This window comes from Gopherus flavomarginatus, chromosome 7 (assembly GCF_025201925.1).
Source record: "Gopherus flavomarginatus isolate rGopFla2 chromosome 7, rGopFla2.mat.asm, whole genome shotgun sequence".
In the NCBI taxonomy this organism is placed as follows: domain Eukaryota; kingdom Metazoa; phylum Chordata; order Testudines; family Testudinidae; genus Gopherus; species Gopherus flavomarginatus.
The window spans coordinates 7,479,458-7,594,730 of record NC_066623.1 but is presented as its reverse complement, the minus strand read 5'-3'; the positions used below and the strand labels follow the sequence as shown (position 1 = coordinate 7,594,730).

General features: G+C 48.6%; 1 protein-coding gene across 2 annotated transcripts; it reads right to left on the bottom strand.

Annotated features, from left to right (window-relative positions):
- Positions 1–6,536: 6,536 nt before the first annotated feature.
- FLT4 (fms related receptor tyrosine kinase 4) lies at positions 6,537–108,424 on the bottom strand. Of its 2 annotated transcripts, none has more exons than XM_050961498.1 (30): positions 108,258–108,424; positions 67,305–67,401; positions 57,969–58,243; positions 49,290–49,402; positions 48,228–48,390; positions 47,115–47,254; positions 46,058–46,229; positions 45,009–45,126; positions 43,898–44,052; positions 42,452–42,614; positions 34,110–34,251; positions 30,692–30,800; positions 28,874–29,233; positions 28,420–28,566; positions 27,191–27,322; positions 26,657–26,763; positions 26,043–26,178; positions 24,116–24,220; positions 20,128–20,241; positions 19,761–19,849; positions 19,264–19,411; positions 18,013–18,107; positions 17,206–17,328; positions 16,516–16,627; positions 16,043–16,142; positions 15,500–15,605; positions 13,834–13,973; positions 12,761–12,881; positions 12,039–12,124; positions 6,537–10,751 (listed from the first exon to the last, which is right to left on the bottom strand). In XM_050961498.1, the coding sequence occupies exons 1-30, from the start codon at positions 108,313–108,315 to the stop codon at positions 10,523–10,525; spliced, it is 4,155 nt and encodes a 1,384-aa protein (XP_050817455.1). In that variant the 5' UTR covers positions 108,316–108,424; the 3' UTR covers positions 6,537–10,522. The 2 variants fall into 2 exon arrangements, with proteins under 2 accessions (XP_050817455.1, XP_050817456.1); XM_050961499.1 differs by having other exon boundaries at positions 6,537–10,748.
- Between the last annotated feature and the right edge of the window lie 6,849 nt (positions 108,425–115,273).

Genomic DNA, 115,273 nt, shown 5'->3' with positions numbered 1-115,273 from the left:
GGGCCTGGGAAAAAGTAGACCTGGAGAGAGAACTGCCCTTCACCCCTAGAGAGATAGGTCTCTTCTGGTTGGGACCACATGGGGATGGTCTCTGTACAACAGGATCAGATTCTGCTCTCAGTTACTTCAGTGACTCACCAGAGTCAGGGTATGGCTACACTTGAAATTTCAAAGCGCTGCCGCGGCAGCGCCTTGACGTGTGAGTGTGGTTGGAACGCCAGTGCAGAGCTCTCCCAGCACTGGACATAAACCACATCCTCTACGGGTGTAGCTCGCTCCCAGCGCTGCAGCACTGATTACAATGACGCTTTACAGCGCTGTATCTTGCAGCGCTCGGGGGTGTTTTTTTCACACCCCTGAGCGTGAAAGTTGCAGCGCTGTAAAGCGCCAGTGTAGCCAAGCCCTTAGTCAGGATTCATGGTGTGATGTGTATGAGCAGGATATGGCCCATCTGTCTCCAAGACTGCCATCTCTGCCTTAAATGTACTGAAAGGAAAATCAGAAGGCCATAACAATGCCCTCAGGTTGGACTCTCAAGACTTTGATCTGAAACAGCATCTGATCTTTGAGAGGCTCAATTTTCTTAACAAATGAATTTGCAAAACACAACTGCTGCCATTCTTCCTCCGAAGCTCTGTCAGTGCCTCTAGGACATAAACTAGAATTCACAATAGACTATTAAGAGCCCTAAATACAATGGTTGTGCCATTTTAGATACTTTACAGTTATTATATTGAAGAAATACTTGGCTCACTAACTCAGTTTTCTGATTCAGGGATTTAGACAAGGACAAATACTGTGCCTAGAGGGTCTCCATTATTCCTTTAGCTTTTTTACATCTAAGATCCAGAATTCTGTTGAGTACCAAGCAGATCAGTGAGCATGATTAAAAGCACATGTCTATAATGGAATAATGTGTGTTGTGTGCATGGGAGGAAGAAGGGGTTATGTGGGAAAGTAATTGAAACTAGAGAGAGAATTTAAGTAGGTATGGGCTACGGTGTGGAATTTGGCCAGGACATTTGGCCATTGCTGCATGAGTTGGCCTTTGTTTTCTGTAGTAAAATGAAAAAATGTTAATCCTATGAATTCTGTAATATCATGATTTGAATAATTAGATTTCTTCAGGTAAATAACATCATAGAAGTTCCAAGAATCTGGGTCTGTGCATGGCCACAGGAATAATCAAAATAAAACACCAAAAGAACCCTTCCAGGCCTTACATAGGCAAAGTATCAGAAACTTCCTTATGGGAAGGAAAACTAGTAATCCAGTATTTCAGCCTTCACAGGGCCTTTGTTGAGAATACTTTCTGAATTCCTGAGCAAATAATTGTGCTGATGTTCTTTTGAGATATGCACTCCCTGATGACTTTACCAACAGCTGTGGAAGGCCTCAAGATAAGGGTAGTGATTAACCTTAAATATTGTGGTTAAACTGCTCCACTCTATAACAGTTGCAGCTTATCCTGTTGTGATGCACCTGGTCACAGATGCATGTGAGCTAGCAAGGAGAAAGAACGTTCTGTATTTTCTTTTACTTGTAACTAGGTGGTTAAATTCGGTCCTTGGAAACGTCCGTGTAATTTCCAACAAAGGTAGTGGGAATCAGATGTGTGCCTCTGAGAGCATAAACTGGCCCACGAGGCCCACTAAAGGACCTGTAAAATCCTCTGAGATGCTGCTTATGAAAAGCTCTATAGAAACGTCAATACAATGCAGGAAATGTCTTTGAAGCAGCAGTGGAATGTTCTGCTTTCGCATCATATATTTTCCCCCTCTCCTGCTTGGGAAATGCTGGGTGAAGAACCACAATGATTTCACTAATGGCCTCTAAGCATTTTACAAACCTTTCATCCTGTATACGACGGGGAGGGACCACAAGGCAACGGTAATGACAAATGCTTATATTTCAATAATGCCTTCATAGGTAATGTTCCAGAACCCTGTCTCATCATGCTTGGAATACAGATGGCAGTTTAATTTTATGGGCCAGCAGCTCTGTGGTGTTTAAAGCAAACTCAGAGCTAGCACTTTTACTGTTGAAATACCGCTTTTCCCAGAGCAGCCCTTGTAAACAGCTGGATTCATCTTGGCACTGGTGCAAGCACCAGCCCCAACACGGAGGAGAGGCAGTTTACTCCTTCCCTGTTCAGTGGCAGCAGGGGCTGGGGTGGCCCACAGTGCAAGTTAGGGCAGCTTGCCAGGCTGTGCTAATTTGTTTCCCTGCTTCAATGGCCCCTATACGCCTTTGTAGGGGCACAGAATTCTTGGGGTGTAAAAATGCCCCACCACACACTCCTGCCCCCAGTCTGCTTCCTCCAGTCCATCCTTGCCCCAGAATGCCCCTTAGCCCAAGGGCTGTTGTGAAGACAGCATGGTGCTGGTAGAATTGGCATTTCTAGGTGGTCCCTGACACCTGCTCTGTAGCACCTTTGTGCCAACCAGAAGGAGCTGCCAGGCAAGGATGAATAGGGGTAAAGCATGTAATAGCAGATTTTTGCATTTCTATAGAGAGCATGGTCTGGAGGTGTGCGCGCAGTGATGGACCTCAGGGAATGCTGATTTCTCACCCTGGGTCTTGATGTGTGATGCTGGGACATTCTCTTCCCTTCTGTATGACAGTTTCCTCAGCTGTAAAGGGGGGATAATAATAGCAACCTCACAGGGATGTTGTGAGGATTATTTGGTTAATGTCTGATCCAGCCCTTTGAGGGTAGAAGTATTAATTGTTATTACTATGCTTCCATTCTTCCAAAGATCTCAAAGTACTTCATAAGCATCAATTATTCCTCAGAACTCTCCTGGGGATGAAATAAGAATGATCTCTATTTTACAGCTAGGTAAACCAGGTCACTGGGACATAAGCTGACCAGCGTCACACAGCAAGTGTTAGAGCTGGGAATAGAACATGGGCATCCTAGCTCCCTGTCCCCTGCTCTAACCACACTTGATTAGACTGCCACTAAATTTCACTTGAGAATTTCTGCCTTTTCCCTCTGCCCCTTTTCTATGTGTTACCTTTTTTCTCATTTAGTACTTCCCAATTCATGAATCTCCTTGTGGGTGCTACATTCCATCATCTTTTCCATATCTGCTGCATATTGTGGGCCTCATTCTTGAGCACCTTCACCTTGCATCTTATAGCATCAGTAGCACCCGTGCAAAGTAGGTGTACAGCACCACCAAATCAGAATGGTAGCTCACTTTGCAAAGGTGTAAATGACTGCACAAGGGACCACCTTTTCTCTTGTGTTTCAACCCTTTTACATCACTCCAGCGGACCTGGCCACTGGAGAATTTCCCTAGGTAGGGCAAATCTCTAGGTAGCATACAGCTGGCATAATGCCTCTCTGTCACACCCCCTTGCAGCCACAAGCCCACAAGCGTTGAGGGCCTGCTTAGGAAAAATGGGGCATGACCTTATGGCTCTAGGTAGTCAAATGTAAAGTAGAGCAGTCTGAAGGCTCTAATTACAAAGGGAACTAAGCAGACCCCTGGCCAACCTGAGAAATGGGGAAAGGTAGTTTAAAGCCATATTTATTCTCTTACACCCTCTTTTTGTGCCAAGGATAGTACAGCTGCAACAAAGCATTAAACCCAGAAGCCATGGCAGTTGTGAATTGTACCCCTTCTATGCTTGGAGAGTCAGCACTGGTGAGTGTACTTTCCCTCTCACTCCCCAAGAGATGCAGCTACTTGAAGGGCTGCAGAGAGTTTTGCTGGACTGGGGCTGTCACAACATCATCTTTATCTGCTATCCAGCATCTGAGGGTTTGTCTACGCTGCAGTAAAAGACCTGCAGCATGGCCATGGCTGGTTTGGGTCAGCTGACTCAGGCTCACAGGGCTTGGTTTGTGGGACTAAAAACTGCAGTGTAGACATTCTGGCTCAGACTGAAAGGGGTGGGGTCTCCGAGCCTGGGCTCCAGCCTGATTTCGAATGTTTATATTGTTGTTTTTAACCCCACAGGTGCAAGGCAGAGTCAGACTGTCAGACTTCATGCCACACGTTTATTTTTTGTTTGTTTGTTTTATTTTTTTTTGCAGTGTAGATATACCCCGAGGGCCTGTTTTTTTCCAGAGATTCAGAGATTTTGCAAGCTCACCCTCTTGTGGTTAAACAGAGGAGGCTGCCAGGGTTTAGCTGGCATTAAAGTTTGTGTATTTTCAGGAAACGTTCATATTTTTTCTTAACTGCACAAATTTCCCCAGTGAAAGAGCTGCTGAAAATGTCTGTAAAAGCACATGCTTCCTCTACCCAAGCACAAGAGGCCTAAATTCCATCCTAGTCTTTACTTTTTATGGTACAAATGTTCTTTGTCAAAAGTTTCCTCCACCTCCTCCCCTTTCTTTCTCTGTCTCCTGTGCATCCCTCCACAAAACTGGCTTCCCACCTGCAGGGCTGTGCCTCACCTGCCCCTGAGCAATTTCCCATCCTGTAGAAGGTACGGTTAGAGCTATAGCACCACCTAGGGGAGTATTGGAGAAGAAAAAAATTCTCACCTACTTCTGAGGGCAGCTAAGTGGAGCTCAGACAACAGGCAGCGGCGCACAGCGGAAAGGGGTATGACAGTGGATGGGATTCACAGGGAGCAAAAATGGATCTGGAGGGGTCTTGAGACTCTTGATCATGAGGTCAGGAGAGGTCATCTACAGTAGGGCGTTTATGACAGGGTGCTTTGGGGCTCGCTTTGACTTTTGCCAGCCAGTCTCAGAGCATCACCATATTTGGAGGAGGCCATTCACACATCCTTCTAGCTCAGTGCAAGGGTGCCGGAGCCTTCCCAAAAGTGGTGCCCCTGCCTGCCCTGAGGCCCCAACCCCAGCCAAGCCGTAAGCCAGAGCAGGGCTGGGGAGAGCACACCCCTTTCCTGCCCGTGGTGTGGCCAAAAGCAGCTCCCTGCCTGCCTCTCCTGGATCCCCTGCTCAAGGCAGGCGGAGGGATCCAGGCTCCCTACAGCTGCCTCCATGGCTCTCCCCAACCTGCCTCCAGCCCAGGGGTGTGTGTGTGTGTGTGTGTGTGTGTGGATCCAGGCTCCCCGCAGCTGCCTCCATGGCTCTCCCCAACCTGCCTCCAACCCAGGGGTGTGTGTGTGTGTGTGTGTGTGGATCCAGGCTCCCCGCAGCTGCCTCCATGGCTCTCCCCAACCTGCCTCCAACCCAGGGGTGTGTGTGTGTGTGTGTGTGTGCGCGCGCGCGCGCCTCAGAGCCACAGCCTGGCTATGATAAGAGCTGGGCGGGCAGCTGTGGGTAGCTACAGTGCAGACCCTCCACCTGCCCTGGGCAGAGGGCCTGGGGAGTAGGGACACTGGCTGGGGGCTGCTCAGACCCCCTGACCAGGGCAGGTGGAGGGTCTGCGCCACGGCTCCTTGCAGCTGCTCAGGCTCCCCGGCTGGTCTCCACACTGGCCTGGTTTGGGGGTGGGGCAAGGAGGTGGGGAAGGGGCAGGGTCCACCCCAATGAAAAGTGGACAGGCTGGGCCAACCCACTTTCAAAAAGTGGGAGGGCCCTGGCATCCCTGGTTCCAGTGCCACTGGCTCAGTGGTTCTCAAACTTCATTGCACCACCATCACCTTCTGACAACAAAAATTACTACATAACCGCAGGAAGGGGGACTGAAGTTTGAGCCCACCCAAGCCTTACAGCCCCAGGGTAGGGGGCCAAAGCTGAAGCCTGATGGGAGGTCTGTAAATGGAGCCCTGCTGCCCAAGGCTGAATCCATAGTCTGAGCCCTGCTTCGGCCCCTGGTGCTGGGGCTCAGGCTTTGGCTTCGGTCTGATCCCCAGCAAGTCTAATGCCAGCTCTGATGACCCTATTAAAATGGGGTTGCAACTCACTTTGGGGTCCCGACCCACAGTTTGAGAAATGCTATAAAATTAGCTGGATATCATGTGCAAGAGACAGCCATCGGAGGTGCGACAACATTAAAGAGGGTAAATTAGAAAGTGTCAAGTATCAAAGGGGTAGCTGTGTTAGTCTGGATCTGTAAAAAGTGACAGAGAATCCCGTGGCACCTTATAGACTAACAGAAGTGGGTATTCACCCATGAAAGCTCATGCTCCAATACTTCTGTTAGTCTATAAGATGCCACAGGATTCTTTGTCACTAAATTAGAAAGTGTGTCCCATTTGGGTAGACTTTGGCTAGACAATAAAACATTAATGAAACCCCAAGGTATCTGGTCAGTATTTTAAGGGTCTTGCTGAGTGAAGCTCTTAGTTTTCAGGTCATTGGTTCAGATAAACATACTTATCCAAAGTGTATCCGGCTTTGTCCAAGGATCTCATGAGAAAAGACTAACTTTCATCCTGGAAATGCCACAAGAACAGCTGTTTCCTGCCTGAAAGGAGGAAATGCAAAGAGACACAACGTGAAATAATAAAACCAAAACATGTTAATTGATCTGAGTTAGATTTCAAACAAGGTTTGGATTCAAGCTGGAGTTTTGTGTGAAGATCAGTCATTGCGACTTAGCAAGGACCAGCATCTCTGTAGCTGCCAAAGCTATGTCACTTCAGAAATGACAGAAAGCAGGTGAAAGTTATGATTTTATTTAATTTCACATTTAGATGTTACAGCAAAACTCTTAATGACAAAGTTTAACAAGTACTATAGGAGGAAAGGGGGAAAAATCAGTGTTCTAACTGTTTTGATATATAACTGTGAACTGTCAGAGACAGGACTCAAATAAAGTGATTTTAAAAAACCCCACACTCCTGTGTAACAGAGAGAGACACACACACAACATCCACTTACATTCACACACAAACACACTTAGCCAGTCACATGCAACCCTTACTATCCTCCTTGCATCAAAGGCCACTTCACCAAAACGTTCAATACTGCTGTGGCAACAACTGGTACCAGCTTAAAATACTGGCATGTAAAGGAAGCATGACTTGATTCACATGTATGACAATGGTTTTGACTGGGGATGTGCATACATATGAGCAAGTAGAGAATACATGCCAGTGCTCTGTGTCAAACACTTTATTTTCATGAGAGAGCAATGATCTGTAATAACTAACGAGTGGTAAAGAAAATGAAATCAACAGTAAGTATATTGGTCATTTTTTATGGCATAATAACAAATCTCTTAGCCTCAAAAATTAGGTTCAATTAAAAATAAAAAGAGTGAGGGTGCTGCTAAACCTAATAGGTACAGAAATTAAACCAGGGGTTTTAACAATTGAAATTGTCTACTGGAATTGTGGAAGTCCAAACATTGCAGCGTGGGACTAGTGCATTAGAACCAAAAATGAAACAGATCAACCTCATTTCATTGCTCAACCTAAGTTGCAGAATGTAAAAAAATGGCAGAAATGATGAAAACATTGATTTTTAAAACTGTCAATTTTAATAATCATGGATGGTGGCATAACATAGGAAAGAATGTCAACTTTTTCCACTATCATTTTAATCTTGATAGTGTGCTTTTAAATGACTGAAAATACAAGTGTCTATACAACTGTGCATGGTCACACATTACATTGATACTACATCAGAGGGAGTGTCTGCAGAGTAGACAGTTTTACTCATATTATGTGTATGTTATGCATGTATTAATGTCATTACACATATAATAGGATTTGATTCCCTGACCCCTCCTGCCCCTCCACCCTAAAATAGGATACAAAATATAGGAAGCAAAGCAAATCTCTGCTGAAGTACGATTGCAACATTAAAAATAAAATGTCATTCCAGATCCTTGCCCTTGACCTGTAGATGGACTCACCAGGCTGCCTTTAAACAATGGATTTTAGTGCAATAACTTTTCCATAGACTGATGCTTGTGCACACATATATGGAATGGCCATCCACTCTGTATTCTGAATACAGAAGCACAGAGGCTCATTGCTTGTGATTATAACCAGGCTATTTCAAAAAGCCCTGGACACACTGCTCTGGGACCCTGTTAAATGTGGGGATTGCTGGTACATTTTCACCCATTGGGCTGAGAAGGCCTTTTGGTCCTTTGTAGAGTGTTTTTTTTACTTGTTAATTTTTTAGGGCTTTTTTGCAGCTGAAGTGTATTTCCAGGTGAAATCTTTTCTACAGAGAATCATAGATTATTAGGACTAGAAGGGACATCAGGAGATCATCTAGTCCCACCCGCTGCTCAAAGCAGGACCAATCCCCAAATGGCCCCCTTAAGGATTGAACTCACAACCCTGAGTTTAGCAGGCCAATGCTCAAACCACTGAGCTATCCCTCCTCTATTGAAGGCTGGTACGTGTGATGAGTATAGTAAGGACAAAAAAGTCTAGGTCTAAAGAATACATCAAGAGAGTGGGCTAAATTCAGCCTGGGTTTATGCCAGCTTCTGCCACAGTGAGCCTGGCATAGAATCAACCTCCCCAGAGCTCAGGGGCTGCTGCAGCTGAAAAATGGGTGACAGTATAGGGCATGGCCTAGGCACCTAGAGGATGCACTGATTCAGTGTCTCTCCTAGCAGCCTCCATCAGTAGGGTTCCTTACTTGAGTCATGACCACAACTTAAAGCTACTCTAGCACCTGACAACTGTGGGGTGAATTCCCACGGAGTGCAGTGGGATTAGCAGGCACAAGGGGGTCTGAGTTTTGGGGAATCTCCTCCAGCTCTCTGATATGCACATCATACTATAATTCCACTTAAAAACAAAACCACCTACATTCCCATTCAACAAGTAAACTCACAGCCCCACACTTGTGCAGAGAATTGTAATCAAACAGACAAGATATTGAGTGCAGCCACGACATACAACTCAATGTGGGAAAGGTACAGACGATAGTGCTAACTTTGTAAATGCACAAAACCCTCTTATGGGGGAAAAATAGAATCTGGAAAAATATATCTGATACCAAAAAAATAATAATAATAAAGTCAAAACAAAACCCTAGTTCTATACATAGAAGCCTGGCCTGCAAGCAGAATTCCTCTGGTGCTGAGATGTCAAAGGTACAGGGAGCTTCTGCCTCTGGAAGGTGTGTGGGATGAGATGCTAAAAGGAAACTCACAAGCTGCTCAAATGAGCCTCTTCACAAAGATTCCTCTGACGCTTGTGTGAAGATACTCTGTGGCAGTGAGAGGAAAAGCAGGTGGGAAATGGCAGGGAATCAGAACAGAAATGTGTTCAGATGAGCTGCACAGAGAGTCCCCAGAGCTTCTGAGCTCATGTGATTTCACATAAAAAAGCTACTGAAGCTGCTTCTGTAGAAACCAATACTTCTTGATCCCACAGCTAAGAAAGCCCATTGGAATGAAAGACAGGTTCACTATGCTGGAGACTCTGGCAAAGTGCTGTGATAGATGCTGAAGAGGAGTCTGTCTGAGGTGTGGTCTCCCCTTTGGAGATCTTGCTGGGGCAATGGCTCACTGGCTGCTGCAAGTGTATGCAAATGTATGTGAAGCCAATATAGTCTATCCAAGTTAATAGCACTTACCAGACCCACAATGCAGGGTTCTCTCTTCCACTGCACTGACACCAGCAAACAAAGTGACGCAGTTAAAGGGACCTTATCTTTGTGCTTTGTATTCTCCATTGTTTGTAAAACCCTTACAGATCATTGCAAATAAAAATGTTGCATTTAGAATCCAGCTGAAATTAACATGACTTCGTTTTGTTTACTTTTTAATTGGAGCAACAAACTGTAGCAGGGCTCTGAGGAGAGGGATGATTAGTTACCTGCTGCCAGCAAAGAGTGTATAAAACTTGACTTTTTCACAGGGTCTACAAAAACAGTGGCTATTTCTCTATCTCACTGGGCTGACTTTAGCTATTAGCTGACAACTGTTTCAGGGCTTGTTGCTTAAAATGGCAAAAATATTCCATCTGATTAGATATAAAGGCAGGTCTCCATTGCTAGGGATGCTAAATGCCTGAGGATCAATCACAAAGGAATATTGGTGGGACTGGATGAAGTGGTTTTGAGGGGCCGGGAGTGCTTTCGTGGGTTACACACACATTGGTATGTTTACGGGGAATATCTGAATCCACTGGGATCCTCCCATCCACTGCTCAGAAATGTCCTGCTCTTGTTGCTGGTACCACTTCGTAAGTCTTCCCTTTGTTCTGAACCTCTCCTCAGTGGCTGAAGTCATGAAGACTAAGAGAGTAGAAAAAACAATCCAAGGAAAAAAATTTGAGGCTGCATATCAGGAAGAACCTTGACTCAGACAGATCTATTTCTATCTGACCTGAAATGGGGCTTACTGAGTGGAAGCCTATCTGAATAGAGGCGGTTGCAGCACTCAGCACAGACGCACGCTAACCAGTGGAATTAGTCCGTCTCACCCGTACAAATAAAACAAAACATCCCAATCAGTGACGTGCTCTCTCCCGTGCCTGAGTGGATCAGAAGCTGCATCCTGAGTCAGTCTGTAATTCCGAGGTGTTCTCGCTCCCTTTCTCCATCTGTTTTGTGGGGATTTCCTGCTGTGGTTTGTTCTGGGTTGGAGGGGAAGCTCCATATGGCAGTGGCAATGCAGCATGAAGGGTGGAAGGTGGTGTCTTCACATGGTGTCTCCGCAGCCTGTTCCTGTTAATACTGCTCTGAGAAGAAGGATGCATGGACAGCGGAGGGACTGGCCCCCTCTCCAGGTGGGGTGTAGCTGCCATCCTCTGAGTGTTCTGACAGTTCCCCATATTCACTGTTGTAAAAAGTCTGGCCTCCGACCTGGGACTGATACAACGGTCGACACCTGTCTCTCAGGTCGACACCTGCTGACTGTTCCACTGCCAACTCTGCATTTCGACTGGGCCCTTTACTGCTGTTAGCAAAGAGAGATGTAGAGAATCAGTTCAGAGCAGTACTGGAGAAACCCAGCACCTCTCAGAGAGGCTTCCCAGCATCAGAAAGAACCCCATTAAAGAGCTGGTAAAGCATGGAGGCAAGGCAGGCATTCACGGGGACATCCTGCATGCTAACAAACAGCCAATAAGCTAACAGCCAGTGCTCTGATGCCCAGCACTCGAACATCCCACTACACTGATATGCAGCACACTCAGGCCCCGGGCCTGAGACTGGGCAGGTGTGCATGTGTGAGAATCTTCCCACACAGGCTGCTCTATGGAAGCTATTTCAACTCAATGACTGAACTAGTTTTTGTGGGGCCTTTATGTCCAGAGGAGGATCCCTGGATCCCACTCCCTGACCTGCCTCCTCCTCCCCCTTCTCCTCAGTGTGTACTGCCAAGCAAGGAGACGCAAGCCCACCGCACACATTCCTGCATCCAGTTCCCTACTGGCTCTGCTGCAAAGTAGCCTTTTGCAGCTGCATGATTATTATTATATTGTTTTAGGCTTGCAGCTGGGAACCCCAATCAAGTTTCAGGATCCTGTTGTGTCAGGCACTCTAGAGGCAAGTAACAATGAAGACAGATCCTGCCCCAGGCAGGTTCAAGTCTAGGTGTCAGACAGGATGCAACAGGTGGCAGAACAAACCAGGTGGGAGAGTGCAGGAGAACAAGGTAACAACATGAACAGAGTTCAGCAGAAAAGCAGAAATTTCAACTTACCACCTGCCTAACTAACGCCACTGGGCAATGATTTGTAGGCATTACGACAGAGGAAAGATGTAAGGAAGGATTTTAATAGACATGGTGGCTTTATGAAATTTGCCAGGGAGATTTTCCCAGGTGCAGTGGGTGGTGTGGGAAAAAAGCATGGAGGTGCCTGAAGAAGTGAACAAGTCCTTCCGTGTGCCTTGTTATCTCACCATTACTCCTTTGCCTTAGGGAATGTGTTTTGGGCTGTCGACAAGGGGTTTTTATTTAACAACAGCTTTCACAGGTCTATTTGCTGAGGTATTTTACCACTTGTTAAGGTTTATACGTTTCACTCAGATGACTCAGCCCAACTGCACCATGCAAAAGACATAAGACCAATCAAGCCCTTTATTGCAGAGGGCTCTAGGAATGCCGCCTCCAGTAGCAGATTCTATGAGTAGGCAACTGCAGATACTTCAGTGATCTCAGTGCATTTTGCCTCAGGGTGCCTCACAGCAAGCACTGCTGTGGACAACAAGAGTGGTCCACGGGAGTGAGTTAAGGAGGTACCTGAATCCACCTTCTTTTCTGTGTCTGTTTTCTATCCTCTCAAATTCCTCTGATGCCAGGACCATCCCACTGTCCGTTTGATTGTCCTGGAAGGAAACAAGGAAGCAACATGCATTATGAGTACCATCCCTGTTAAGTGATCCATTTGCTCATCAAGCTCAGACTCAATCTTTCATTAAATCAAATACAGGAGGCAGCTGGGAAGGGGGAGAAAGTAGCCCTGAGGGGATCGCGGGACAATTTTATCTGCAAGTGCCATAGTTTCACTGGGGCTCACTTTTCAAATGTAGCCTCCTAAAAATGGCATGTGCAAATGCAGAGTTTGCGTGTGGCTGCCTGGGGAGCATTCCCAGGTGTTATACAATGCAGACCAGGGGTTGTTAAAGTCTGGCACAAGGTTATTAGCATATGATTGGTCCTGTCCTGGATTACAGTGTGCTTGACCTACTGGCCTTGTTCTTACAAACCTGGAAAGGGTGGAGTTGAATCCTCTCTGGACCTCGCTGGCAGATCTAATTTACTTGTTCAGCACTCAGCTCATACAGTGATTGGCGCTATAGAGAATCCTTACATGACAGATAGATGAGTGTGCATGGGACGGGATGAGATAGTATTGGGATGGACAGATAGAGAACCACCCTTCCTCCATCACCAGTAAATGGGCCAGAAAATAAACAATCCCCTCATCCCTCCCTGCCCGTCTCCACCCAGACTCTACTCACCGGGTGTGTTTTATACGTTGTGTGTGTCATGGGAAACTCTTCAAATGTCTTTATTCTGGATGGACACCTTATCTGATTTCCTCCAGTCAAACAACCGGGGAATGACACACAGTTATAATATCTGGCGAGAGACGTATACAGCACACAATAAACTAAATAAGCCGATATCTGGATCGGCGCTCCACAACAGGCCACTTGCCCTATGCTACTCTCTCAATACCAAGCTTACTCTAGGGAGCAGGCAACCACAATGGGCCATTTAAGGGGGCTGGAGGGATTCATACACCTCAAGACTCTGGTGCTGTGAAGTAGCCTCCCGTTCTTACACTCGTGGAGTGGCATATCGTGTTCCCTGTCCCTCCTGCAGCAGAAAGCACACTTCAGTGAGAGCGGCAGCAAGGCAGCCTTTCCAATCTAGCCCCAGTCCACCAAAGGTTCCCACCTACCCAAACAGAGGAGCTGTTCACCTGAGCAGGGGCAGGGTTACAGTGCTTAGCAGCAGGGGTAGCTGCTGATGTATTGCTGGAGGGGACAAGGTGAGAGGGACAGAGCCAGTTACACTGAACGGAGACATGATGAAAGCCTCAACATGCAGATGTCCTCATGTCCCAACATTAGACTGTGGAACGGCCTCCCAAAGAAAGAGGCGCAGGCCTGTCACTTGCATCATTTAGAAAGGGACAAGATAAAGCACAGCTCGGATCAATCTGCGTTGGAAGAGAGAGAGACTGGACAGACTAACAGGTCTCTTCCCTTGCTAATGCACAGGACCCTGAAATCTATAACCATGGTCTTGGAAGTGTGACTGCCCTGTTAGTGTAGCTGGAGATGGGTGGAGGAGGCAGGTCGTATGCTCAGACATCAAGGTCTCTCCCCAGTCACCGAAGAGAACATGAACAAAACCCAGATGCAACATCTTTAAGTGTTGGAGACGGATCTGCCTAGAATGTGACCTCCCAGCCTAGCACTACTGTGATCTTAGCACTTCCAAAGGGCATCCTTAGAAGTCTGGATCCCTGCTTCGCTCTCTCTTTTCCTCTCACAGTGTTTCCCAGAGGAGAGCAGGGACTCACCTCGCTGCTAAGCTGTGGCAGCGTAGCCTCATGTCAAATTCCTCTTCATCAGAGTTCTGCTGGGCAGAGGAAGGTACTTGGGAGAAGCCGTCATCTTCGGAGCTCTGAGAGTCATTCAGTGGGATGTAATCCTTCCCCTCCTGAAGGGAAGGAAAGCGAATGTGCTTACAGAGAGAAGAGGATTCTGCAAACAGGAGAGAACTTTGTACATAGACACCCTCAATAATGGGAGGGAGTGTTCCCATTGTATGCAGTGTTCCCATTGTACGCAGTGTTGGTCCCAGGATATTAGAAAGACAAGGTGGATGATGTAATATCTTATATGGGACCAACTTCTATTGGTGAGAGAGACAAGCTCTGTGTAAACTCAAAAGAACAGAAGTTGGTCCAATAAAAGATATTATCACACCCAATTTGTTTCTCTAACATTCTGGGACCAACACGGCTACAACTACATTGCATACAATGGAAATATTCCTTCCCATGATTACTTCACCCACCCTGTTTCTCTCGTCCCATTTTAGGTCTTCTGCTTTTCTGGAACACAACAACCCCCTGGAGATTTCCATGTTAAGTGTCTTTGTGCATACAGGTGTGTACAGTGTGTGCTGATGCGTATGTATGAGGGGAACAGAGAAAGAAAATAACTCTAAATCCATAGCTTGATAATGTATATAGTTCCTTAGGCTTTCCTCTTCTTGAGGTGTTTATAACAGGTATGCATGGTACTTGTTCTGCTGACCTCCATCCCTAGGCTCTCTGTTAGCCACTTACCTACCTTGGGGCTGTCCTGTACGTACAATACAGAATAAACACTACATCAGGTGCTGCCTTGGTATAGTACTTCTCTTATCAACTACTGAGCAGCACCTGCAGTGTGTTGCACGTCACACACCTGTTATGTGATGTACCCACGAAATGTCAGCGTTCCAAAGGCACACAGCTGCAGACAAGACATGTCTGTATATATAAAATGGTTAATTTTTGTTTATAATTGAGAAGGTTAGTCATATTTAAGCATCCAATTATCTTCTAGTGCGCAAAGAAGAAGTTAAAACCACAGTGGCGTGCCCATGCCAGATAAAAGTGCTGATAAGCTACTATGTAGTAACAGTTAGTAATACGTTAAGGTAAATCTGTATGGCACTGTTTGCATGTGTTTGTGTAAAAGAATAACTATTTCATTCAAATGTCCTTGAAACTCAGATCCGGAGAGTTTCAAGAACTCCTGGTGTTTGTGAATTGTGCCTGCCAGAGGCAGGAGTCTGCCAGGAGTTTGAATCGGTTTAAAAATGAAAAAGTCATAATTTACAGATAAGGATAAAAATACTAAAAAGGCAACCGAGAAATAATGAAAAAGATCTGTCCAATAGCTAGACAATAGTGATATGTTTGATACTGTGAAGTATATATTTTACAAAGTGAAACTTACACTAATTTATACCAGCCAACATACATATTGTATCTCCAATGGTGCTACTCTGATTTGCACATATGTAGGCTCTGACCCCTGTGCCTGCACACACACGCACAAACACATGCAGAGTCAGATGTGGGCATAGCTGGCCAGCGGAATGGCCAGCAATGAAAGGAAGAACGAGCTGTTTGAAGAAAACTGGCCCAGTGCAGTTTGGTGCTGGATTATGACAGTGCATGAGAACCTCACCTGCTGGACATTTTCCTGAAGAAGGTCCCCCAGGATCTCCACCAGGTCTGAGAAAGTTGGTCTCTCCTTGGGGTCCCCATGCCAGCAGCTCAGCATTATACGATAACTGCCAAGAGGAAACAACGTGCACTGTTCATCAAGTTCATCCTTCTTGTTCAAGCTGCAACTCCTGATTGAACACATGGACTACTGGGACACCCCTGTGATGGAGGGGAATGTGATCCCCCATGTCACCACCTGGCCTCCTACAGCAACATCCCAATTTGGTTACCCTGTACAGAAGGAAGTTTAAAGTTGAATTATTTTAAATAGCTCTGAAACATCTCTCTGGTTCTTGTGATTATTTTTACTTGTTTCAGGCTCCTTCCTACAGACTTGGTAGGAGACTAAAGAGTGATTGGGCCTTCCCACCACACTGGCTGAAAGAGAGAGGCTATCCATCCTGCCTAGGAGACTTTCCCCTGGCCTCCTTGGCCCCATGTTTTCTTGTGTTTTCTATAGCATTTCCTTGGCGGGGGTTCAGGTATGAAGCCTCCAACTCACATTTCTGCAGTTGCGTATTCTGGAGCTCTCATCCTGGTACCATCTTTCAGTCTCTGGCAGAACTCCTCATTGATCTGCACTCCAGGGTAGGGTGAGGCACCTAGCAGAAAAATCCAGAGATGGTCCGGGGGTTGGAAAACGAAGTCCATAGGACAACAACCAAACTTTCTCCTCATTCTACCTTTCCTCTCAAACCAAACCGAGAGACAGTCACTATTCTGTTCCACTCCTATTCATGAAGTGGATCTTCCTTCTGAGCCAGAAACCCTCACATTAGGAGGAGGCTGTCTCCGGACCTCTAGTCCTGCCTACCACCTTTATCTTGTACTGAGAGGAAGTGATCACCGGAATGCCCCACATTGGGAGGAGGTGTCATTTTCTTCCCACTTCTCCCTCAGGCATACTGCAGAAGAGAACAGTCCTCCTGCACAGCAAGGCATGGTGACATCATCATCATGACCACTACCATTTACCTAGTGAAAATATCTCCCAGAGGAGGACTCCAAAGGACCAGACATCACTCTGGGTAGTGTAGACCTTGTCAAAGATGCTTTCTGGAGCCATCCACTTCAGAGGAAGGCGAGCCTGTGGGACAGAGGCATGCTGTTGGAATTCAGTCACAATCACAGCCTGGAACAAGGCTATGGATACCAACAGGAAAACAAAGCCAGGCATCCTGTAACTGCTCTTCCCTGGCCAATTTTATAGACAGTTGAAGATGTAAATGTGCAGTCAGGAAGTTCTTCAGTCAAAAGTAGGGAAACACTGAGGTCTGGTAGATATAGAAGGGGATAAAGGATAAACAGGCAGGGAAGAAAAGAGGAATAAGGAAAGTTAAGAAGCTAAGACAGGAGAGATAAGGATGGACTGATGGGCAGGAAGGATAAGGATTGATGTCTGGGAAAGAAAGAGAGATGTACACAGATCTGCCATGCTCTGTTTAGAGCTCATTAGTGATTATAGCAGTATATGCACAGATAAGTAAATATCACATTCCTGGCTAAACCCAGCGAGGGGTTACAGTCTGAATGTTCTCCTGTCACAGATGGTGTTAGACCACTCGCTCATTCCTGTTTCCCTGCATACACCAGCCACAGGATGGTTTTTATACTTCCAGTCCCAGTCCTAATCCAGATGTGAGTTAGTTGATATTCTATACTCACACTGCCCTTCCTGACGTAGTCAGGATCCTTGTAGATGTCTCGGGCCAGCCCAAAGTCACAGATCTTCACCACATTGTTCTCTGACAGCAAGATGTTCCGAGCTGCCAAATCTCTGTGGATACACTATGGAGAAAAACAATGGCAAAATCACAAAGAGTAGGACTAGTGGGGGATCAGAAGGGGTAGAGAAGGAAACTGAAGTGCCTCTCATTCAGTTCCCTCGTAGCAATTAAAATAGGAACCCAGCACTTCGGTGCACTAGCCTTCCACCTCTGGAGACCTGGGGTCAAATCCCATTAGCTCCCAAAGAATAAATAACACCCACACAAAGGACTGCCTCACAGAGTTTTGGGTGGTGGAAACAAACAGAATAAAACAAGTCATATTTTGCTTCCTTATGGGAGCTGATAACTTTTTTTTTCTTTTGAAAGAAGCTGAAGTTAAAAATCAAAAGGAAGGTTGGTGTGGTGGCTAAGGGTCTGAACTGGAACTCAGGAGATCTGAGTTCTATTTGTACCTCTGCCTCAGACTTCTTGAGACCTAGTGGTTCAATCTCTCTGTGTTTCAGTTCTCCACCTGTAACAAGGGAACTAAGAATAGGTTCCTACCTCCAGGGGGGTTCAGTGGATAAACTGATAGCCACCTCATTGCCTTTTTACAGATGGGGAACAGAGACACAGAGATTAAGTCTGTATGTACATATACATAATACACACACCTACATATGAAGCATTCAGTAAGTATGATGTGGGCACCATGTAAGATCATTCATAGATAGACAGATGTAAAATAGTAAGGCAAACTCACCTTTCTGGATGCCAGGAACTCCATTCCACGTGCCACCTGGAAGCTATAGCAGATTAGGTCTTCCATAGTCAATGGACTTTGCCACAAATCATCCACTGTCCAGAGAGAAAGAAAAAATGTTATCTCACCTAGTTAGTGGAATTTACCCTCTCTCGCCCGCAGTCTACTTCCACAACTGCTGGACTAGGTCAGCATCAAGGCAAACTACAGAGATGTTTAATGGAGCCTGTTCCCTAAAAGTACCAGATCCACCGTAGAGTTCCCCTGTGACCATTGCAGGTGATAAAATATTCAATCAAGGCATCTGTGTAAGTTTGAGGAAGACTATTCCTGCAGCTAATGCTCTTTAATTAGGACAGTCACAGAGAAATCCCAGACCTACGGAGTCTGTGCCAATTGCAGAACCAGGCAAGCAGAAGATGCTTCCAGATTAACCATATTCACTACTATTAATATTTATTATTTATATTGTGGTAGAGACTAAAGGCCCTAAGGTATCAGGGCCCATTACCCTAGATAGTACACATGTACAGAGTGAGAAGCTGGTCCTGGACCCAGAGAATTTACAGTCTAAGTTTATTACAAGAGACAAGAGATGGATTGGGGGGCGGGGGGAGAACGACAAGGCAACAGCGAAGTGATTAGATTAATTAATAGTCTGCCTCAGCATCAGAGGGGAAGAAGGCTCCCTCTCTCTCCCTTCAGGGATCTCCCTTTATCTGTCTTCACATAAAGAGGAAGATGCATCTCCTACAGCACATGGGGAGAGAAACTCACTGTGTAGCCCCACTAGTCTTCCATGTGACTTAGTCAACCCATCTGGAAAACTGAATACAATATTTAGTTAGGAGACAAAGGTTCTACCCCCACCTTCACCAAAAACTTGTACTGTGCCCTAAGGCAAGGCATTTAACCAGTCTGTGTCTCGGTTCCCCCATCTGTAAAATGAGGTGATACTTACTTGCCTCTGTGAAGCTTTTTGAGGCTCCAGACGAAAAGCTCTTTGTAAGAGCTAAGGATTATTATCTGTTATAAACTGCTAGTGTTCTCCATAGACAGTATTAATCTTCATCATACTGGCTTATGTAACTAGGATCACGTAATATCACGATTCCAACTAATGCAAGACAATTGAGTCAGAGTTCCTTACTGTACATTGTCAGATGCCCTAATTATTCAATGTTAATTAAGTTTGGCAGTAGTTTAACAGGATGAAGTGAGGAGCAGCTCGTGAAAACTGGGGCTCATTACCTTCCTGTATAGGCTTTGCTGTCTGGCTCTTGTTCATCAGAAGCCTGTTGAAGATTGCGCTGTCGCTGGTACCAAAACGACTCCTTCTGTCTGCTCTCACTGCTTCTACTAAGGACCGGACCTGGATGCGCAGTCTGGGTGATTTCTCCTGAGAAGCAGGCCAGGCCCAAAAGGTAATCATGGGACACATCGTCTAACCACTGCAGCAGTAATTCAGCTGACACATTTATTGTATCCTAGGCTTCTGAACTCTGGTCCATCAGTGCAGCCCAATCCTGGCCTAGAAGCACCAATCTCCCATTGGACAGAAAGAAATTTACTCTCTGCTTTCACACGTCAAACATGCTGTTACATGGAACTGACACATTTCTAGGGACATGATGTCTTTGTATCTTATTGTCAGGGTTAAGCTCATTCCAAGCCAGAGATATTCTTCTTCGTTCACTAATCATGGGAAAGGCCCTTAAAGATGACACAAGATGAAGGAGGCTACATACCCTGTAAGGACTGAATCCTTCCCGTTTGGTTCGCAGGTAGTTGGAGAGGTTTCCATATTTACAGAACTCCACAATAACCATGAGTGGGCCTGGAAGAGAAGAAACAAAGGAGATCCTGGAGCAGAGTTAAGGATACGGGGCTAAAATCTGTCTTGATTTACACAACATGCAATCCCATTGTGCTCAGTACATACACAGTCACGCACACATAAATACAAACAGTTGCATCCTTACACTAAACACACCTACACAGTCATACACACGACAGAGGAAATGGCAGAGTGAGGCAGAGGGAATGATGCCCAGCATGGAGGTGAAAGAGCTTTTCGCTTCACAGCCAGCTGCCTTGGTGGTCTTGCATATTTACCATTGGGCTTGGTGCAGGCACCCAGCAGGTTAACGACATTGAGGTGATTTCCAATGTGAATGAGGATCTTCAGCTCTGACATCAGTGCCTTGTGCTCACTTGCAGTAGCTCCCTCTGGAACCAAATAAACCGAATTATGGTTCCCCCTTAATTACAGCCCTTCCCCCTCCCTTCTTTTTACTGAGGCTTTATCCCCCAGTAGCCTCCAAACCATGGCAGCATGATCCATAACTGAGTTAAAACAGTTCTTGTCAACATGGTTATGGCACTAGTGTAGATATGGCTTTAGGACTTTTGAATATTAGCTTATAAAGTGATAACCCCAGCCCTGCAGAATCACGGTTAGAAGGTGAGGTGGGTTGGACTATTAATATAGAGCACTGAAGTAAAAGCAAACACAGGTTGGGCCTGACACACTTAGGCCAGAGGTAGTTGGAAGTGGTTTATATCCAGGGACAAATGACCACACAAGGGTTAGAGAGACAAAGGCAGACATAGACACACACACACACTTGTAACTTGGCCATTTGACTTCTTGAGCTGATGTGATGAGCCACAAACCCATTTCTGGGAAACAAAAGGAATTTGGGGTTTCCTGATCCTGACTGAAGATAGGAACGTACAGGTTCAGAGTCCCCAGCTTGATTTTAACCCAGAAGTTCATTTTCTAGTCCATTTACTATTCTAAACCCCCAAAGGTACTCTTTGAATAGCTCATTCTAAGTGTCATTTTCCCCAGAGAACATGAACAGCATCAGGCATTGTGTCTTGGTAGTAATTTAGGTAGTAAGATACTTTGTTATTGCTCCATGACTCAATTTCACTCACAATTTGTATCTTCCTTTATCATGAGCATTTTCTCTGCTACGTTCCTCCATCCTAATCTCACCACCTCTGGGATTTTCAATTTTTGGCTGCTTCACTGTGGAGATTTTCCTAACTTTTGTGGAAGGAGCTCCTTCTTAAACCAAATCTGCCAGGTCTCAAAGTCAGAAAACAACAGCTCCTAAAGGGGATCTGCAAAACTTGTGGAAAAATGTAGTCACAAACAGCCACGTTTTCAAACAGGCTTCTGAAATTGTTCCCACAGATTTTACATGTGCATCAATGTGCACAAATGGGCACTCAGATGAACAGTTACTTGTAGGGCTGTCGATTAATCGCAGTCAACTCATGCAATTAACGCAAAAAATTAATCACAATTAATTGCACTGTTAAATAGAATACCAACTGAAATTTATTTAATATTTTTGGATGTTTTTCTACATTTTCAAATGTATTGATTTCTGTTACAACACAGAAAACAAAGCATTCAGTTCCCACTTTATATTATTATTTTGTATTACAAATATTTGCACTATAAAAATGATAAACAAAAGAAATAGTATTTTTCAATTCACCTCATACAAGTACTGCAGTGCAACTTCTTTATTGTGAAAGTGTAACTTACAAATGTAGATTTTTTTTTGTTACATAATTGCACTCAGAAACAGAACAATGTAAAACTTTAGAGCAGACAAGTCCACTCAGTCCTACTTCTTGTTCAGCCAGTTGCTAAGTCAAACAAGTTTGTTTACATTTATGGGAGATACTGCTGCCTGCTTCTTATTCACAATGTCACCTGAAAGTAAGAACAGGCATTCACATGGCACTTTTGTAGCTGGTGTTGCAAGGTATTTACATGCTAAATACGCTAAACATTTGTATGTTCCTTCATGCTTTGGCCACCATTCCAGAGGACATGCTTCCATGCTGATGATACTCATTTAAAAAAAAGCATTAATTAAATTTGTGACTGAACTCCTTGGGGGAGAATTGTATGTCTCCTGTTCTGTTTTACCTGCATTCTGCCATATATTTCCTGTTACAGCAATATCAGATGATGACCCAGCACTTGTTTGTTTTAAGAACACTTTCACAGCAGATTTGACAAAATGCAAAGAAGGTACCAATGTGAGATTTCTAAAAATAGCTACAGCACTTGATCCAAGGTTTAAGAATCTGAAGTGCCTTCCAAAATCTGAGAGGGACGAGGTGTGGAGCATGCTTTCAGAAGTCTTAACAGAACAACACACCGATGTGGAAATTACAAAACCCGAACCACCAAAAAAGAAAATCAACCTTCTGCTGGTGGCATCTGACTCAGATGATGAAAATGAACATGCGTCCGCCCGCACTGTTTTGGATTGTTATCGAGCAGAACCTTTCATCAGCATGGATGCATGTCCCCTGGAATGGTAGTTGAAGCATGAAGGGACATATGAATCTTTAGCGCATCTGGCACATAAATATCGTGCGACGCTGGCTACAACAGTGCTATGCGAATGCCTGTTCTTGCTTTCAGGTGACATTATAAACAAGAAGTGGGCAACATTATCTGCCACAAATTGTAACTAAAATTGTTTGTCTGAGCGATTGGCTGAAGTAGGACTGAGTAGAGTTGTAGGCTTTAAAGCTTTACACTGTTTTATTTTTGAATGCAGTCATTTTTTGGTACATAATTCTACATTTGAACATTCAACTTTAATGACAAAGAGATTGCACTACAGTACTTGTATTAGAAGAATTGAATAATAATATTTCTTTTGTTTTTTACAGTGCAAATATTTGTAATAAAAAATAAATATAAAGTGAGCACTGTACACTTTGTATTCTGTGCTGTAATTGAAATCAATATATCTGAAAATGTAGAAAACATCCAAAATATTTAAATAAATGGTATTCTATTATTGTTTAACAGCACGATTAATCGTGATAAATTTTTTTAATCGTTTGAGAGCTCTAGTTACTTGGTTTCCACATGCAACTAGTCCTCTCTATGTGCTTTCCCCTTTTGCTTACATGTCAGGAAGTTGCATATATGCCTGGTAACCAATACGTGCGAACAAAAGTGATTTTTTTTAATCCAAATGGGCAACATGCAGAACAGGAGGGTGCCATGTTAGAGGCCTGCTTGAAAACGTGGCCACATAAGTTTAAGATCTCAAATCTGTAGCATGCAATCTTACTCCAGCTCTGAAACTAGCCCTAAGGCAGGCTCAACTCTCTTGACTTCAACAGAGTTGTGATCTGAATGTGGCCCTTAAACATAAATTACAACCACATTTGAAAAGCAAATGATTTGAAAAGCAGCTCCTCCTCCACTGACCAGCCGAGAGTGGGGTTCAGGCTTCTGTATCTCTCCTTTAAGAGTCACTGATATCACCCAAGCTCTTGAAATGAAGCAGGAAAGGAGTGTTTTCTGCTCTATGCACAGCCTCTTGGGTGTCTAATATTGGCGTTAGCTCCAGCAGAACCCTGAACTTGAGTCTTGGCAGCTATATGAAAGAACTGATTTTTAAATATTTTGATTCCCACTGTTATTGTACTTTGTGTCAGACGTGTAGTGATCTAGAGACTATGTTACCAGTTTGGGACCTTAAACAGTTCTACACAATTAGGGTCAGGTTTTCAAAAGTATGTAGGTGCCTAAAGATGCAGATGGGTGCCTGGTGGGGTTTTCAAAAGTGCTTAAGCAGGTCAGGTGTGTCAGAACCAGAGCTGATTCCAATGGGAGTGAGGTGCCTGACCTTCCTGGGAACTTCTGAAAATCCTGTTAGGCACCTAAATACCTTTGAAAACCTGGCCCTTTGTCCTTCCTTCCCCTGTCTGCTCTGCCATGCTCCTTCCAATGGACCTGCATGGGGACAGAACATCGCTTATCAGAGGTAAACAGGGTCAAAGGCCATGGAGCTAAACGTTAAAAAGGAAGGTTGTTCCTTTAGGGCATAATCCAACCCCCATTCACCTCACCAAAGGCTGGATTGGGCCCATGGACTCTTTAATGCCATGAGCACAGGTATGCGCTCTAGTGATGACAAGGGATTAGTTTAAATCACTCAAGATGTTTCTGTGAAAGACAGATATTAACCAGATGGACGTTCCTAGGCAGATGACTCATCCCCTGCTGTCCACAAAAGCCATTCATCCTGCCTCCTCATCTTCGTACCTTTCAGCATTTTAACTGCCACAGTTTCACAGCTGTTACTCTTATTAATCCCAAAGGCAGAGGCTTCCATCACCTTCCCGAAAGCGCCATGGCCCAGGACTTTACCTGCCAAGGAGAGAAACATAGGGTAAAAGGGAGCGTCATGGAGGACTGGTGTGGGGCCTAGGGAATGGGACAAAAACAAAACAGGAAACCGCGAGAAGAAAAGGAGTGACAAAGGAAGAGGAAGAAGTGCCGTGTGCGCCCTTCCCAGGTGGCTGCCTGCTCAGATGGTTATGAGAGAAAGGATGGGGGCTGGGGGGGAACTGAGACAGACCCAGCATTGACAAAGCAGAGGAAGGAAACAGCTTGCGGAGGTGAGGTGCCATTTGTTGCCCTGGAGCGGAGTGCATGGGAAAGGTGTGTGTGACACCTTGGAGCAGAACGGCCAGGGCTGATGTCATTATTCCAGTCCTTGGCATTCTCATGCACAGCGCTCCGTGTAACCCTTTGTAGGCTACATAAGGAGTGGAGTGGTGTGTGTGTGTCTCAGGGTGGCGGAGGCATTTCTACGGCTGGTTTTTAGACTGGAGCTCTGATATGCCCTCAGGCTGGCACAGTTCTACCCATGCAGCTGCATGTTCCCTCAGGACAGCTGAAAGGAGGTGCATGTCCCGGGCAAGCCAGAAGCCCCAGGCTTCAAGTGCACTGGCTGCTCTTCTGTTAGCCCTTCTGAGTTGCAAGCCATGTCCAACAGAGGGGTACTCCTGAGTCGGAGATGGACTCTAGCGATGGGGTGGCAGAGTTATGAGCTCTGTGGTTTCCCTGGATTGAAGTGACGAATGGAGTGAAGGAGTGTGATCAATTCCAGACGGGGAAGTCTTTCATAAAGCAAGCACCACATCAGACAGGACACGAATAGTAACACAGCTCTGCGATAGTAAACTCCCTCCCTGGGTCCCAAATAATAATCAGCTCTTAATCACACCCCTGGCTGGTACATTAGTATTATTACACCTATTTTACAGAAGGAGACACAAAGAGATTAAGGGCCAGGTTCTTATACCCGTGCTTCTGCACAGTAGCACCTCACTCCACAAGTAGCCACACTGAAATCAATGGGGCTACTAGTCCAGTAAGATAATACACAGGGTGAGTTGGGGATGAAAATCTGGCCCCCAGTGACTAGCCAAAGGTCACAGAGTTGGGTTAGAACCCAGGCATCCTGACTGTAATGGCACAATTACATTCCTGACCCTATGCAGTGTTGTTGTAGCCACATGGGTCCCACGGTACTAGAGGGACAAGGTGGGTGAGGTAATATCTTTTATTGGACCAACTTCTGACCCTAGCTGAAAGATGGAGCACTGGGAGACTCAGCAGCATTGGTGGTGGCCTTCCAAAGTGTTACCAGAGCCACCACTGGGGAACGATTTCATACAAGTTGTCCAAGCTCCTCCTCCTCCTCCTAACTCATCACCCAGTGTGGACAGGAGCAGGGCCTCACAGGGAGAGCTACATAGCTCTGAAAGCTTTCACACTGAGATACAGGAGCTCTCAGAGAGAGGGCAGCACACACTGTTCACAGAGAGAGAGCAGGGTTCTACAGAGGCCTGGATTTGGGGACCTGGCTGCGACAAAAGAGTGACTGCTGAATGCCAGTAAAACAGGGGCCACAGAAAGCAAGGGAATACAATCCAGAAATCCACAGTAGATCCCAGGATGGTGGCCGAGGAGAGACGAAGAAATCTGCCAAGCATAGCTGAGCCAGGACACATTTGAAAGTAGAAGGTGATGGTCCTGAAGCCAAGGAAGTAGCGGACACAGAGAAGGAGAGAGCGAGAAAGCTGAAGCCCAACCATCAGACGCAGCCAAGAGGCTTGCAGCTGCCTGGTGATAAGCGCATAGCAAGGCTCTGTCTGTCCTGTGGCCAGCAAAGAGCTCTCACCTAGCCGGAGTCGCTCCCGTGGGAATTCCCACTTGCTGGAGTCATAGGGTAGGTATTCGCACTGCTCCTCCAGGGGAACCTCTCCGGGGTCCATGATGATGGACAGGTAACCGGTTTTGATGTCAGCGTGGGCAGGCTGCAGGAATCAGCAAAGAGGGGGTGTGACTAGGCAGTTCGGCACCAGTTCCAGGAGACGCTTACACGGCTCCGGTTCTGTCCTACTCCCTTGCGCTGTGACCTGACTCCCTTGTTTTCTGGCACCACAGAGTAAGTTTAATCATTCTGAATGGGGGATTTGGGGCTCCCCCTCATTTTCCCTCACCCCCTTTGTTCTGGGTCCTCTTCTCCAATGCCAAGCACCATTCTGCCTCCTTCTTTGTGGCTGCTGTGAGCCCTGTACTTGGAAGGGAGCCAGTCCAGAGCACCATTCAGTGATTGTCCCGCCAACAATGCTAGGACTAGGGACACGCTGCAGTGGCTTTGAGGATCACCTTTGCAGCTACACCTCCCACCCGGAGAAGCAAGAGCCCTGGGAACTCACATCTCCATCTCCCCTCTGCTCTCCACCCTCCCTCCCTGGTGCCGCACTGCGGGGGCAAAAGCAGGTGGTGTACCCTTTTGATGTTGCAGAAGATGAGGATGAGGAGGATCCAGAAGAAGACAGCGATGACCCCGGTCCCAATGAGTATCACGATCTCCACGTTGGTCCGGTCATCGGAGCCTGCAGAACAGGAAGGGAAATTGCCGAGTCAGAGAGATGCTCATTCTCCATCTCCTGTTCCAGCCTGCCCCACCCTCATCATGCACTCCAGAGTGTACTGTGAGGCAGGTGTTGGAGACAGTGCGTCTGTGCCTTCCCTCTAGCACAGGGCTGAGCACAGGAGAGTAAGAGACTGTTGTGAGAGCCCTGTTCCCTCTCTGGGAGGAGGGTTACGCTGCTCTGAGAGTATCCAAGCTTGGCCTAGAGCTGCCCTTGGAATCCTTGTCCTGGCACCTTCGCTCCAGCAAGATGGAGGGGCCTTCACTCACATCTCTGCATCGGCTGTCTCAAAGCACACAGAAGCAGAAAGGGGCCTTGCTCCTCCTGCTTTGTCTGCACTCCCAGAGTCTGAGGTGACTGTTCCCCGGGTTTGGGATTCTAGCGGTACCTTCCACAGAGACGCTGGCTGAAGAGTTCACGCAGCCCTTGGCATTGCAGACGCTGCACAGGTAGAGCCCAGCATCTTCTTCTCTCACCCTCTGGATGCTCAGCCTCTGGTTCGAATCCGCCAGATCAATCCCTGAAAGGTACAGAGGCTAATGGTATCAGTGTGAGCAGGTGCAGTCTCTGGAGGGAGGGGATTCTCATGCCAGACAAATTCAGACTTGAAAGAAAATGCAGCCTTTTAACAGCCAGGGTGATTAGCCTAGGCTCCTGCACACGTCCTCAACTAGCTAACAAGGTTTTAAGCATGGCCTGCCCAGTCTGCAGTAGGTGCAGGATCTGGTCTAACAGAAGATGTTATCTAACACATCACAGAACACAGCCTCTTTCCTCATCCACACATGGCCTCCAACATTATAAAAAGCCCCTCAGGGCCTGTCTAAGGAAATGGTTCTAAGCAGCCACAGGAACACGCAGGACTCAGAGCACAAGGAACCGTTGCAGGGAAAGCAGGGAACGCTCCCATTACTGGCTCCAGTTTCATCGAGCCCTCACATGTGCACAGCACCATCTATGAAGCCATCCCATTTGGAGCGTGCCCTCTCCCTTGGGCCTTTCCGCACCCTGGCCGAACACATGCCGGCAAACGTTACTGTTGCTTGCAGGGCTCGTGAGTTTCCCTAGAGTGGTGTGAACAAGGATTTTTTTATTTTATTTTTTTACCATAGAGCTGTGCAGCTAAACCATGCCACAGACTAGCCTCCTCGGTAACCTGCAACATGGCTTCATTACATGACTAAACTGTACTTCTCAAACCAAAACCTCCAGGCTGTTCAGGGAAAATGAGCCAGAGGTGCCTAGCAGCACCAGTATTTACCTGCCCTAGTAGCTAGTTACCCACACAGCCTGCCGTTTCAGATGGAATATGGACAGAGTCTAACTTTGCTCCACCTTGTCATAGTTCAGCAACTCCTGTCTGCACAAGTCTCTGAATACGTGTAAGCATGTGTAAGCATGGCATAAATGCAGCTGCGCCTAAGCCAGGTCCTAATGCGGTCTGGCTGGCCAGTGAGGACACAGTCAAATTGTGGCAGAACCTGGTTAAAAAACATTCCAGCCCAATTATCTAGTAGCCATCTCTAAACCAGGGCCATGATTCAAATCTAGTTTGCCTGGCTGTCCTTTGGAAGAAGATTCCCTGACCTCAACTCCACCCTCTTGAACCAACCGTACCTGACACCTCTTCCACCAGCTTCTCGTCTTTATACCAGCTGATGTCAGGAATGTGAGTGCCATCCACCTTACAACGCATCTCTATCGAGTCGCTGACGTTCACCCATATGTCTGTCAGGTTCTGCTTCAGTCTGGGGACCTCGAGGGCTAAAGGAGCAGCAGCATCCAGACAAAGAGGAGGTTAAAGACAAGCAGGAGATAGTTTGCTTTGAAGACCATCTCGGCTCATACAGTACTGGGGAAAGAATTCTACAGGTCCTAATATACTGTAAATTTTGAGTATCTAGCCCCTTGTGGGTGAGGCTGAGACAGGCAGTGCTGAGAACTCTCTCATAGCCAGCACCTCTTGCTGCTCAGGCCCTGTGCACCCCATGCCAGTGCTTCCTTGTGTGCTCCTTGCCCTGCATCATGCCCACCATCACAGAGTCATTCTGCCTGCTCCCACGCTCCTCACCCTGTACAGAGATGTATTTTTTGTGGCAGTGTTTCTCTCTGGTCTTTCGGTTCTGCACCTCACACACATAGTCTCCCTCCTCCCTCAGGGAGATGTTTGGGATGGTGAGCAGCAGGGCAGCATCATTGGAGTCGGGTTTGAAGTGCAGCTCCCCTTGCATCTTGGTGGCGTAGTGGTGGACATTCTTGCAGTCCAGGACGAGTGGGTTGCCTTCCTCGTGGTGCAGCTTCGAGAGATTCAGACGGTACCACTGCAGATTCTCATAGGTGTAGTTATCTGCATTGCAGCTCAGCCTCAGGTCCTGTCCCTCAATGGGCTCCTCTGAGGGCTGGGACTCAATCTCAAATCCATCTGGAATGGCTGCCAGGAAGGCAAGGGAAGGAAACAGATGCATGACTGAGATTTTAAGGCTCCATGGGGCATCACTGCCTTACTGGGTGGAACTGTCTCCCTGTGCTTAGTGCTCTGAGTCCATCTTGTATATAGGCAGGGATAAAAAAAATCCCTCCCCAAAGCACAGTGATAACCTGCATGATGCTGCTAAGAAAATGCTAAAGCGAAGAGGAGTCATAGGTGGTGCGCTGAAAGCCTAGGCTCAGATTAAGATTGGGTCACAAATGAAATAAGGTTGCAGGGTCTGAATTTAGCTTTTGGTGGTTACTTCCCTGGTCTGATATTAAAACCCAGGGTTCTAAACAGCTTCTGCATGTTTGTACCCCTCCAGTTGCACATGCAATCAGGCATTTGTGCATACAAGCTAGGCAAGTGCACACACAGATTACTTGGGATGCAATTACCCAATTTGCCTATGCAAATGCATATCTGCATACACTGGCTGTGTGCACATGCAGTGTTGTTATTAATTATTCGGATAGAAACCAACAGTTTTCTGGGCTCTTTGCAGGCAGGCTCCACCCCGAAACAGCATATAACCCACACAGCCCTCAGGCACAAAATCACCATGAAATCCTGTCCAGCTCCCAACTTCTACATAGCAGGGACATGGGCCTGTAACAGCAGGTCGTATTGCAGGTCAAGACTGTGTAAAGAAAGTTTACACAGCATTTCACCGCGTGATCCCTGGCTTTAGCCAATACTGTCAGTGTCCAGCTTTCAAAAACTCAACTAGATCAAATCCATCTCTGCCCTGTACCCTCAGGATTCCCCAAGGCTCCTGCCAAGTGTCTCAGGATCCGAATGCAAACCGGGAAGAGTGAAGTTACCCTACAGAGCACTAGAGGGTGCTGTTGCATCAGACACACCCGATTGTTGCAGGCTCTGATTTTTAGGATTAATAAAGAATCAGGTTGTGAACTCTCCACTCCAAGGTAGGCAGGATAGTGTAAGGAGAGAGGATTCACAATCTGTGACTAACATACAGAGTCCCAGAAGATGCTGACATGGGCACTGTTTTTCAGTATTGAATTAAAAAAAACCCCTGCAGCAGTGACCAAGCTGGTTTCTCCCCAGCTATGCCTGCCTAAAAGATAATGACATTTTACTTTAAATGCTAAGTTTGCTACCAGGATCTATGCCTTTGCCAGCTGGATATTAGCCTTCTTTGGGACTCTTTATGTGAGATTACATCTCCAGTTAACGTGGAAGCCGAAGCTAGTGAAGAATGCAACTGGTTTGCTGAGATGAATTTCTGATTCTGAGCACATGCCACCAGTTCTCTGGGCTCTGCACTGGCTGCCTCAGGGTTACCAGGTGGAGTTTGAGGTTTTGACCTATAAAGCCCTAAGTGGCTTTGGGACCTGCCTGTTGGAGGGACCCAAGAGAGACAGGCAGGCCTCCCAGGCATTTGGTGGTACTCACTGGTCACATAGAAGTAGATCAGACGTTCATCTCTACCCACTTTGTTGGAGGCAACGCACTTGTACATGACGGAAACATTGGCTTCCTGGATCACCAGTTTGCTGACGGTCTGATAAAGGAAGTGAATGTCAGAATGAATGATGGTGAGGGGAGAGACAGGATCTTCACGGCTCTCAGGCTGACAATGGGACAGGCAGCAAAACACAAACAGCAAAATCCTCCCTCCTTCCCCCTAAAAAACCTTAAAGTGCTGTTCTACCCTGAACAGTGATTGTGCCCCTTCCTATGCAGCGTACTGCTGTTGACTCTTGTGACAGCAATACCTTTTTGCTGCTTTCTACTCCTGTTAGTACTGCAAAGCCTCTGTGGCTAACAGAGAGTGAGCAGGATTCTCTTGTGCATCAGACACTAAACTCTAATCAATCATACAGAGAGCAAGCCCACAGAGGGCTACGGAGACAATGGGACAAGCAAGTGCCCCTGAGCGCCCAATATGGCCTGCTGATCCTTTATTCTGGGTGATGAAGAGTGAGAAGGAAAGAGCTCTGCTTGATTCCCAGATCCCAGGTTTAGTTTGCAGGACTTGCAGTTGGGAAGAAAAGATCTTTTTATTTGTAAACTGAGCACATCTGAACATGACGCACCTCAGTATCATGTTACGGCTGCGTCTCAGAGCAGAACTGTACTTTGGCCATCATTCAGGAAAGCATCCCTCTAAAGGAAAGCAGGAAAGCATGTGCTTAAAGTCCCGCTGAAGACAATGGGACTTGAGAATATGCTTAAAGTGTTTTCCTGAAGAGGGTTCGTTAGTATCAGGAGAAAATCAGGGGTATGAAAACATTGTGCATCTCACCATTTTAGAGCCTGTTGTAATTTTTTCTCCATTCTGTAAGTTCCAAGCTTTCATTTAAAATTCTTCTTCCTTTCCCCATTGCCAAGGTACAGCCAATGCAAAGTAAGCAGATGTGCTGCTGTTCTGTTAGTTCAAACTTAGAGTCATAGAGTTTAAGGCCAGAAGGGACCAACATATCATCTGCCTGATCTCCCGTACATCACAGGCCACCAACACTGCCCAGCACCTACACACTAAGCCAGCAACTGAAATTAGACTCAAATATTACATCCCACAGGAGATTAGACTATTATGTGCCACAGGCAGAGAATAGGAGGGAGAGAGGTGCACCAATGGCTAGGGCCCCTGTAATGGCAGGGAAATGTCTCCAGAAAGACAACAGCAAGTAACACAAAAGGTTGGAATTCACTCTTCCTCCACCCTATTCACCTTACTCAGGTGTGAACTTCAAAGCTGTGTGTTATGAAGTGCTTCCCATTCAAAAGACATTGCAGCATGAAGCCTGGGCAATTTCCTTCCCCCCATTCTTTATTTGAAAACAACAAGATAATTAAATGCAAAAAACTATGATGCAATGTGTAAAATGAGGATGAAAATGCAAAAATTAAAATTCTGACAACAAAAATAATTTGCCCACACTATGCGTCCTGTACATTTTATAATATTCATTTTGTGATCTAAAAAATAATATACTAAGATAGGTAATTAACCAGAATAAACAGGCATAGAAAATACTATATGTCTGCAACATGGCTGAGTTAACATTATTGGAACCTTATGTGTTGCATTTTCTGACATCTTGTGTTTTTTGCCCTGCGATCATAATTTTGCAAGAATATAGGGATTTTTGCATTTCTTATGTCTTTCTGTACAGACTGGATTATCCTATGCTGAACCCATCATTGCACATATTGGCCTTTTTAGCCAATTTTTACACCACCACTTATGACCTGATAACTAAAATCTGAATGGAGGTTCTCAAACTGTGACCTGTGGACCACCCTGGACTTGAGAGTCCTTCTTGAAGAATGAAGAGTGAATCCATCAGTCAGAGTTAGGAGTTTCAGAAGGGAGGTGGGTCCTTCACAACAGCTCTCTCCTAAGGGTCCGCAGAATGAATTGTAGGAGACACTTTTGGGGACACAACTTCCCACCACAAGCAGCAAAATTCTCTCCTCCCAGAGCTTTGGTAACTCTTGTGGGCCTTCACTGTCTGACTTAGAATTTTGGAATATTTACATTTAAAGATACATCTAACTAGCTGGGGAGTGGGCAGGACAGAGGTGAAGAATGCAAGGGATAGAGGAGGAAAGAAGAAGGAGAAAGAAGGAAAGGAGGAGGAGGAGGAGGAGGAGAAGAGCAGAGGAATGAAGGACCTAGATGGTATAAGAAAAGATGAAAACTGTACTAAGAGGTTCCAGGTTCCATGACCATCTTCCGATACACCTGTTTGTCACCAGTTCACGCTCCTGCTTCTGGTGTGCACACTCAACCACTAACTCTGACTCAGAACTGCTCTGAGCAGATGCATAGGCAGCATCTTCCCGTCCACCGCCCTTTCAGTCGCAGTGACGGATTCCTGGCTGGGGCCTTGGAACAGGAAGTGACTTTGGAGGTGTGTATGAAAACAGGAAGTGACTTTAGGAAGTTGGGAGCCATTTGTTTGTTCTCGAGCCTGCATCCCTGTGTGTGTGTTTGGTGTCAAACACTCTAGCCTTGAACAGGAAGTTAGTCATGAAGGAGTGTACAGATCACTGACACTTATGGCTATTGATGGAAAGAAATGGCTATTGAATGCTGGCCATGCTTTTATAGAGCCACACATCAGAAAGAGGGAGAGATGTCCCTTCTAGAGAGGAAATGCACTGCGAGAGCCAATGGAATTTCTTGGACTCCCAGGGGCACCTCCTGCACAAACACATTTTCATTCACAAAGCGGCAATGGACTCAGGCCAGGATTTCTACACAACCTTTGTTCTTGGCTCTTTCCGCAGCCCACATAAGCAAGTGAAATGCACCACAGAAGGCAGGCATTTTCCTGGGATGTTCGGAAGTTTCCCCATCAGCCCTGGCCCCCATTCCCTCTTTCTGGGGGGGCTTGGTGACTGGTCAGCAGTATTTGGCTGACTCCCCGCAAATTAACTGCTTTGTTCCTGCCTTTATATCGGCATTCTGCTTCTGAGAAGAAAAGTCCGTGTGTGGGGTTGAAGGGAGGGGAGTTCGAGGTTCAGAGTGAGGCGGGAGAGAGGCCTGTCTCTGGGGCGCAGAACAAGTCCAAGGGAAACCATTCTCTCTCCAGCTTGGTTTGGCAGAGACAAGCTGGAACTGCATGTCAGGCAGCCAGGAACTACCCCAGCCATTTGACGATACTGCCCGCACCTCTCTGTTTCTCAGTCCCTCTCTCTTGGTCATTGACAGGGCTGGTACTTTTATCTCACAGCTGAGTTCTTGGCAGACACATGGGCACGGCTTCTCATTATTCTGTGATCACTAGACAACCTGATGCTGTTAGAGTGCGCCCACATGATGAGCTCAGACCGTGGGGATACAGAGAAACAACCTCACCTTATTTCTTCCTTCCACAGACTCTGTCCAGGTGTCGATGCTCTCGATGGGGTTCTCGGCATCCTGCGGGGACACGTCCTTCCAGTCTTTGCACTCGGGCATCCGGTCCCGCTGATGGCGCCTTGCTGCCCGATGCTTGCTACTGCTCACCCGGCAGCCATGCGAAAGAAGAGGGGAGGGGAGAGAGGGTGCCCGCTGAGAATAAGGCCAAATGGTGGCACTCCTCTCTGCAGGGCAGAGACTGAGAGCTCACACACTCCTTTCATCGGAACCAATAGTATTTCCCGTGATGAGGAAAGCTCTCCCGGCAGCAATACTTCACACGTCCATGCTGCTTTGCACCTGAAGGCCCATGACACTCCTGTGAGTTAGTAAGTGGAAAGTTCCTCCTTAGATGGAGAAACTGAGGCAGAGAGAGAGGATGCAATTCTTAGGCTCCCGGCTCCCAGGCCACTGCATTTGCCACAAAATCATCCTTCCCCCCTAATGATGGAGGAGAGGGTGTAACATGGTGGCTTGCTCTTGAGCTGGGGCACCTGGGGCTCAGCCAGCCCTGATTACAGGAAAAGTCTCAGCTGAGTCAGCAAATTCCCTATGAAGAGCAGCAGGTAGGTGCAGTAAGGGCAGGGATGGCTCAGGAAAATGAGACCTGAGAACACATAGCAGCTGAGAACTAGAAGCAGCAGCTGCAAGGAACAAGACTGGCTCCTGCAGAGACTTTGAACTGTGCCTGGCTCTGGGAGAGAGGGCTGGGGACCCCCAACAAAGGAAAAGAGACACTGAACTGGGGTTGGGGCATGGAGGGACAGTGTATACTGGAAGTGACTAAGTGGGACCCCAGGATATGTTTTAATTTCTTGGTTAAGGGACCCCATGAAGGAGACAATGGGTCGGAGTGCTACAGAGTGACCACCAGCCACAAGGGACACTCAGGTGGCAGCCAACTCTGCTGCGGTGGGAACAAAGGCCAGTCATTTGTGCAATGCTCAGTTTCTGGCTCTGTTCCGGTTTGGTTTGATCTGTAGCGAGGCCTAGATCCAAAGTGTTCCTTCTAAGCCTGATTCACAGCACTGGGAGTGTAAACGTCACCACATGGCTTGGGTAATGTTAGCAGATCTCCCAGCCCTGCAGCCTGGAGTGCACCTGGTTAACCCAGGGGAAATGTCTCAAACACAGTTGCTGTAGGCAGCTAAAAGAAACAGGACTGAGATATTCACCTCCAGGTTATTACCACTGATGCCAGGGGTGCAGGGGAAGGAATGGAGAGTTCGGTCTTTGATCCTCCAGGAGTGCAGAACCCAGTCCTCATAGGGAACCTGAATGAAAACTGCAGCCAGGCCTAACTAGCTGTGTGTGTTTCAGAAATGAATGTGCACTAGGGCATGTGGTGAGGAGAGGATAACCCGGTGGGTCAGGAAGTGGAGTTGAGCATGTGTTGGGAGCCAAGGTCGGGAATGGAGGATCCAGGGCCATCCGTGGGATTAGGCACAGGGATGTCTGCTCGCCGCATGCAGGAGAGGGCTCTGCACTGAGAGTGAGCAATAGGAGTCTGGGGTGCCAGGAATGAGGAGCAGGGAATATCCATTGTCCGTGCTGGGGACAAGGTTCTGCAGAGTGCTCCCTGGCGTGTCTGCTGGTAGCACAGGGCAGAGTGCCCTGCAGTGTGAGTGCCCGGGTGCAACATCAGGAATCTGTGTAAACAACAGGAAGTCAGGAAGAAGCCTCCTGCATCCTCTGGAGCTACACTAAGCAGAAACATTGCGGCCTTGGGAGACAGTGCTCATAATTCATCAGCCCCTCTGCTTCCTGACACGGCCACCGAGTGCTCACATGCTATTGGAAATACTGGTTTCCTCACCAGTGACAGCAGAACCTTTGTGGCCTAGGTGTCTGTGTCGATGCCCCATTTCCTCCATGCTCAGTGACTCTGCCTCGCTCACGATCTGCTCGCTGTTGGCTCCTTTCTCCGTGTGTCTCGCTAGATGCATATCCACTAAGTCGATTCCCCTCAAATGTTCTCCTAGTGCAGTTCCACTGGTGGAAGCAACAGCAGGTGCACTGAGGTCAAAAAGGCAGCTGGGGCCCCTGGCTGTTTAACCACCATGTCATCTGCTCTAAGCAGGGTTAGATACCACAAGGGTAAACATACCTAGGCCCTGTCTACACTAGTGCACCCACCGCTGCTCTCACTAGGACACCTGCCCCAGTGCAAACTCTACCAGGAAACTTTGCAGAAGAAAGTCTAACGCAGAGAGGCCCGCTCACTGATCCTTGATCTTTACAACCCATCCCATGGAGGTCCTGTTTTCTAGAGACCTTCTTTCAGCCAAGCAAGGCTGAGATTCTCCTCAGAGCCTCACATGGCTCCTACTTCGGCCAGTGGGTCAATGCCGCAGTGGAGGCACTCTTACGCCCTGCAGCCTGAGCACATGGCTTCTGCAGGGTTCCCAGCCCCTACTGCTCTGATTGCAGAGTCCATACATGGAAGGCTGCTTCTGGAGGAGCATATTTCCCGGATGTAGTGACCGCCGCTGCTGTATGACTCTGTGCTACAAAGTGCCATCCACATGTGGCCATTCACACCCAACAGCCACAGTTGGTCTGTTCGGTTCAGTATAATTTTCTAACCAACTTTCTGTGGCCTTCTCCTCCTGGCTTTCCAGGCAGTGGCGAGCTTGGGTGGGGAGAGCTGGCAGGTGGAGAAGGGAGACAGAACCTCAGAGACATCTCTTCCTACCTACTCTGTGCCAGCTGAGAAAACTCTCTGCACTTAAACACTGGAAAGCCACAGAGTTTTGGCATTCTCTCCAGAAGTCAGTAGTCCTTTGTTCTTTGTGAGTAAAATGCCACCACCCAGTGCACATCCAGGGAATGGCGTCTGCGCTGCTCATTAGCAGCGTGTGGCTTCAGAAAATAGACAAGTGGGTATATTGTCTGGTTTAGGTGAAAGGCCGAGACTACTTTGAGGGTGAATTTTGTGTGCAGTCTCAATGAAATCTTAGCCTTATAGATAATTGTATAAGGTGGATCAGCCATAAGGTGGATCTTGCCTGCATTGTCACTGCACTTAACAGCTGGAGGAGATTGAGGTCGTCCTGGTATCAGCACCTTCAGAAGCAAACTTCCTTCATGTAAAGAGAGATCACTTACCACCTTGTACAGGAACTGAATTTCTTTGAGAAGCATGGTCCCTATCTATACTTTACTGTGGGGTACATATGAGATGAGGAAGGTTTTTTGTGGGGGGAGGGAGGTGACTCAATGGTGTAGCCAAAATGGATGATGCCGAGAACCATTTGTCTGCTATCATTCACCAAGTCTGAGAAAATTGGGCTAGGTGGCCATCAAATTGGATGTCTGGGTAGGTAGGAGATGGCATCCGAGTTGGTTCGCAGCTCTCAAAGGTCTCATCAAAAGTATCTCTTAGTGGGAGGTTGTGGTTGGAAGGAGGAGTATTGTGTTTGGTTCCCTGCATCCTTTGCTGCTTCTGTAGTGGTTCATATCCGCCTTGGGAGTAGAAGGCTTGTGGCAGTGATTTAGGCTTGTAAGGCTGTCTATCATGCTTGCCCTTCAGTGCTGATCTATGTATATACCTGAGGAAAGAAGGGTTGCCCTGGAGTCTTTCAAGACGCATTAATCTTTCCAGTAAATAAGTTATACCCATAACAGGGTGAATCCTCCACAGTGGATTGAACTTCCCTGGGGAAACCTGAAGAGAGCAGTCAGGATTTGTGACACATAATGATAGCAGTCACCATTGACCTTGAGGCTGTGTCAGCTAAATCAGCAGCAGCCTGTAGAGATGTTCTAGCCACCAATCCACTCTCCTCAATAAGGGCCTGAAATTGTGCCCTGTTCTCCTGAGGAAGCTTATCTTTGAATTCCGAAAGCTTTGAAGAGTTAGCAAAGTCATACTGTCCTGTGACAGCAAGGCCTGGTTCAGAACTGCAGGCTGGTAGATGTAAACTCCTTCCTTCTGAGGTGGTCCAAATGTCTGGCCCCTTTCCCTGAGCGGTACTGTTTCCTACTCTTTTCAGTGACAGCCTGAACCACCAAAAGAGTTTGAGGCAGGATGTGTGAACTAAAACTCTGCTCCTTTGGCTGTACTTCTTGTCTTCCCTCTTAGCAGGAGGTGCACATATTGCTGGAATATGCCACACAACTTTGGCAGACTCTAGGATGGCTTGATTAACAAGGAGCACTACTTCATTAGGTCCCACGCTCCGCAAATATCTGCAGCCTGTGAGGTAGCCTCTGGACACTGTGGTCATCTGGTGGAGGTGATGGGGCCACAGCAATCACCTCATCAGGAGATGATGATGGTACTCCTATTGGGACCATCAGTCCAGCTCTTCCTCCTCCTCTCCATGGGTTCCTGAGAGAGCTCTGGTTGATCTCTGGAGGGGGAGGAATGGTGTGATTCACGCAGAGACCACTCTGATTCAGAATATTGCATTTATGAGTCTCATGGTCCCCAGTACAGCCAGTGAGAGGGATCCAACATAGGTTGAGGAGGTCCCCAAGGCATAGCGTATCATGGTCAGGGTGTGGGGGCACCCCTTCTTACAAGGTCATTGCAGGCCTAGGTGATTCTGAATCCTCTATCTGGGCTCACTTCTCTCACTGGAGGTGATGTCAGTCTTTCCCCCATGTCAGATTCCCCCAAAGAGGAAAATGTGGCCTCCTCCAATGGTGGTGCTATCTGTACTATTGATATGGAAATACCTCGACTGTTAGAAGGAATCGGGGATTGACCTGTCCTGTAGAGTTCATGGAGAGAGGGTGTCAGAATCTCCCTTGCAAGGACTGATAGGAGGGAAGATTCTGGATCTGGAAGGGTTATGATATCGTGTGGAGTAGTGCACCTATCACCAGTCATTGGGGTGTGAAGAGTCTTCTCTCTGTGCACCTTTAGAGCTGGCATAGAACGGCCCTTGGAAGCCAGCATTTCCTTATGTGAGCGTGTCAGTACCGACGGTGCATGGGCTTTGTGACGCTGGCAGACCATATGCCAGCTCATGCCAAGGCCCAGGGCCTCACTGTACACTGATAAATGCACAGCAGGAAACCACTCTGGTTTATCTCTGTGTTAGTAAAGTTAAAATGGATATTAGCTTAATAAGAATGTGTTTAATGTTTAGACTTTATGGAATGCTCATAGGATACTGCTTATAATCTCCGTATCCCATGGTAAAAAGGTATATTGAGGGTTTGCATTGTAATCCTTTGTAATTGTGTAACTCACCAAACAGGAAAAAGCAGCATTAATTAAGGTAAAGTGCTTGTTTTGCATACAAGATGGCCCATTGACAGCAAAGGAGGCATTGTGGAACAAAGGACAGAGATCTTGTTGATTGCATTCCTAACTCTCTCCAGGAAGGGGAAACATGAACTCATCCCATCAGCTTGCAATCTGGGGAATAAAAAGTCCCTGACAAGGAGAAACTTGGTCTAGACTCTGAGGGCCAAAGATTCCTAAATGTAAGCAAGAGATCCCCATGCTGCTCGACATGGGTCAGCCCTAAAGGATGCATAGACCTGCTTATAATAGACACTTCTCTTACTTTTATAAATTGAAGACTGTAACTCATTTGTGTGTGTGTTTTTCCTGTTTTAACCTTTACATAATTCTCTTATTTCTGCTCTCACTTAATAAATGTTTAGTTAGTTTATTACAGGATTGGCTACAGGCATTGTCTTTGGTTTGAGATCTGAGTACAAATGACCTGGGGTAAGTGACTGGTACTTTGGGACTGGGAGTAACCTGAATATTGGTGTGCTTTCTGGTGGAAAGTGACCACCTATCACATAGTGCAGCTTGCCTGGGAGGCAAAATAGCCTGGAATGGACAAAGGGACTGGCTGTGGCTAGACTGTCACACTGCTTTAGGAGTTCACACATGATACTGGGTTGGTGAAACCTAATTATAGAACATACAACCACTTTGAGAGTTCTGCCCTGCTCTTTGAGAGTCTGCCCCAAGGCTGGCATACATACTTGTGAGCCACTCCACACAGCATGACAAAGTTCTTAGTGTTTGACCTTGGCAGGTACCAGCGATTGTCCCGGCCTTGGCTCTTTTCTCTCCTTGCTTGGCAACAATGGTCCCACTCCTGTTAATGGTGGTGAGGTGGAGGGAACCCTTATTCTTCATATCACGACTCCTGTGCGTCCTTGAGCCTCCTGGAGCCAGGCATGAAGAATCATCCAACTTAGAAGGCATTGGCGATGCAGCCCTCCTCGTAGAGGTGGGGGATTTCTCTTTAGGCTTTTGAGATGGCTCCCTGTCCTGGTGGTGAGCCTGAGAAGAGGAGTCTTTGGCTCTGTCTTTGCCTACCACTCTCTCGGAAGTGGTAGTGCCAGGTGGAGTGTTCTTTAACGCCTCTGCCCACTGTACAGGTGGCTCTGCTCGGCCTGGATCAGACTGGGGTCTCATAGCACACTCCATGAGATGTCAAGTATGACATGCATCCGACGAAGCGGGTATTCACTCACGAAAGCTCATGCTCCAATACATCTGTTAGTCGACAAGGTGCCACAGGACTCTTTCTGCTGCTACTCTATGAGATGTTTCCTAAATCTGAACTCTGTCACTTGCCGGGTTTGGCTGGGAAAGGAGTGACAGATATGGCTTTTTGCTTTTCTGAGGCAGCATACACACCTCTGATGCTGGTTGTCAGTAACCGGGCAGGACTGAGGGTAGGACATACAGTTCTGGAAGCCTGGAATCCCAGGCATAATCTGTGTCCTGCACTGGGAGTGTGTGTGTCTGTGGAGAATCCTGAATTCTAACTAACTAAACTAACTCAAAAACGAATACCTAACTAACAACATTTATATTTTACAACATTTACAGATTCGATGTCAGGTGGTTAGCTTCGTGAACAAGGGAGGGTTATGTCTCAGACCATGTGGCAGAAGAAAGGAACTGGAGAGGCGGTCAGGAGCACAAAGAGAGGAAGAGTGCAGGCGGAAACTAACAGACACTGCTAGCAAAAATCTTCCTGTCTCAGGCACCTGGAGCGCGCGTGTACCTCACAATGGAATACACATTAGGACCAGCACTCCAAGAATAATTATGAAATTCTCCTGCTCCCCCTAGCAACATGAATTGAAATGAACACATCCAGTAATGCAGCATCAGGGTTGCTAGGTGCAGATAGGACACGGGTCACCTAAGCAACAGGTGTTTCCTCACTCAGAGACCCCTCCGTCCAGTACCCAGAGCTCTGCAGTAAGGATCCAGGGACATTTTGGGCTGCCCTTCCTAGCCCTCGCAGAGACAGCAGCTTTCTGATTCCTCTTTAGGATGTTTCTTTTCCCACTTCAGAGGTTAACCACTTAGATGCCAAACTGAAACACCACAGACTTCTAACTTTGACCTTTCTAATAGGAGACATGCGGGAAGCCAGATCTGATTCTAGATTCTACATAAGTCATTGGTCACTGATGCTTATCACCTGTAAGATGCTGGGTTAGTGTTTGCCCCTCAGAGTAGGAATGAAGCAAGAGAAAACCCTTTGGCTTCCTAGTACTTTGTATTTCACTGGCCTACTGCAAAAGCAGCATGGTCTAGAGGATTTCACCAGACATTGGGTCTGCCACCGGTTTATGGTGTGGCCTTGAATGAGTCACTTGCACTCTCTGTCTCAGTTTCCCATCTGTAAAATGGGGATAATAATACTCAGCTGCCTGACAGGGATAATGTAAGGATCAGTTAATGTTGTAAAGTGTTAGGTCTTATTATGGCAAATGTCAGAGTGTTGAGAGGTCCATGACCTCACTGGAAGCATTGGAAGTAGGTGGATGAGGAGTCAGGAGAAAGTTGCCGAGGCTCTGTGTTAGAGGCTGTCAGGGGTTACACGTGACACATCAGGAATGCTCCAAAAGTCTGTTTCAGGTAGGCTCAGCATCTCTTCCTCCATATCCAATGCGAATGAACAGGCTGAGGCAGATCCGTATCAATTGGATACTGCAGATTTCACCTCAGTGTGTCACAGGCAAATGCTGGGCTGGAGCTTTGTGCCCAGGCAGATGGTGAAACTGAGCCACAGGGAGGTGAAGTGATGTAACCAAAATCACTGAGTGACTTAGCTGGGACTAGAACCCTGACTCCCTGTGTTAACCGACAGACAACACTGCCTCCCCCCAACCAACAAATCACACCCAACACACGCCACGCATCACTCAGATCTGCAGCCAAATGGCATAGCTTAGTTCTGAGTGGCTACTGGCTCTGTGTATACTGAATAGGCCCAAGGCCTTCTCCTGAGTGATATGACTGAGATCTTGGCACCTAGTGCTAGGAAGCCAGGGCCAAGATGGTGAGGAAGAGCACTTACAGGCTACGTCGTGAGAACATCCGGCAAGGGCTCCATGGCCTCCACTGCCACTGGATCACTTCTGGTGCTGGGATGCCATAGACTGTGCAGGTGAGGGCCTGGTGGCTCCTACGGGAATAGATGCTCGGGGAAGAGGCTTCCTTCTCGTGAATGTGCGGAGGAACTGAAATCAGCAGAATGACAATATTTGTAATCTGGCATCAGCACTGCAGTCCCTTTTGCTGAGTCGCCACGCCCGACAGAACATCCTTCCTGTTCTGGGCTATAAAAAGAGAGGTCACCAGAACACCCTGGCTTTCAGGGCAACTGGGTCTAGACGCAGTGACCTGCTGGGAGGATCCAGGCGGTGCAATGAATTAAAACAACTGCTTTTAATCTGTGGAGCTCTTGGGCCCACTGTAGAGGTGCTGTGCAAGCAGGCTTAAGTTATACTTAGCAACATTTAAAGCGAATTCTTCCTCTACAAGACTTCATTGGTGCCACTGTCCAATTGCTTCATGTATCAAAGCAGCTCCTCGCAGCCCTGCACTCCAGTCCATTCCTGCCTGTACCTCTTAAGCCTCACTTTCTCAGTTACAGGGGATGCCAAAAATACTTTAATTAGGGTTAGACCATCCCCACCCCTCACATCCCAGAATTCCATGCTCTGCCATATTGCAGGGATGCACGAGGGATCACATTCATCCCTGTTGTAACTCCACTGAGGTCCACGGAATTGCACTGGGGTGAATCTGGCACAAGTACCTTGGGGAACATGGATATAAACCCAAGGTATCAAGTTTCTATTCTGCCTTGACACAAAGTCCTAGTCGGAATCAGTGTCACTCACCATCCTCCATCAGCTCTTCCTATAGGAGCTTTTCTAAACCAGATCAGGGAGACAGCTGCAAATTCCAGCTCATCAGTATCAGAATTTAGACGTGCATGAAGACAAGGAGGATTGCTCATGGAAAAGAGGTCACCTTCTTTTTCTATATTTCTCCATGTTCAGTGACAGAGAAATCTCTGATGATAATAATACCTAGCTCTTATCTAGCACTTTTTGTCAGTAGATCTCAAAGCACTTTAGAAAGGGGATCAGCATTTTAGAGATGAAGGAACTGAGTCACAGAGATGGGAAGTGAACTTGCCCAAGGTCACCCAGCAGTGGCAGAGATGGAAATAAAACCCAGGTCTCCTGAGTTCCACTCCAGTGCTCTGTCCACTAGCTCACACTGAAAAGGCCACGGTGTCATTATCTAGCTACAATTGGTGGAATGAGGAAAGAGGAGAGGTATAAACTTGGACTGCTACAGACTAGTGACATCCCCTGGTGAATTAAATACAACTGGCTAATGATTTCAGGGGAGTTACTCCAGGAATGAGTTTGGCCCACTGGGTTTAAGAACAGCAGGAAGGTCTCTTGGCCAGTTGCCTCCCACCATTTTCTGCCTTATCCTTCCTTACCGTTGACTATTAACTGGAGGCTAATGCGCTCCTCCAGCCCAGCCAGCCTGTTCCATAAAACTAAGGTGTAAGTCCCGGAGTTCTGTTCTGACACATCTTTGATCTGCATCGAATAGGGAGATTGCTTGTTGGGAATTAACTTGCCGTCCTTGTACCTGTGGGGAAATAGAGAGCAAATGCATAGACAGAGAGGTATAGTCCTACTGAAATATAGTCAGAGGCCTGCAGGCGTTAATGCTGGGAGCCATCTGGCAGCAAAATGTGCTCAGCGGACTTTGGTCACTAATGCTGGGAGCCCTTTCAGAGAGGACTTACCAGGTTTCCCAAGAAAACAAGTTAGGGGGCAGCTCGCCTTCCTAGAAGTAAGAATGCTCCAGGTCAGGATGGGTGAAAAATACCACTACTGGTGTGAGTGGGGAATTCTGGTTGTTAGCCTATTACACCTGCTTGGCATCGGTGCAATTGGTGACAAGTGGAGAATCAGACCTTCAGCCTTTCTCTTCCAGGCTGCAGCAGCGACCCCAGCTGGCTGGTCAGGAGAGAGGCAGCACCAACGGAGCTCCCACGGGAGTTCAGTTAGGCCCCTCTGCTCAGTGCAGACTGGAATCTTTGCTGTCTACATGCCAGGTTCCAGGACCTAACCTACCGTCCCCTCTCCCACTGCCCCACTCCCAACCCCAGGAAGGCCTCCGCCCTGTTGTGTGTGAGGGCAGGTGCTGCACAGCAGCAGGGAGTGCTGGGCAGCCCTGTGGGTGCAGGTGCGGCGGGAGGAGAAAAGCGAACGACGAGAGAGCAGAATGTGGCCAAAACCAGAAGACTGCATGCGAGGACCAATTAGGAAGGTTTTCTTCCTTGGCTGGCTGCCAGTTGGCTGGGAAAGAGCTAAGGGAGAGCTTTTCCATCAGTAGAAATTGCTGGGATCCTCAGGCCAACCGTATCAGCCAGCTCCTTCTGCTGCAGAGTGGCATAGGGATATCTCCCCTCCTGCAAGGAATTTCTGCAAGACTCTTGTTAACCCCAGTCCCCCCCCCCCAGCACCCCTTCCCTATACCCCCCTCTGTCAAGGATGGGCATGAAGGCTGGGGGACACAGGCTAAGAAAGGTGGGTTACCACTGGAACTCTGGCGGGGGATAGGCGACCACCTTCACTGGCAGTTTCACGACTTCGTCTCCTGCTGTGGCTTCTATCACTGACCCCTTCCTCCACTCCACATTGATGAAGGGCTTCTCTGTAAAAGCAGGGCCACGCAGACAGGTGACAAGACAAAAAGGGGTAGAGGGGAGGGAAGCAGAAAGAGACCTGTCAAGTTGCTGAGCTGTCACAGCGGCAGAGATGCCGCTTGCCCAGCAACCCGAGAAGGAGACTTTCTGAGACATTCATAATACTGTACCCAGCTCTTTTTTCATGCTTTTCATCAGCAGATCTCAAAGACGGTTAGAATCATTATCCTCATTTTACAGATGGGGAAACAAACAGTCACAAAGAGGTGAAGTGACCTGCCCATAGCACCCAGCAGACTAATAGAAAGCCAGGAATAGAACCCAGGTCTTCCGAGTTCTACCCCAATGCGCTATCCACTAAACTACACTACCTTGCCTTGTCAATAAAGTGATGTGACTGTGCGTCTCCAAGTGTGTTTGTACAAGTGTATGCTTGTCTGTGCACGTGTGTGGCTACACATACACATCTCTGCAGCGTGCACTTGTATGGGGGTGAGCCCACCCCCAGGATCACATGGGCACTGTGTGGTGATGCGCAGGCACATAGGTGTATTTGTAATTTATTGCCAAGGATGTCTCAGCTCAAGTAGGTGTTTGCCTTGCAGTGAGGTTCATGCTATTTCACACCCAGCTGTCCAGAGTGATGACATGGGCACAGAGCGGTTGAATGACTTACTTTGTGGGGGTGAAGGGAGGGTCACATACATTGAGTCTGTAGCTTAGCTGTTAGTGGAATTCAAGGGTCCCTGGGTCACGGGGATCCTCTAACCTCTAGATCGCACGCAACAAGCAATGCTTCAAAAATAGCTCTCCGGCATATTAGTGAACAAAACACCTCCTGATAATTCTTAGAATTCTCTTCTCCTTGGCTGTCTGTTTTTGGCCTCTCTGCCCACTGCCCCACTCCTGCTGTCTTGACAAAGCAGAAACCCGTTGTACCGTGCACAATGACATCGATGCTCTCCTTGAATGTTTGCTCCCCATTGCTGGCCATGCACGTGTATTTCCCCAGGTCCTGCTGGCTCACGTTTTGGATGATCAGGATGCTGGAGAGCTCAGTGTGCGTCTGCTGGGAGCGCCTCTCAGGCAGCTCAGTGACAGCCCGGTGCATCTGCCAAGAAGAGGTGGAAGGGGGTTAAAAGATAAATCAAGGGAACAGAGACAGTTTGGATGGGTTACATGTGAGGCTCTTCGCTGCCAGGAGCATTCAGTCTTCCTCAGTTACTTCTTCCTGAGTCATTGTCTAAAAGATGGGCAGCGCCAAGAACTGCTTCAGCCCTTGAGGCATGATTGGGCTGGCAAAGAGCCATTCCTATGGGCCTAGAAATACACGTCATAGTCTTGCAACAGGTCCTTTGTTATCACAGGCTCCACTCCAATCTGTGGGCCAGTCGCCTGGGGCAGAGCGTAATCAGTCTGCAGAGCCCCCTCACTACTGTAATTCCTTGAAGCCTACAAGATGATATCACCCTTGAATAATATTCTGCAGAGAGAAAGCTGGTCTGTGGCTATTCTCCCTGCAAACCTGCTCCTCTGTAGTTAAAGTTACCACAAACTAGCAATTATTTTTTGGGATGGGAGAGAGGGAGCAAAGATTGTTTTGTTAACTAGCTTCTGCTGCAGAGTGGCAAAATGGGAAAGTTGGTGAATAGCAACCTAGTCACACCATCAAAATGGGATGCCCTGCCTCAGCCAATGACGTCACAGCACAATTGGTATTTAACTCTCATTGACAGCTCTGAAAGGAGTTTACTGGCTGGCGAACCCCTTCCCAGCTCACTAACTGAGATGGGAACAGGATGAGCATTAAGCTTGGGGACCACACATCCTGCTTATCGGCCACTGATTTCTTTAAGACAGCACAGAAAGAGTAACTGAATTGCCTAGAGAGGCAGGTCTGAGCAGACATCCTGTAGAAACAGCCAGCACAGATTGTTCCTTAATAAATGAGGTTTGTGGGGGGTGCAGCTGAGGGACAAGGGAAAGTTACATGTACCTGTTTTCCAGGATAATCCCACTGGAAGTTTACTCCAGCATTAAACTCAGCCCACACTGTGCAGTTGAGGACCAGCTTTTCTCCCACTAGTAGCTCCATGGCCTTCTTAGGAAACAACTGGATATCATACAGCTCATTCCCTGATATAAAGAAGGTGAGAAAAATACATCTCTAAGCTAAAGAAATGCCATTAACTCTTTGACACTGGGATCTGGAACTCTCTGTACAATGCACATCGGCTCCCTGGGGCTTGCAATTCAGCCCAACCCATCGTCCCTTCACCTCCCTGTCCCTACTTCATTCTATGGACATTTGCGCCTGAAGGGGACAGTGATGGGTAAAGCAGCAACACCAAAAGGAAGGAGAAAGTGACCTTTCTCCACGTCCAGCGCTGCCTGGTCACTGACTGTTACCGATGCAGACAGTTGTAAGGGAATCATAGAGTGCATGCTACAGAATGGAGTGCTGCATATATACAGCTGGAATACTATAAATCCAACATAATGTCATATAGCACAGACCGCTGGGCGAGGATACTGCCATCATACTCTGCTGAGACTCACCTCTAGAACACAAGATTTGAGAACTGCAGCGCCATTAAAACTGCCCCATTTGCACTTAACCGAATCTCTAAGGGTCAGATTCTGATACCCTTCAATTGAGTAATACCTTACTCCATGACTAGTCCCACTGAATCCAATGGGACAGCTTAAGGGGTAAGGTGCCACTCAGTGTGAGTAAAGGTATCGGGATCTGGCCCCTTAAGTGGTCACTGAAAAGATGCCTTCCTAAATTAGAAAAGGAGCCCTTTAGATTGCATGAGGAATTCCTCACTTTTCTAAGCGCCAGTGATTCCAGGCTGGGTGGTGTGTTTTGGGTCACCAAGAATTAATTTGCAATGAAATGTTCCCAAACAGACTCTGAAACCCACCCACACTAAAATGAATGGGCAAGTTCACCACCCTGCTAAGAACTTATCACCATCTGCCCATTTGCAGCCTCACCAGTACATCCCGTCATTTCTCTCGCCAAGTTTTTGAGGAGAAAACTAGTTTTCTTTTTTCACTGGAAGCTGAAATTCTAGAGCGACCTGCTGCCCTGTTCCAGCCTCACCTGTGACGTGCACAATGAAATAATTGGACCTGAAGAGTTTCTTGTCAATGATGGTTTCGCACTGAACAAACAAGGAGTCCCTGATCAGGTGGGTGGGGACCAGCATCCCCTTCTTGTTGTCCCAGAGAATCCTTCTCCCGTCTGGGTAGATAATGGAGCTTGGCTGCAAAAAGCAACATTTTGCAAACTGTTTGCAGAAGAACATGGTGGCAGCATTCCCTCGCCAATCCCCTGTTCTTCCAAGGCTAACACATTCCATTTTTGTTGGCTGGGCAGAATAAATGCAGCGTCACACCACACTGGACTCCTGCCCTCTCTTCCCCCCACCTCTTTGTCCTATAGGAATCCCAGCATCCTCTGCTGCCTGGGAAGTGACCATAAAAGTATCCATGCAGTTAAGCTCACAGTCTGCAGAATGGGACTGGAACTTCCAGGAATGGAAACAGATAGTGATAACTAAGGAAATTGCTGCTGATTCCCCAACCATAAGCCCAAATGGGATGAAGGCTGACCTCATGTGGGGTCCTTCCCGGGCAAGGGAAAGGCCCCTGGCCCCCAAAGCGTCCCAGGAGGCCTTTGCACAATAGTAATGCTCATCCTGGAAGGATGTATTAGCATTGTAAAAAAGTCACAGAGCAAGCTGATAATAGAGTTGTTTTTAATCAGCAGTCCCCACAAGTACAGGCGCCTGTCCCTTGGGAACACTGACCACCAAAGGTGTTTGAAGACCAAGGAGCTAAAGGTAGCAGAGACAACAATGAACAGGTCTGGATGCTACTGGGAAATGCTACTAAACAAAGATTTTACAACTTCAGGGAAGAGGAGCAGATCTAGCAGGAAACCCACAGGCCACACTGAAGGGAATGCCCAAAGCAGCTGGTCAGCAGAGCTTGGGTCAACACAGAAAATGAGGAAGCTGGCGGCTTGCATTTTCCATGGAAAACCCACCCTGTGCATTTTCCAGCTCCTGCAATGTCTATTCTGCTCCTTTTCAGCCAATTAAAAATGCATAATAAAGGAGATATTGTCTATACAGGAGCCTCATCCAGGCAGGTCTCTTACCAAGAACAGGGTGATGTTAAGATCTGGGATGGATACCAAGCAGGGCACCCAGGTGTTCTCTTTCTTGTTGATGAGGAGTGTTTCGGGTCTGTTGATAAATGGTTGCTCGAAATCTGAGAAAGAGAAGTAAAGAAAAGAAAGAATAAACAGAGGCAGGAGAAGAACAGAAGGGGGAGAAACAGGAAAAAGGTGAATTTCAGGCATTTGTTAACTCAGCAAAAGCTTGCCAGAGGTAGCGCTGCTGAGCCAGACATCCTGACTATTCAGGGGCTGGAAACAGGGGCGGCTCTAGGGATTTTGCCGCCCCAAGCACGGCAGGCAGGTTGCCTCTGGTGGTTTGCCTGTGGAGGGTTCGCTGGTCCTGCGGCTTTGGCGGACCTGCGGGAGGTCCACCGAAGCCGCGGGACCAGCGGACCCTCCGCAGGCAAACTGCGGGATGCAGCCTGCCTGCCACCCTCGCGGCGCCGGCAGAGCGCCTCCCGCGGCTTGCCGCCCCAAGCACGCGCTTGGCGTGCTGGGGCCTGGAGCCGCCCCTGGCTGGAAAGTTTAAAAGACTCCTTGTACCTAAGACTTGGGTGACTTGCCACTGAACAGCCTCTCAGCATCCAGCAGACACCAAGTGAGCAATCAAAGGCAAAGCAAAGCAACTTGCTAGAGGCAATGCAAGGAATCTCTGAAATTCAGGCCTAGCCTGCAATTCATCTTCTGATATCACTATGAGCCTCCTCGTTACGGGAGACCCCACCCTTCATCCAGCCAGTCAGGGTTGTACATGTTGGGTGTCTCCTCTCAGCCCAATTGCCATGGCAGTTGACTGGGTTTTTCTGAATTTTTGTAAATTTAGGAAGTGATCGCCCCTCCCAGCTCTCTACAGGTCTCTCTTTCTGGGCCCTTGGTTCAAATCTACCTCAGGGGGACTTTGTGAAACAGGCTCTTCTTCACCTCAGTTCAGTTCCTGGCTGGCTCTTCCCCTAACACCCAAATGGCTCTGTGTCACTGGACAGAGCTAGCCGGGATGTGCAGGCTCAGAGTAAAGGCAGCCAGCACGACCTTCCGGCCCGAGGAGGAGGTGATCTGCAGCCCAATGGCATGCAGATGTCATCCTGTGGAGATCCCGCCCGGTAGATAAACAAATGAGCTGAGATTTCCAGGGCTTCCACCCAACCTCCTCTCAACTTTCACAAGCACAAATATTGACAGGAAGAGCAAAAACACCAAGTACACAGAATTAATGTTTGAAGCTGTTTAATAAATGCAGTTTCTTAGGCCAGGCCCGTCAGAGCCACACGGGGATCCTAGTGAGGGCCTCCAAAGGAAGATCCAAGAAACAAGCGCCCCATGGAGGGGCTGCTCTCTCTGTTCTGCTCAGCATACTGCCTGGATCAAATGAGAGAAGGTCCAACACGTCAGGGACACATCTAACCACTAGTGCATACAGCACTTCCAATGACATGGGGGGGGGTCCATTTCTGTAGCACGGATAATGTTTTCTGTAAACACTGTTTCATGACTCAGCATTTCTGATGTCACTCCAAACAGCGGGACTGTATAACTGGATGATCCAGCAGACTGGGAATGGGCTACAGAGATTTTCACTTCCTAATCATCCATTCAAATCCAGCCAAGGGCCACAGTGAGAGAGAGCTGAGAGCAGCTGACGCCTGTTTGCTGGCATATAGTGGTTGCCATTATTATTTGGATTGTGATAGCACCCAGGAGCCCCAGTCATGGACCAGGTCCCCTTTATGCTAGGTGCTTACAATCTAAGTAAAAAGATAGAGATTCCCAACCTTGTCTAAGATGCATTATTTGGTCTTTCCTCTGCCCATAGTTAGAATAGGAAATAACAGATGTAACCGTGTGGTGTCCGTTGGCGAATGTTGACTTTTAAATGGCAACCACTGTACTATGTGTGCAATAAGTTCTAGTGGACATGGGTTCACATATAATCCATTACCACAATTAGGCCTCTTTTGGGCAGTCTCAGTCATAACAAAGACAATGTAACTCACACAAACACCATGTGGCCACTGTCACCCTCGAGCAGCTAGTCCACATACACAGATGCTACAACTTTTGTGCTGCACAACCCGTGTTTTATAGTTTGGGCAGTAGAGACTCGTGCTTTTAAGTCCCAGGGTCAATCCTGGGATACCTTAACAAGAACTGCAGAGGCCTAGAGACCAAACTCTCTTCTCATCCCTAATAGGTGTTCCCCTACCGGGCTCACTGGCAGGGGCAAAGCGGGAAGTTTGCACTGCTGTCTCTCATGTTCACCTGCGCTGAAGCACAGGGTTTTTCTGTTGCCCTTGCCAATACGGGGACTTTGCAGTGTTTTTCTCCCATGAATTTCTTTGTTGTTAAATGCTCCTGCCAAAAGGTTCAGTTTTAGGGGTTACTTCATCATTGTGGCTTTACATAATAGTGCCTTCAGGATGCACATGAAGAATAGCCACTGATGTTCATATGAAGGACTGAGGCAAGATTAGAATAGGAGACAACTAATATTTGGGATGGGAATTCCTGCCAAGTCTCTTCTGCTGCTGGCTATTGTTGTTTTGAGTTTGTTATGGAAGGATTTGTTCTGAAATATCAGCACCAGCTGCTCAGTTGGGTATTTGGTGCTCTGCAAACACCAGCCGCATATGCTTAATTGGCCACTCTAACTCTGGACCAGATCCTACATATCCCATGTCTAGAATCTACACTGATGCCAGTGTCACTCCAAAGTGAAGGCAATATCCTTTGAAATGTCTGTGTTGTATCTGATCTTGTCTGGCTTCACTTGTGCAATCTGCCCATTTGGCCTATGGGAATATTTCTTACTTAGGGTTGTGGTAGATCTTCAAAAAGTCCTGGGTTTGGTGCATGAATTGCTGGGTGAACTGAATTGTTGGGTCAGACTAGATTATCACAATGGTCCCTTCTGGCCTTAAAATCTATTACTATATTTACCTGGGTCCCTACAGAGACTATAACCATAACTTCCAAGGGAGATGAAGGTCCCCTTGGCATAGCACCTTATGTAGGGCCATGGGTTAAGATGCCTGTGACCCTTTTTCCTCATTACCCAACCACTAGAGTGGTATTTTTAAAACAGAAGTGCCCAAATATTGCTCAACTGAGAGCCACGCTTGCAACTTGCCAGGAGTTTGAGACCTGCACCAGTGTCTGAGTGGGCCCAGCCAGAATAAGCCCATCCCATTGGCTGCCACTGGTATAATATATGACAACGATTGCCATTAAAAGGTGGGTGTTTGCCAGCCCTCAGTGCACAGTGGTATCAGATATACTGTGGTCTTTCACTCCACTTCAAAAGAGGGAATAGCTATAGCTGCTGCAGACACTGTGGCACGGCAACTCAACATCAAAGACGAAGGTTGCCACGGCGCCCAATTTAGGATCATGAAGCTTAGACTTAGGGGTATTCTGTTTTAAATTCAATTTGCATGGAGCACCTATTGGTTCATTTTCACGGGCTCTTTGCCCTACAAGTCTGCTGTCTTTGTGCTCAGGGGTGCAGATTTGTTTGTGAATTTGAACACAGCCCTGATTCCTGTCACTGGCCCTTCGCAGAGTTTTGGAGAAGGGGAAGGGAATAACTATCGCAGGTGAGACACCATGAGGTCTCCTCTGAGCTCTCAGATGGCAGCAAAGAACCCAGTTACTAGGTGGATCACTGCCAAGGAGACTGTGATTTGTGTTCTCATTTTCTTGTCTGACCACATCACGTGTTGTCTATAAGGCTGTCATAATGGGTGGGCTGGGACTCATTTAGCATCTTCATCAGCCATAGATACTAAGCCCTCTGAGACAGGGGCTGCATCCTGTTCTGTTTGTTATAGGCACTCTGTATGTTTACAGCATTCACTAAAAAAGTGTAATAATAAAATAACAACACACACATACACACACACACACAGGGAGAGAGAAGACCTGTAGAGTGTTAATTTTTAGTGCTGAGTGTAGATGGTCAGATCAAAGCAATAGAAGGTCCCACGGTTCTATCACAGCACAGACATCCTCCCGTTGATTCTACAGAGAGCTCTAATGTGAAAATTTATGTTGAGCGATAAATTAGTGGTTTGATCACCATCTCTCTGGACTTCTCCAACAAATAAATCAGCCCTCCCTAGTTCTTGGGATGGAGCTACAGAACACAGAACAACTCAGATGGACAAGAGCAGAACTTTATCTGGAAATCCTACAACTGGCAACTCGCCAATGGGGATGTTGAGGGGAGTGGGGAAACATTCCCCGGTCACACGTCAAATTCCAAGTATTCTCTAGGGTTTAAAAATTATAGGCCAAAGTTTTAAGAATGGATGTCAAAATCCATATGCAAAAAAGGCTCTTGCAAATGCACATGATTTACTTTACACATGTAAGTCAGGTATAAATTGTGCACATTGTTAGCTAGACACCCAACCAGCCATCTAGCTAGGTACTTATACAGTCCTTGCTATTGTCATCTGAGCCACCAACCCACATTTATGCATCAGCCTCCCAGCACACCTGTGACAAGAGAAAATATCACATTTTACAGACAAGGAACTGAGCCACAGAAAGGTCAAGCAATTCACCTTTAGGAATGTGTGTCAAAGCCAGGAATTGAACCTCCGTTTCTAGACTGCTGTCTAGTGCCTTAACCACAAGACCATCCATCCTCACTATCAGCTGTATAGATTGATCTGATTTGCCACTGCAGTAACTGCACGCTCAGATGCAGCCAGAATTGTGTGTCACTTTTTGGCACTGATCTGGGCCTTTTGAAAATTTTGTCTCTCATTATCATGACTCCTGTCTTATGACAACGGCACTGGCTAAAAGAGGGAGAAATAATGGTATAGTTGAACTAAGCCAACAGTTTCCAGTGGACAGACCTTAATCTTAACAGCATCCATTTTAAGCCTTGCAGCGGGGGAGTGTGGGATGAACTTGGCGGGATGCAGAGAGTTTGTGCATCAGTCTTTCGCCTCTGCAGACCTTCAGATTTGAATTAGGTCTCATGCTTGAGTGGGACAGTCTCAGTTTCATCCTGGGAGGACAGTCTGCCTCTCCATAAAACACCCCAGAATTCTGCAGGACTGGCAGGCTGTCTCTACTCAGAGGAGGTCAAGACTGCTCCTCTGAGCAGAGACAGCCTGCCAGTCCTGAAGAGAAGAGAGGGCTACATATCTAGACCGATAGAACTGGCAGAGGTTTTTGGGGATCCTGAACCAGGATTGACATAGAAAGAGGTATTACATATCAGGGCTGAAATACACTGGCAGAGTAGTGTATTGCTGGGTTGCACACCATCTGGCTGCACTGTGTCCTGCTCTCTTCAGTCTGTCGGTCCAGCACGATATTGAGCATTACAGTTAGTCCGGCTCTGTTTCTTTGACAGCCCGCTAGTAGACCAGAGGCTAACTGTTTTATTTATTTATGTATTTTACAGATAGAGCTTCTCCAAGGCCCAGTGATCTGCTTCTAGGGCACGGCAGAGCTGAAAATTCCTGCATTCCAGTCCGACTGGAACAATCACCCCAGGCACCAATGTAATTGAATCCTGGCCGGAGCGGAGCTTCAGCAATCCCCCAGAAGTGGACGGATATTGATTTGCTCTCAGCATGGGGAAATGGCCCTCGCCCCACTTTCCAAGCCCTCTGGATTCCAAAAGCCTTTTGCAGACAAGAGGATGAGCATGTTTACAGAGGAACCTTTCAAGAGAGGAGGTGTGAACTCAGTTCTGTCCAGCTGCTGCTGGAAGACATGTTGCTGCCTGAAAGCAAGGTTGGACTTTTTTCATATTTCTGTCATCGTTATCAAGCTTTCCTTGAATTTCTGTCTTTATCCCTCACTCAGTCAGACTGACTCTCACTACTGTCTGTGTGTTGTGATTAATCCAGGGCTGTCGACTAATTGCAGTCAACTCATGCGATCAACTCAAAAAAATTAATTGCGATTAAAAAAAATTAATCACAATTAATTGCACTGTTAAACAATAGAATGCCAACTGAAGTTTATTAAATATTTTTGGATGTTTTTCTACATTTTCAAATGTATTGATTTCTATTACAACACAGAATACAAAGTGTACAGTGCTTACTTTATCTTATTATTTTGTATTACAAATATTTGCCCTGTAAAAATGATAAACAAAAGAAATAGTATTTTTCAATTCGCCTGATACAAGTACTGCAGTGCAATCTCTTTATCGGGAAAGTGTAACTTACAAATACAGATTTTTTTTTTGTCACATGACTGTTCTCAAAAGCAAAACTATATAAAACTTTAGAGCTTAGAAGTTCACTCAGTCTTCCCTCTTGTTCAGCCAATCGCTAAGAGAAATAAGTTTGTTTACATTTACGGGAGATACTGCTGTCTGCTTCTTATTTACAATTAAGAAATTAAGAACAGGCGTTCACATGGCACTTTTGTAGCTGATGTTGCAAGGTATTTACATGCCAGATATGCTAAACATTTGTATGCCTTCATGCTTCGGACACCATTCCAGAGGACATGCTTCCATGCTGATGATGCTTGTTAAAAAACCAATGTGTTAATTAAATTTGTGACTGAACTCCTTGGGGGAGAATTGTATGTTTCTTGCTCTGTTTTCCCTCATTCTGCCATATATTTCATGTTATAACAGTCTCGGATGATGACCCAGCACATGTCCATTTTAAGAACATTTTAACAGCAGATTTGACAAAACACAAAGAAGGTACCAATGTGAGATTTGTAAAAATAACTACAGCACTTGACCCAAGGTTTAAGAATCTGAAGTGCCTTCCAAAATCTGAGAGGGATGAGGTGTGGAGCATGCTTTCAGAAGTCTTAACAGAACAACACACCGATGTGGAAATTACAAAACCCGAACCACCAAAAAAGAAAACCAACCTTCTGCTGGTGGCATCTGACTCAGATGAAGAAAATGAACATGCGTCGGTCCAGGGCTGCTGGGGGGGCAAGTGGGGCAATTTGCCCGAGGCCCTGGGCCCTGCAGGGGCCCCCACAAGAATATAGTATTCTCTAGTATTGCAACTTTTTTTATGGAAGAGGCCCCTGAAGTTGCTTCGCCCCAGGCCCCCTGAATCCTCTGAGCAGCCCTACATTGGTCTGCACTGCTTTGGATTGTTATTGAGCAGAACCTGTCATCAGCATGGACACATGTCCTCTAGAATGGTGGTTGAAGCATGAAGGGACATAGGAATCTTTAGTGCATCTGGCATGTAAATATCTTGCGACGCCGGCTACAATAGTGCCATGCGAATGCCTGTTCTCACTTTCAAGTGACATTATAAACAAGAAGCGGGCAGCACTATCTCCTGCAAATTGTAATCAAATTTGTTTGTCTGAGAGATTGGCTGAAGTAGGACCAAGTGGACTTGCAGGCTCTAAAGTTTTACATTGTTTATTTTTGAATGCAGGGTTTTTTTATACATAATTCTACATTTGTAAGTTAAACTTTCATGATACAGTACTTGTATGAGGTGAAGTTAAAAATATATTTCTCTTTTTTTTTGGGTGCAAACGTTTGTAATAAAAAATATAGAATGAGCACTGTACACTTTATATTCTGTGTTGTAATTGAAATCAATACATTTGAAAATGTAGAAAACATCAAAAATATGTAAATAAATGGCATTCTATTATTAACAGCACGATTAATCTCATGATTAATTTTTTAATTGCGTGATTACGCATGATTGGTTTTTTAAATTGCTTGACAGCCCTAGATTAATCATATCCAGGGTTTGAAAGCCCTGATGCAAGTAGGCAAACACAATTGCTCCTCTTCACCCAGATGACCAGGGATGCCACCAGCCAATGGTGATCTTTCATACGGAGAGTAATTTCTTACCACCCACCCCATCCATCCCAGCTTGTACGTATTCCCGTAGCCAGGCAAACTCTAACACCGCAGAACTTTCTCAGGTACAGTGATGCTGCCATGTCCCTGTATTATTCACAGAGCTATGTAATCTTAACCGTGTCTACACAGCAAATGCAGTGTGGACAGGCATATCAGTGCTCGCTTTAGTCAATTAGCATGGGTAACCCTAATAGTGGAGGCACAGTGGCTAGGGCTTTAGTACAGGATAGTCACCTCAGCACAAGCCCGCCGGGGCCCCGGGTATGTACTGGGGCAGTTAGTTCATGCTGAAGTCTGTGCTGCCACGTCTACACTACTACCGTTACCTGTGCTAGCTAGGTTAAAACTAGTGTGGGTATGCCTACGAGTGTTACCTGCACTGGTGGTGCAGCTGTACCCTTAACGTGCCAGCGTGGGGGGCTGCCAGCCTACGCTGAAGAGACGCTTGGGATTGACCTAACAGGGAGCTCTGCCAAACAGAAGCGAGGTGCACTGGCAGAGCTGTGCGAGAGGACTAGCAAGGGTACTTCAGGTCAGGATGGAGGTGAAGTGGTAGAACTGGGGAGTTTATACAGATCCCTATGTTGTCCGGTTCTAAACCTGTGCTTGTTAGTCTCCTTGTAGAAGGCAGGTGACCCTTTCCCATGCACACTGAATCTAACCACTCAGCCGCTTCGCCTTGGGCTAGTCCTCCCCACCTGCTGCGATAGCTACTTCCCATGAAGGGTTTTAAGGCTAGCATGTGGGCCAGCCCATGAGCTCACCCAAGCCGGGTCTGGATTACAGCAGGTGAAGCTGCACAGTCACTGGCTTCTTACCTCTCACAAACACGTAGATGCTGATCGCAGTGGTGCCCTCGATTTTGGCACTGATGTACTTGTAGTAGCACCTGTAGTAGCCTGTGTCATTAGCCTGGGTCCCTGTCAGCACTAAGACCTTGCAGTAGGGCTTTGTGTTGGTGCCCTCGCAATCCTCCTCCCTGATGGTCCGGCCGTCACTGAGGTTCACCAATACCACTGTCTCGTTCTCCTTTTCACCCTGGTCAGGGTCCACCAGGTCCCCAGGCCACGACCACTCCAGCGGGTGCTGCCCTCTTTACAGAAACAAAGGGAAAGGTTAGTCAGTGACCAGGAATGGCAGAACCTGGGGGGCTGTTCATCCTTACTCAGCCTGCCCTTCATTCGCACAGGAGTGTGGCTACTACCCTCACTTGCTAGGGCCATCTTTTTTCCCTATGTCTCCTGTGTGGATTGGGAAAAGGGGGCCCCAGGCACCAGACAGCTGTCCCTGTTCTCCCCCAGGAGAGCCAGATAAGGTGTGCCCAGCCCATGTCTGCACACGCCTGGAAGTGCAGGCCATGAACGCCACTGGAGGAATCATCTTGCTCCTCGTGGGGAGGAAAGGGTGCAGTGCGATGGTGAAACCATATAGCTCCATTAGCACCGCCAGTGACACACAGGAAGGTGGATATATCCCATTGCCATAGGGTCACCTCCACGGGGAATTTCATGCTCTCAAATATCAGTTCACTTTCAATAGGGAGTCTACCCGTCTCTAGTTCCCATGACTTTATCTCACTAATACTGATTCCAGGGTGAGGATTAGCCCAGGAGCTAAAGAGAAAGGATCCATTTCTCCAGTATTTCCCATATAGACAACATTTAAAGGCTTGTCTACACTACCGCGTGGGGTCGAGCTAAGATATACAACTTCAGCTACGTGAATAGCGTAGCTGAAGTCGACGTACTTAGATCTACTTACCACGGTATCTTCACTGTGGTAAGTCGACAGCTGATGCTCTCCCACTGACTCTGTTTGTGCTTCTCATTCTGGTGGTGCACTGGAGTCGACGGGAGAGCGATCAATTTATCACATCTATACTAGACGCGATAAATCGACCCCCACTGGATTGATCACTGCCCGCCGATCTGGCGGGTAGTGTGGACAAGCCCTTAGAAATGACATATTTTGTCCTTACCTCATGTCGGGCAGAAGCTGACTCAGGCTCTGATGTGATAAATGGAGTGGAGAGGAGAAATGAAAGAGGAACATGGTGTATTGGAAAGAAAAAGGAAGAAAGAAAATGAGGAGAGAGGAAAAGCGATCAAACAAAGGGAAAGCTACAAACTCAAGCTGAACTTCCTTAAATCCAGCCGCTGGGTCTTTTTCCCTCCCTTTCATACCAGCTGGGACTCCCTGCAGCCAATCACCCTGGCAGAGGCTCTCAGCGTGTGTTTTTATTCAAGCAGTCCCTCAATGCTAGTTCCTCTAACCTTTTCTATATGGGGCTGCCCAACAAGCTCCTTACAAGCCGGCTCTAATCTGCTTGTGGAGAGCTCTGACTGCAAATGTTCATCAAACCCAAGGAGGACACCAGAGTTTGCTCTCTATCCTTCAAGGAGAAAGTGCCAGGGAACATGAAGAAAACTCCAGGCGTGAAATACAAGTGTGTCATTATACACGGTCTAGGATTTATGGAGCCTGGGATACACACAGACTCTCATCTGTGTGCAAAAATCCACTCACACAACTCGACACAACAGCACTCTCATTAAAAATAACACTATCGTATATTCTACGCTGAAGGTTTCGCTCTGCGAAATCAGACCCTGCCTCAGAGAGAGAGCAATTACCACCAATAGCTGGATTCTTTAAGCAAGGAACTAGGAGGAGGAAATTAGATAAAGATAAGAAAAGAAATTAGATGAAGAGCCCTCAGAGGGCACAATTCGATATCAGCTGACGCTAGCCCATGATAGGGTTCCTGTCCCATGGCATTGGAGATGCCATGCCTTCCTCTTTGTATTTGTCTTTAGCAGAGGATTTCCCTTCCTGAAAGCTCTGTGCTGCAGAGACCTTGTTTGGCAGAGGAAGGCTGGAAGGACTTTATAGTTCCTCTAATTAGCCACAGAGGTCCCTGTTGAATGATGCAAGACCCCTCTCCTACCTCCACAGCGGTCCCGGTGCCTGACAATATAGGGAGCAAGAGAAGTCTCAGGAATTGTACACAGATATTAAAATAGTTCACGCTAACAACTCTTTTGGAAGGGATGTTAAACCTCATGCTTCAGGGTGTAAGCCAATCTCTAACTATCAGAGACCAGGATGAGACCTAATGTGGGGGCAGATTATCCTACACCTGCCTACTGTGAGATTCTTACACCTCCCTCTGAAGTCCCTGGTATTGGTCACTGTCAGAGACAGGCTACTGGGTTAGATGGACCTTGGTTCTGGTCCAGTCTGGCAGTTCCTGTGTTTCTAGGTGTTTCATGGCATTGTGGCATGCTCACCAAAGGACCAAGAAGCTGGTTGTCTTCTCTACCAATCAGGATCCAGAATCAGATGCTTAATTACTTATAAAGACTCTTGATACTTTTTGGCCCAGACTCATTCCCGAGTCTAAACCAAATGACACCTGTGCAGATGCAGGGGGAAAGCCCAAGCAGCAGGAGGTGCATGAGGAAGGGAGGCTGTTGTGGTGCCAGGGATGCCCACATGGGGACAGTGCAGCTTCCAAAGTAGGTGGTGCTGGGAAGAGAGAGTGGCCAAGGGAACCAGGGACTGTGCTGATTTAACACATCCACCGAGCAATCTGTCTTGATGGATATACCGTGAAACCCTGACCAGTACTTATAGCCTTCCTCCTGGGGTTCAGAGGGATCAGGAGGTGGTGGGAGATGAAATTTACATGATGCATTTAGCCCCATCTCTCTAACCAAAGGTGCAGACTGGGGAATTCCAAGTCTCTTTGCTCTAAATGTCCATGGCTTTTGAAAACGGTTTTGTAGGCTTGTCACAGAGTCTTGGGCTCTGTTAAAAGGTGGCTCTGCTGTGAAAGGTGGCTCAGGGAGGCATTGTGGAGTTCCATGTTCATTGTGCCTCATGAATGCACAAGTAGGACAATGTATGTTCTAGCTGCCTGTCCTGCAAACTCGGCTTGGACTCAGAGAGCTGAGCTGGGTCCTTTCCTGGTCACATATCACCAATAACAAGAGCTTCAGGCTACATTGTGCCCTCAGTCATATCTGGGCATCCCTTAAATCTTCAAAATTTGCCCTCAGTGGCATTCGTGCAACCCCCTTGTCTTCAGTGGGCTTGCACCGGAGTAACTGACGGGAACACTTCTGTTTACTTAATTCTGTTGATTCAGGAAATGGAATTGAAACTGCAATTCACTCAGTCTCACAGAGCTAACAGGAATAAAAATGTTCTCTAATGGTATCTTTATCGCTAAAATGAGTGGAACCGGCATACACAAAAGGACAGGTCCATCGAGCAAGAAGGGGCTATTTTTACAATGGCACCCGAGCAGAGTGGCACTTTAAGTCTCCGACGTAGCGTGAATCTAGTTTCACTAGGACAGAACAAGCCAGCGTTGGGGAGACACTAGATTAACTTGACTCTTTTCCATAGGCTCTTATTTATATTTTTAAAATATATTTGGATTTTTAAATTGTTTCCATCCAATGCATATACATAAAATCAATCGATCAATCAGACATCGAAACCAGAAACAAATGATAAACCCTCCTCACCTCCTATCCAGAGTCATACATGTCATTCCCTACTGAGTCCACCTACTCCCTCTGCACTTAATTTGCTTTTCAAAGGCCCGGGAGGCCAGACTCCAGCTGGTCAGCAGTGCTTATTAACTAGACCTCAAGATTTTAAGGCAGACAGTATTATGGAGCCTCAAAACTTCTTGCATTTGTTCAGGAATTCTTGGGGCTGCATACGAAGCTTAATAATCCTACAAGTCTCCAGAGTTTCTGCTTTCTGTTTGTTTACCGATTGGAGTTTTCAGATGTTGTCCAATCCATTGTTTTATTAACCATCAGGGCTAGCAGTAGATGAGTGATGGATATTTATATAAACATATATCTGAGATGGGCCAATACAAACAGACATGTTGACAGGCCCATGGGTTGTTCTTAATTGAAGCACTCTTGCCTCAAACATTTCTGGTCCAAATTCCGTGGTGATGTGTATGGGGGTGTGAGTTACATGTCGGTAAGTGGGCGTGAGTCTAAGTTAGTGTAATTTGTGTGTTAAGTGGGCTAGAAGGAGATGGAAGTTACACCAGCTTAAGCAACAAAGAATCCTGTGGCACCTTATAGACTAAAAGACGTTTTGGAGCATGAACTTTCATGGGTGAATACCCACTTCGTCAGATGCATGTATTCACCCACGAAAGCTCATGCTCCAAAACGTCTGTTAGTCTATAAGGTGCCACAGGATTCTTTGCTGCTTTTACAGATCCAGACTAACATGGCTACCCCTCTGATACTTGACACCAGCTTAGACTCACTTAGATTCACCTCTGAACCTGGCTGGCTGTGTTTGGAAGAGGTCCGAATAATGGTTTCTGGGCATCTCCCTCTCAGCTATACTTCACCTTCACAGTTTTGTTTCAAAACGGTCTTCGTCACACTGACCCAGCATTGGCCCATCTGTCAGGTCCTTCACAGCATTCTGCTATGCTGAGAGTTAGGAGACAGGCAGTGCTGGTGCCAGCTAACAACAGAGGAGGTACAGACTTCTCAACAGCCGTTTTCTTCATTAGCCGAAATACTTTCTGAAAGGATGCTCTTCAAGGGAGATAGAGAGGAACTGACAGCACTCTTCTTACCTGCCCTTTCTGTATCTCCCAAACACAGACTGATAATACATAGCGAAAATTGCGGAAGCTTTGTGGTCTAAACTGTTAGAGGGAGATCATCAGACTTCAGGTAGGACTCCTTGGGTCTGCCACGCTGAGCAGCGAATCAAAATGGGAGCAGTTCTGCTTTTTCCAAATGTTCCCATTAAAGCTTCCATGCAGGACACGGTTATACTCCCAGCACTGCAACAGTGCTCATATACCTGTCACCATGAGCCAGGAGGGGTCCAGGATCAAACTTCCATTCTCCCAGAGCAATATTTGTGCAGCCACAAGCATCCATTAAACAGCTCTATTAAACCACTGTGCAGTTAATGACAATCCTCCACTCCCCTTTCTGAGGCCTGCTCTACACTTAAATGTTTTACTGATATAACTATGGCAGTTTGGGATGTGATTTTATGTTCACTAAAATAGTTATACCAGGGATAGCCCTAGTGTGGATGCACTTACCCTGGTCTAATGGGGATTTATACTGGTACAGCTGTCCCTTTTCCTGGATGTGAACAGCTATACCAGCATAAAGCACATTTATGAGGTTATAACTGCATCCCAGTAGAGGGTTGTACAGTTTTAGTTATACCAGTACAGTTAAGACATTAACACTTTCTAGCCTAGATCAGGCCTGAATTTCAAAGCCACTTACGCCGACCCAGCACACCTGAGTGACTAAACCCTGCAGGAGGATGAAAAGGGCAGGTAGTGAGAGGTGTGATACCAATCTCTTTTTGCATTTCTTTCCTCCTGACGTTCTGCTGGTGCGCAAGCAGCTCCCATGTGCTCTGCTCCAGTATTCAGGAAATGGAAAGGCACGGTCTCTGCTTCCCCTCTGGCAAGTGCTGCCAGGCCATGAACATTGAGATTCATCCCAATATTGTTTTCACCATTCTTGGGACTTGAACTCATAAAAGTGTGGCTCTCACCCCTTTGTCCCTACTCCATCACATGCTCAGATTCAGTTGCTCAGCTCTGCTGCTAGGCACTCCAAGGGCCCAGAGCCGATGCACCTTTCTGGAAGCAAAAGAGGTTTTTTTACATGAGGCCTGGCACTGTCTGTGCAAGGAAACAAAAGCCAGCTTGAGTGCAGTTCTCTGCCTAAACACTGCTTAGCAGCCTTGTACTACAGGGATGGAAGGCAGCTAAAAAGGATGATTCCTAGGAGTTACAACATGGACAAACGAAAGCCAGCTCCACTTTGACTCCCAGCAGGAGGGTCACTGGTTACTAATCTGAAAGGACATCATTTTAGTTCAACGATCTCCCCCTGCCACCATGGGACCCTCCCCCTTTTCTCTTCTCTGCCCCCACACCCCTGTGGTCTGCATGCTGCATATTTTTGCTGCCATAACCCTTCAGCTCCCATTAATATAAGCCATGTCTTTTCAGGGTGGTCCGGATCCAGAGGAGGCTTGGAGACGCAGCTGGGCATAATTAACGCTGTACGAATGAGTGAGGATTTGCTTTTCATTCCAATGAAGGAGTGGTTGGGGGTGAGAATGACAGGGTAACTGCCTTCTTAGCAGAGTCATCCCCTTAAGTGTTACAGAAACTCCAGCCCTAGAGCTCCACCTGAGGAGGGGGAGCGTCTGAACCACACTGAAGATGCAGAGAGGGAACTCCAGCAGCGTCTGTAGAGTGTCCCTGTAAAGTGATCATTCTCTGGGTAACGTAGGGCGCACACCCTACTCTGAGGGGACGCAGGGCTTCAAGTGGGCAGAGTTTTCATGATACTATGGAAGGTGCTGGGATCCCTCCCCCTCAGTGCTGTTCGCAGGCCCCCCCTTGTGATCTTTGGCTGGCCCTGTATTCTCCCGAACATCTGGGAGCTCAAGAAAGAGTTGATCCATTTTTGCCTCTACCATTTCCACCCTGGCCCACAGTTGGGATGTCTCCCGAGTGAGCATGAAAGATGAGCCGAAGTCAGCAGCAGGGAACGGGGGAAGCTGTAAGCTATTTGGGTAACTTCTTCTGTTTCTCAGATGCTAACTGAGAGCCTGGGTCATTTTGCTTTGGCAGAGGAGGCCTTTCTGCGTAGAGTCCAGACTGGAAATCAGACTCTTTTCTGCTCCCCATGGTTTCCTTGCATGTACATAATAAGGGTATAACTAAAGATACAATGTTAACATAACTGCTATTTCCTGGCCTGGAGGGGTGGAATTAAAGAGAAGGGCCTCACACAGCATATTAAACAGGCAAGCATATGCATACAGGACAGCCAGGGACACTGACTGGCAGGGGGTATTTTTTATTTACCCACCCGTTTCTTCCCTGAATACATCCTCTTTGCCTTAGATCAACCAGCAACACAGGCCTCTATGCATTTATCCATCACTTCCCTTCCCAGCTGTACATCTGGCTTGAGACGGTTTCCTTCCATGGCTGAGCAGGACGGGTCAGGGCTGGCAACCAAGGCATCACAGGGAGCGTGTTGCTCCATGTCTCGTGCAGTGCACATCACAGAGGTAATGGATAACTATACACATGCTTACGTGGGGGTTCTGCTCTTGCGTGTGTTGCTGCAATTGGGGGCAAAAGGGTGTGGCTTCCTTAGTCTCATGCAAAAGAACAAGATGGGTGAAATCTGAGTTGGCAGCCAGCATCCCTCCAGAGTGTACAGGACAGCAGAAGGAAGCCTTGCCATCAGCAGCCAGTGCTGACTCACAGAAGGTCAGGCATGCATGCTGCACCCGCTCAGAGGTGGAGCAACACGCACCCTGCAATATGTTAGATGCCAGGCAGGAACCTTCCTGCTCAGCCATGGCAGGAAGCCTTCTCAAGCCAGATATGCAGCTGGGAAGGCACCGCCACTTATGCTGCAGCAGCTTTCCTAGTGTGCTGAATGATGCTGACATGACATCGCTAGGGAATGAAGGAGTATGTATTCAAAGAAAAGGCAGAGCATGGGCACTGGGAGCATAAGCATGTTCCACTCTGCCTCTGCAGAAGCGCTCCAACCGCTGGCATGCCCGTCCACTCCTGGGCCTCTGCTAAGAAGGGTTCCACTGAGGTACGGTAGGTTTTGTGATGTGAAGACAGGTCCCCTAAATTGAGATCAATTACACTGTCTCGCTCCTTTACCTACCAAGGTCCAAATGAAGCCATGGGAGAGTAAAAGCAGCAAAGAATCCTGTGGCACCTTATAGACTAACAGACGTTTTGGAGCATGAGCTCTTGTGGGTGAATACTCACTTCTTCAGATGCATGTGACATGCATCTGACGAAGTGGGTATTCGCCCACGAAAGCTCATGCTCCAAAACGTCTGTTAGTCTATAAGGTGCCACAGGATTCTTTGCTGCTTTTACAAATCCAGACTAACATGGCTACCCCTCTGATACTTGACACCATGGGAGAGCATGGCACCAACGCTGCAAAGAGAACCGGGCACGCAGATCCTGGCACCCATGAGGAACTCCAGTGACTTCATCTGTATTTTCTAGCCTTCCGCTTGCTCCCCAGAAGTAGGATAACAAATGACTTGCCAGGTAACAATGTTGCACATTTACGAGGGGTGTTCAAGAAGAGGCTAGATAAACTTATGTCAAGATGAGTGGACAAGCCTGATGCACTTCCAGAGGGGTTTGGAGTGGATGTGCCACTGCATTCCATATTACTGAGGGCTTTCAGTGGCACAGTGGGCTGCACGCCACCACTGGAGACAGGCTCTCAAATCCTGGCATCGATCACTTTAAGTTGTTGGGGTGAAACTATTGATTCAGTAGCAAAACCCAGTTTGAAGCAGCAAAGTCTCTCTCCCCTCAGTTTTATTTTCCCTTAAGGGCTGCAGGGTGGTGTGTACAGCATAAACGGAAAAACACCCAGTCCAGTCAGTGCAGAGCTCTGTCTTCTCAAAGGCAAACTCTCCTTCCGATTGCCAAGCTCCTCTTATAGCGTTACCCATCCCTCCCTGAGAGCCTGTTGGCGGCCTTCCACCCCCAACAGCCTCATCTTGCCCATCTGTGTAAGGACTAAGCAAGACATTAAGCCCCTGCTCGCTGGAAAACAAGAAGGGACTCTGGACGCAGTCACAGTCATCGATAAGAGTGGCTTTCTCCTCCCAGTCTCAATTTCTCCACAGCATAAAACCACCAAATGGCTGGCACCCTTTGCTCCAGAGAGAAGCCAGAAACTAGCCGGAACAGCAGGGAGAGTAGTGCCAAAGAGGCTATCATACAGAAAAGGAAGAGGAAGATGGTAAAGAAAACACCTTTTTCTAGAGCCAACGATGGAACCTGTAAAATCATGCAAGCAGCTCCCCGTTCTTCTACTAGCTGCTTCTAGCTGGTCCTACATGTAATGGAGCAATGGAGGTTACCACCATCTCAGGGGATTCTTCTTCAATCTGCCATAGACTTCTAACAAGCCATGTTAAACTGCCCATTTCCAGCTGTCCTGAAGCTTGGGGGCTCCACTGATGACCTCCTGTTGGACTTTTCTTTGAGCACTTAAGAGCTGGCTTAGGCAATCTACTCAAAGCAATTTTTATTTGTCTCTTACCTGCAGGTAATAGTCAGGGTATCCTTGGAGTTTATGGTGTATTCCTCCTCGCTAATGCTGAGAGTGGGTGGGGTCATAGAATAGCCTCTCACCAGATCTGGGGAGAGAAAGAAGAGAAGGAGCAATGTGGAAATGCGATAAATCTGGTCACTCCACTGTGTGGCAGTTTGGTTTGGTCTCTTAAGCCAGTCTAAGTAAACACAGGAGGGCGACCAGGCCCACTGAGGGAAAGACTCTGTAACAGAGCAGTGTGATTCTGTTGCCCCCAGTTCATTTACTCCTGACTCGCTGGGGAAAGTGAGGTTCATTAGACTCTAACCATAAGGGAGCAGTTCTCCAGCAAAGGGGATCCTGAGGGGAGATCCTGAGGGAAGGAAACACGGGAGCAGATGAGGCCTGGAGAGAGGATTAAGGCTGGGTTGAAGGAAATCTAGGAACAGCCCATCCTCAAGAGCCAGTTGAGGCTGTGATTACATGAAGTATTGTTTTGGAATTATCCCTTTTAGTAATAAACCAGTCGTTTTGTCTGAAGTTGGGTGTGAATCCCATCTGCTTACAGACCCCCAATTTAAAAATGCAAAACTCTTGCATACATACCAATGACGTGGGGAAAACCTTTCAACACAAGGCTCTCAAAAGGCAACAGCAACTTTTCACACTTACACTGAATGTTTTTCTAACCATGGACTCTCTTGGATAAGACTGAGACTGTCTGGGAGGATGTTGTACCTTTTGAGATTCAGGCAGAACCATTTCCATGGCTGGGGGGAGTAGAATTCCATGAGACGAATTACGCACCCTTATGCGAAGAGAGTCATTGTTTGAATAGGTGAACATAATTAATTTCTTCTTCAACTCTTGTGTGGATCCCTCTTCTAGGGCACAAGCCACGCATCTGATACACGTGTCCAGCATAAGAGGGATCCACACTGAGAAACCATCTTAAAGAACCACAGTTACTGGAAGGTAAATAACCACAGATTTTAATTAACCCAGTGTGGCCAACTCTCCTGATTTTATTGTGAGCCTTGTGATATTTGATGCGTATCTTAAAGTCCTAGCTTTTCTGAAGGGATGTGATTAGGAAAGCCCCGTGCCTTTCATTTAAAAAAAAAAAAGTTTCTAGCTCTCAAGATTGCAAAAGAAAGTTTAGAATGTGACCCAGGTGCATGCTAAAGGCAAAGGCGGCAGAGAAAAAGAATGAAATAATGTATTATTAAAAGCCTCCTGGTTTTTAAACCACAAGTCAGGCCTCAAAAATCATGAGACTGATTTTTGAACTCTTGGGGTTGGCAATCGTGTTAACATCCTGGCTGAGGGAGGGCAACTAGGTTTTGCTCCTGGGCTGGTGAGTTTGGTTTTACGTTAGATAGGAAGGTGACTGAGGATATGGAAAAGGCTAAAGAAAGCAAGCATTTGGTGAAAGTACTGGCTCCCTCTGGGGCTGAGCTCCAATCTGGAAAAGCAAATGAGAAGTGGCCGTACGAAGACTGAGACAGGCTCCCGCAGTCAGCTGTGAGACGTGCAGAGTAACATCCACCTTGTGTGAATGGACCTCCAGTAACGGAGCTCTGCGCAGACAGCTTGGGTTTTTAATTGTTTTCCACTTCCTTCCCGCCTAGAAGTCATTCTGCCTGTGGCCACGTGACTGGCTGTGTCTATGGAAACAGGGCTAGCGCTAGCAATCGCCCAGCTCTAGCTCTGACAGATGGACTGTTCTCCCAATCACTCTTTTCCTGTTCCTGTGACACGCAATGACTACGATGGGGTCAGATTTTCCTGGGTTGGCTCTCTGATGTGATGACTGTACTTGTTCATAGCACAGAGTCAGGTGATCTGAGTTAAATGAATCTGTGCCTTTGTCCACACTGCCCTTTAAGCACACCCACCCACCCACACATACACAAACACACACACACACGTCCACACTGTCCCCCTCCCCGCTCATTCAGATCCTTCCAAGAGACTCACTTCTTCCACAAACCCGCAAGCAACGAGTCAACAACATTCATCACTTACAATGAAATAAGCGGATCCTAGTCAGTTACTCCTCTAGGCTTCCCAGTGGGTCTGGCCTGCCCTAAGTCTGCCTCATTTGGACTGAAAGCTCTTTGAGGAAGGCACTGCCTGCTTTTTGTTCCCTGGGTTGTGCTGAGCACATTGTCAGCTCCCGGCAAATAATTCATTATAAAAAAATACCTTGGAGGGGAACAAGATATAAAGGATTTGAAGAGACAGTGGTAGGGGGTGAAGGACCTGCCAGAGATAGACATGATGAGCAAAAGGCCCCAAGAGAATTGTGGCACAAGTGGGACAGACAGGGTGAGCATCTTTTCAAACAGGTCTCTGACCTTGCCCAGGCAACCCGATTGCAGTGTGCCAACGTGGGGGCCTTGCCTATGCAGTCTGAAACTCTGGCACAGGGTGCGAGTGAAAGAGGATACGGCCATGCATGGGTGAAAGAAGATGGCAGTGTGGGAGTGAGGGAGAGACTGAGAAAGGGAAAGAGTGAGTGAGTGTGGAAGACAAGGAGAGAGAGGCATAGACAGAAGGGGTTAAGTGTCTCTTCCACCCGAGGCCATCACTTAAACAACTGTTTGTTAAAAAAAAAAAAAAAAAAAAAAAGAGACCAATAGAAAGAGACTCTGGATAACATACAAAAAAAGTGCCCCATGGTTGTGAAAATAAATGAAAGCATTTGTGATAAAATCCCCCCCAAATATAACACCACTTATTTAAAAAAATCCAGCTCCTCTGCTACAAGCCTGGTCTGAATGCAAATCTGTCTTTCCTGGTATGCTGGACATGTCTATCCCTGTGCAGACGCTGCTCTCCACATGGCCAGGGAGCACCCGGTCTGTCTGGCAGAGACTCTTCACTGCCTTGCAGTACCTGCCCAGTGAATGGATCCTAGCACACGAATGGAGAAAACAAACCAAGCTCTGCAGGTGCCATTACATCGTGGCCCACCCATGAAAGAAACACAGGAGCCCTAGCAGCACCAATTAGACACGGGGTGCTATTATTTACCCTCCAAGAAGCTTCTCCTGTTTATCTGTTTGGGGGCATTTTCCCATCCTCTCAGAGTGAATGCAGTGGGCTAGCAGCTCTGCAGTGCGCCAGGTATGGCGCGGGTGCGAGGATCTGACCCTACAAACAATACCCTCCCAAGAGGTGTCCCAGTGGAGTCAATAGGCATCTGGAAGTGAGCAGTGTCAGCTGTGTAGATATTACTTTGACCCACCCCACCCTCAGGCCAAGCTCCAGCCTGAGCCGCAATGTCTACACAGCTATTTTCAGAGTGCTAGCATAAGCCCTGCTGAGACAGGTCTGTTGGCCCCACCCCCAGGCTGGGAGGGTTCCTCCCAGATGCGGTGTATGCCTGCCTGATGGGACGACTCACATGCTCGAAGATAAGCACATGGGTAAGTATTTGCATGGTCAGAGCCTAAGCTTCTCCTATGCACCTCCATCAATGTACCCCAGGCTCAACCCAAAGCACCGCCTGAACATCCCTCCCCAGCTCTACCAAGTCCAGACCTTTACCCCTTCTGATACTCCTCCCTTTGGTCCCAGCACTGCTCCAAGAATGCAGATTAATCCAGACTTACAATCCTGTTGTTAGTCCAGTTCTGGGTGCCCACGCAGCTATGCAATGCTCCCTGGTCCTGCATGGACTCCTTGCTGGTCCAGGCAGAGCTCCACTAAGATCTAGGCTGAGATTACCAAACTTATTTCTACATCTGGTTGGAGTTTTTGTATTAACAGAAATGTTCACAGAAATCTTTCATTTGGGACATTTTTTTCCCCAGTTTTTAAGATGAAAAACCAGACACCGGCAACTGAAATGGTCAGAGCTTTGCTAAAAAAATATTCAATTGTAGGTTTTCAAAACTGAAAATTGTTACTGAAAATGGTTTTCAAAAACTAAAAATGCTTTGGTTACAGTTTTTCACTGAAAACACAAAACAGAATAAAACAAATAAGTTTGAAAAAAAATTTTTTTAAATTCCCTGCAAAATATAAAAGGCATTTTTTGACTGGTTCCACCCAATTTGTTTGTGACCAGGGCAAATTATCAACCCAGTTCTTCAGAGCAGAAAGGTGAGTGCATTCATCCACTTGACCTGCTGGAAGCTCCAGACGTCAGCATCAGGAGGTAGCTGTGTTAGTCTGTCGCCACAAAAACAACAAGGAGTCCGGTGGCACCTTAAAAACTAACAGATTTATTTGGACATAAGCTTTCATGGGTAAAAAACCTCATTTCTTCAGATGCATGGAGTGAAAATTACAGATGCAGGCATTATATAATGACACATCTGTATTTTTCACTCCATGCATCTGAAGAAGTGAGATGTCAGCAGTGGCCTGAAAATAAATCAGTTCCCTGATCTGGTGAGTTTAACTGACAGGAAATTAAATAATCCTAATAATTAATTAGCTTGGAAAGATTCCAGAAACTGATTTGCAGCTCCCAGCTCCCTGTTTTTACTGGGGAAATGTTGAGGAAGGCTTCAACTGCAATATAATTCTGTCTCTGCAAGGGCCTGGTTTTCAGAGGCACTGAGCACCGAAGCCCCAGCAGGAGTCAGGGGAAGCTGTGGGGCTCACTGCCATTAACAATCAGCTGTGACTTGCTATGACTTTCACCCCTCTCCACCCCTATGTATTATTATGATGTATATTATGGTAGTGCCTAGAAGCTCAAGCTGCGATAGGGGCACCGTCACAGTAGGTGCTGTACATAAACGTAGTGAGAGAAAGCCCCTGCCCCAAAATGCTCACAAACTAAATGGACAAGACAGACAAAGGGTGGGAGGGAACATCGGAGGCACAGAGGTGAAGTGACTTGCCCAAGGATGCACAGCAGGTGAGCGGCAGAGCCAGGAATAGAACCAAGAGCTCCTGACTCCCCCAAGTCCCACGCCCATGCTGCCTCTCTAAGAAAAGGGAGGCATGTTAGCAGCAGCTGATTGAGATTGGTTGTTTCCCTAGGGGGGAGGTGCAGTCAGCCTGGGTACCTGCAGGCGCTCAAGGGAGAGCACCTCCGACCCAATGGAGCCCCCACAGTCACAAAAACAAAACCCTCACTCCCTTTATGTGCAACTTTATGACCTGTTAGAAAACAGCACCGGGGGGCGGAGGGAAGGCTGGGGAAGAAAGAAAAAGTACAGGCTGTGCAGGTTTGGGCTCTGGGATTCCTGCAGATGCATCCTGTCCACGGCTGTCCGCAAGTACAACAGGAAAAGGAACAAATGCTCCATCAGAGTGCGCCATGGCCTGAGCTCATCGCACTGAGCAGGGGACAGCGGTGTGACTGACCAGCCAGCATGGAGCCGGCCCTCCCATCAATCCATCCCACCTCGCTCAGCCCCCTTCATCTTCCCCATAGCTCCCAACCTTTCGTAACAGCAAGTGGGAGTTTCCCAGGCTCTCTGATCCCTCTAGATACAGCTTCTTGTGTTAAACTAGAAAAGCACCTGTGACCCTTAGGCCCCAAGCTGTGATTCAGCAACTGGGAATCATGGGGGTTGGAGTTAAATAAGTCGCTTGGGTAACTAGGCGGATTCACAGGCAGAAGCATACATGTCACTGGTGGTCTCTGAGGGGGTACTGACCTCCAAGACTTCAGCGCAGGCATCTGACACTCTACAGTTTGAATGAGAGCTCCTCCCCACGCCGTCCCCCGGCCCCATCCTGCTCCTTCACCAAACCCCCCCCGACCCATTCTGCATGGACCTCTTGCCTGCACTGATGTGGTGGAGTTTCCCGAGGTAATGTACCCTGTGCTGGAATTCTTCCCAGTGCTCACACAACACAACCTGAATCTCTTGACAGTTGATCTTGGCACTGGGTTTTGCTATTAAACCTCAGCTGACTGACATACAGATGGTTCATGTCCCTGGCAAATCCCAGACTGTGAGGGAGATGTCTCATGCGAATACAATGCTACCTCATCCCCCAGGAGACTCTACACGTTATCACTCAGCCACTTCATCTCACGGGGGGAGCCCAAGGGAACCCAATTCTTACATGTACCGTGACGTGCAATTTTTGTGCACGTCTGCGTGCAGTGAAAGGGGGCGATATCTAAAATCACACACACATTTCGGTGGAGAAGGAATTAATGTAATTAAAAAGGCATGCGGTAGCCCCAGCCATCTTTGTTTTTTCAAGATGGTTTCCAAGTGAGTTGGCAGCAGGACATTAAAATAAACAGTGCTGGATTGATGGGACATAGAGAGAGGAAGCAGGATTCCACAGCCACTCACACCTTGTCTATTTTGGGAAAAGTGCGTTTCCCATCAGTTTTCCTATCCTTGATCTTTCAGCACACAGCTCTTAAAGGGGCAGGCTGCATCCCACAACCTTATCCTTACTGGATTTATGGCCTGTGATCCCTTCATCTCCTTGAAACCCCCCTCTTCTGCTCTCTGAAATCACTAGCCCAATGTGGAGCTCTCTCGGAAGAAGGGCTAGTCTCTGACATGGAATGGCTGGCCCTCCCTGCCATCCGCCCTCTCTGCAACCTGATCCTTCTGACCCACTGTTGGACTCACAAGGTGGGTGAGGTGGTATCTTTTATTGGGCCGACTTCTATTGGTGAGAGAGAGGAGCTTTCGAGTTTGTCTGACTGTTGGACTGCCAGGGAAGGAAGGCTAATCTTCCTAAAACAGACGCCAACCAATGCTGTATGCTAGAGCCTCCAACCTCTTGCTGCACTTCTCCAGCATTCAGTCTTTTTGTCCAACCAGGTAATAATTCCATGGCATTAGATTAAAGCAAAGACGAGGCGAGTGCTGGAAGCACATTGAAACGGTACAGCCAGGGAGCCTGATCCCCTTCTCCCTTAAATGGTTTTACACCAACCAGGCGTGCGGTTGAAGTGGAGTTACTCCTGATTTACACCAGCATCTGAGAAAGGACGGTTAGGCCCAGTGTGTGTGAATTCATTCTCTGCCCTTTCCTATTGCCGCTGGACCATCAGCTAGGACTCGGGGGTTGGCCTGAAGTGCTGTGGAGGGAGCTCTGCAGCCACGGCCAGACACAGAGTAAGAGCCTTTGCCTGGGCCGGGGAAAGCTAAGCCGTTCCCAGTGCCGGTGTGAGTGTGCTGCGGTCAGTGCCATTCAGATCTGTGAGCTCCCATCCTGCTCAGGCCAGCAGAAAGCCCTGCTGGGATCCTCTCTGAGCCCTCTCAAGCCACTTCAGCACTTCTCCATTTCCCTTTCCCTCCCTCTCAGAGGAGTCCGACCTGTTGATTAACACAGTTCCTCTTTGGAGAGGGATTTTGTTCACACTCTGTCCCTCTTGCAGACTTCCTTTCCTGTCCAATGCTGGACTGAAACACGCCGGCTGCAGTCACCCCTAAGTATCGTGCAGGCCCAGCCGGGCCCCAGGACTGAGCTATCCCCTCACTCCGCAAAGCGGCCTAATAAATGGACTTTTAAAGGGCTGTTTGTTTTATTGCCAGTGGCCCCAGTAAGTATTTCTAGAGTTGGAGCCACAAGCATTTGGCAAAGAGGTCATTAACCCTAGGCCCATTGCTCTCTGTTCCCACCCCCATCCTAGCGCCACAGACTCTCTTCCCTTCTCCTCTCCCCACATCTCCTCTTCCCTTCTCCCTGGCCCTCCCCCTCCGAGTCCCCATATAGTCTTCCTCTCAGCTCCTCTTCACGCTCTTGTTGGCCACATCCTCTCTCCCTTCCTTGACCATCTTCCTGTTTCATGGCTCACCTCCCCACTGCCCATGTTCTAAACCACCCCTGGACTGGAAACTCACTTGGCTCATCACTGAGGATGCAACTAGTCTACACTGGGGGTGCCGCTTTGGGCTAATTGGCCCTTCTTGTCTCCCTGCTGACAGGGTCGTCTGACCTCGGAGGGGACAACGCAGGGCAGCATTGGTAAAGGCGACCAGCAAACGCTGCAAGAATAGGGTGACCACATGTCCTGATTTTATAGGCACAGTCCGATTTTTGGGTCTTTTTCTTATATAGACTCCTATTACCCCCCACCCTCTGTCCTGATTTTTCACACTTGCTGTCTGGTCAGCCTATGCAAGAGAGAGTGTGTTTCAAATCCGAGCAGCTCCTCACTGGGAGAGGAGCAGGGAACCAGGTTGAGCAAGAAGAATGAAATCAATCTATTTTGTTCTAACAAGGGAATTGATATTTCCCTCCCCAATCCCCCGTTTCTGCGTTGTTTGCCTTCAAGTTGAGCTCTGAGCAATTCCAGATATTAGCCGAGAAGCTGGCAGCCAAAGGAATGTCTAGACGGCCTTTTGGGTGAGTTCCTTGTGTCAACAATAGCAGAGGTTACTGCTGATGGGGGATGTCAGCACCAGAAATGTCAGGACAAGGCCATAGATTTCCACTTCCCTTCCCCTTCCCCCCACCTGCCCCATGACTGGGGGCACACTGGACAGCATGGTCCTTCACTTCCCTGATACAGCTCTGAACTTGAGGCTCATCACTAGCCCTGCCGCAGGCCTGGCACACACTTAATTGTTACACAGACAAAGCTCGAAAGAAACATACGTGCCTCCTTCTCCCCCACCCAGCAAAGGGACACATCCTGACACACACATATGATTCAGGCAAAACTGCCCGTCAGTGGGAGTTTGTAACAACCAAGGAAAGGCCTCAGACTTTGGACCACTATATTTATGAAGGGCATCTCCACCAGGCAAACATCTGGCAACCAGTTCCCACATCATGGTTCAGGGCTCCTGCCCCAGTTTTCAGTCCTCTCCCATGGGGTCTTATATAAGATGGTGCAGTTTAGTGGGCTGAGCAGGGCACCATGTGTCAGGAGGATCCCTTGGGTTCTAAGCCTAGCTCTGACCTGGAGTCGTCATGTGCGTGTCACTCAACTCCTCAGCACCTTGGCTTCCCTGTCTGCAAATGCCAACACGGACCTGCCTTGTGGGCGCTGAGAGGAGTCACTACTCAATGTCTGTAAAGAGCTTTGAAGATTTCAAGCACTCTAAGAGTTAACTCCACTCTCAGTTACAGTGTGTAAATTGGGAGAAACTTGACTGTAGATGTTGGTGTACCTGGGTGACCTTAGTATTACATCCTGGAGAGCCTTCTGAAGCCAAGGAGGATTGGACCGGGTGACATACTCTTCGGAATCCACCAAGAACATTCCAAAGCTGATCTTAGGTGCAGAACAAAGTGGAACACTCCCTGCCCTGGGGGAGGAACATATGACATCTACGATGAACCTAGCCTCCTGCAATCAGAGACTGGAGCTGGGAATCCAGATTGTCTCTCTTCAGTGGTACCACAGAGCCACCAGGACAGCACAACATGGTGTCTCCTTTAAAGTGTCTTCAGTTTCCTTTGGCTTTTGTGTCATGAATTTGTGAACCTGAACTCCTGGCTGGTGGGAGCTGTTGCATTTCAGAGGCAGTCTGCGCTCCCTGAACTTCTCCAGACCACCCCCTTATCGATCTCCCTTCGTGTTTGTGAGCAGAGTCTATTGAGCCCTAGCAGGCTCCCAGCCCACTTGTTGGGGAGTGGTAATTCCTGCTCCTCTCCCCCAACGTTTTTATAAGAATCAGCAGTGGCTCCAGGCACCATCGCTCCAAGCATGTGCCTGGGTAGCAAGCCGTGGGGTGCGCCCTGCCGGTCCCTTCGAGGATGACAGTCAGGCAGCCTTTGGCAGCGCACCTGTGGGAGGTCCTCCAGTCCTGTGGATTTGGCGGCGGGTACGCCGAAGCCATGAGACCGGGAACCTCCTGCAGGCAAGCCACCAAAGAAAGCCTGCCTGCTGTGCTTGGGGCGGCAAAAAAGCTAGAGCTGCCCCTGATAAGAATAATATCTGCAGCTGTGAGATACTTTAGTTTTTTAATCTGTTTGCAAGCCCCAGGAGAAAGACCCTTCACTCCATCCCTTCCTGGGTTCCCTGGAGTTGGGAAAAATGACAGAACTGCCTTTTGTATGTTTGCACCTTAGAAATTTATCTTCTTGTTCTGAACTACTCCTGACACCTTGAAAAGCGAAAATGACTCTCCAGACAGCAAGGACCCCAGATGTAAAAGGAGCTCTATCCCAAGAAAATACTAGGAAGGAACCCTTCTCTGTTTCTCAGCTTTGTTTCTCATGGCAGGGAGAAGCAGGTGAGGGGCACTTGCTACCTATCCAAACCACATGAGATATATGTAGCAGAGACAGGATGGGTGGGATCATGAAAGCTTATTTAGTCCAGATGGGAGGAAACAGTACCTATTGTTTGATGGTTATTTGGTAGCTCAGATGAAATGGGTTTTTGGTCAAGTTCTGTTAGACTAGTTCCTAGGAGACAGGGCACAAGAGTCACTATCAATGAAAACAACTGACACTCTTCGTGGTGTAATCAGCAGAAAGGCCAAGGACTGGACAGGGTGTGGAGACAGGGCGTGGAGAGGGCATGTCAGAACTAGCACCTTTCCCCAGCATTAAATCCACTTAATTCTATATTTCTGGAGCCTGATTCCCCATTGTCTTGCACCTTGTGCAGTAATTTACAGCAGTGCAAAGCAGGTGCAAATCATTACCATTCTGAACGTGTAGCATTTCAGACCCACTTTGCACTGGTATCAACAATTGCACAAGGACAACAGGGAATCTGGCCCCGGTGTCTTTATCCACCTTGCATAAGCATAGGAAGTGCATGTGACACAGGCAAAACTGGCCCCATTTCCCACCTACCGGGACTTGAGTTCCCAGAAAAGAATGACTCTTCCTCTCTTCTCCAGGATAACTTTATAGAGTCACACGTGAAAAACAAAGTGTGGTTGTCACATAATGAACCTGGGAGCTGGCAGGTCTACAAGGGGAATTTGAGTGCATAGCTGTCACCTCCTCCTCCCTCTCATGGTCACTCACGTCAGGAGACAGGATGAGGAAGGAATGAGGAAGGCTCATTTGCGGAGGAGTGAGATATCACAGAAGGCTGAAAAATGAATAAATCTGCTCTTGCAGTTCTAGCCACAGCTGGGATAAAACCATCACAAAGAGGCCCCAGGTGATTTCTCTTCAGTCTGTCAGCTGGGATGACCAATCCCAACGGCTGGGTGGAATTCACTCTGGGAGAATGGAACAGTCTCTTACCACCAGCCTGTGCCAGGTTAGGCACAAGAGCAGTGATAAGGTGAGTCACGGCTCAATGCTGGGTTTGAATAGCTCTGATCCGCTTCCTTTTTAAAGAGTCCCTGCAGGCAGGAGAGGGGCTAGGACACTGCCACCTTACAAATAATAAAGAAGAAGAGGAAAATGCCCAAAAGCAGCATGTTCACACGAGGGACAAGGAAGTGGATCCCTTTCTTGTGCTTCTCTTAAGGGGCTAATTAGAGCTGATTCCAACGTGCTCTCCCCTGTTCCACAAGAAGTTACAGTAGAACCTCAAAGTTCTGAACACCAGAGTTACAGTCTGACTGGTCAACCAGACACCATGTGAAACCGGGAGTAACCTATCCGACAGCAGCAGAGACAAGACAAGACAAGACAAACAAACAAAAAAGCAGCAAATACTGTGTTGTGCCTATATTGCATCTTAAAGACACATCTGGGCTGCCTGTTCTCTCCGCCCACCTCCTCCACCATGCTCACTGCCTGCAAACTCATGCAGGGGCTGAGTGGGGTGCTCAGTTGCTGCTGAAACCTATCCTGGATTGACAGCTGGTGGATCTGGAGCCTGAATTGTACTTTGTTCAGAGTTACGAACATTTCAGAGTTAAGGACAATCTCCATTCGAGGGGTCCGTAACTCTGAGGTTCTCTATAATCACTGCAGTGAGTCAGTCAGCGTCCTGTCTTTGCTCCATAGGACATTAATTGCAGCTCTTCACTCAGCATCTTGTTCCTGTCCCACCAGGAGTTAACTACAGGGGCTTAGCGAGTGCTTTCTCACTATCAGATGCAGGGCCAATCACAGCCATAGGTGTCTCGTCCATGACCACCAGTGCCTTCATTATAAGGGGCCAGTGTCTTTGTCCCACACACAATTATCCCCATTACAGAATTAATCATAATCCCATTCCTAAATAAATTAGTAGTTACTTAATGTCCTCTCTCTGTCATGTTACGCGTGGCGTTAATTACAGGGTGACATGCCCTGTCCTACCCAGAGTTCATTCAGCTCATAGGTCAGCATCCTCCTATCCTCGCCCTCTGAGCTTGCTTGTAATTAATGATGCTTTATCACGCCTTTCGTCCAGGAATCTCAAAGCACTGCATATATACACATTAGTGAATTAATTAAACTGCAGAACATCTGTGAGAGGTAGGTGTTAGCTCTACTGACTGGGAAATTATGGCAGAGAGGCCATAAGTCATCTCTGTACCAACGTGGGGACTGAAGAGATGGAGAGATGATTCTTGATGTCTCTGAGGGGCTATCCTAGAAATTCATCATGCAGCATGTGCCTGCAGGGAGGGACCTACCCCGATAATGGCTGTCAGAGGTTGTGGAGAAAGATGTATGGTCTAATGGATACAGTACTCAACTAGGACTCAGGAGGATAAGACACTATTGGCAGCATTGCCACTTGCATGTGAGGTGACTATGGGCAGGTCATGTCACCGCTCTGTGCCTCAGTTTCTCCATTTGCAAAATGGGGATAATGATACTGACCTTCTTTGCAAAGTGCTTTGAGATCTGCTGAAGAAAAGCGCAATGTAAGAGCTGGGCATTGTTATTAAGGCAGTGGTGCAAATGGGGAAGCTGGTTGATGCCGGAAGACGACCCTGAGAAAACACAGGAGCCTGGAGGGAATCTTGATGGGACTGCAAGCATACAGCAGCAAAGCATCTGCCTGAGTGTAGGCCAATGGGAGCAAAAGGAATGGACCAGCAAGAACAGGCCATATGGAATCATGGAGGCAGGAGCAGCCCTTTGCCCAGAAGATCTTTTGGGGCCATTTTAACCTTGCAAAAAGCTCCTGTTAAAATTGGGGCTTGTCCTTTGAAATAAGAGACAGGAAACAATCCCAGCCCAGCTGGAGGAGAAGAGTGGCCTAAAAGACCCTGGTCCTCTAAGCTCCTAGGCTCAGATTTTACAAGGTATTTAAGTGCATAATCCCATTGCTTTCAATGGTAGTTATGTGCCTGAATACCTTTAAATATCTGGTACTAGTGCTGCAACCGGAACCATGCGGGGGGGGGGGTATAGCACTGAGGGGCCACGTATAGGCCTATAGGGGAGGAGCAGGCAATCCAGGTTGTGAAATGACACACAGAAAGAGTCATACTACAATCTTCCACTAATTTGGGTGCCTCCACTTTTGGCTGCCCATCTTAAGACCTCAAAACTAGAGGCACTCGAGAGAGTGGCGCCTTTTGAAAATGTGGCCCTTAGAGAATTGTCCTGGGTTGCATAGGACGTCGGGCTGTGGCAGAGCCAGCAACTGAACCCAACCAAAGAGGCTCCCAGTAGGTTGGTTGGGGATGTCCAGAACTCCTCAGGAAGGCAAAAAATGCAAGAGAGAGGCCGGAAAGGGCATCCTGAGTATGTGATCTGGGCCGTCTTGAGAGGCAAGGTTGCTCTTGGCTGCTTTTTGGGGCTTTTGAGAAGGAACGTAAATGGATCTGTTTTTCTGACCAGCTAGAACACTACATCAGGGGTAGGCAACTTATGGCATGTGTGCCGAAGGCAGTGCACAAGCTGATTTTCAGTGGCACTCACACTGCCCGGGTCCTGGCCACCAGTCCGGGAGGCTCTGCATTTAATTTAATTTTAAATGAAGCTTCTTAAACATTTTTAAAACCTTGTTTACTTTACATACAACAATAGTTTAGTTATATATTATAGACTTCTAGAAAGAGACCTTCTAAAAACGTTAAAATGTATTACCGGCACGCGAAACCTTAAATTAGAGTGAATAAATGAAGACTCGGCACAGCATTGCTGAAAGGGTGCCAACCCCTGCTCTACGTTGTGACTCAGCTGTTTGGAGGAAGGGATGCTGAAGCCTGGACTTGCTCTGAGACCGAAGGCCTCTCTGTGCCTCACACGAAAATGGGAATGGTACTTATCTATCTCACAGAGAGGGGAGGGGTAGGTGCTTCTGGGTCCCCAGAAAGAAACTGCTAGGGGCTAACATTGCATTATTAGCTCCAGCCCTATTAAAGATTCCTGCCTATCTGGGGGCATGTGTGTGTCAGGGAACCACCAGGCATTAGGGCCTACAGGACCTTGCCCTTGATCATGCAGTGCCCTTGGCAGGCTGCCAGGTATTGTAGAGTTTGGACTTGCCTTCACAGCCTTGCCATGTCTGCAGGGCCTTGGTGCCCTGGATTTGTTTCCGGGAGAGAGGAGACGGGGCGCAGGGAGGGGAGCCCTGTATAGTAAACTGCCAAAGTTCAGTCAACTCCAGGACTTCCAGCATCCTTACTTTGCTCAGGGAATAGCATCAGTTCCTCTGGTCACTGACTGTCTGAGTGTTTATCTGTCTGTCTCTCTCCCGCTCCCTCTGCAGGAAGCTCTATCTCACCATCCCCCTGGCTTGCTCCAGCCTGATTTCCTGCACTCTCCTGCCAGGTTTACCCGGCTTTTTCCTCCCCCACCCCCACGCTATGGCTGTCAGGCCATGTTTGCATTTCTGTCTCCCCGAGCCTTTCCTCTCCCCTCCCTCAACCCCCCTCCCTTTCCCCACTCGCTCTCTATTTCATCCTCCCAGAGAGGAGATGTCCTGAGCCAAAGTTAGTCTCTGTCAGGTAGCCACATGTCCGGCCTAGCGCAGTGGGTCAGCCGAGGCCACCCTGCAGACCTCCTCTCAGATCTGTGCTGTCAGCAGCCTCTCCGGCCCCCAGGGGAGCTGGATGTTTGCTGCTCTTGGTCGGGGAGGGATGCTCCCTGCACATCTGAGAGCGCGCGTTTCCCTTCAGGCCAGCCAGCCAATAGCTGCTGGCCCACCCTTCTCTTGTTGGCAAGGGGATGGCCAGACGCCTCTTTGTTTGGTCCCTGATTCTCTGAATTGCTTTGGGATTGTTGGCTTCCCACTCCTAGCCGGCGAATCTTTTTCCTGTCTTTGAGATAGAGGATGCTCCAACCATCTGTGTGCTTTATTTCCTCATAGAAACTAAAATGCCCAGGACTGCTTCCTCAGCCTGAGCAAAGCTCAGGCTTTCAGTGGGACTAGGAGGAAGTGGGGGAGGAACAAACACCTTCAGACATGAGTCAAGTTGGACCTGCTTTGATCACCAGATTCATTCTTAAAGGGCAAGAAAGGAGCTCCTCAAAATCTGACAGGCTTCAAGTTGTCTGCAGTGACTTCCAGAGCTGTGCTGTAGAGACAGGCTCAAGGACTTCTTAGTAGCATGGAGCAGAGGTTTTCTCCCCATGGTCGCATAGTTAGACCCTTGCAAATCAACTAAAAATTACCCGTCCGCATCTTAGAGCCCATCAGTTTTCCTCCCTGTCCCTTGTCATTTCTCTCTCACAACCTGGCAATTATCAGAGGGGTAACCATGTTAGTCTGGATCTGTAAAAGCAGCAAAGAATCCTGTGGCACCTTATAGACTAACAGACGTTTTGGAGCATGAGCTTTCGTAGGTGAATACCCACTTCGTCGGAAGCCTGGCAGTGATACCCTTTTACACGGCAGTAAGTTCTGATTAATTATAAAAAGCATGGGGCCCAGACGGCTCAGTGGATTGGTAATGGCAAATAGCACATTTTGCTTGCAGCTCATTAGCCATAGTGATCCAGCCTATATTGGGCATGACCAATAGATCAGATAGACCAGTAACTAATTCACACAGCTCATCAGTCAGCTAAGCCCAACTCCTAGCAGACAAGCATCTGTGTCACTGAAAGACATCATCACAATTGGAACTACTTGGCCTCCTCAGCAGAGACCAAGATTTGAAGGGCCAGGAAGGCTGAACTCTGCTCTAATCATAATGGTGATCCCTCCGGTCAAGGTTGAAGGCAAACGGTTCTGCGAGCTGGGGGCACCCTGGTGGGCTGGCTTGGGGGAAGCCTGCATGGCCCTCGTCCATGAGGACTCTATTCTGTGACTAAACAGAAGACTGGACAGACCTGTGCCTTTCACTAGCATTCTATTTAAAGAGAAAACCAGACGTGTTTCAGCGTGGTAGGAATAGGATATTTCAGAACTGAGGTGGTCAGGCTGGGCCACATTCTGCCCTTAGCTACAGAGATACAACTCTCAGTGACTTCACTGGGGTGAATGCAGCCAAGGATATGCAGCAGCAGCGGTAAAGAAGTGGGTGGGTATCTGGGAAGGGTGCAAATGTGTTTAGAAGGGATCAGAAAGACTGGGATAACAGAGGGAAGGATGGACCAGTGATTAGGGTGATAGCCTTGGACTTGGAAAACCTTGGTTTGATTCCCTGCTGTGTCTGGGTAACCCTAGACAAGTCATTTAGTCTCCAGGCCTCAGTGCCCCCAGTGGGGATGTCATAAACAGATAGTTAAGGGTTAATGCCTCTTTTACCTGTAAAGGGTTAAGAAGCTCAGTAAACCTGGCTGACACCTGACCAGAGGACCAATAAGGGGAAAAGATACTTTCAAATCTTGGTGGAGGGAAGTCTTTGTTTGTGCTCTTTGTTTTGGGTGTTGTTCGCTCTTGGGACTAAGAGGGACCAGGTGTCAATCCTGGCTCTCCAAATCTTTCTGAATCAGTCTTTCATGTTTCAAAATTGTAAGTAACAGCCAGGCAAGGTGGATTAGTTTTATTTTTGTTTTCTCAACTTGTAAATGTCCTTTTTTTTGCTGAGAGGATTTTACCTCTGTTTGCTGTAACTTTGAACCTAAGGCTAGAGGGGGTTCCTCTGGGCCATATGAATTTGATTACCCTGTAAAGTATTTTCCATCCTGATTTTACAGAGATGACTTTTACCTTTCTTCTTTAATTAAAAACTTTCTTTTTAAGAACCTGATTGATTTCTCCTTGTTTTAAGATCCAAGGGGATTGGATCTGGACTCACCGGGGATTGGTGGGGGAAAGGAGGGGGGATGGTTAATTTCTCCTTGTTTTAAGATCCAAGGGGTTTGGATCTGTGTTCACCAGGGAATTGGTGAAGTCCCTCAAGGCCACCCAGGGAGGGGAGAGTTTTGGGGGGACAGGGAGTGCTCCAGACACTGAAATTTCTGGATGGTGGCAGAGTTACCAGATCTAAGCTAGTAATTAAGTTTAGAAGTGTCCATGCAGGTCTCCATATTTGTACCCTAAAGTTCAGAGTGGGGAAGGAAACTTGACAGGGGATAACAGCTATGTCCTACTTCACAGGAGTTTGGGAGAATAAAAGATTGTGAGATGCTCAGATAGGTTAGCAGTGGTGGTCATATAAGTAGATTAGATAGAACGGGAGAACTTTTTATGGAGAGGACAGTTTGAAAGCAGATGAGAGAGGAGACCCTGGAGGGGAGAAAAGAATCAAACGAGGAAGGAAGAATCCTTGCAGCTCACAAGGAAAGGTAAGAAAGGGCAGAGTAAAGGAGTTTGTTACAGAGACCACCTGATGTGAAGGAGCTAGGGGAGGTGGTGACGATGCCAAGAAGGAGAGTTTTCCAAAGAACAAGCTGACAGCTATAGGAGCCTTTAACCTGCTTGGATCTCAAGGGCAGGTTTTTCAAAACACGAGATCTAATCTGTGTAAATAAAACTATAGGGGATTGTGTGCAGATGCATGTCAAATCAGACATTCTTAGGCAAGGTGCTGATTTACACACACACACCCCTGCACAACTTGTTCTGTCCACTCAAATGTGGGTGGGGAGTGAGCAGAGCCAGGAATATTAGTCACGCAAGAGTAATCTGCAAAAAGCAATAAATACTGTGAGTGGCATCAGGTGGATGAAATCCTGGGGTACAAGAGGCTCGGGTCCATGTACAAATGAAACTGGCAGCAGGAATGCCTCGAATCACTCATTTGAGGTATGGAGACTACTGCGTTTGAATTAGAAGTACTATTAGCAGGACCAAGTGATAGATCCTGGGAGTATGAACATAACAACGGCCACACTGGGTCAGACCAACGGTCCATCTCGTCCAGTATCCTGTCTTCCAATCGTGGTCAATTCCAGATAGTTCAGGGGGAATGACCAGAACAGGGCAATTATCGAGTGATCCATCTCCTGTCGCCCAGTCCCAGCATCTGGGAGCCAGAGGCTTAGCCCTCTGGGCTAATAGCCATTGATGGATCTATCCTCCAAGGATTTATCTAATCTGATATGCAGCACTATAGGAATCAAAAAGGAATTCCAACCTCCATGGAAAACATTGCACAGTTGGCTTCTTGCCATCTTCCAAAGCATCCAGCATTGACCAAATCTAGACCACTGGTCTAATGTGCTAATGCAGGTCTAACTGACTATTGCCCCTTCTGGATCTCACAAAGGAACAAGTTTTAAATGAGTAAATGGCAGGGAACTCTTACCACATACGGTATGGAAAAGAGGCCTGGTTTACTTGTAACGAGGTAAATAATCTTTTCTATTCCCTATTAGTAAGAACCTTTAATACACAGATGCTGTTGTAAGAACCATTAGCCATATTTGGGACCAAACTGGCAGCTTTTAATTTACTCCTGCGAGTAGACCCCTTGACTTCAAGGAGAATAATAAAGGTTGCAGAATCACACACATTATTTATTTTCCTCTTGGTATGCAGCTGTGAGAGCCAGCTAGGCATGATTTTATTAAGCCATGATGTTATCATCAGCTCTGAGAGCGATAGATTGAATGATAGTGTGGCAGTAGCACTGCTATAGGTAAGGATGAGGATCCTGTTTAACAGCTGTACAGGTATCTTTATTGACATCCAAACAATAAATTCCATGCAGATATTAAACTCCTTTAATTCCTTTCAAAAGAAAAGATTTGGCTATCACAGCAGGATTCCTACTCTCAAGCATCCAGCGTGAACTGCATTGTCATACTGAGGAGCTATTTGAAGACAAACAAATTGAAAACATGGTTGTTAACTTGCTTACAAAAGGTTTGTAGAATGTTATAAATATCCAAATGACTTTATTTATTCACACCGGCTGATGGCTATTTTCATATTTAAGGTTAGTTCCCTTGCAAAGAAATTTGATCCAGGCAGCACACAACCAAACAACAGAAAGGAAGTGTTTACATATGCTAATAACTTCCATTTAAGGAGCATAATTAATAGCTGAGAGATCAGCTACAGAAAAAGCATGCTAAGATGCTTTGGAAACCACAGTCAGAACAAGCTGGTTACCTATGTCACCCTGGATAATTGCAGCATAACCGTGTAGGCAAAAATACATGAGGATATGACAAAGCTCGGTTTACCCTGATCGCAGCCTTTGAAGACAAAACAATAAATAGATACAAGCATACAACTGCACACACTGCCTGCTCAAAACGATTTCTCAGAAAGGCTATTAAACTTCCCTGAATCATCAAAAGTCTAACACAGCCAATCGGAGCTGCCAAGCTTTGTGCCCCTCCATATGTGACATTTCACTGATTTCCCCTTTCCTTCCCCGAGCGGAGAAGGCACAAATCCCCCCCAAACACTGGGAACAGCCCTCCTTACGCACAACTGGGACCCTGATCTCCAAGTAGAAGGTGGTAGGCAGGGTGCCTGGGGTTGGCGCTAGGACAGCCAGATGGATAAAATGGTGCCGGGGCAGTTGGGTGGGAGGATGGCACTTGGAAGTGGGGTGTCTGAGGCAGCTGGTTGAGTAGAGGGGTGTCTAGAATTGCTGGGTGAGTAGGTAGAGAGATTCCTGGGATGGGTGCTAAGTGCAACAAAGTGGCTGCCTGAGACAGCTGGGTGAGGAGGTGGATGGGTACCTGGGGTGAGTGCTGGGGCAGTTAGATGAGTGGGTGGAGGGGTGTCTGGAGATGCTGGATAGGTCTGGGGCAATGGGGGGGATGAACTGAGAGATTGGGGCAGTGGGTTGGTAGAAGGGGGGCTGGGATAGCTGCCATGGCAGTGGGTGAGTGGGTGTCTGGAGCCACTGGCTGGGTGTTGGTACAGCTGGTGAGGAGGCTGGGGTGGTGGGTGGGTGCCTGGGGCAGCTGGCTGGGTGCTAGGGCAGTGGATGGGTACCTGTGAAGCAGGTGGGTGAGGGGGTGTCTGGGGTAGTTAGGTGGGTGTTGGGGCAGTGAATGGGAGAATGGGGGGCACTAGGGGCAGTGCGTAGGGAGTATTGGGGTGGTGGTGGGGAGTACTGGAGGCAGTGAGTGGAGGCACAGGGGCAGGGCTGGCTGGGAAGTCCCAGTGGGGGGCAGTGCTTTCTCCCTGCCCACCCCGCTCCCCCCATCGGCCCTGGTCAGGGGAGCAGCGAGAGAAGAGGGAGAGGAACCACCAGCCTCGTGCCTGCTCATCAAGAGCCACGGCAGGCTCGGGCAGGTGGGAGTATCGTCTGCAGGGCTACCCGCATGCAGGTGGGCTGCAAGCCCCAGCGTCAGGTGAGAGGCTGGGCTCTAGCAGCCTTGGCTAATGCGGATTGTCATAAAACATACTTGCTAAGAGCAAGGCCGCTGTGGGTGCACACGCACGGTGCAGAGGAATGCTGAGTCAGCACCATGGATGCCCACAGATTTCTTTTGCAAAGGCATGATTAAGGCTTGGGGACCTCCTGACTCAGAAGAGACATAAAGGGGTCTGGCTCATTACACCTCTACCTCCCTGTTTCTAATCGGAGAGTCATTACCATCTGATGGCTGAGCAGTGGCCTCCATGAAATCACACGTTTGGTTGCAATCCAGTTCCTAGCGGACAAGTATCCACATCACAAACTACTCCTCTAAGAACAGACGCAGATTGCCTTGACAACTGAGAGGGGAGAAAAAAATCTAAGGTGAAATCCTGGCCCCACTGAAGTTAACAGCAAAACCACTGATGTCAATGGGGCTAGGATTTCACCCTTAAACTCCAAATCCAAATAGAATTTCTGGATATCTTACATTTTTCAGCAGAGTACCTGATTTGGGCAAACAATTCTCCACTTGCTTTTGACCACCCCTGTATGCTTGCAAGCCCTTCCTCTCCTGTAGAATTCCCTGCTCCACCCACGTGGCGTTAGAAGGTCAATTTGAAGATAGTCCAGCTGCCTTTGTGTGGGGCTTTGCAAGTGGCAAATTTCACACCTGCCGGATCTATTTATCACAGAGTGCCTCTCAGAGCATCGCAAGCGTGAAAGATGCAGAAGGGGGCGCAGAACAAAGACAATCAGCTCAGAAGGAATTCTTAAATGTAGTGGAGAGAGGTGGGTACAGAGTCTGGGGGGATGTGGGTAGCCATCAGAGCAGAGCGAGGGTTGTCTGGGGTCACAGAAAGGTTATTTCTGATTGCTTATAATAATCTTGTATTAGAATGTACCATTGAGCTCTGTTTTATTTGTCTGTCTTAATTTGTATCTCATCACCATCCCAAAGAGCATCCTTGCAGTCTCAGCAGCGGGGGCAAGGGCTGAGTGCATGTGGGCAGAGAAGCACCCTTTGTGGGGGAGATGATAGAGATCTTCCCTTCAGGTCAGGATTGAGATGCATTTTGCGGCTGGAGATGGTTGAGAACAGGAGACGCTGCAAACCTCCTTCTCTAGGATCTCAGCAAAGCCTTGGTTGCAATACAATGGAAAAGCTCAGTAAGCATCAGGGGCACAGGCCTGGCCTTGCACTCTGAAGGGAGAAGCAAGTTGGTCTGGTGAGAGGTGGCAAGGGGAGTGATTTCACTAACAGAGTATCCAGAGGCTGAAAGCAGGAACTACAACTCTCTCTTTTCAATGAGTTGGCTCTAGAAGAACATTGCCTGCTCCAGCTCCCATCTGGTAGGTCTGATTGCAGAGGTATCTTTTTACACTTGCAGAGGTCTCGAGAGTTCACACAGGGCCATGTTTATTATTGAGTTTTATCTACTATTGTGTTAAAAAGTGTTTTCTTTCGGTGAGGCTCACTGAGAGGTGAGGGCTGCGTGGAATCTTCTGCCTTCCATTCACAGCAATAACCACTAAGCAGCAGCTCCCACCAGCCAGTGGCTCTTATCTACACTATAGGCAGCTTGTACTTTTCCCCGCATATAAAAAAATAGTTTCTGATGCTCCCCCTTTCCCAGTCCTCTCTCACTGATAAATTCTTTGAAATGCCACCCAGCTCTTGTTATTGCTACAGAGGCCAGCGAGCTGAGGATTAAATGCCTTCAGTCAGCATTATACTTTATTTGTCTAAGCAGCTGGGGATGAGGAGGGGCTGTGAATATTGTAAAAAGCCAAATTCTGTGAGCACAGACCTTGTCCTGATGCCATTGAAGTGCAAAGTCAGGAGCAAGCCATTTGCAAGTCACTATCACTTTGCAATGTTCATTGAAAGCCAAGTCCCCTAATGGGCCTGATTCTGAAATGATTGGGGGCGGGGGGGAGAATGGAGCTGACAGCGTTGTCTCTCCCTCTATGGAGATTTGGATGATACCATGAGGAATTGTTCCTGCTTTGTTGAAACCTGCTCTTGCTTGGGCTTGAATATGGAGGGACCAACACGAAACTGTCAGGCCAGTGGATCCTGGGGTGGATCATGTCAGTCCATAGGACTGGGACATAGAATTTCTATTCAGGCTGTGTGAGTGTGTGCACGTGTGTAAGCAAAGGACTGGCATGACAGAACGTTTTCTGAATTGGTAAAGGACTGATTATTTTCCATGAATGAAATGGGTCACATGACCCCTCCACAGCACCGGATGAGAATTCCAGTCAAGGAGCTACCCTTGCAAAGAAATCTTAGGCTCTGAACCCCCGACCTGACCCTGCTCATTCTCTCCAGCCTTCACTTCGGCTGGAAAACTGGCTCTAACGAAAGCAGATACAAAAATCGATTTCTACAGCCTGTTTAGAATAATGCTCACAGTCCTTCCTGTGTGTTCTACACACCAGGAGCCCTCTGACTGACTCCCAAGGCCACAAGAGACTTCTACATGCCTACTTTCTGGGTTCCTTACTAATTATACAGCACCATGCATGTGCATGGTATTTAACAGACAACTAAATCAGACATCTATCCACACATCCATTTTTGCTGGGGCAAGTTTGTGGGTAGGCAGGACCTCTTCTTCCCATACGTCTTTTATATGAATATGATGCCTTTGCATTTCTATAACCACGTTCCATCCAGAGATCGCAGAGCTTTTCACAAACACAAATGGAGCTGCAGCTCCTAGCACTCCTGGGAGGTAGGTGTTACTGTGCACACAAGAGAAACCTCCTGCCCCATGACTGGCTGAGAACTTTCTCAAGACGAATTGTTAAGTTTCTGTTATTTACCTCCTGAGAGATGAATTCTAAGGTGTAAAGGAATGTTGACCAATCAGATCACATATGCAATTTGGATATATGCAATTTACACATACGCACATATGCATAATGCAAATGATGCACTCTGATCGACTCTGCTGAATATAACCTGTGTTCCAGTAAGTGAATAATAGATTTTTCTGTGCATCTGACTTCCTTTCCCATATATAACCTTATTTTTAAATGGGGAAAAAATCCCGATTGTCAGTTTATTCAGTAATGTGGAATTACAGACAGGCTGTTTTGAACAACAGAGAATGTAAATTATAATTCATATATTGACTTCTTGATTTGGTGAATATCGAGATTTATTGTCCTTCAAGAAAACTATTAATTTAAGTTTCACTTTGACCAATATTTACTTTTCAGGTCAATACATCCTGAAGTCAATATGTTACAGACGTCACAGAAAGACTAAGTAACAAAGGTCACAGACTTGGTAGCCAAGCCAGGAACAGAACCCAGGAGTCCTGACTTCCAACCTCTTTGACACTAGTAGAACCACACCCTTGTGGGGGCTTCAAAGTGTAGTATGCACACCTTCCACGTTGGGTGATCATATTGTATCTATGTACATTTCATATGCTGGGAACCTTTTACTGATTCTGGTGCCCAAGCTACAGCTACATACCTCCTACAAGCTGTCTGGGGGCTCAAAGGCCTTTGACAGATCTCATTTGACCCATGTAGAGCCTATGTGTCTTGTACAAACTTTCAAAGGCCAATGAACACTTGACAGACCTTCAAGGGCCTTTGGGGACTTATGAATCTCTTGATATGCCTCTCACAAGCCATCTGATTCAGAGTATGACTCCATGCATCTATCACAGGCCCTGCAGGGTCCACAGGAGAAGAGTATCATGCCTTCCAGATGGACATACAGTAGCAAAGTCATTGATTGATTAGATCACTATTATCAGTGTTAATCCACCCGTGAAATAAATACATATCAACTTTAAAAAAGAAGTGATAGTGACACTGTTTGGAGGCCTAGCATCTGGTATGTATCTGAATGGCACTCTCTGGCTAACTTAGGACATGAGCTTCTTGTGAAAGACACCATATGCTTGTGGATGCATTATGCAATAAATCATTCTAATAACAAGGGCAAGTCCTGAAGTCCTTACTCCAGCATTACTTAGGCAAAACTCTCACTGAAAGCATTAAAGCTTTAGCCTGAGTAAAGATGAAGGACTTCAGGATTTGGTCAGATACTAAAGACTTTCTTCATTTATGTAGTACTCACTCTGCAGGACACTGCTAAGCCCTATTCTCTTCTGTCCATGTCTCTGGAGACCTGGGCCACCAGTTATTTTGGTTATGTTGCTCTTCGTCATTGTACCATCTGCTGGATGAGATGCCCATCCCTTCCTGCAGCTGCTAGCTGCCACAGTGGAAGTGAGGCAAGCTTTTGACCATCAGCAAGGAAAAGGGTGTGGACCAGTGTAAATAGCAACACATCAGATGGGCACTACTACGCTGCTGGAATGTGGAAGGTTGGGTCATGTGGATTGTTCACATGAGGTGTGTAAATTTATATAGGTGGGAATTAAATCATCCCAGTGGAAACACGACTATGCATAGTAATAATGAGCAGCACAGGCTTGCCTCTCTAGAGTAGGTGACAGTATAAGCAGTGCGTGAATAATTTGAAACCAGAAATGTACTCAATGCTTTGTGCTTATTTGTCTGCTCTCAGAATAGCCACAAAATGTGTTGTTTCCCAGGTGTTATTATTTGAATGGATCTGTTGGTTTCAAAATATTGTTCTATGGAATGATCACAGTCTTCCGCAAGGACTCGATTCTTGAGCACCGACATGTCAGATGTTTAGGTGGAATTGGCAAGGGAAGTCACATGGTATTGTTTCTAGATCCCATTGGATGAGTATGTGTGTGACTTTGAAATTCACTTTACATGAACCTGCATGTCAGCGACACCTGAATGCACAAATGTTCATGGAAAGTGAATACAGAAAATATCTGAACCTAGCTGAAGTGAATTCATTTTTCCAAGAATATGTGCACAGAAAATGGTCAGGTAACCCAAGGCCATGGCATTGAGTACAGTATGGTGGTAGCCTAGGCCCTGATCCTTCAGAGACTTTTGTACATGCTTAACAAGATGCACTGGTGATATTTCTACACTGCAACTGGGAGGTGTGACTGCAGTATCAAAGCTAGCTCAGGTATGTCTACACATACTGCAGTCACACACCTCCTGATTGCACCATAGACATAATATGAGAGTAACCCCACTGAAGCCAATGGGACCACCCAGTGCATGAAGTTAAGCATGATTGGAAGTCTGCCCTAGATAGATTTATGCAGTGTTATAGCAGTGTCAATCCCAGGATATTCAAGAGACAAAGTGAGGGAGGCAATATCCTCTATTGGATCAACTTCTGTTGGTGAGAGAGACAAGCTTTCGAGCCACACAGAGTTCTTCCTCCGGTCTGGGAAAGGTACTGAGAGCGCCACAGCTTAATACAAGATTGAACAGATCGTTCGATCTTAGCACTGCTTATGCTAAACTATCTGTTTGCTTTTGTATTTAGCTGTGATGCCCTCTAGGACCTTTCCCAGACCAGAGGAAGAGCTCCGTGTAGCTCGAAAGCTTGTCTCTCTCATCAACAGAAGTAGCTCCAATAAAAGATATTGTCTCACCCACCTTGTCTCTCTAGGTAGCTTTGTAATATTTGCCCAGCTCACACAGAATATATTGTTTGCTCAAATAAACGCATTAGTCTCTAAGGGTACGTCTACACTACGGGATTATTCCGATTTTACATAAACCGGTTTTGTAAAACAGATTGTATAAAGTCGAGTGCATGCGGTCACACTAAGCACATTAATTCGGCGGTGTGCGTCCATGGTCCGAGGCTAGCGTCGATTTCTGGAGCGTTGCACTGTGGGCAGGTATTCCGTAGCTATCCCATAGTTCCCGCAGTCTCCTCCGCCCCTTGGAATTCTGGGTTGAGATCCCAGTGCCTGATGGGGCAAAAATCATTGTCGCGGGTGGTTCTGGGTAAATATCGTTACTCATTCCTTCCTCTGGGAAAGCAACTGCAGACAATCATTTCGCACCCTTTTTCCCTGGATTGCCCTGGCAGACTCCATAGCATGGCAACCATGGAGCCTGTTTTGCCTTTTGTCACTGTCACCGTATGTGTATTGGATGCTGCTGACAGAGGCGGTACTGCAGCGCTACACAGCAGCATTCATTTGCCTTTGCATGATAGCAGAGACGGTTATCAGTCGTTCTGTACCGTCTGCTGTGCCATTGTAAATTGGCAATGAGAAGACGGTTATCAGTTGTTCTGTACTGTCTGCTGCTGTCCTGGGTGCCCCCGGCTGAGATCGGCCAGGAGCACAAAGACAAAAATGGGAATGACTCCCCGGGTCATTCCCTCCTTTATGTTGTATCTAAAAATAGAGTCAGTCCTGCCTAGAATATGGGGCAAATCTTCTAGAGAACCAGAGAGCACAGCTGCTCCGTGTCAGATCCCGCAGAAATGATGAGCTGCATGCCATTCTAGGGGGTGCCCCTGCAACAACCACACCCGTTGCTTCCCTGCTCCCCCAACCCTCCTGGGCTACTGTGGCAGTGTCCCCCCATTTGTGTGATAAAGTAATAAAGAATGCAGGAATAAGAAACACTGACTTGTTAGTGAGATAAAATGAGGGGGAGGCAGCCTCCAGCTGCTATTAGTCCAGGCAGGACATTAAGCGGTGTCGGGGAGACGAGACCAGCATCCTGCTGCTATGATAGTCCAGGCAGTATAGAATCTTTTCTTTATACATGAAAGGGAGGGGGCTGATGGAGCTCAGCCCCAGTTGCTATGATGAAGATGGTTACCAGCTGTTCTGTACCATCTACTGGGAATGACCAGGAATCATTCCTATTTTTACCCAGGCGCCCCCGGCCAGCCTCACCTAAGGCCAGCCAGGAGCACTCACGGGCTGATGATGACAACGGATAGCAGTCATATTGTACCGTCTGCCACCGGGGAGGGAAGGGGAGTGGATACTGCTCTTCACTGCCGCAGCATCGCGTCTACCAGCAGCATTCAGTAGACATAGGGTGACATTGAAAAGTCAAGAAACGATTTTTTTCCCTTTTCTTTCACGGGAGGGAGGGAGGGGGTAAATTGACGAGTTATACCCTGAACCACTCCGGACAATGTGTTTGAACCTACAGGCACTGGGAACTCAGCCAAGAATGCAAATGCTTTCAGAGACTGCTGGGAACTCTGGGATAGCTGGAGTCCTCAGTACCCCCTCCCTCCCTCCATGAGCATCCATTTGATTCTTTGGCTTTCCGTTACGCTTGTCACACAGCACTGTGCTGTGGACTCTGCATCATAGCCTGGAGATTTTTTTCAAATTCTTTGGCATTTCGTCTTCTGTAACGGAGCTCTGATAGAACAGATTTGGCTCCCCATACAGCGATCAGACCCAGTATCTCCCGTACGGTCCATGCTGGAGCTCTTTTTGGATTTGGGACTGCATCGCCACCCGTGCTGATCAGAGCTCCACGCTGGACAAATAGGAAATGAAATTCAAAAGTTCGTGGGGCTTTTCCTGTCTACCTGGCCAGTGCATCCGTGTTCAGATTGCTGTCCAGAGAGGTCACAATGGTGCACTGCGGGATACCGCCCGGAGGCCGATACTGTCGATTTGCGGCCACACTAACCCTAATCCGACATGGTAATACTGATTTTAGCGCTACTCCTCTCGTTGGGGAGGAGTACAGAAACCAGTTTAAAGAGCCCTTTATATCCATATAAAGGGCCTCGTTGTGTGGACGGGTACAGCGTTAAATCGGTTTAACGCTGCTAAAATCGGTTTAAACGTGTAGTATAGACCAGGCCTAAGGTGCTACAAGGACTCCTGTTCTTTTTGCAGATACAGACTAACACGGCTGCTACTCGCAGGGCTGGTGCAAGGAGGTTTTGCACTCTAGGTGAAAATTCCACCTCGTGCCCCCCCCCACGCCCTCCCCGAGGCGCCCCCTTCACGGCAGCTCCCCCCTGCGCCCTGAGGCGCCCCCCTTGCAACTCCCCACCCCAACCTCCGCCCTGAGGCACCCCCCCTCGCCCCAGCTCACCCCTGCTCGTGCACGAGCACCCCGAGCACACCATGGCTGCTTCACTTCTCCTGCCTCTCAGGCTTGCGGCACCTAAGCTGATTGGCGCTGCAAGCCTGGGAGGCGGGAAAAGTGAAGCAGCCATGGTATGCTCAGGGAGGAGGTGGGGCAGGAGTGAGCTGGGGTGGGGAGTTCCCTTTGCGTGCCGCCCCCCTCCCCCCTTACTTGCTGCAGGCGGCCCTCCCCGCGCTCCCCTGCCCCAGCTCCCTCCGCCTAAATGCTGACAGCAACTGGGGCGGCCGAAGATCCGGCCACTGTAGTCGCTGCCAAAGAAAATGGCACCCCCCAAATCCCAGCACCCTAGGCGACCGCCTAGGTTGCCTAAATGGTTGCACCAGCCCTGGCTACTTTGAAACCTATTACAAATAGAGTGCTAGTCCCTTGGATTCTATCTCCACTGCACAGCTTATGAAATCAAAGTTGTCAAAATTATACCACTCTGCGGAAACTGTCGGGCCATCCCACTGTGCAATGCAGAAGAGGCCACGCCTTGCCTTGCCCAGCTCCACGAAAGTATGTGTGACCAACCTACAAAAAGGTAAAGCCACGTGGACTATGGGAAGGCTTCTCAGGGCCTAGTGGCTGAGGAGAGCATCCAAAACCAGCAGGAAAATAACTTGACCGCTTCCTATTGCATCACCTGCTGGTCCTGATTCTGACTGCAGTTATACCAATGTGAAGCCAGAGTCTTCCACTGACTTAAATATAGCGGAACTGAGAGCATTAATCTTGTCAATGTTATTAGGCCATTTATATTGCTTGGTGTTTGCCCTTCAAAAAAACCTCTCGTCCCATTGTTTCTCTTTGTAATATATCAGTTATGATGAAAAAAGGATAAATATCTCCATGGTATGAGAGAATCTTAATGGCATCCCAAAATGCAGGATAAAAAGCAAGAGGTACAATGTTTTCACCCTACTTTGTGGCACTTTGTTGTTTATGGGATGATTCACATGAGCATGTACATTGTAGCGGGATATAATACAAATATTTCGTTAGTCTCTGAACAAGTGAGATGCATCTTTCACCAGGAGAGGATGGGGAAGAGATGAGACACATGGTGGATGTTCCCCTTGATATGGTTCTCTGCTTGACTGGCTGATCTTTGTGTACACAAGGCACATCTGTGTCTAGGTGCAGGGGCTTGTATGTGCACTGAGCGAGGGAAGTGTAGAGAGTACACCTGCAGGTGTGTGTGTTGTTTCATAGCTCCCTGGTGCACAGCCCTGCCCTTCCACCCCTCTCTCTCCACCCAGCAAACACGCCCTGTGTTACCATGCCACATCAGTGTTAACACTGGCCTTGCTGTCACATCATCACCATTAGCAATTGCAAAGGTCTGCCCAGCCCTGGATCTCAGCCAGGAGGTTTTACTCCAGGATCTCCCCTCTCCCCCACCCAGTCTCCTATCCATCAGCCAGCTTGGACGCCTGCATCAGTGCTCCACAGAAAGACGTCATTGCTTCTCGCCCTTGAATGCCTTGTAAACAGAATCTGGTGTGTTTCAGGCACAAACAAGCACATGTGCAAAGGGAGGGTCTGAAAATGCCCTCCCCCCCACACCCAGAGGCAGCTTTTATAAAATAGCCAATGAAAACATGGCGCAAGGGGGCAACCCAAGTTGCCCTCTTCGCCCATCCTGGATAGAATGAAAGCTGCCCATTCCCTGTGTGCTGCCCATCATAAAGGGGTCCCTGAGCTGTTATCAGGCAGTGACAGTTTCCGCCATCAGATTCCTCCTGTCCGTCAGGAAAGCTAAATAAGGAACATCGCTCAGGCGGCTGCAGGAAGAGGGGAAATGCAGGACATCCGGCCCACCTGCCAATTTTTCCTTTCCCATGAACCACTGCTGACCTCCACCAGCAAGAACCTGGACACCAAGCCTGGCATCAGGACCACTCATCTTCACTTAACCCTTGGCCAATCCAAGCGCAATGGGCATCTCAGACCTGCTGCCACATTCCTTGGCTTAACTCCGTGAGGGATGGCGTGTTTGTGTGCAAGGCACTACGTTGCTTGGTTTAGCACCGCCATGGGAGCTGGACACCAACACAGCTTGATGTCAACACACTGGCTGACCTTCACTCAGTGAACTGGAATCTCACCGTGCAAAAATTTAACCCTTCAGCACCTGCAAGCTGTGGATTTGCGCAGCTAGAAATCAGAACAGTGTTTTCTACACCTGTGCAAGTCGTTAGCTACTTTAACTCTTTAGAGGCATCTTTGCTGCTTCTTGTTTGCATTAAGATTGCACATAAATCCCATGATATTAGTTGAGTCTATTCCATTTTCAAGCTACCAGGACCAGACTACGTCTTTCCAGAAGCTGATCTGAGTTCTCACCAGCGTGAGGGTTGCTGCTATAGGAAGGCAAAACCCACCCCCTGCAGTTACTGCTCTACTAATGCTCCAGCATAAAGCCCAGGAGGCTCAGATGTGTCTATGATATGGTTTCTGTCTAGTCCTTCTCATGAACATCACCATGGGTGGTTATGGCTTTTGACCAATCAATCAGACAGCATATTTTCATCACAAAATCGGCAACTAGTTCACAATGCAGAGGTAGAGGAGAACGAAGATTAACAGTATTATTATTACCATAACACAGAAGGGGGAACAGAGCAAGAGCCAGAATCAGAGGTGATTTTAAGTGTCTACATCTGGTCTGACCCAGGCCTTCTCGTGTTGCCCTCGTCTGTATGTTACACCAACTTGGATTCGTTCTAGACTCCCTTAGAGTCATGTCTATTTATCCACATGCGACTTGCATCCTAGCTCACACTTCGCTTCTGAACTGGCCCTGCTAAGCCTAGGCACGAACACAGGAATCTGAGCTGGGGTAAGTCACCCCCCAGGGGTCAGGAGAGAGGAGCGCCGCAAGAAAAGCAACCAAGCTGAGAGTAAGAAGGTGTACATGAAAGGATAGTCAGCTGCTTCAGGTTCTTCAGCATGTAGATTTCTTCAGTTTAGTCTCCCTGAATGAAATCATGGGTCCACTGAAGTCAATGGGAGTTTTGCCGTGGACGTTAGCAGGGCCAGGATTTCACCTACTTCTATATCACATATGTGTCACCTCTGAATTTAGCCCTGAGCATTAAGTGACTTGCCCAAGGCCACAGAGCAAATGTGTGGTGGAGCCAGGCTCCGATCTCAGGGGTTCCTGCCTCCCAGCCCCCTTGATGTCTCGGATTCCCATTTCCAGTAAGGCTCGTTATGTTGCTCTAACAATGAGACGCTGCAAATGAGCAACAACACTTTACGCTGAAATCATCATAACAGTTTTGACCACTGAGGAAACACACTCCTGGGAGTAATCTAACCCTCCACATTAACAAGTTGAAATAAGCAACAAAGGTCTGGGATAGCCAGAGGCAATAAAACCCTGGGATTAATTTAACCAGTCGCTAGATGCCAGTGCAGCTGCAGCTGTATTTCTTTGCTCATAAAGGAGTTATTATGATTCCAGATAAGAGCCCAGAGAAAACTTAGGCTCTCGTCCCAACGAGCAGACAGTGCTGTGAAGCTTGCAAACTCCACGTGTACGGCTGTGTTCTGCTAAACACTACGACAGATGCTACCGTCCCTGGGTGTTTGTGTGAAGGAACTGCTGCAGTCGATACCTTCTGCATGGCCTGTGTGCTGCTTCCATCACAACAAGTCTTCGGACTGGATCCTCCCACCCCTTCGGAGGATCCAGTCCGAAGACTTGTTGTGATGGAAGCAGCACACAGGCCATGCAGAAGGTGGACATTTTCGAAAGAGGACATCGGTGGACATTTTCGAAAGAGGTCTAGGAGCTGGGCGTTGGGCAGCTAGTTCTCCTAGGCAGCTTTTGACAATCTCACCCAAAAAAGTCAGAGACGAAATGAAATGAGGTGTGGAAAGCTCCTCTTCAGTAGCACTGAGATGTAAGAGCAACCTCACATCTACTGGCCCAGGCTGTCAGGTTCTCCCTGCCCACAGATTCCTATTGTTGATCATAGTGGACACCCCATGTAGGGTCACCCCAGTAAGTGAGCTCAAACTGTGCTACTCCCTTATCATTGGGTTGTTACTGTCAGCTTTCTCATGCTGTAGGAGTACCCATCAGCTGGCTCGCTCTGTAGGGTTCCCCCCTCAACACTGGGATCATAGGATTCCCTCAGCCATGGGTTCTCTTTGGGTTTCCCTATCACTGGGATTTAACGTAGGATTCCTCCAGTAATGGGGACGTGCCGTAGAGTTCCTGTCATTGGGCAGTGACTATAGAATCCCCCAGCAATGGGTGCAGTCTCCGGTCACAGAAAAGACCCCAAACTCTTAAACAACTGACAGAGGGATGGCAGGTAAAACAGGGGTTCTCAATCTTTTTCTTTCTGAGGACCCCCCAACATGCTATAAAAACTCCATGGCCCACTTCTGCCACAACTGTTTTTCTGCATATAAAAGCCAGGACCAGCGTTAAGAGGTAGCAAGCAGGACATCTGCCCAGGGCCCCACACCACAGGGAGCCCCATGAAGCTAAATTGCTTAGGTTTCAGCTTCAGCCCTGGAGCTCAGGACCCCAGGCTTCAGCCTCATGAAGGGGGACGTCGGCTTTCTGCCCTGGGCCCCAGCAAGTCTAATGCCAGCCTTGCTTGGTGGAGCCCCTGAAACCTGCTCACGGCCCCCCAGGGGGGCCCTGACCACTGGTTGAGAACCACTGTCATAAAACACCCATTTGGAAGCTTCCCCTCTGAACTGTGTCTGGGTGAGAAGCCTGGGGAGCAGACACTCCACTTGTAATGGCTGTACTCCCCAAGCCACAGTGAACAAAGAGAGCAGGATGGGCCTTGGAGAAAAGCTCTGTCCTCAGCCCCTGCAGGCAGAGCTGTGATCTCAGGGTCAGGAGAAGTCTGCAAGGGGTCCTTCACCCAGAAGCGGCTTTGCAAAGGAACACTTCATTCTGAGCATGATCATTCTCCCAGATCCCTTCAAAGCATCCTCTGGCAAAACAAACGTTGGGTAAGGCTGCATTCCCCTTCTTGACGCCCATCCACAGCCCGCACCATACTCTCTGTAAAGTTCCTTCTGCACTGGGCTCTTAGCTCCAGTGTAACAGCCAGCTTCATTAGGACATCACCTCTTGTTGTGGTTCCCATGGAAGTCAATTCTCCCTTTTCTTCTGCAAGAAATTCCCGCTGGGAGCTGTAAAACCACAAGCTTTCTCCCCTGTCACTTTCGTTAAAACAGGGACACTTGTATCTTCCCATGCCAAGGAGGTCAGAAGTGGAAAATGTAAAACTAACAGGGAGATATTCTAATCCCCTGAGCTGTGATCTCATGTCCTAAGCGGAGCCAAGCTTGGTCAGCATGTGGCTGGGATACCTCCAAGAAAAACCTAAGCGGTGCTGGTGACCCGGTAGATGGCTCTTCCCTATAAGCTGGTATTGTCCCACGCCGGTAGGGGGCACCCTGCTGCAGGTGCAGTCTTCAGATGAGATGTACAAATCAAGGTCCACAAGCGTTAAAAATCTTGGGGCGGTTTTCGCAGGAATGCAAGTGTTTGCTCTGGTATTCTGGCCACATCCCAGCTAGGTAATGCCATTAGCTCATCAGAAATGCTCTCCCCTTTTGAAATGAATTATGTAGTGTTGGAGTGCACGGTATAAAGCCTGCCCCCTTCCCCTCCACAGGGGGCTGCACTGCAGTGAGGTGATGTGATCTCCGTATCATTTTCAAGACCCAAGGCACATCTCTACCCTTATGTCCTCTACTACTGCTTTCATACTTCCCTGCTCCACCTAGCCTGCTCTCCTCAGTGCTCCCTTTGTAGCCTTCTTCCCTGCCTCCTTTATGCTTGGAATACCTTCCTTCATCTTGAGTGCACTGCTGGCACTCACCACGTAGTTAATTAAAGAAGAGTTAATAAATCCGTGTCTAAACATTGCACCTTAGGGTTGCACGTTCTTGGCTCTTTGCATGAAGGACGTTATACAAATGGCTGGTATTATTACTAACAATAAATAAGTCTGGATGTAGCTGCTTCACGCACAAGATGCTAGTGGTGCAACCATCTCTCCGCCACACTCATGCCAAGGCTGGAGCCGTCAGAGTTGTATTGCCATCGCATGCAGACAAAGGGATGACTGAGTGCTCTTGGAATCTGGGTCAGGGACTTTGGTCAAAGCGAATAACTCCGTTCCTGCACGTGTCCTGGCCATCAGTGGGATGGTCGGATGCTTACATCCTAACGTTAAGAAGAGAATCCCTAAAATTGAATGAGCTGGCCAGACTGTCCTGTCCAGGAACTCCTCTCCTACAACTCAAGTGGCTGGCCAGGTAGACCTTCCCCGCAGAAGTCAGTGGGATGGTCATGCTTTCAGACGTTCCACTCCCATGGAGCTTATTACACTGGCCAGACCCACTCAGAATGGTGGACCGACAGTCCTATGCAATTCCAAGCATGCAATATTCATTGCCAAAGGGAAATATGCTGCATTGACCCTGATGCTCTTTTTTGTGGCAGTTTAGATCGGTCTGTGTTGGATTTGCCGCCTTTTAACACTCAACCTGGCTTCTGATCCAAGAGAATGTTGCAGTGAGAAAGGAGAGTCTAGAAATCCTAATCCACGAACGCTGATTGTCATATACCCCCACCCCAGATACCTACTGCATTTACCAAATCATGTCAGTCAATCAGATAATTGGCCACGAGTGTGGGATATCAACCAGGATAGAACAGAATAGCTCTTGCATAAGTCCAAAGGGAGTGGTGTGCCCTCTTCAGGATACACTCCAGTTTCTAGGAGGAGAAACCTCTGCATTTGCCCACAATTAGGAAGATGATGATATTTGTCTAACGGGGGCTAATGTGGTGAGGAGTTTGTGGACACTTCACATTGTTATGCTCCACCCCAGGATACCCTTGGTCATAGGGAGAACTGAAAAATAAGCTGTATGTTCCTTGGTAAAGTCCCATGTTTCATATGCAGATTTCCCTGCTTCTTGGCAATAATATTTAGCCCTTATACAGCACCTGTTAGGTTCAAAATTCTGTATAAACAGTTAGTCAAAGCCACATATCACATGGGTCTTCATTGGGTCAGAAACTCATCTTACCAAAGCCCTCAGCACTGGGACAAGAGGAAAGAACTTAAGGAACAGCCATAAGATGCTTTACAAGATGCCACCAAAAGAGCTTGGCTGGAGCTCCAGCAGCAGCGCCACAAACGTCTGCTGACATATTGCAGCTGGGAAGCTCCATTCCAGCAGCAACAGCCCGATGGTTCTATGTCCAAGTACCAGCAACCCAGGGAGGGTGCAAGGATGTTTCGCGCCCCAGGCGAAACTTCCACCTTGCGCCCCCCCATCCCCCCCCGAGCCCTGTGGCAGCTCTCCGCCCCCTGCTCTGCCCTGAAGTGCCCCACCCACAGCAGCTGCCCCCCGGCCCGGGGAGCCGTGCAGCAGTTCCCCGCCCCAGCTCACCTCTGCCCCGCCTCCTCCCTGAGCATGCCACTGCCGTTCCACTTCTCCTGCCTCCCAGGCTTGCGGCGCCAATCAGCTGTTTAGCGCCACAAGCCTGGGAGGGAGAGCAGCAGAGCGGGGCAGCGTGCTCAGGGGAGGAGGTGGAGCAGAGATGAGCTGGGGCAGGGAGTTCCCCTGCATGCTGCTCCCCTCCCCCTTACTTGCTGCAGGCAGCCCTCCCCACGCCCCCTTGCCCCAGCTCCCTCCGCCTAAATGCTGACCATGACCAGGGTGACTGGAGATCTGGCCGCCGCTGCCAAAGGACCTGAAATGTCCCCCCCCCCGAAATGCTAGCACCCTAGGCGACCGCCTAATGGGTGGCACCGGCCCTGCATCAACCTGATGTGCTCTAACCCAGCAACATTAGGCCCAGTACAAGTGTTCCTGGTAGCACATCCCAGCACAGGCTGCTCCCTGCATTGGTGAGGCACATTCCCTTCTATACTTCTTTCCTGCCCCTCATTTCAGGGTGCAAGTCAGACCCACAGGCCTGCCATTAGGGCTAACGTGGCAATGATGAGTCATGAAACCGAGATTATTAAAAAAGGTTATTTATGATCCAGAAATCGATCCTCTCTCGTTTGAAGCTTCCTGCACTATTATTTACCTTGTGGTCTCGCTCTGATGTTACACTGCACATTTGAGCTGTAGCAATTTGTGTAATAAAGTCACTGGCCCAGCACCTACTTCACTATGGCAGTGCCAGCCCAGAGCCTTCTCCATCCCAGCCGCCCCGTCCCAGGGCTCACTCCATCCCGATACTGCCAGCCCAGAGCCTTCTCCATCCCAGCCGCCCCGTCCCAGGGCTCACTCAATCCTGATACTACCAGCCCAGAGCCTTCTCCATCCCAGCCGCCCCGTCCCAGGGCTCACTCCATCCCAACACCGCCAGCCCAGAGCCTTCTCCATCCCAGCCACCCCGTCCCAGGGCTCACTCCATCCCAACACCGCCAGCCCGGAGCCTTCTCCATCCCAGCCACCCCGTCCCAGGGCTCACTCCATCCTGATACCACCAGCCCAGAGCCTTCTCCATCCCAGCCACCTCGTCCCAGGGCTCACTCCATCCCGACACCGCCAGCCCAGAGCCTTCTCCATCCCAGCGACCCCGTTCCAGGGCTCACTCCATCCCGACACCGCCAGCCCAGAGTTGGCTCCATCACAGCCACCCCGTCCCAGGGCTCACTCCATCCCGACACCGCCAGCCCAGAGCCTTCTCCATCCCACTCGCCCCGTCCCAGGGCTCACTCCATCCCGACACCGCCAGCCCAGAGCTGGCTCCATCCCAGCCGCCCCATCCCAGGGCTCACTCCATCCTGATACCACCAGCCCAGAGCCTGCTCCATCCCAGTCGCCCCGTCCCAGGGCTCACTCCATCCTGATACCACCAGCCCAGAGCCTTCTCCATGCCACCCGCCCCGTCCCAGGGCTCACTCCATCCCGACACTGCCAGCCCAGAGCTGGCTCCATCCCAGCCGCCCCATCCCAGGGCTCACTCCATCCCGACACCGCCAGCCCAGAGCTGGCTGCATCCCAGCCACCCCATCCCAGGGCTCACTCCATCCCGACACCACCAGCCCAGAGCCTTCTCCATGCCACCTGCCCCGTCCCAGGGCTCACTCCATCCCGACACCGCCAGCCCAGAGCTGGCTCCATCCCAGTCGCCCCGTCCCAGGGCTCACTCCATCCTGATACCACCAGCCCAGAGCCTGCTCCATCCCGGTCACCCCGTCCCAGGGCTCACTCCATCCCGACACCGCCAGCCCAGAGCCGGCTCCATCCCGGTCACCACGTCCCAGGGCTCACTCCATCCCAACACCGCCAGCCCAGAGCCTGCTCCATCCTGGTCGCCCCGTCCCAGGGCTCACTCCATCCTGACACTGCCAGCCCAGAGCCTTCTCCATCCCAGCCGCCCCATCCCAGGGCTCACTCCATCCCAACAACGCCAGCCCAGAGCCGGCTCCATCCCGGTCACCCTGACCCAGGGCTCACTCCATCCCGACACTGCCAGCCCAGAGCCTGCTCCATCCCGGTCGCCCCGTCCCAGGGCTCACTCCATCCCGAAACCACCGGCCCAGAGCCTCCTCCATCCCAGCCACCCTGTCCCAGGGCCCACTCCATCCCGAAACCACCGGCCCAGAGCCGGCTCCATCCCAGCCGCCCCGTCCCAGGGCTCACTCCATCCCGACACTGTCGGCCCAGAGCCTGCTCCATCCCAGCCGCCCCATCCCAGGGCTCACTCCATCCCAACACCGCCAGCCCAGAGCCTGCTCCATCCCAGCCGCCCCATCCCAGGGCTCACTCCATCCCAACACCGCCAGCCCAGAGCCTGCTCCATCCCAGCTGCCCTGTCCCAGGGCTCAGCCCAGCCCAACACTGCCAGCCCAGAGCCTGCTCTGTCTGGCTCCAGATACCTGCTTGGTCCCTGAAGTGCTGGCCCAGCACCACTCCATACTGGCTGCAGAGGCCCAGCATGTTTTGTTTCTAGATGCACCCAACAATTGAGTGGGCTTTGCCCAGCACTCGGATATGGCTATGCTGGCCCAGAGCATTTTGCTGCTGGATGCCCCCACTGGGCTCACCACCATCACTCCAGCCCCTACTCCATTCTGGCTATGTGAGCTGACCGGGCGTCATTCCTCTATGCACCCATAGGACCAGTCACACTGCCCAGGAGCATCCTCAGGGACAAGCAACCCAAGGTACTGTGAGAGGCTGTGCAGCCTGGGCCTCTCGATAGGTTGGGTATCACTCTGACCTCGTACTCTGGCCACGGGACCGGAGAGGGACTCAACTCTCTGCCCAAACCACCCCTGCTGCCCCCCACAGAGTGCTGTTGGAAAGGGAAGTGATTCACAGCCCACCGAATTAGTGCCCAGTCTGTGGGAGGCAAGCTCTGGCCCCCTGGGGAGGCTGCACTGGAAACGGGGTCTCATAATGCGCTTACAGAGCATTTTTCCTCAGCAGAGCACAGCACAGACATTAACTAATTAATGAATGACACTAGCAAAAGTAAATAAATGAGCCATCAAACTGCTCCTCCCTCCCAATTCCCCAGCCCCAGAGCTCAAGGTGGACAGAAGACTCCTTTGCAAATGGGACCGGGGCTGTCCCCCGTGAGACAGCATGCCATGTTCCCATGCTGATCAGAGAGAGGGGTACAGATTAGCCACTGCTCCATAGCTCTTGCCACGTGCCTGATGGAGGTGGAGGGTGTGTAGAATGGGGCATAACTTTTGAAAAGACCAGTGAAGTGAGAGACCCGCATCCCACAAGGGGGGCCAGCGTAGGACCCCAGGGGTCAGCCATGGGAACGGCCTACCAGGTCCCACCCAGTCCATCAGCCTGGGGGGCAGTGCAATGTGTTCCTCCAGCTCCTCGTGCTCCAGGCTGGGGGGACATACCCCACGCAGCTGACCCATGGCTGGGTGCAGCCTGGCGTGGGGGGCAGCCTTCACGTAGGAGCGCCCTCTGCTGACAGGCCGAGGGACAGGCTCAGTCCCTCTTTGGGTTTGTATCAACTATCAAAGGTGGACCAGCTAAAAGCAAAAGGTGTCCTTGGGTGGGGTGGCGGGGGCAGATCGCCCGAGGTGATGGGGAGCCACGGGGTAGCAGATACCAGGGGGTGAAGGGGAGTGGGAGGACCAGACAACAGGATGGTCTGAGGCAGGATAGAACATGGAGGGTGATGGGGGGAGCAATGCGGTGCGGGTTGGGGTGACAGAGAGCCAGGGGTGTGATGGGGAGAAGAGGGACAGATGCCGGAAGGGGAGGAGACCTGGTGTAGCAGACGCGGGGGGGATGATGGGGATCGGGGTAGCAGACGCCAGAGGGGGGTGATGGGGGGTGTGGGGTAGAAGGCGCCAGGGGTGTTGATGGGGAACGGGGGGGGGGTGATGCGAAGCGGGGGGTAGAAGGCGCCGGGGGGGTGATGGGGGTGGGGGGGTAGCGGATGCCAGAAGGGGGGGGTGATGGGGAGCAGAGGGTAGAAGGTGCCGGGAGGGGTGATTGGGAGCGGGGCTGGGTAGAAGGCGCCGGGGGGGGGGTGATGGAGGGTGTGGGGTGATGGGGAGCGGGGGGGTAGCGGACGCCGGGGGATGTGATGGGGAGCGGGGGGTAAAAGGTGCTGGGGGGTGATGGAGAGGGGGGTAGGAGGCACCGCGGAGATGATGGGGAGCCGGGGGTAGAAGGCGCTGGGGGGTGATAGGGAGCGGGGAGTAGCGGACGCCAGGGGGCAGGGTGATGGGGAGCGGGGGGGGGTAGAAGGCGCCGGGGGTAGGGGGTGATGGGGGGTGATAGGGAGCGGGGTAGGAGGCGCCGGGGGGTGATGGGGAGCCGGGGGTAGAAGGCGCCGGGGGGTGATAGGGAGTAGCGGACGCCGGGGGGGGGGGTGATGGGGAGCGGGGAGTAGAAGGCGCTGGGGGGGTGATGGGGAGCGGGGTAGGAGGCGCCGGGGGGGTGATGGGGAGCGGGGGGTAGCGCACGCCGGGGGGGGTGGTGATGGGGAGCGGGGGGTAGGAGGCGCTGGGGGTTGTTGGGGGGTGATAGGGAGCAGGGTAGGAGGCGCTGGGGGGGTGATGGGGGGTGATAGGGAGCAGGGTAGGAGGCGCTGGGGGGGTGATGGGGGGTGATAGGGAGCAGGGTAGGAGGCGCTGGGTGGTGATGGGGAGCGGGGGGTAGGAGGCGCTGGGGGGTGCTGGGGGTTGATGGGGAGCAGGGTAGGAGGCGCTGGGGGGGTGATGGGGGTTGATGGGGAGCGGGGTAGGAGGTGTCGGGGGGTCGATGGGGAGCGGGGGGGCAGGGCTCCCGGCTCATGCCCATTTACGCGAGGAGCTGGGCGCCCCGAGCCGGCAGCAGCGCCCCAGGGCAGGGCCAAGTCCCGCGCCGGGCAGAAGTGCGGGGAGACGCTGGGTGCTGGGCGCGCTGGGCAGGGGGGGAGTCCCGGCGCCGGCACCCGCTCCTCCGCCCTGCCCAGCCCGGACCCAGAGCATCCTCCGGCCCCGCAGCCCCGGGGTCCCCGCCCGCGCCCCGGGCTGCCCCGGCGCCTCACCTGCCTCCGAGACGATCCCGATCCAGAGCCAGAGGGACAAAGTGCAAACTCTCTTCATTTCCAGCGCTCCGTGCCGGGGGGCGTCCGCAAACGGCCGGGGCTGGAGGCGAGCCGGGAGCAGGGTCCCCTCTCCCCTGGCCCGGGCAGGTCCGCGCTGGCGGCGGGTTCAGGCGCAGAGCCCCGCGCTGAGCTGTGCAGCCGCCGGCTCGCAGCGCCCAGGAGACGCTGGCCCCGTGCGCAGGCAAGGCTCGGGCCCCGCTTCCTTTTCCTTCCTCTGCTCCTGCCAGCGAGCCCCGCGCACTCCCACTGCACCGCTCCGCCAGCAGCCGCGGCCCGTGTGCACGGGCCGGGGGTGATGGGCAGAAGGGAGGGGAGCGGGTCCTAGGGCAGGGGAGGGGCAGGGAAGGGAAGGTCGGAGGTGATGGGCAGACGGGACAGGGGGTCAGAGGGGAGGGGCAGAGAAGGGTGCGGGTTATAGAAGGGAGGGGCAGGGTGGGGTTGATGGACAGAAGGGAGAGGGATCAGAGGGGAGGGGAGGGGCAGGCTGGGGGTGATAGGCAGAAGGAAGAGGGGGTCAGAGGGGAGGGGCAGAGAAGGGTGCGGGTTATAGAAGGGAGGGGCAGGGTGGGGTTGATGGACAGAAGGGAGAGGGGTCAGAGGGAAGGGGAGGGGAGGGGAGGTGCAGGCTGGGGGTGATAGGCAGAAGGGAGAGGAGGGCAGAGAAGGGTGCGGGTTATAGAAGGGAGGGGCAGGGTGGGGTTGATGGACAGAAGAGAGAGGGGTCAGAGGGGAGGGGAGGGGAGGCGCAGGCTGGGGGTGATAGGCAGAAGGAAGAGGGGGTCAGAGGGGAGGGGCAGAGAAGGGTGCGGGTTATAGAAGGGAGGGGCAGGGTGGGGTTGATGGACAGAAGGGAGAGGGGTCAGAGGGGAGGGGAGGGGCAGGCTGGGGGTGATAGGGAGAGGGGGTCAGAGGGGAGGGGCAGAGAAGGGTGCGGGTTATAGAAGGGAGGGGCAGGGTGGGGTTGATGGACAGAAGGGAGAGGGGGTCGCAGGGAAGGGGAGGGGCAGGGGGGTGATGGGCAGAAAGGAGAGCGTGTCATGGGCGAGGGGAGGGGTAGTTGGGGGTGATGGGTGGAATAGAAAGAGGGTCATGCAGGAGGGGAGGGACAGGGAAGGGAAGGGATGTTTTCACTATTTTTATATCCATTCCTTCAAGGGCTGGCCGGGGCGGGAGGGATCCGTGTTAGTGTCTCTGCTGTGGGACACTTGCTGGGGGTTGCAACCAGGGAGCACCAAGACTTTTAAAGTGAGAGCTGTCAGGCGTATCCAGGCATACAGAGAGGCAGACGTGCCCCAGTGAGCACACCTGCTATGCCCACGCACACATACCCATGGGCACACACAAGCCCATTGCCACCTCCGCACACAAACAGGCACACATGGAGGCACACGATGCTTACACGGTGAACACCTCCTCATGCAGGCATCTATGTACGTGTCTGCACCCAGACACAAATCTACATGTTCGCACACCAGTGCACTACACCTCCCTCCCACCCAAAGGAACACACACGCACAATTGCACACCCCGTATGGGCACTAAGTGTGTGGGAGTCACTGAATGCAGCTCTCTCTCCATCTGCAACAAGCCCATCCCTGGGGCCCAGGAGTGCTGATTACTGGATGCTATTTCCTCCTCCAGCTATTTGTTGATTTGTCTCCTTTCCTTTCCTTTGCTAACCACATTAGGAAACCTAGAACTAATCCTTCAAGGAATTTCTAGGCTGTGGGCAGTGTGCCAGGGGACTTTAGAAGCATGCTGGTTTAGTGTGGGTGCGAGGGACGACACCGCCACCAGTGTAGAGTGTGCCACAGTTCTCTGCACTAGTCAGCTGTGTTATAGGATGCAGCCATCTCATTTAGAGATGGCAGGAGCTGCCAGGGCATGCCATCTGGTATGCTCAGTCAGCTGGTAAGGGAGCACTGATTCCTTGCCATCTCAGAGGTGTGGACAGCCTGTGATGTACTGGCTTTGTAGGGGTATGAATGAGGGAGAGATGATATCCTCTAGTGGCTGACCTGCAGAGAGGATAAGGAGCCTACTACAGGTCCTTTTCCAAACCTCAAAGAGCTGCATGCTGGAGTGTGTTTGTGTGTGTGAGTGTGTGGTCTGTTACCCTGTGTGTATCCGTGACTGAAGTAGAGTGCTGCACTGTGCAGTAATGGACCTTCCCCTTCACTCATGTAATGGAGAATTTGGTTATGTGGACTGTCTAATACATTGGGGCTACTCTCTTCCACCATTCCCCTCCAGCTACAGCCAGGGGGTTCTTATATTACAGAGGATACAAAAAACCCTCCAATATAGCCTCTGTGGAGGGGGGGGAAGTCCTCTCCCAAGGAAAGCTGCAAAATAAAATAAATTTAAAAAACCCCAAAGCAAAACAGCCATAAAGAAATGCCATAAAATAGCAACTTGTACATGTCAATGACTGTAGAACCCTTACTAATTACATTCGAGACTCAGCAATCTGGATACCAGTCCTCACGTACATTGCATATTTCCATAGTAAACCCCCCTCCACCAAACAAAAAAACAACAACAAAACTCTCAGGTCTATACCTTAGAGATTTATGATTGATACAACTTTGCAGACATCACAAAAGAGGCCTGGAATGAGAAACATGTGTTCTGAGTTTCAAAATGGCATGGAATTCTATTGTGCGTTTAATTGCCTCCCCAAACCTGTGGAAAAAATGCAGCACGCCCTTTTCCCAAAGCCATCAAAGGAAAGCTAAGAAGCTATAGGTATTCTAAAAGATTCCCTCCCTCCCCCAATAAGACACAATTTCGGAGATTCAAACCCCTAAAATGTCTGCACATGCACACACATTGTACCCTCAGTATCCATCTTTCAACCCGCCTTTAGAGGTCAGAATTGGCAAAGATTCACGCATTTTCATCTGAAATTTCCATAAAAAAGCTTTTCTGACCTGCTCAAAACTGCCAAGTTCTCATACCCCAATATCCACTGCTCGTGGTTCACAATGTCTATTCATCAGTTCAGGAACTTTCTAAGTAGGAAAAAAATCTGTTAGTTTAATTTAGCCAACAATTATTACGGAATAACAGTCTACCTGTCAGGACAATTTTAGATCCCATCATATGCCAGAAATACCATCTGTAAGTCTATATCAGAATCCAGAGCGGCAACATCCCCAACTATGCAGCAGTCCATGTCCTATTTTGGAGCAACTCTGCAAATTTCTGTGGCAGTCCCTTCTGGAACAGTTACATGGATCATCACTGCATAGTTCTACTACACTATGGGAAGGAGCTGGGACCACTGTGGTAGATGCATTACATATAAGTAACCAAGAAGGCAGCCCCAGCCCCAGAAGGACAATGGGGATTAGTGAGACAGAGACAGAGAAAAGTTTTCTTAAAGTGTCTGCAAACATGTTTAAAGTTCTTAGGGGAATCAGATGCCAGTGAAAGCTCTGGAGCCTGAGCCTGTCTGTGTATCTATTGATGGAGTAGAGGCCGCAGGGTGAGCAGCAGCTGTCCACATTTCTCCTCCCTGCTCTGCTAACATGATTCAGCCCTAATGGGGAGGGACCATCTAGAATGGCGAGTCTGTGCCCACCTCGTATTGAGACTGCCAGTGAGGGTGCCAACTGCGAGGACAGTAAGGTTTGGTGATGTGGGAACTGGACAGAGAGAGAACTTGTGGTTTTCACTAGCGAACATGAAGATTGTTTTCCTGAGTCTCTGGAATGATTCTCGTAGAACATTTGACAGTATGAGCTTAGGTCTCCCACCCTCTGAAAGGCTATGAGAGGAAAAACCTTTTTAACTCACGGCTTTGGAAATCAACGTCAGCGTGGAGACTTTCTGTGAACACCTCTTTTAACCAAGAGAAGCAAAGACAAACACCCGGGCATGGACCAAGTGACAAAGAGGCAGCTAGCTTCAGAGAGCAACAGATGAATCACATGGCTCTGACAGTCAGGTCCAGGAGGAAATATAGCACTGCTCTTTTGAGGGACTGGCTGTCGAACTGATAAGAGAGGAGTGCTAGGGTGGAAATGCTGAAGCTTGGCTTCTAGTTCACCCATTCACAGCTCCCCTGAGGATGCCAGGCTGAGGGGTAGCTAACACAGAACTCAATCAGCAATTGCAGGTGGGGAAGGGTGTGTTTGTCACCAGAGCAAAGACACACTTTATGGAACAGCCCATAATTGGTCACATAGGGGATGTCTCACACTGTGCCCCAAAAGGGTCTGTCACCCAGCCTTTACCACACTGCCATCTAATGGTGGGAAGTGAGGTGAATTTTCCACCACAAACACAGGGTTTCTAGGTGATTGACGGAGCCTTTCTATTGTTGTATTCTTGGGAAACAAAAGGATTTTATTTTAAAATCTTACCCTTCCCACACCCAAAAAACCCAAACAAGTGTAATGAAGTCATCACGTTTCTACTCAGCTAAAGCAAGAGATGAGACTTGGTGGCACCTTCCTCTCTCCCATGGTCCGCTCCACTCAGAGGCAATATCCAAAGAGGCTCCCACCCAGAGCTCTTACCAATAGCCTTGATTCAGCTAGGATGGCATGGGTTGTAGGCTGCAGTCCCTCTCAGCTGGCACAAGAGGCCACACTGTTAGTAGGCTTCAAAAAAGAACGGCCTCTTCCTAAGAAATAATGGATGTGGCTTTGCAGATAGTCAAGATACTGTCTCCAAAGAACTGCTGGGGCTTTCCACAGCAGAAGAAATAGGTACTTCCATCCTACAGTACCAGGGATTCAGAGGAATCCAGGGTTCATTAATATGAATTAGCACATGAGGTTTCACTCTCACTCACTCATGCCCGTCACCCCAATCGGGGTATGGGCCGCCAACCACCGATCTCCAGATTCCTCCAGAGTCCTCTATCCTGGGCCATTCGCTCTAGCTGGTTCCAGGTATAGCCCATTTTTTTTTGCTATCAGCCTGAAGGTCGCGTCGCCAGGTGTTTCTTGGACAGCCTCTTTTCCGCTTGCCTTGGGGGTTATGCCTAATAGGGTCAGGTTGTTGCTCCTCATCTCTGCTGCAACCTGTGCTGCCTTTCCTGACTCGTACATGGTCCTCACGTTCCATGTGCCTATGGTAATCCTCCTGGTTGCAAGAAGGGTAATCGGCTTAGTGGCTTCCTCAAGGCTTTTACCACCCAGCATCATGCATCTTTGAGTTGAAGACCATTCTTTTTCCAGGGTAAAAGTCTCTGTTGTCTCTATTGTTGGCGTTTCTATAGCAGGTTGATTTTTTATGAGGTGGAGTTGCTAGCCCCAAGCCCAACCCTCCTCCTTTATCTTGACTTAGGACAGGCAGATGGCCCCAAAGGACCTCTCTGGTGGAGTTACATGAGGTTTAGTGACATGAAAAACGTGGTTCATAAACATCTCTCAGTCCCATGGGGGTCCCCGGGTGCAATGGGTTTCATGCAGTGGATTTCCATAGCAGCAGCTCTCTCAGAATACTAAGCAGGTGTGGAACAGAGGCCTGTCCCATTCATGTCACAGTCAGCGATTAAGCATCTCTCATACATGGCCCAACTTAAATAAAGGTTGAAATAATGTACAGAATAAACAAAGACATGAGGCCTGTTTGAAATGGAGGCCTTGACAAAGAGTCCCCAGCTGCAGCCCATTGGTTTGATCCAAGAACCTGGCCTGGCTTGGGGCTAGCTGCTGCTGTCATGCCATAGACTGCCCAATAAATTTGAAATTGATGATCGGGGTCAAGTGGCAGCCTCCTTGGGATATGGGTTTATTAACAAAGTTCACCAGGAAATAAGAACTCCCACCCAGCCTTCCTAACTGCCCTTAGTGCAGGGTTCTGATGCCCTGGCCTGCTGAGAGTTTCCTCTAGCAGATTTATCCTCCATGCTCCAGCCTTCCTAGCTAGCGCCTGCTCCCTGCAGCAGGCTGTACCCACAGCCCTCTAACTAGGAGCTACAGTGGGCTTCTATGAGCAGAGCATCTCAAGCAACTGACCTGCTCCTTTGAATCATGCCCAGCAACTCCCTGGGCTTCCTTTCTTTTATTTACACCCCAGAGGCCTGATGGGCAGGTCCTGTGACTCAGTCATGCAACATTGCTCATTTGCTCCACCTGGAGAGGCCTATGAAGCACCTCCCAGCAGGGGCTGGACCCATTCTCCTTAAGGGCCTGTCACCCTGTGGCAAACCCTTCCATTGGGTGGGCCAGGGCACTTGTCCTTTTTAGCAATGGGGCCTGCAGCACACAGGGTTGTGGATGTTGGATGGGGGTGTTAAAGATGATTCTTTTTGCAGTGTTTCTCTGTGTGAATGCAACCTCGCTTCATGGACTCAGATGACATCTCCTTGGTTGCAATGGAACTTTAACCTGTTTTTGTCATCTTCAAAACTACAGTGATCTTTTAAACTACCTTATGTGGGGTAGGTCCAATTTTTCCCATTGGCTGCAGCTTTAGGTTGACACTGCTGAAAAGAAGGCTTGTCTCATTTTCATGTTTCTCTGGGAGTGGGTGATTTCCCCCCTTTTTACAAAGTTATTCTCTCTTGCACTTCTTTGTAGGGGCTGAAAGGACACCCAAGGGTTTGGTGCAGCAAATCGTTGCCCTCAGGTCAGCCTGCTGCCCCAGCAGACTCCCTCGTCTGCCATTGGTACTTGTGATGGCATTACACCGTACAAGTGAAATGCTAAGGAACAGATGCCTCTGGGATCGCTGGTAGGAAACTGAGTATATAACCCAAATGTAGTTACACTCCTTTGGAGGATGGGTGGGGGGTGGAGTTAGAGGGGTGGGCAGGCATGTTTTCCAGTAGTTAAGATACTGTAGTGAGACTCAGAGGACCTGGGTTCTTTGACACTCCTCTGCTGTGTGATCTTCTGCAAGCCCCCTTCCCCCCCATTGTCTGTCTTGTCTACAGAGAATGTAAACTCTTTGGAGCAGGGACTGCCTCTCACTCTGTCTTCATACTGGGTTTAGTG

What these genes read in the sequence shown, in the direction of transcription:
- FLT4 (XM_050961498.1), bottom strand. Translation starts at nt 108,315, where the DNA reads ATGAAGAGAGTTTGCACTTTGTCCCTCTGGCTCTGGATCGGGATCGTC. An exon ending in CATCTACGTGTTTGTGAGAG is followed by an intron (nt 49,403 to 57,968) that starts GTAAGAAGCCAG and finishes TCTCTTTCTCAG; the next exon opens with ATTTCGAGCAACCATTTATC. An exon ending in TGCCTGCACCAAGCCCAATG is followed by an intron (nt 19,850 to 20,127) that starts GTAAATATGCAA and finishes CTTCTCTTCCAG; the next exon opens with GCCCACTCATGGTTATTGTG.